This window comes from Mustela erminea, chromosome 14 (assembly GCF_009829155.1).
Source record: "Mustela erminea isolate mMusErm1 chromosome 14, mMusErm1.Pri, whole genome shotgun sequence".
In the NCBI taxonomy this organism is placed as follows: Eukaryota; Metazoa; Chordata; class Mammalia; order Carnivora; family Mustelidae; genus Mustela; species Mustela erminea.
The window spans coordinates 13,380,548-13,524,726 of record NC_045627.1 but is presented as its reverse complement, the minus strand read 5'-3'; the positions used below and the strand labels follow the sequence as shown (position 1 = coordinate 13,524,726).

The 144,179-nt window shown below is 42.9% G+C and overlaps 2 protein-coding genes and 1 pseudogene across 3 annotated transcripts; 2 read left to right on the top strand and 1 right to left on the bottom strand.

The window, feature by feature from the left end:
• The first annotated feature begins 13,816 nt into the window (after nt 1–13,816).
• Nucleotides 13,817–14,284, top strand: LOC116573309 (thymosin beta-4-like). Its single transcript, XM_032313374.1, has one exon. The coding sequence runs from the start codon at nt 13,884–13,886 to the stop codon at nt 14,016–14,018; it is 135 nt and encodes a 44-aa protein (XP_032169265.1). The 5' UTR covers nt 13,817–13,883; the 3' UTR covers nt 14,019–14,284.
• A 55,874-nt stretch (nt 14,285–70,158) lies between these two features.
• On the top strand, nt 70,159–136,416 carry ACTN2 (actinin alpha 2). 2 transcript variants are annotated; one of them, XM_032312976.1, is made up of 21 exons: nt 70,159–70,507; nt 96,498–96,612; nt 97,520–97,639; nt 98,434–98,520; nt 103,615–103,702; nt 105,167–105,245; nt 108,030–108,111; nt 111,563–111,648; nt 114,292–114,384; nt 116,147–116,377; nt 119,301–119,448; nt 121,024–121,174; nt 124,364–124,472; nt 125,382–125,522; nt 127,056–127,238; nt 129,615–129,749; nt 130,673–130,852; nt 131,468–131,614; nt 133,598–133,663; nt 134,449–134,607; nt 136,202–136,416. In XM_032312976.1, the coding sequence occupies exons 1-21, from the start codon at nt 70,382–70,384 to the stop codon at nt 136,358–136,360; spliced, it is 2,685 nt and encodes an 894-aa protein (XP_032168867.1). In that variant the 5' UTR covers nt 70,159–70,381; the 3' UTR covers nt 136,361–136,416. The 2 variants fall into 2 exon arrangements, with proteins under 2 accessions (XP_032168867.1, XP_032168866.1); XM_032312975.1 differs by lacking the exon at nt 111,563–111,648 and adding an exon at nt 112,810–112,895 and having other exon boundaries at nt 70,382–70,507.
• LOC116573828 lies at nt 134,607–134,715 on the bottom strand (annotated as a pseudogene).
• Nucleotides 136,417–144,179: the final 7,763 nt, after the last annotated feature.

Here is a 144,179-nt window from a genome sequence, read left to right as displayed (position 1 = left end):
CATTGGTGTACATATCCCCACATATATGTATTAGGTTTCCTTAGATGGTTTCTAAACTATTCCAGTCTTTAGGAATGCCCATAATTATTGGGTTGATCTTTTTTTCAATTAATAAATGAAGGGTAACATCTGAAAGTAATTCAGGGTAGGCTTTAAAAATACAATGTTTAGGGGTAGCTGGGTGGCTCAGTGGATTAAAGCCTCTACCTTCAGCTCAGGTCACGATTCCGGAGTCCTGGGATCGAGCACTGCATCGGGCTCTCTGCTCACTGGGGGGTCTACTTCCTCCTCTCTCTCTATCTGCCTCTCTGCCTACTTGTGATCTCTCTCTGTTAAATAAATAAAATCTTTTAAAAATTTTTTAAAAAATACTGTGTTTAAAAGAATATTTAGGGGCACATGGGTGGCTCAGTTGGTTAAGTGTCTGCCTTCAGTTCAGGTCATGATCCAAGGGTCCTGGGATCGAGCCCCGCATCGGGCTCTCTGCTTGGTGGGGAGCCTGCTTCCCCCTCTCTCTCTGACTGCTTCTGCCTACTTGTGATCTCTGTCAAATAAATAAATAAAATATGTTTAAAAAAAAAAGAAAAAGAAGTACAACAAATGTGTATCTCCAATTATACCCATTCAATAAACACATATATTTTATATGCAATCTCAGATGCATAGAATAAGATCTTGAAAAAAATGTATGCAAACATTAACATTTGCTCTGGAGGGTGAGTGAGCCTCTGATCTCCGTTTTCTTCTCTATATTTCCTTGTGTTCTCTCATTTCGTCAAAAGAATGTTTACTTTTGACAACAGAAAAAAAAATTTTAAAGAAAATTTGGAAGCCAATATAACCTGAAAGAGTACTTACTGAACATTTTTTCCTGGGAATAATATTCAATTCTAGGTACTCCTCAAAGAAGAGTGAAACCTCAGGTTGATTTGTGAGAACACTTGTTGGTGGAGAAGTCAAATCGGATTTTGACCTTTTTGAAGGAAAAATGAACTTTGATAAAGAAGGAAAGGAGACCAAAAGAGAGAAAGGAGGGAAATAGACTGGCCGCCATTTTGCCGGGGAGGATCTCATATTTTGGAACAGCAGGTACAAAGGCAAGGGACTTCCAAGCAGGGACTTCATGGGAAAAGGTAGAGGAAGAAGGTATGCTGCAGAATGAGAGAGAAATGAAATCACTCATCTGGGCACAGGAAAGGAGCTGCTGAAACTGGGCTATCTGCTTGCTTTTCTTTTTCCTTCCCATCCTTCAGCAAGAGGTTAGCATAGTGTCCAGCACATGGCAGGCTCTCCAGGGTTTTGTTGTTGTTGTTGTTTGTTTTGTATGTTTGTTTGTTTTGTTAAAACGGCACACGGAGGAAAATGGAGCAGTTGTCTGAACCTAGACAGGATTGTGGCTGAACCTACAAGCATAAAGGAAAACCCAACAAGATGAAATACACCAGTGAACTCTGGGTTAGAGTCATGATGGTGGATGGTGTTGTTGCTCATCTGCGTGTACCTGAGAACATTTGCTCGGCAGAGTGGGCTAAAAGGAGGAAACGGAGCTAACCATCACGAAGTATTGAAATTATGGGGGGAAAATGAAAAGACCAACTACCTTGTTATTTGTTGTTTTATTTTTTTAGGGATCAGGAAACCGATGAAGGGGGTGAAAAGAGCTCCGCCACACTTAATGCAGATAGATTGATCACAAACATCAGTTTCTATGATTTAATGGGCCTGAATTTCCCAATAACATTGTAACAGTTCTTCAGGCTCTTTCAGTGCTCCAATATTCTCCTTCAGAAAATAAGGTTCAAATTGTATTTTCCTCCTTAGCCTTAAAAATGATGTAAGCATGAAAAGGCAATGCGGACATAACAGTTTATGAACATATTGTGATATGCTACCATTCAGTATTCTTGAGAAAAAATCCCTTACCCAACAGTTTATTTTGGGTGAAGTAAACAAAATACCAAAGGGTTATGTATAGTAAATTCCCATTATTTCAAGTGTTACGAGTTTGGTTCATTATTTTTCCTCGTTCTCCATCCTGAAGATCAAAACCGGGTTGAGTGCTCATGGTCACCTCTTCTAGGGGTGATCCAAAGCGGGAAGTGTAATGGCAACTCCATCGATTTTTCTACATATTAGTACCCTTTTCCAAAGTTCTATCAGGGAAGACAGTTTGAGCTATAGAATAAAACAAGAAATACTTGATTATCTGTAAATTTCACTTGTCTAAGCCATCCTTTACCAATAGCCATGCGGTCTGCCACACTTACCTCCTAGAATAGTTGATTCACTGGGGCAGGCGAGTGGAGTTGGTTTCTTAGGAAAAACAGAGCAAAGGTTTGGGAGATTTTGTTTGTGTTTTATTTGTAATGAAGTATATAAATTAGCGTTGTTTGCAGAGTCCCATAGAATATCTTGATGTTAGTTTTAAATATTCTGAAATCCATGTATTTGTTTAAAAACATTAAGAACCTGGGGTGCCTGGGTGACTCAGGCTATGATCTCGGGGTCCTGGGATGGAGCCCCTCATTGGGCTCCCTGCTCAGCGGGGAGTCTGCTCCCTCTCTCTTTGTCCCTTTCCCCACTCATGTGTTCTCTCTCTCTCTCTTAAATAAATAAAATCTTTTAAAAAATCCATTAAGATTATCTACACTTCAAATAAAAGTAATATTAACTTGAAAAAAAAAATCCATTAAGAACCTAATATGTCGGGCACCTGGGTGGCTCAGTGGGTTAAGCCGCTGCCTTCGGCTCAGGTCATGATCTCGGGGTCCTGGGATCAAGTCCCGCATCGGGCTCTCTGCTCAGCAGGGAGCCTGCTTCCCTCTTTCTCTCTCTCTCTGCCTGGCTCTCCGTCTACTTGTGATTTCTGTCTGTCAAATAAATAAATAAAATCTTAAAAAAAAAAAAAAAGAACCTAATATGTCCAAGGGAGTTATGCTGGGGATAGAAATACAGGATAAAGAACCCAGGTCCTTCATTGCAGACAGATCATACTGTAAGGACCTATTTAGCCAGAACACTTCCATTCGGTTAAACAATAATTTTGTTGTTTAAAACTTAAACTGTCCCTGCCACCCTTCCCCCAGGGGACTTACTTAAAAACAAGTCCCAGAAACCAGTCCCAGGTAACAAAGCCCAAATACAAGGGTGGGTCAGGCCAGGTGGAGACATCCGATCAGTGGAGGGGCCCATATTGTCTCCCTAGTTACCAAGGAGTATGGGCCCCACCCTTTGGGCACCTTTTGGGCCAGTTCTGACCAAGGTGATAGACTGGTTCAAATATCTACTAGGGTAAATTGTAATTCAATTGGTCACTTATGTGTGACCTAACATGACTGTGCAGCTTTCTCTGTGTGTTACAATTTCATTGGCCACCTGTGTGGGGCCAGGCCCAACCACATGGCCTTTGCCCTTAAAAGCTAGTCTGTGAAACAGAGAGAGGTCGCCGTCTCTGTAAGAGGCATGCCCCTGAACATTCGGTCTGATTTTTGATGCTTGGTGCCGAATAAAGCTTTGCTTGACTTTCACTTTATATCAGTTTCGCTCCTTTAATCACGGACCCATTATTGGGGGACCTAACAATACTTAAGACACAAAAAGCAAAAAACTTCTAAAGCTTGGCCCTTTATTACAAAAGCAATACATTTTGTTATATTTTGTTATGCAGCTAAGTTAAAGGAAGACACATAAAATCACCCATTATCCTACCCACCTAGAGAGAATCACTTTTAACATTTACACACATAGATGCATATATTTAAAAGAAATCAATTTTGAAAGAGCTACTGTTATTTAAGCTGTTTTCTCCACCCCCTGGAATATTTTTCCATGCTAAAATCTCTGTTTAATAGCTACATAATTTGAGGGTACTCTAATGTATGGGTATCATAATATATTTAAGTACTTTCCAAACATTTAGACTGTGGAAGACATACCATGTGTTTTTTAAAAAATGTATGCAAGAAGGAGTTCTGGATATGTGTAACCCAAGTGAGGCTCATCTGGGACCTTACAATCTATACCTCACCTGGTCCAGAGAGTTGTGGCAACAGTGAGGAGAAGTAGAACCTTTTTCCTCTATAAGGTTTAGCTGTCTTTGGGTGCCAGGGAAGGGAGACAGATAACATCGGGAAACTCCTGTGTGAAACTCGAAGGAGAGGCTCCTGGGAAGACCAGGTCCTGCCAAAATGTGTGTCCCCTCTGATGGTAGGTTGACTTTGAATTCTTGAGTATGTTTAGTGTCCCTGGCCCCAACATGTCACAAAGAAACTTACAGCAGACAGACTATAAAGTGGCCCCACAGCTCCTGTACTAGCATTCGTGCCTTTATCCAAATCTCCTTTTCGTGTGGTTGAGGCTTGGGGCTTGAGTCTAACCCATGGAACACGGCAAAGGTGAAAAACTTGTATGTGATTCCATTGCATACAACCGGAACACCAGTCTCATCAGAAGACTCTCTTTCTTGCTGACTATGAGGAAACAAGTGATTAGGGGGAAGACCCACATGGCAGGGAACTGAAAGCAGCCTCCTGTGGACAGCTAGGAAGAAACTGGGACCCTCAGTCCAACAGCCCACCAAGAACTGAATGTTGAGGGATGCTGGGTGGCTCAGTCAGTTAAGCGTCTGCCTTCGGCTCAGGTCATGATCCCAGGGTCCTGGGATTGAGTCCTGCGTGGAGTTCTCTGCTCAGCAGGGAGCATGTTTCTTTCTCTGCCTCTGCCTGCTTTTGTGCACTCTCTCTCTCTCTCTCACTCTCTCTCTCTCTGACAAATAAATAAATAAATAAAATCTTTAAAAAAAAAAAAAAAAAGAACTGAATGTTGCCAATGATCCAATGAGCTTGGATGCAGATCCTTCCCCAGTTCAGTTTGGATGAGTGCCCACCGACCGCCTCAGCTGACCCCTTGATTGCAGGTTTATAAAATGCAGAAGGGGATGACCAGGCTAGCTGTTCCTGGATTCCTGACCCACAGGAAGTGTGATGTAGTTAATGTATGTTGTTTTGAACCACTAAGTTTGCAGTAACCTTGGTACATATCAATGATGCCCTGAGTCTTCACTTATCCTGAGCCTCTGAAAGTAAGAAGAAAGCGAGAACAGAAGGACTGTGTGATCTACACCAAGGTTCACCTGCCTGCTTCACATTGCCAGCCCACAGGAGTAGAGATACCTCAACTTTTATTATACGAAGGATCACTAACTACTTCAGCAATTCAACATAAAATCAGAGTTCTAACGAGTCAATAAAGAAAAATACATTTTATTTAAAAAAAAAATACTAGCCAGGGGCACCTGGATGGCTCAGTTGGTTAAGTCGTCAACTCTTGATTTGGGCTCAGGTCATGATCTCAGGGTCCTGGGATCAAGCCCTGTGTTGGGCTCCACACTCAGCATGGAATCTGCACTCTCTCTCTCTCTGAAAGAAGAAAGGAAGGAAGGAAAGAAGGAAGGAAGGAAGGAAGGAAGGAAGGGGAAGAAGGAAGATAGACTAGCTAAAAAGAAGTGTATAAGTCAGAACTAACAAAATATGTCTAGCAAGTTGGAGTTGCTGAAGATGACAGACAACACCATGAATTTAAAAAAAAATAATAAAAGAAGTCTCACTTCTAGTACTCAGTAGTTAAGATGGACTATTTTTTTATTAGATTTATAAAATCTTCACAAAATATGAAAAACATATTTTGAAATATGAAAATATGAAAAACAAATATATGAAAATATGAAAAACATATTCAAAATATGAAAAACAATAACTTAAAGTAGTAGAGAATGACCCTGAAGCAGGGTGACACTGGAGAGAAGTTGACTCTTGAATAATGAGCTGTGAGCCAGTAAGATCTCTCAGTGTGATCTCAGCCTTCTTCTCATTTATTAATTGTCTTCTGGAAGTCAGCCAGACTCAGTTGAACCTCTGTGTCTTGGTTTGTCGATGGCCTCCCACATTTTCACCTTTCCCTGAATCTTCTTGTCTCTGTGGACTCAGGATCTCAGTGCCCCAACCCTCCAGCCAGCGAAGCCCCTGGTCTTTAAGTATGGGTCCCAGCCCTTCCCTTCCCATGGTTCTTCCTTCTTTTCCCTCAGGGCTGCATTAAGCTGTTCTTAACAACTCTTAAATTACAACCACCTCACGATCTAAACACACAGTGAACTTGGCATCTGAGCAACACTATACCAAATTAGTATAGGCCTATGTCATATTGTAGGTCAATGCCCTATAAAGCTTACTCATCTTAAACCTATTTGACCTCTTCTCTTATTTCTCTGCTTTTCTTTCTCACCTCCAGCTATTCTTGCCTTTTTGATACTCACTGTTTTTCTTACACAAGAGCTACACTTTGACCACAGGATCTTTGCACTTGCTGTTTCCTCTGTCATAAATGTTCCTGCCCCCAGGTATCATCTTGACTCTCTTTCTTTTTCTGTTTTTTGCTACAATGTCACCTTTTCAGTGATTCCTTACCTAGAAATCTTGTCTAAAACTATCAACCCACTACCACTGTCATGACACTCCTTTCTCCTTTCCTTAGCACTACTAACATGCTAGAGGTCTTACTTAGCTTGCGTGCTACTCATTTCTCCATCTAAAACATAAGTGCCATGTGTGCATGGGTTGGTGTCTTCTTTTTTCATTTGCTATTTCTGTAGTGTTTGGAACAGTGAAAACACATATCAGGCACTCAGTAATTATTTGTTGAATTTCTCAATTTGGCTTAAGGGTGTCATTTTCTCATAGCAGAATTTCTTTCACAGATTAGGGGCCTGGCACTAAATTGCAGAGGTATCTTGGGTGATCCATAACCATGGCTGGTTCTCTTCAGCTAGAAATGGTATTTGATCCTAAGTGACTAAGACAGAAGGAAATAGAGTACCTAGGACTCCCCCAATGCACAGGGTGATGGGTTCTAAAGTTCATGTTTAAGTCAATTGTTTGGACACCCTGAACTCTTCTTCAGAACACGATTGGGCACAGCTAGTTAACTGCAAGGAGCCTGAGAAGACAGGAAAGTGCCAGAACTTGGAACCAGATCTGCTACTGGGATGGAGCAAGCTTCCGGAAGGACAGGAACAGGTGCACTGAACTCTGAGGGTATTCAGTGTAGCCAACAAGAGACATTGTCCTTGTTGGTAGCATTAGAGAGGGCCTAGAGGAAATATTGTGACCCCCAGGAGGGGAAGTAGTTTAGCAACTGGCCACCTAGGAGCAGTGATACTTAAAAAACAAGTTTATTGAAAAACACAATTAAGACTGTGCAAAAGCAAGCCAAAGAATAGAGAAAATATTTGCGATCGGTCTATCGGACAAGTGTTTAATATTTAAGGAACTGAATATTTAAGGAACTGTTTCCAATGGAAAAGAAAGACAACGCAAAAGACTTTAATACTCACTTCAAAAAAGACAACATCTGAATGTCTAATAAACATATAAACACGTTTGCAGCCCGTGGTCGAATTCGGCTGCAGCGAGATCTTACTACACAGTGCCAGTAGGGTTAAGCCTAAAAGGACCAGCCATGCCAGGTGTTGGTAACGATGTGGAACAACTGAAATTCTCTTATGCTGCTGGTGGAAGTGAAAATTGGTACCAATGCTTTATAAAGTCATTCTTTTGTAATTGCAGACCTCTCAGGTATGATCTCAACAGCTACGTGTGCCCAAAAGGCTTGTCCAAGAATGTTTGCTGCAGCATTATCTGTAATAGCTTACCATAGGAACAATCCAGATGTTTATCAACTGAAGAAGAGACACATACATTGTGGAATGGTCGTACAATGGAACACCATGAAGAAACAAAAATGAAGAGGTGCTTGGGTGGCACAGTCAGTTAAACGCCCAACTCTTGATTTTGGCTCAGGTCATGATCTCAGGGTTGTGGGATTGAGCCCCCCATCAGGCTCCCTGCTCGGCACAGAGTCTGCTTGAGATTCTCCCTCTCCATCTGCCCCTCCTGCTTATACTCTTTCTCTCAAAACAAAATCTTAAAAAAAAAAAGAAATGAAAATAAATAAGCCACTGTTACACATAGTAATATGACTGATTCTTTTATGAATGTCAAGCAGAAAGGAGCCAGGTTAAAAAAAATACACAGAATTCTAACTATGTGAAGTGCAAAAATAGTCAAAATTAATCTATAATAAAGGAAACAATAGTAATAGTTATCTTTGTGGAGCAGAGCTAGTAACTGAGAAGGATCATGAGGGCTTCTGGGAGAGCGGTAATGTTCTATTTCTTGGTTTGAGTAGTAAGTACTTCTTGTAAAAAAAAGTCTTCAAGCTATACACTATACTTTTCTGTATGTATAATATATCTCAACAAAGTATGTATTTAATTTTTTTAAAAAGAAAGAAAACACAGAACCAGCATTAGGAAACATCTTAGGACATAGCAGGGCCCTAACCCTGGGGACAGGGTGAGGAATTAGAACCTAATATGGATGAGGGGAATTGACAGGAGTTACAGTGCCACAATTCAGGAAAAGAGAAGTAGAGATTTGGAATTATGCAGACAGCTTTTTTTTACCCCTCAAGATTTATTTATTTATTTGAAAGAGAGTGCAAGGGGGTCAGGGGCAGAAGGAGAGGGAGAGAGAGAATCTCGAGCAGACTCTACACTCAGCAAAGAGTCCAATGTGGGGCGTGATCTCAAGACCCTGAGATTATGACCTGAGCCAAAACCAAGAGTTGGACACTTAACCGACTGTGTCACCCAGGTGCCCCTATGCAGATAGATATTAACCCAAAGAGCCTAGGCTCCAGTCCCTGGCATCCCATTTGCCACCTCGGGCCACCTAACTAACCCTTCTGGATCTCAGTTTCTTTATTTGCAATTCAGAAATAATGAAACGCTCTCAAGGTTTGCTTGGTACTGAGAACGGGTTTCATACATATTAGCTATTCATAATAATAGCCATTTTCACCTCAATAAGAGCAAGAAAGAGATTTAGTTACCATACCCGTGACAGAGTTCAAGCTAAAGTTGTCACATTAGGAGCAACGTAGAAACCTATGAATACAAACCAGGGATCAAAGTCAGAGCTGAAACCTGCATCAAAAGGAACTCAGAGGAGTTCCTGAGTCCTCACCAGAGAATCTCAGAATTCTGCAAGGCCTTAGGGGAGGGAATAGGAGGGATGCAGAGGGGAGGCTGGACCTGATGGGGGAGTTGTTTCTATAAATATGGCTACTAACAATTTCTTCCATCTGTGCATGCTCCTCCCATCTGTTTTTCTTCTCCTAGAATCAGTGTTGGTTCTGGGACTTTCTTTGACCAGTAGAGTCAAAAAGCAGTGATGTCGTGCCCGGTAGTTTGCACTTTGCTTTCTTGGAACCCAGCAGCCATACAGCAAGGCAGTCCTGACTATTCTGCTGGAAAGAGAGGCCACGTGGAGAGGCGCTGGGGGATGAAATGCCACATGGAGACAAGGGCTACGTGAAGGAGAATGGTCAGCCCAAGGCCCCAGGCATATGAAAGAAGTCTTCTCTCCAGGAAACTGAGTCTATGAGCTGAATACAGACACATAAGTGAGATTTGGCCAACAACTTTGAGAGCAGAAGAATTTCTCATTCAACCCTCACAATTCTCACAGAATTGTAAGAAATAATAAACAACAGTTGTTTTGAATCATTAGGTTTGGGGCTGTTTTGTCATGCATCAATAGTAACTGCTACAAAAATGAGTACCTGAAAATGGACTGCTGCTGTAACAAAAAACTTAACATGCATGCTGTTGGCTATGGTTTCAGACAGGTGGGGACCATAGGAGTGGTGATAAGACCATGATGGAGGCTGGAAGAGCAATGAAGGAACCACCCTGACAGCTGGAGAAAGGACAGTGTGTGCTACAGAGGGGCAAAATGTACTAAGCTAACACATGTACCTAATGTATTTGTCAAGCTTGCCAAAGAGATTTTCTAGTGGAATGTGGAAAGTGCCAACTGACTTATTTTAACTGTCTGTGATAAAGAAAGGAAAGAGAGAGATGAGCTAAAGAGGGAATGATTCCGTTTCAAGCACAAGTTAGGGGATGTATTTCTGATCCAGGAATTGATGAGTTAGGAGGTGAAACTCTTTCTTATTTTCAACATGTCCAGATGAACAAAAGATTCTTTTTTATTTTATTTATTTATTTAGTGAGAGAGCACAAGCAGGTAGAAGGGAATAGAGAGAGAGGGAGAGAATCTTCAAGCAGATTTCCCAATGAGCACAGAGCCCCACACAGGACCCTATCTCATGATCCTGAGATCATGACCTGAGTTGAAATCCAGAGTCAGGTGCTCAAATGACTAAGCCACCCAGGCACCTCCAGAAGATTCTTAAAATAAGAATAGTCTCAAGACAAAGATGAAATCCAGGGTACTGCTAGTTAAGCATGGTCTTAGGATCAAGATAAAGACAAAAATTTCTCTAAGACTCTTTGTTAAAGTCTCATAAAACTTTAAGGTGATGCCCACCCACATCCCTTTGTTGAGATTTCTGGGTAACTTAAGAACATTACTCCACAGCACCCTGACTTATAGCCCCAAATAGAGAGGAGGTTGTCTTGGAAAGAACTGTGAATGTGGTTTTTGTTTAATGAAATGGATTGTAATTTGATAAATGAGAGCCCACAATTGATAAATGAGAGCCCACAAAGAGTTTAAAAGAATTGTACCAGTTTAGACTAAAGGTGACTAAGTTCAAAATGGAATCAGACTTTGGAGCCCCACTTTCTTTGGATGAGATGAAGGTTGAAAGCAGAACCAGCTCAATCACCATGTAAAATGGAAGATGACACAGAGGGCAGAATCAAGAGCTCAGAGGATGGAACCAAGAGCAATGGGAAATACAGGATCAGGAAACCACATCGCAGACAGGAGAATGGGGCCATAAATGAGGACCTTCTTGTGCTCTTTCAGTCCTGCAATGGAGTCGAGGGAGCTCATGATACGTGTTTGGATTCTCATCGCAGACAGGAGAATGGGGCCATAAATGAGGACCTTCTTGTGCTCTTTCAGTCCTGCAATGGAGTCGAGGGAGCTCATGATACGTGTTTGGATGGATTTCATAATTGCTATGGACCAGTGACTGTTGTGCATCAGAAATAGCAACTATCTCTGTTTCATTATTAGATATTAGATGCAGGGGAGGTAGATAACATATAATCCATGGATATCTAAAGCAAGAGGAGTCATATCTGAAGGGCCTCTTCTACATCCAGATCTGAAGCAAACCACAAGATAGTAGACTTCAAGCTTCGTACCATAATTGGATGAGACTCTGAAGAGTATTAGGGGGGAAGTGAATCGTTGTGGCCAGATGGAGGATGATAATGGATGGGTCCTGAAGATTTGTGCCAACAATTTACCCATCCATGTGTGCCACTTATCTCATCAAGAAGTAGAATCTAATTGCCTTCCTTTGATATAGGCAGATGCGGTAGAAATGACATTCTCAGACTTCCAGTCACAAAACTTATGAGGAATTGTAGCTTCTGCTTTCACCCTCGTGGGATCAAGTTGCTAAAGAAGAGATCAGGGTAGACTACTAAATCATGAGAAATCACATGGCGAGTAAAGACCCAGCCAATCCCCATCCATCCCAGCTTCGTGGCTGAGGTGTATGGTCCCTAACATGTAAGCAGGGAAGCTGTCTTTGTTGTTCTTCTACCTTGAGGCAAGCCCCCAGCTGAGTGAAACTGCATTCATGACCTCAACCAACATCTCAGAGAGTAGAGTCAGGTTGTCCCCACCAAGCCTTGCCCAACTTACAAAATCATGAGCAAATAAATGGTGAGAGTTGTTGTGAAACACTAAGTTTTAGGATGGTGTCTAGGCATCAAGAGACAGCTGAAATACCTACCACTAGCCAGCACACAGAAGGTAATGAAGTTTGTACATTCCTTACCCCAGTGCATGAGGCTCTAAAAGATCTGTTTCCCTGCCTGCTAGTCTTACTTTTTCTGGTATTACCCCCTGTGTTAGTCAGCTTGGGTTGCCATAATGAATAGCATAGGCTGGGCAGCTTAAACAAACAAAAATATACTCTCTCACAGATCTGGAGACTGGAAGGCCAAGATTAAGGTTCTTGCACGGTTCAGTTTCTGGTGAGGATTCTCTTCCTGCTTTGCAGATGGCCACCTGCTCACTGTGTCCTCACATGGCAGAGACAAAACACACAAGATCTCACATGCTTCTTTTTCTTTTCTTTTTAAAAAATTTTTAAAAATATTTTATTTATTTATTTGGCAGAGAGAGATCACAAGTAGGCAGAGAAGCAGGCAGAGAGAGAGGGGGAAGCAGGCTTCCTGCTGAGCAGAGAGCCCGAGGCGGGGTTCGATCCCAGGACCCTGGGATCATGACCTGAGCCGAAGGCAGAGGCTTTAACCCGCTGAGCCACCCAGGTGCCCCTCACACGTCTCTTCTTATAAGGGCACTGATCCCATCATGAGGACCCCATTTTCACAACCTCGTATAAACCTAATTAACTCCCAAAGGCCATCTCTAAGTAGCAGTACATTGAGAGTTAGGGCCTCCACAGATGAATTTGGGGGACATAATTCAGTCCACAGAACTCCCTTTTCTCCAGCAACACTAATTTCAGCTTCTTGAACATGAAACGCTCATTCTTACCTTGGGCTGTGTAATGGCTGTTCCCTGCCTGGAATGTTCCCAGCTGTTCACCATTGCCTTCCTATGACTCAGTCTTAGAGTAAAAGTTACTAAGATTTCCTCAGAATGGCCTTCTCTGCCCCTCAGTGTAAAGTATGTCTCTCTATCTCATCTGCCTGCTGTATTTCATTCACAGAATTGAAGACCCTCTGAAATGATCGCATTCATTTATCTCTTTACTTGCTTATTTGCCCATCTCCTACCATGGGATGTCCATGACTATAGGTACCTTATCTGCCACTTGTATGGGGCTTAAGCTTTGGTGTCTAGAGTAGCTTCCAGAATGTGGTAGGTGTAAAGTTGTTTTTGTTTAAAAGTAATCTATAATACACTTCCATCGTATAACTGATAAATGATGTGTCATATATTTGACAGTTCATCAAACACAGCAGTTTACCACACACTAGTTCCTTGGACATTAAAGATGGTTCAGATATGTTCTTTGGCCTTCCCAAAACTTCCTCTGGTGCACACTGTGTGTGGAGGAAGATAAAGCATACACAAAAACTTAAATATGTGACAAATGCTCTCATAGAGGGTATAGGAGAAGAACAGAAATTCTGGCTAGGGAGCAATATTTTTGCCTGGAGGGAGAGGGAGAATATGGTCATGGAGACTAACAGAGAACATTTTAGTTGTTTCTTGAAGAATGAATAGCAAATGGGCAGGAGGTAAGAGGAGGAGAACACGTATCAAATGGGTAAGAGGGCAAGGGCAACCACTCCAAACACGAGAAAGAACATGAGCGAAGTTAGAAGTATAGTGGTAGCTTGAACATGTGGTGGGGGAGAGCAGGAAGAAGGGAGGCCAGATACAGCCAGGGGAGGAAGGGTTTTAGGTTATAAAAGGCACAGGATCATAGTGGGATTTATACTTTATCTTATAGGCATTGCGGAAATAGAGCAAACTGGGCTGTGAGAGAGTCCTAACTTTGGACATCAAGCACTTCTGTCTCTACTGCAAGCCAATATGAGCAGTATATGACAGGAGCAACCTGACAGTAGATTCTAGGCTGTTCTACCACAGTGACTTCTGAGGTTCTGACAGGCTCCTCCAAGAGTGGCATTGGCCTTTAGTAGAAAGAATGACCCCCATAGGGTATGACCAAGAGAGTATAAATTAGAGAAAACCTTGCTAGTCATTTTCTTTTTAAAAAATATATTAAGCTGATTCGGCGGCGGCTCCTGAGCAGACCGGTCTTCTCTCGCTCGCGCACCTCGCTCCGCTTCCTCTACAACCATGTCTGACAAACCCGATATGGCTGAGATTGAGAAATTCGGTAAGTCGAAATTGAAGAAGACAGGAACACAAGAGAAAAATCCACTGCCTTCAAAAGAAACGATTGAACAGGAGAAGCAAGTGGGCGAATCGTAATGAGGCGGGCGCCGCCGATATGCACTGTACATTCCACAAGCATTGCCTTCTTATTTTACTTCTTTTAGCTGTTTAACTTTGTCAGATGCAAAGAGGTTGGATCAAGTTTAAATGACTGTGCTGCCCCTTTTCACATCAAAGAATGGAGAACTACTGACAACGAAGGCACCTGCCTCTCCCATCTGCCTGGCTGGCTGGCAGGGAAGGAAAAGAACTTGCATGTTGGTGAAGGAACAAGCTGGGTGGGACGACAGGGAAGTGTAGAGGAAAAATCAAGCTGGTCCAAGATGTCCTGCAGGCTGTAAAACGCAGTTTAATCAGAATGCCATTTTTTTGTTCAAATGATTTTAATTATTGGAATGCACAATTTTTTTAATATGCAATAAAAAGTTTTAAAACCTAAAAAAATATACATATATAAAGATTAAAGAACATATTTTGAATTTGCTTTTAAGCCTTTTCTCCTAACTTCCAGAAAAGATCTGCTTCTATACATTATTTTTCTAAAACAGCATGATAAAGATTTTGGATTACACACTCCCCTTCTCCACCACCATCTCATTCCATTATTATAAGTAGCTGTTTGAATTTAATTTTTAATGGAGTCAGTTTAATTATTAAAACCTTATAAATGAATAACATTAGGTAAAAGTAACACTTGCAGATATTTTAAAAGGTTTAACATATGGAAATAATTCAGTTATGAAACACCAGTATTTTTTCATTAAGTTGAAACATCGAAGTACTTTTTGCCTTGGAGAAATCTTATACTTGATCATGTTCTTAGCAAAATTCATAGGTCTTGTTTTCACTTTTCTGGTAGAGTCAACAGCCAAGGAACTCCCCTCGTGTATCTTGGACTCAGTGACTCTCCCAAATTTGCATATCTTCCCTCCCCAGATCCAGGATGAGTTGGTGGGCATGGTGTGGAAAACCAACCATTTAGTTGCAGAAAGCCACAAATGTATAAATGGTGAGTTAGAGTTTCTTCCTTTTGTCTCTCCCTGTAGAATTTGCTGTGGAGTAAGAGAGGATTCTATACTTACCTTACAGAATCATCCATTAAGACATCATCTGTCTGGGATGTCTGGGTGGCTCAGTTGGTTTAGCTACTGCCTTTGACTCAGGTCATGGTCTCAGGGTCCTGGGATTGAGTTCCACAATGGGCTCCCTGCTCAGGGGGGCACCTGCTTCTCCTTCTGTTTGCTGCTCCCCCTGCTTGTGCTCTCTTTCTCTCTTTCTTTCTCTGACAAATAAATAAATAAAATAAAAAAGACTTGGTTTAAAAAAAAATCACCCTACTCTAGAGCAGCATTATCTATAATAACCAAATTATGGAAACAGCCCAAGTGTCTATCAGTAGATGAATGGATAAAAAAAGAGGTGGTATATATACACAAGGGACTATTACTCAGGCATAAAAAGGATTGAGATCTTCCCATTTGGGGCAAAATGAATGGACCTAAAAGGTATTACACTAAGTGAAATAAGTCAGACAGAAAAAGACAAATACCATATGATTTCACTTATATGTGGAATTTAAGAAAGAAAACAAAGGAGCAAAGGGGGAAAGAGAGAGAGAGAGAGAGAGAGAGAGAATGGCAAACCAAGAAACAAAGTCTTAACTAAAGAGAACAAACTGATGACTACCAGAGGGGAGGGGAGTGGGGGATGGGGGATGAGGGTCAAGGAGTCCATTTGTTGTGATGAGCACTGAGTCATGTGTTAAATCACTATATTGTACACCTGAAACTAATGTTATGTTGTGTGTTAACTAACTGGAATTTAAATAAAAATTTTTAAAAATCAGGGTGCCTGGGTGGCTCAGTGAGTTAAGCCTCTGCCTTCAGCTCAGGTCATTATCTCAGGGTCCTGGGATTGAGCCCCGAGTCGGGCTCCCTGCTCAGCAGGGAGCCTGCTTCCCCTTCTCTCTCTCTGCCTCTCTGCCTACTTGTGATCTCTGTCTGTCAAATACATAAATAAAAATCTCTAAAAAATTTTTTAAAAATCACCTTACTCACATGTATATGATTTATTCATGAATATATGTAACCTACTTACTAGAAGGTACAGTAGCCACAACTCTGAGACACTGGGCTGGAGAAATCTATTTTTAAATATGTACAAGTAGAATAAATCTTTATGTGCATGTCCTCTCCTGCTTGCTTGCAATCCTCTTTAGATCATGTTCCATGTTTGTTACCCTTTGTATATTTGTCTGATTCTAGCACAGTGCCTGGGTCATGGGTGTTAGGTATTTGTTGACCCACAGTGTACAGTCTGCTGAACCAAAATGTAAAAGACAACCATCAAAGAGATGTGTTTGGACACATTTGGTCAAAACATCCTCACCCCCTAAATTCACAGACTCTATTCTCTTCCAGAGCATGTTTCCCCCATCGAATACTAATTAAGTTCGCAAGCTTTATTTTATTGTCTCATAACCAGTAGCCTCGCTAGACTAGACGCTTCAAGTTGGGAAGAGCACCCAACTTCAGAACATTCTCTGTCTGTGATGCCATCATAAGCACCTAACCCCCGTACATTTAGGTTGTGTCGTGCTAGCCGTGAACGTCAGCTGAGGTTACCATTTTGCCCAGGCGTTCCGCGTCATCACTTTCCATTCCATCCAGGTTCTAGAGGCTGATTTTAGCTGTGAGCGTCACGGGGCATGGAATGTCTGTGTCACTGGTGCGCAGACCGGGACTGTTTTGCCCCTCCTGTCCAGTGCGCTCCAACGCCAATACCAAGTGTCACGTGCTGTGTGTGTGTGTGTGTGTGTGTGTGTGTGTGATTTAGAAGGCAGTCGACGCAGAGGGCTTTTCCTGGAGTCAATGTTTCAAAAAGAAGGGATGAGTAAAGCAGGTTTGCAGCATTTGGCAACAGATTTGGCCACAGTATTCACGCAGCTGTGACCCACATCCCATTTTCCCTGGAGTAAGTGGCAGCAGACTAAAAGTTCCCACTCTGAAAAGCAAGAGCCCCAGTGACCCTGCGAATCCTCCCGCAGTCTCACCCAGACTGTCATCCCATCCGTGGTGGCAGGGACTGTAAGCAACCCATTTTTCCACCCAGAAACATCGCTTTAGGACAGTCGCTTTCATGTGATTGTCCTTCAGTCCCAGACCCATAAACATAAAGAGGGAAATACAGAAATAGAATTAGAGGGACAAAGAAAGAAAGCTCTGGAACAAAATACTTTGTGAGCGATACATGGACTCTGTGGAATTTCCTTTCAAAATAATCCCCAGGATCATCAGAAATATGTCCCCACTGCCCGTTTTGGTTCTGAGCAGTCCCAGGTCGTGTGCCCCTTCTAACTTGAACACCAGGCTGGGCAGGTGAGAGTGCTGAGGGCAGGGGTCCCTTCCAGAGCAGCTGCACCTAAGGCTCTGTGAGCTGAGGTCTGCCAGTCCTCCCTTAGCTGGTTGCCAGGTTTCTGCAGTGTTAGAATAGTAAACAGTTGTTTCTCAGAAACAGAGATAGGGTTATCCACAACCTCGCCTGCTAAATTTAAATTTAATAAAGCTCTTTCCTAACAGCCTAGATCAGTGATTTCCAACCAGGCTGGGGGGTGGGAGGGGTGAGGAGAGATCTGGCTCCACGGGGTGGGGAAGGACCCAGCATTTGCACTTTGAAAAAGCTCCCCGGGGTGATTCTGTATCCGGCCTGTGAACGCTGATGCCTCTTCTGTACACCAGCGGCACACGCCTTGGATGCCAACAGAGAGCCTCTCTAGCTTTTTCTGCTATTTGCCCACAGTGGTCCTGACATTTCAGAATTAACCTCAAAGTACTTAGGAAAGATCACATTGGGAGATAGCCAATGGCCTCCCTCCCCAACATTGGCTCCCCTCCCCAGGGCTGCCCTGTGAACTTTCACACAGTTACAGGGAAGAGCCAAAGAGGATGAACAGTATAAAAAGAATGAGGTGCATATAATTAAATGTTGACAACAGTTGACTGGGAGTCTTAGGTTTAATTCTTGGAGCTGCTAAAGATTTAGAGTGTGAATTTGGATGTCATCAACCATGCCTTCCATAATCCGCATAGAACGGGGCTGGCTGCCTAGACATACATCAAAGGAGCCTGGAGCAAAAGCCTGAAGGTAGAAATGGAAGCATCCTTCCACTTCCCATCATTCCACTCCTTGCCACCTCTTTCCCGAGCTCTGTGCCCAGGAGGGACCCTTCCTTCTTGCAGATACTCCTGGGAAGAAGAGAAGCATAGACTTCATTGGTTTGAGTCATGATTGAAAACACTCTATGACTTTGGAAATCCAAATGCATATGAGGGAAACCAAAATGAGCCAGTGTTTTCAAAACTGCTGGTAGTTTTCTGTTTGGTAAGAATTATAAGAAGAATTACAGGGAAGTGAGGAGAAGCCTATTTCTTAGTTCTGATATTAACACTTGAATTGGCTGGCCATTGAGTTATGTAAATAAAAGGCAAAGCTCAAAATTGGAAATGGGAACCAAGGCAGATACTCTTTGTTGACTAACTTGAGGTTTCGTAGTAAATGATCATGTCTGCACTGTACTGGTTCTGAAAGTGATCCTGAGATCCTTTTGGGGAGTCTGTGAGGCAAAAACTCATTTTATAATAGTACTAGGGCAGCATTTGTCTTTGGCACATTCATCTTCTTGCAAGCATACATTCAAGTTTTCTCAGAACTTTATGATGTGAAATAATGAAACAGATTGCAGGAGCAGATAAGAAAATCCACTTGTCTGGTGATGCAACATGGGGGCTTAAGTGGGTAGAAGAAGAATCAATGAAACAAGATGGGATCGGGAGGGAGACAAACCATAAGTGACTCTTAATCTCACAAAACAAACTGAGGGTTGCTGGGGGGAGGGGGGTTGGGAGAAGGGGGTGGGATTATGGACATTGGGGAGGGTATGTGCTTTGGTGAGTACTGTACCACAGACCTGTACCCCTGGGGATAAAAATATATGTTTATAAAAAATAAAATATTAAAAAAAAAAAGAAAATCCACTTGTCTTCTATTAAGACGCATAACAAAGAGATGTATGAAAATGCAAAGCAATTCTACTGTATCTACTATTTTTTTTGGAACTAGTTACGTCTCATAAAAATTTATCTTTATTCTATATTCATATGCAGAATTGCTATTGTTATTTTATTTTTAAAAAATTTGTGTTTATTATTTTATTTATTTGAGAGAGAGAGAGAGAGTGGGAAAGAGCACAAGCCAGAGGAGGAGCAGAGGGAGAAGGAGGAACAGGTTTCCCGCTGAGCAGGGACCCCGATATGGGACTCGATCCCAGGCCCCTGGGATCATGACCTGAGCTAAAGGCAGCTGCTTAACCAACTGAGCCACCCAGGCAATCTGTTGAGGTTATTTCAAGGTGAATTAAGCACTGGATGTGGTGCATAAACAATGAACTCTGGAACACTGAAATTAAAAAAAAAATAAAAATAAAAGAACTATATATGATTCAACCCCCACCCCAAATAAAGTGAATTAAGAAATACTCTTAAAATTTATCAATTTCAATCCCGAACATGGAGAATATTAATAGGTCCAAGCTTGATAAAGAGAAGTTCTTTATGATTACTCAATTTTTACGAGAGCATAAAGGGGTCTTGAGGTCAGAAAGTGTGAGAACCCATGCATGTGAGCTCGTGAAAGTGAACAGAGGACAGACTTGGGGCCAGAAGCCACCAGCCGGCTTCTCTGATGGGCCACTCTTTCTGCGCAGTAACTTGTGCCTTGGCACTCCTGCAGAGGAGCTCTGGGAACCAATAGCTGTTTCCAAACCCCATCCTCTTGTCTGCCTCCCACTACAGAAAATGGGGAAAACAAGCAAACAAATAAGCAAGCAGATATTTGCTTTCCTGGCCAGCTTTATAACCAGAAGGGTCCATGCATCTTCGTTCTCCCCACTGAGACATAAAAGGAAGTGGGTGGGAGCTGTTTCAGAGAAAGCATTTTTTTCCTTAACAAAAGATACTGGTGAGAGAGAAAACTGTGCCAGCATCACCCCTCCCTCTCCTCCTTGTCTTCAATGCCTGGCACTGAAGCAGCCATATTAGACCTGGGAGGGGCCAAGCATGTGGCCTTTTCAGATGGTGGAGTGGGAAAACCAGCTTAGACAGCATCATTGATCTCCAGGGCCATTCTGCCCTTCCCCATGCCCCAGCCAAACCCCACACCTTCCCACACAACGCTACCTGGAGAACCAAATCTTCCGGGACCAGCGACTTTCAGGCAATAGCTCAGATCAACCTTTCCTGGTCTGAGCCTCAGCTGCTTTTGCACATGAATTTTGCACATGACTCTGGTTCCAAACCCTTAGCCCTTTGTCTCCGATTCAGACTTTTCTGGGTTGGTGTTCATCTCCATTTTCAGCTCATGACAACCTGTGGAATTCAGGGTTCTTTCTACCTTGGGCCTCTGTCTCCCACTTAGTTTAAACAAAAAATCCCTCGCGTTTGGTCCTTACAACTTACAACTCCTTTGGGATCCAGTCCCCCACAAAGCGGAGGAGCAGGGAATACAGCCACTTTCCGTGAACTGCGACAATCATCCTGAAAGAATCTCGTGTGTGAAAATAATGTCTGAAAACAGGCTATTAGGGATAACTATTGTCCTGAGTCCTAGTCTTCGGGGGGTGTCTTAGGGTAGAACTGGACACGAGGAACCAGCCTGCCTCATCCTCTTTCTTGTCTCACTCGCATTCTTCACTTCCTCTTGTGCCTTATTATTTTCCTTAAGATGGCTTTAATATTTGCTCCCCATTGCTTCACTGGTATAAAATGTGTGTGTGTGTGTGTGTGTGTGTGTGTGTGTGTGTGTGTGAAGAGGAGGGCAGGAATGTGTGTGAGGTGGGAGTGAGAGGTGATACCCACAGTGACTTTCCCCAGACCCCGTTCCTCAAGTGTGGAGAGTCTCCCAATTGACAGAGACCACCCTGGGGCCCAAAACAGACACACTGTATGGGAAGGGATGAGGGACGTAGAAGACGGGCAGCATTTCTTCCTCACATGATAGAATGTGTGTGTGTGTGGGGGGGGGGTTCTTCCCGAATCCACACTCATCCTCTTTGTCTCCACTTTCCGTTTCCAATTACCTGATTCTCTCTTTCAGATGCAACTTGTATAATACAAACTCACAATATTCCATGTGATTTTTGAAAAACTTAGTTTCTGACTTTTATTCCTACATGTAGATGTATGCTGAGTGGCCAGACTGGGGCTCCCTTCTAGAGTCTAGACACTGAGACTGTGGACATGCTATTATTAAGTGCTCAATCTCTCTCTCTCTCTCTCTCTCTCTCTGTCTCTCTCTCATGGCTTTCCAGAAAGGATGGCTCTTGTTCACTAGATGAGCATACTCAAGAGAAGGGCAAAAGATGGACATCTCCCGTCCATGCAAACTGTTTCAAATACCCTATCTTTGCCAATTCCAGTGACGTGCCGAGGGAAGAGAGCCGCCCTTCCGTGCGTTTACCCTCCCTTCATCCAGGTGGCTGATTCGTCCAGCATTCATGCTTGGTTCCTTTTCCCTGTATGTATACTGGAGACAAGATGGGTTCAAAGCATGGAAGTGAATGGTGCTGACTGATTTACATGGGAATCTACCATAGGACGATGGCCCACCCACAGAGCTTTGCCCTCTCTTTCTCACCACCAGCTTCTTTGTGTGGTCATCAGTCAAAATCCCTGAGACCCTGGATGCTTAGTGGAGGCCTGTGTCTAAAGGCTGATTAAGTCATGGCAGCACGGCTCCAAGGAGGGTTATTCAATTCAGGACAGGACCACCTGACCTGCCAATGATGACTTCTCCTGACTTATTGGCTGCAAAGCATCCTGAGGGAGAGGATCTCTTTTGTAAATTATACAAATTCTCCCTATATACAAGCAATGGGCCCCTGGGTACAAGTCCTTCAGAGGAAAAAGACTGAATTTCAGAAGCACTCCACACCCCAGGGTTTGGGGCCTGGCAGGCCCTTCCCAAACTCAGATCTGAGATATATCTTGACCTGAATTAGAACTGTCTTTTGCCTGTAATTTGGTATTGGAGAAAGGAAATAGTACAGAAAAAAAGAAGACCTTATTGTCAGTGCACCCAATTTAGCTGCCTTGTGGTGTATTTCTTTTCTGTAAATATCTTATCTCCTCAACTAAATTTCAGCCTTCTGTGGAAGAAATTACGTTTTTGGTCCTACTGGATCTCCAACATGGAGCACCATGTCTATGAGTAAGGCATGGCCAATCGGTAGGGTACTTGTCCCTAGCACAACTATTTACAGCCTTCCCCTTCGCTGCCAACGTATCCAAGTGTGAACAACAAATTTTCTGGTTGCACCATGAAGAAATGACCATGGATGCAGATGATGGTAGAGAAGCATTCTTTCTTTCTTTCTTTTTAAAGATTTTATTTGTCAGAGAGAGAGGGAGAGAGAGAGATCACAAGCAGGAGGAGCAGCTGACAGAGGGAGAAGCCCGGGCCCCGCCAAACAAGGAGCCCGATGTGGGACTCTATTCCGGGACCCTGGGATCATGACCTGAGCTGAAGGCAGACGCTTAACTGACGAGCCATCCAGGCATCCCGAGAAGCATTCTTCATGCTGCTTGTCTGGCTATGCTTTTCACTCTCCCTTCCTTCTGCAATGTTGCTGCCAGATTTTTTTTTTAAATGTTTGTTTATGAAAACAACAGAACCACACAGTAGTGTTTCTTTCACATAAAAAATGTAGAACTGCAATTTTCATTTCATCTCCAGCAGTATGTTAGGATGAGATAATGATCTCCTGAAAAGCTGTATGCAAAATCTCGTTCTTCTCCTTTTGGCTCCTCAGCTCCCAGAGACAAGGGCAGAATCTGGTTGGCACAGAGATGACACGGAACAGATTCAGCATTCTTCCGGGAACCTCAGCTAACCCTTTGGGTCAGAATGTAAGAGCATTTTAAAATCAGCAGGTGACACAATGAGACAGCAATTTGGTTACCTGATATTTGAAACATCATTCTAATGAGTTGCGTAAGGAAGACATGTTTCCAGATATCAATTATCCCTGGTATCAAAGACACTAAGAAATTAAAATTTTATTTACTCCCTATGAACCAATGAAGATGTAATTCCTGCAAATCAATGTGATTTTAGGACTTAGATTCTTGTTTCAATTCTTTTGAAGATAGCAGATATAGCCTTGATTTGACTTAAACATGGCTACATTCCTCTGATAGCACAGATTCATTTTCTGGCTCTCCTAACATATTAAACATTTCCTCTGGGAGAACTGGAAAATAGAATTTGCTTTTATTCTCTCAGGAGCTGTACACAAGCCTGGTCTTTGGTTTTTTCTAATATTCTGTCCAATGGTGGCAACAGGCAATGGGCACAAGCTCTTGCCACCTAAGAACCTTAAATGGAAGAAATGTATCCAGTTCTCACTAGGAGGAGACAAAACTCTTACAGGACAAGAGGATTCAGAATTGACCCTGTGGTCAGATTTACCTTTTTGGAGTTTGTATATCTTTGACACAAGTGATGCTGTTAGTGGTCATTATGTTTAGACACTTTTGAAAAGCACAAAACTTCAGAGGTGAATGGTGTGTTCAACTATCCATCTGCTGTAGAATAAGAGCCAACTCTTGGATGGAACCAAAGTAATATCTTGTTGGCTTGGGTAATACATCTTACCCAAGTATAGGCATGCTGATACAGTTTTTAATCCTCTTATGACTTGGTTTGATTAAATTTTGATTCTGGCTTCTATTTTTGGTCACCTTCTTCTGGAAAGCATCTTGTATTCTCCACAAATATCATGTAGAACCTGTCTCCTGAAGTGGTTCTCCGTCTATGCTCCTGCCCAAACCCTGTTGCTCCACATGCTGAATTTAGGTGTCTGCTGGAAAATTCAGAGAAGGGTGACTGTTTTTTAACTTTCAGAAAATGGTAATCTAGCAAATAGAATTTTCTCCACTTTAGTTTTTTATAATTTTCTTTAAACTTCAGAACTTGGCAGGGCACCTGGCTGGGTCAGCATGTGACTCTCGATCTTGGAGTTGTGGGTTCGCTCCCCACATTGGGTGTGGAGATTGCTTAAAAATACAATCTTAAGAGAAAAAAAAAAAAAACTTAAGAACTTCAGTTGACCAAAGGCAAAATGAATAAAGTTTAGTAAATAAATAAAGACAAGAAACTACGTTGAGAAAGGCTTTTCTGCTTGCCTTTGTTTTGTTCCTATTGTTATAATTTTTATATTGTACCTGTTAAATAAAATTGTCTTTCCTTTTAGTCAAATTGCCTTGGTTTTGGTAAGGGAATTGAATATAATAGTAGGTATCAAGGCCTAGCACAGTTCAGCACTCAATAAATGTGTGTTGAATTTTTGATTAATGGGTAAATACATCATGGTCTTCCCAAACAGAATGGCATTCTGCAAAATAGTAGCCTGCCACCTGCAGAAGTTGGCAAGTCACCGACCAACCAGGAGAGATGAAGAGAAGCTAGATAGTTCTTGCCTTTCAAAGAATTGATTAACTTTGGCAAGATACAGTAGGTAAAATGCAGCCAGAATTTGGATCTCTGTACTACTATGTAGAGAAAGATAAGCGTCAAGAGAGGTGTTTCTCAATGGCCAGATGAGTAATTCTATCTGATTGGAGGTGATCAGGACAGACTCCATGTGGTTCCATAGTTTCATCTGGGCTCTAAGGACTAACGGGATGTTGGTGAATGCAGGTGAGATGTGTGGAGTGAGTCACAGGAGCAAAAGCAACAAGTGGAAAAGCGTCAGCAGATCCAGCAAATCTTGAGATCTGTTTGGTGTGTGTGAGTGGCCGCAAACTGTGGCTCTTCCATGTGAAAGGACTACAGGATAAAGGGTTGTGGTGAGTTAGGCCAATGATGGCAACCACAGAAAGCATTGGAATGGAGGAGGTGAGGTGTGTGGTACTGCTCTTTGGGAAGGTGAGTCTGAGTGAGAATGTTTGTTTTCCACGGAAAGTGAGTAGGATCCCACAATCTTCCTGAGAGGAAGTAATGACTTTTTTTTTTTTTTTAAAGATTTTACTTATTTGAGAGAAAGAGAGACAGAGAGCATGTGTATGAGAGAGAGCAAGAGAGAAAGCATGAGTGGAGGGAGGGGTGGAAGGAGAGGGAGAATCAGACTCCCTGCTGAGCAGGGAGCCTGACTTGGGGTTCCATCCCAAGACCCCAGGATCATGAACTGAGCTAAAGACAGACACTTAACTGACTGAGCCACCCAGGAGCCCTGAGGAAGTAATGATTAACAGTGATTCTATGCTCTTTTGAGTCCTTATTTCACAGCTATACAAAGGTTAATGTGCAATAAATATTAGTCCTTGACAATGAGCTGTTGATGTCACCCCCAAGGAGAAAGTAGTTAAAGACACATCTGTCAAAATCCTTGAGACCCTGGATCCTTAGTGGGAGCCTCTGCCTAAGTCATGGCCACACGGCTCCAAGGAGGGCCATTCACCTCAGGGCACCACCAGCTGGCCAGCTGCAAAGTGTCAAGAGGAAGACGGTCTCTTTTAAAAATGACACAGAAGTCTCCCTGTATACAAGCAATGGGGGCCTGGGCACAAGTCCTTCAGAGCAAAAGAAGGTTAACCTAGCTGGTATTTGTAAAGTGTCTTTTCCATGTTCGATAAAGGCTAATTAGTCCCTTCATTTCTAGTTTGCTAATGTCTCATCCTTCCACTCACTCCTCACAACTAGTATCTCAACATTGGCGGGATCACTCCGCTCTCAGTGGGTGTCTTCACATGTCCCCTGACTACCACCTAGAGCCCGAGAACCTTTCTCAGACAGTCTGATAAAATCTCAGTGTAGGCCATGCTTCTTCCAGTTTCCCCTTCTTTTTGTCTTCCTGGAAAAACGTGTTCAGGCTGCGTGTTTCTATTGGTTAAATATCAGTTACCCTAGGGAAGCAAAACAAATGGAGTTTGGGCTTTACACTTCCCTACACTGTTGACACGCACAGCTACAGCACTATATAAAACCCTAGTACTATTATCAGCTCTGACCAAAAGGAAAGCATGTCAAGAGGTATGCCAGTGTAGGAAATCCCATCCTAAAAAAAGAAGTGGGTGTCTTCATTTTGCTTCCCTAGCTCTGACTCTGCTAACATTTGGCTTGGTTGTGTCATTGGTTTCACTCAGGCAAGCTTTTAGGGAAGGGCCTATAGGATCTCTCCTCTGAGGGGTAAGATCAGGTGGCAGCACAGTCTGAGAGACAGGCTGGGTAGACAGTGCTCTGCATGCTGTGATTCAAAGGGTGAAATCCTCTGTTCTAAAAAAATAAAGGTATATTCACATAATAATTTTGCTTTCTCCCTGAAGGGTTTCTTCTGTGTGTAGACTTCCTGCTAGATCCTGTTAGTGCATTTCTGCCTAGAGGAGTGAGGAAAGCCCCGTGTGCTGAGTGTGCAGAGAAGAGGGAGCAAATGAACAGGAGAAGCTTTAAGAGCAGAGGGATGACACCGGACCTCACCTCGACCACTTGTGCACAAGCCTGAGGGCTTGCCTGCTAACTTCTGCTAGCTGGATTAGCAGACTGGCAAAATGCTTGCAACTAAAAGAACAATTGCTATTTATTTATGTATTTATGTATTTATTTATTTGAGAGGGAGAGCATGTACAAGTTGGGGGAGGAGCAGAGGGAGAGGTAGACTCCGCACTGAGCAGGGAGCCTGATGCAGGGCTCGATCCCAAGACCCTGGGATCATGACCCGAGCCGAAGGTAGATGCTTAACCGACTGAGCCACCCAGGTGCCCCTAAAAGAAAAATTTCTGAGCAAGCTTGTTTCATACTCTTAGTAGTGGCTTTCCAAAATTACCTTTGTTCATTCATCCAAAGTTTATTTGTAAAACTCACACTGTGAACAAACCCAGCTACAAAATTTAGGGGACCCAGTGCAAAATTAAATTACAGAGTTTCTTGTTCAAAAATGTAGAATTTTAAGTGGTTGGTGACAGCAGGACATTAACCCACCATGAGACCCTTCTGAGGGGAGTGGGGAAGCTCATGAGACTGCACAGATACCCAAGAAGTGGCCCAGACAACCTGTAAGCATTATTCACCAACTGTCTTTTGGCCAGAGTTTTTTCAACTGCCACCAGCTAGTGGTTCTTAGGCGTGAGGTCCCCTGGAGAGCAGCATCAGCAAAATCTGGGAACTTGTTAGCAGTGCCCAATCTTGGGCCCCGATCTGTGTTTTATAGCGTAACCTCCAGCTGATTCTGTCTCTGGCACAAGTTTGAGAACCACCGCCATGTGTTGGGTTGCAATGACTGAAATGTTGTATTTTGGAATGGAACCCATCCTGGGGGTCATGTGGCTAACCATCTCATGGTATGAGGAAATTAAGGGCAGGGTGAAGGGGAATGAGGCATAGAGTTCACGTGTTTGTCCATGGAGTAATTTATAGAGCACCAAGTGGCCTATTTCATTAATTACTCATAGCCATCTTCCCAGTAAAGCCAGCTCATATCCCAATTTTAAAGATGAGGACATGGAAATGCCAAAAGTTTTCAATGAGTCGACAAGTGGAGCTGGGATTAAAACCCAGAGCTCTTAAATCCCCTACCCATGGCCTTTAACTTGGTCTTCAGGTAATACGATCCAGCTGACAGGTGAGCTAAGCTGCTCTGCACGCTCCCATGGCATCAAAACCAGTGCGAACCAGCACAGTGTGATCAGCCCAGGAAACACACAGTTCAAAGTGGTGCAGTCTAGTGTAATGACAAAGGCTGCTGGAGGGCTGTGCTGTTTTTGAGAAGCTGGTATTTATGAGACCCAGTGTACAGACTCGTGGATCTCAGCACCACCCCAGAAAGGAGGCTTGTGGTTTACTATCCTTGTCTAAGCAGCTAGCCTGAGAGTGGGCTGCAGCCAAAGTCCTCCATACTCGAAGGTTCTTTGGGAGACCTGTAACACACTCTTCTGTATGGTCAGATCTGCCCCTTGCATTCCTGTCATTAAGTCACTTTCAAAGCCTTTTCCCCAGCTTATCATTTTTTCCATTCTTAGGCCAAGGCTATTTGTAGTTTCCCCACCTGTCACCATGTGTGTTAGGCTGCAAAGGGCAAGGGAAACTTCATTAATAGCATGGTACCAGCTCGAGCTGACTTAGAGGCCCATGCTTTCTCTGAATGTTCCATTTGAGGGACCGTTCTGAATCCTCACAGTTTTTCAGATGCACACTCTCACTTGGATTGGGTAATACATCATGAGTTAGATATATACTAAGTTAGTTTCTTTGAGGGCCTGACTTATTCCCCTTATTTGTAGATGAGGAATCTTACTAATTGCATAATATGCTCATGATTAAAGAAGTTACTGCATGAGTCCAAACAATACAAATGTTACAAAAGGATTGTTGTAGGAAAAATACTTATGGAAAGGAATCAGGAAAACTTGTGGAATAGAAAATAAGAGGAAAACCTAATTTTCAGAGAGCAATTTAGAGTGTAAAATGAAGAATAGTCAGCAATCCAATAATTAAAGTGGGAACATTTGGAGAGTAATAATAATAATAAAAACAGATTTCATCATAGACCAAAAGGTACAATGCAAATGTATGAAGTTGCTAGAAGATAGCAAGAGAAAATCCACATGACCTTGGGTTTGATGATAAGTTTTTAAATACAACACCAAAAGTCAACCCGTGGGTGGTGGGGAAGATATAAATAAGACTTCATTCAAATAAAAAAAATTTCTGAGAATGAAAGGACAAACCACAGACTGGGAGAAAATGTTTGCAAAAGGCATATCTGACAAAAGACTGCTATCCAAAGTGTACAAAGAACACTTAAAACTCAACAATAAATGTTTATAGTAGCAATGTCTACAATAGCCAAACTATAGAGAGAGCACAGGTCTCTAACAACAGATGAATGGATAAAGAAGACATGGTTTATATATACTATCTATATTTATATCTCTATACATGTGTATATCTATATATCTATATCTATACTATCTATATCTATATATGCAATGGAATATTATGCAACCATCAAAAAATGAAATCTTGCAATGACGTGGATAGAACTGGAGGGTATTATGCTAAGCAAAATAAGCTAACCAGAGAAAGACAATTATCATATGATGAATTATGATCATATGATCATATGATCTCCCTGATATGTGGAATTTAAGAAACAAGGAAGAAGATCATAGGGGAAGAGGGGAAAGAATGAAACAAGACAAAACCAGAGAGGGAGACAAACCATAAGAGACTCTTTTTTTTTTTTTAAAGATTTTATTTATTTATTTGACAGAGAGAGATCACACGTAGACAGAGAGGCAGGCAGAGAGAGAGTGAAGAAGGCTCCCTGCTGAGCAGAGAGCCCGATGTGGGACTCGATCCCAGGACCCTGAGATCATGACCTGAGCCGAAGGCAGCGGCTTAACCCACTGAGCCACCCAGGAACTCCCATAAGAGACTCTTAATCTCAGGAAATAAACTGAGGGTTGATGTAGGGTGGGGGTGGGGATGGGGTGGCTGGGTGACAGACATTGGGTTGGGTATGTGTTGTGGTGAATGCTGTGTGTTGTGTAAAACTGATGAATCATGGACCTGTACCACTGAAACAAATAATACATTATATATCAGTAATTTAAAAAACCCCAACCATAGGAAAAGAAACAACCCAACTTAAAAATGAGCAAAATATCTGGACACCTCAAGGAAGAAAGTATACTTGGCAAATACGCAGGTGAAAAGATGTTTTACATCATATGTCATCAGGGAATTGCAAATTAAAATAATAATGAGATACCACCACATACCTGTTAGTGTATCTAAAATCCAAAGCACTGACCACACCAAATGCTGATGAGGATCTGGACCAGGAACTCTCGTTCATTACTGGTGGGGAGGCAAAGTGGTGCAGTTACTCTGGAAGACTTGCAAATCTAAACACACCTTTGGGAGTGTCTTACCGAACTCAACACACTCTTACCATATGATCCAGCAGTGGCATTTGGTATTTACCCAAATGATTTAAAAACTTACATCATCATGAAAACTTACTTATGAATATTTTGGGCGGTTTTATTCATATTTGCCAAAACTTGGAGGCGAGTCAGATGTCCTTTGGTTGGTGAATGGATAAAAACATGGTGGTACATCCAGGTAATAGAATATTATTTGGTGATAAAAAGAATTGAGCTATCAAGTCATGAGAAGACATGAAGAAATCTTAAATGCATATTGCTTAGTGAAAGAAGCTGATGTGAAAAGGTTGTGTGCTGTATGACTCTGACTGTATGGCATTCTGGAAAAGGCAGAACGATTGAGACAGTATAGAGATCAGGACCTGACAGGGGGTTGCGGAAAGAGAGGGATGAATAGGTGGAGTATGGGGCACTTTTTTAAAGATTTTACTTATTTATTTGACAGAGACAGAGAGCACAAGCAGGGAGAGCAGCAGAGGGAGAGGGAGAAGCAGGTTCCCCGCCAAGCAAGGAGACTGATGCAGGACTCAATCCCAGGACCCTGCGATCATGAACTGAGCCGAAAGCAGAGGCCCAACCATCTGAGCCACCCAGGCGCCCTGTATGGGGCATTTTTAGGGCAGTGAAACTATTCACTATGATACTATGATGGCGAATACATGTCATTATCCATTTGTCACAGCTCATAGAATATAAAATACTAAGTGTGATCTCAAATGTCAATTATGGATTTTAATTAATAATAATGTGTTAATATCAGTGCATCAATGGTAACAAATGAACCACACCAATGTAGAATGTTAATTTCTGGGTATCTGTGAGGAGGTATTTGCAAATGACATACCAGGTAAAGAATTCATATCCAAAATATATAAAGAACTGATATGACTTAATATCTAAGACACAAATAATCCAGTTAAAAAATGGGCAGAAGACAAGAACAGACATTTTTAAAAATTAGTTAATTTATTTGACAGAGGGAGAGCATAAGCAGGGGGTGCAGCATAGGGAGAAGGAGAAGCAAGTTCCCACTGAGCACGGAGCCTGATGCAGGGCTCGATCCCAGGACCCTGGGATCATGACCTGAATGGAAGGCAGATGCTTAACTGAGAGAGCCACCCAGGTACCCCTGAACAGACATTTCTTTAAAGAAGACGTACAGATGGCCGATAGACACAGGAAAAAAAGCTCAACATCAGTGATCATCAGGAAAATCCAAATCAAAACCACAATGAGATATCACCTCACACCTGTCAGAATGATTAAAATCAAAAACACAAGAAACAACAAAGTGTTGGTGAGGATGTGGAGAAAGGGGAACCCTCATGTTGTATAAGACTGATGAATCCCTGAATTCTACCTCTGAAATGAATAATATGCTATATATTAGTTGGTTGAATTTAAATACAATAAATTAATTAAAAAATAAAAGATTACAGTAATTAAAAAAAAAGAGAGAGAGAGAGAAAGAGAAACCCTCATGCACTATTGGTAGGAATGCAAACCGGTGTAGTCACTCTGGAAAACATTATGGATGTTCCTCAAAAACTTAACAATAGGACTACCCTACAATTCAGTAAAGACCCTAAAGACCCTACTGGGTATTTACCCAAACAATACAAAAACACAAACTCAAAGGGATACATATAACCATATATTTATTGCAGCAGTATTTACAATAGCCAAGTTGTGGAAGCAGCCCAAGTGTCCACCAATGGATGAGTGGATAATGGAGAGTGGTGTACACACACACACACACACACACACACACACACACACATACACACACAGGAATATTAGTAATAAAAAGAATGAAATCTTGCCATTTGCAATAACAGGGATAGAGCTAGAGAGTATAATGCTAAGGGAAATAAGTCAGGCAGAGAAAGACAAATACTATATGATTTCATGCGTATGCGGAATTTAAGAAACAAAATAGGAGTAAGGAAAAAGAGAGAGAGAAAGGGATAAACCAAGAAACAGACTCTTAACTACAGGGAACACACTGATGGTCACCAGAGGGGAGGTGGGTGGGGGATGGGGGAAATAGGGGGTGGGGATTAAGGAGTATACTTACCATGTTGAAAATATAAAATAAAATAAAGTGATAAAAACAAACAGAGGCCACCTTATACAAGTTAGAATGGCTAAAATTAGCAAGACAGGAAACAACGTGTTGGAGAGGATGTGGAGAAAGGGGAATCCTCTTACACTGTTGGTGGGAATGCAAGTTGGTGAAACCACTTTGGAGAACAGTGTGGAGATTCCTCAAGAAATTAAAAATAGAGCTTCACTATGACCCTGCCATTGCACTACTGGGTAATCACCCCAAAGATACAGATGTAGTGAAAAGAAGGGCCATCTGTACCCCAATGTTTATAGCAGCAATGGCCATGGTCGCTAAACTGTGGAAAGAACCAAGATGCCCTTCAACGGACGAATGGATAAGGAAGATGTGGTCCATATACACTATGGAGTATTATGCCTCCATCAGAAAGGATGAATACCCAACTTTTGTAGCAACATGGATGGGACTGGAAGAGATTATGCTGAGTGAAATAAGTCAAGCAGAGAGAGTCAATTATCATAGGGTTTCACTTATTTGTGGAGCATAACAAAAAAGCATGGAGGACATGGGGAGTTAGAGAGAAGGGGGTTGGGGTAAATTGGAAGGGGAGGTGAATCAAAAGAGACTATGGACTCTGAAAAACAATCTGAGGGGTTTGAAGTGGTGGGGGGGTGGGAGGTTGGGGTACTAGGTGGTGGGTATTATAGAGGGCACGGATTGCATGGAGCACTGGGTGTGGTTCAAAAAACAATGAATACTGTTACGCTGAAAAATAAATAAATAAATAAATAAACATGGGGGGGAAATAAAAAAAAAAAAACCCAAACAAACAAAAAAACCAAACAGGGGCACCTGGGTAGCTCAGTGAGTTGGGCCTTTGCCTTTGGCTCAGTTCATGATCTCAGGATCCTGGGATGGAGCTCCACATTAGGCTCTCTGGACAGCAGGGAGGCTGCTTCCCCTTCCCCCTCTGCCTGACTCTGCCTGTTTGTGATTTCTCTTTCTCTGTCGAATAAATAAATAAAATCTTTTTTTTTTAAACAGATTTTATTTATTTATTTGACAGAGAGATCACAAGTAGGCAGAGAGAGAGGGAGGAAGCAGGCTCCCCACGGAGCAGAGAGCCCGATATGGGGCTCGATCCCAGGACCCTGAGATCATGACCTGAGCCGAAGGCAGAGGCTTAACCCACTGAGCCACCCAGGTAACCCTTACATTTTTTAAAAAAAAATTTATTTATTTATTCGACAGAGAGAGACCACAAGTAGCCAGAGAGGCAGGCAGAGAGAGAGAGAGAGGAGGAAGCAGGCTCCCCGCTAAGGAGAGAGCCCAATGTAGGTCTCGATCCCAGGACCCTGGGATCATGACCTGAGCCGAAGACAGAGGCTTTAACCCTCTGAGCTACCCAGGCGCCCCTAAATAAATAAAATCTTAAAAAAAAAAATAGGGGTAACCATTAGTGGCTTAGGTGAGGGAATAGGTGGAAACTCTCTGCACTTACAGCCCAATTTTTCTGTAAACCTAAAACTGCTCAAAAATAAATCTATTAACTAAGAAATTATATAAACTTACAGTAGGATAAAGGATTAATGGAGAATAAAGGATCCTACCTCCGCATTTCTTGTTATGTGGAATATACGTTTTCCTTATTGTTTAAACAACTTCTAGTTAGATTTTCTATTACTTGCAGCTGCAAGTGTTCTGACATAAAACAGATTTTCCATTTGTTTTTGGTGGTGGTGTTTTTAGAATCACACACTTACCTCACTCTGTATCTCTTTAATACATACATTGTCAGTGAAGAGGTGAAAAACATTGTACCCTTTTTATGAAGAGAGAAGAGATACATATAGAGTATATATAAATGGACACAGAGGGGCTTCTGGGTGGTTTAGTCAGTTAAGTGCTGGCCTCTTGATTTTGGCTCAGGTCATGATCTCAGGATCATGAGATTGAGCCCCATGTCATCGGGGCTCTGAGCTCAGCAGGGAGTCTCCTTGAGATTCTCTCTTTCCATCTCCCTTTGCCCCTCCCCCTCTCCCTTTGCCCCTCTCCCTGCTTGTACTTGTGCACCTTCTCTCAAATATAATAAAATAAAACAAAATAAAATAAAAACAGATATACAGATTATCTCTTGTATTTCAATATCAATGGAGGAAAAAGACTAAAAAAGTCTCGGATGAAGGAGTAATAATGAAAAAATTGGTTGAGAAACACTGCTTTCACATAAAAGATGGAAATTTAGATAAGACCATGATGTACTACAGAGAATATTTGATTTGTGTCAAAAGAGCAGCTGCATGACCTTGGTTTAATGTCACCTAAACCAGGTTACCAAAGAGGAGGTGGAAGAAGGGATGGCTGAAATTGGTGAAGGGTAGTAAGAGTATACTTAGGGGGGCACCTGGGTGGCTCAGTGGGTTAAAGCCTCTGCCTTTGGCTCAGGTCATGATCTCAGGGCCCTAGGATCGAGCCCCACATTGGGCTCTCTGCTCAGCGGGGAGCCTGCTTCCCCCTTTCTCTCTGCCTGCCTCTCTGCCTACTTGGGATCTCTCTCTCTCTATGTCAAATAAGTAAATAAAATCTTAAAAAAAAAGAGTATACTTAGGTGTATAGAATCGTTCACTCACTATAGTGTCCTCCTGAAGGTAATATAATGCTATGCCATAATTATACTGAAATCTAAAAATGAAGAAAAATAAATGAGTAAAGTCACCTGAATCACTTGGCTACATTTTCTTTGTCTATAAAATTGGGGGATTGTACTGTTGATCTCTAAAGGTGTTCATGTCCTAATAGTCTGTAATTTTGTATTTCATTCCACAGATATGATATTTTCCAGCATTATAGTGCAAATTGAAAACAATCATAGAGTCAAAAACACCATTTAGCTTTACAGTGAAGGAAACAATATAAAAATAGAATAATGTTGCCTGCAATGGAAGTGACAGCTATTGGTCTTTAATTTTCTAAAAACTTAGCTTCAGGAGCTCTTCAAGACCATGTCCTAGAAAACCTAAATTGATAAAGTTCTGAAAACCTAATGCAAATGGTCCTAAGGGTGATTCAGGTATGATGGGGGCATTTTTTGAGTTTTTGGTTGCCTTTTGCCAGGGTATGTCACAAGTCATCTCTCTCCCCATCTCCATCCTCTACCTCCCCCACCTAAACATACACATATACAGACATAGTCAGGCATACATCAGTTTGCCTCAACTAATATGCCAGCAGACATTGTGTTTTGTAATGGAGGTGGACAGAAGAAGCTGTGGTTCAGGAGGAAGCATGAGAGAAAAAGGACGGAAAGGACAGACTGGCTGTTTATAAACTCAGGCTGGTGAAGGGGTTTTGAGTGGGAGTATGAAGCCTAGAATTCCGAAGAACCCTTCAGGAACAGAGAGTTGAGGTTCAAGCAGAGCTCAGTGATGTTCCAAGTGGAAAGGGTTGACAAGAAAGCCCATCTCCTGTCTTCTGCACAGACCCTGACTGTACCCTGACATCCCAAGTCCTGGAAGCACCGGGGCTCTGGGCTTGGTGCCCTACTATTGGACAATCACCGAAAGCAGCTTCCAGGGTCCTTCCTTGGACAAGTGGCAAGGAAGGTCGGGCCAGCACTGTGGGGAAGGGAAGTAAGCAAATCGCTCTGTGAGCCCATGAGGATTACTGCCTAAAATTTTCTAGAAATAAATTGTGGGAAAAAAGTGGGACACTTCCAGGGGCCCTAAGATGGGCTGTTACGCCCATGACGGTGTTGAGCCAATCAATGTGTGGGTTAAAAATGACCTCTATTTTCATCATGTTTAATGGATACAGAGCTCCAATTTGGGAAGATGAAAAAGTTCTGGAGATGGATAGCAGTGATATACTTAATGCCATCGAACTGCACTCTAAAAAAATGGTTAAAATGGTAAATTTAATTTTAAGTTTCCACTCAATAAGAAAAATCCTGAAATGCGAATGGCGCATCATCTTGTATTACTACAGTCTTCTTTGTAAATAAAATTAATAAAGCAGAGGTTTGGGGAAGAAAATTGGATTAATACTTCTGGGACTTTCTCATCTGTAAACATGCTCTCCAATTTCCTCTAAGCTCCCTGATTCCAAGCTCCCATACAATTCCATGACTTAATTCGACAAGGATATTTGCAAAGTAAGAAGCAAAAATGAAATGGAAGCTTTTGTGTCCCATTTTATCATTCTGAGTCAGGCTCAGTGGGAGTTGTGTCTCTATGATCTGGAAGAGGTCCTCTAGGAAAAGAGACCCAAATGTGAAGGAGTGTGTTTGTTCCTGGTTCCATTTCTAATATTTTTGCCCTTCCTGGAGAACACTTTTTAAAAAAAGATTTTATTTATTCATTTATTTGAGAGAGAGCGAGCTCGAGTGTGGGGAGGAGTAGAGGGGGAGGTAGAGGGAAAAAATCCAAGCAGACTCTATGCTGAGAAGAGCCCATTGTGGGGCTTGATTTCACCACCCTGAGATCACGACCTGAGCTGAAACCAAAAGTCTGCCCTCTGGGCAGAGCTTCTGGGCCCTCTCACACCCCCAACCCTTCCTCACTCTGGGCTGATGTCCTTGCTCCCTTTACTTCACTGGTGACTCCAAGAGCCATCAGAGGTAAATGCCTCCTCCTCCAGGGACCAAGCCCACAAGTCAACCTGCATCTGTGCATGTCTTCTCTCTGGTCCCTCCTCCTTAGCGGAGACCCTGTCCCTTCCATGTGTGCCCGGCACCCTGTCTCCCGAGAGACCCTGCCCTGTTTCCCATTCTTTCCTGGAATCATTGCTCTTCTCCTCGACTCTTTTCCTCAACATTCAACTTTGCTTTAATGTGTTTTATGTGTTTAATGTGCTTTAATGTGTTTTATGTGTTTAATGTGCTTTAATGTGTTCTATTTTTCTACTTCCCTCCCATTTTTTTCTCACCTCTTTATGGATAAAGTATTTTTCCGTCAATCCAATTTTTACCCTTTACTACTCTAGAAGGTATACATTGTTTTGCTACTTTCTACATGCAAATTAAAACACGATATATAAGTTAATGTCTTCTAGGGGCACCTGGGTGGCTCAGTGGATTAAGTGTCAATCTCTTGATTTCAGCTCAGATCATGATCTCACCATCATGGGACTGAGCCCAGGGATGGGCTCCACACTCCGTGGGGAGTCTGCTTCTCTCTCTCCCTCAGCCTCTCCTCTGCCCCACTCAATCTTTCTCTCTCTCAAATAAATAAATAAATAAATAAATAAATAAATAAATAAATAAAAATAAGTTAACAGCTTCTAGAGTTATACAACATCTTTATCTTCCTCCTTGAGGATGCAAGGGACTTAGTCACTACAGTGCCAAGCACCTGTTTCTGAGTCACACGCTATTGTTGCCATGCCTTTAAGTCTCACCCTGATTTTTTTTTAAAAAGATTTTATTTATTTAACAGAGAGAGACTCACAGAGAGAGGGGGAACAGAAGCAGGGTCAGTGGGAGAGGGAGAAGCAGGAAGCTGAGCAGGTAGCCTGATGTGGGCCTGGATCTCAGGACCCTGAGATCATGACCTGAGCTGAAGGCAGATGCTTAACTGACTGAGACACCCAGGTGTCCCTGATTTTCTTTTTTCTGTCGTAAAATATCTGTGACATAAATTATACCATTTTAACCATTTTTAAGTGTACGATTCAGTGGCATTCAATACCTTCACATCCCTGTGCTGCTGTGACTACCATCCATCTGCCAGACCTGACCCACTAAACAATTCACTCATTCCCTTCTCCCCCAGGCCCTGGCTACCACCACTCTATTTTCTCTGTGAATTTGACTGTTCTGGGTACTTCATATAAATGGAATCATACAGTATTTGTTCTCTGTCTCTAACTTATTACACTTAACATAATATCTTCAAGGTAACCTATGTTGTAGTATGTGTCAGAATTTCTTCCCATTTTAAGGATAAATAATATTCTTTTCTTTTTAAGGAGTAATAATAATAAATTATAATATATAAATAACATAATAATATATAATATATATCACATTTTTCTTTTTTTCTCTGATGATAATGGAATTATTATTATTTTTTATTAACATATAATGTGTTATTTGCTTCAGGGTCTATGAATCATCAGGCTTACACACTTCACAGCACTCACCATAGCACATATTCTCCCCAGTGTTCATCACCCAGCCACCCTATCCCTCCCTGCCCCCACCCTGAGCCAGCCCAGCAACCCTCAGTTTGTTTCCTGAGATTAAGAGTCTCTTTTGGTTTGTCTCCCTCCCTGGTCCCATCTTGTTTCATTTTTTTCTCTCCCTACTTCCCAAGAACCCACCGCCCTGCTTCTCAAATTCCTCATATCAGAGAGATCATATGATAATTGTTTTTCTCTGACTTATTTCGCTTAGCATAATACCCTCTAGTTCCATCCACATTGTTGCATATGGCAAAATTTGGCTGCTTTGATGGCTGCATAGTATTCTATTGTATATATACACCACATCTTCTTTATCCATTCATCTGCTGATGGACATTTAGTTCTTTACATAGTTTGGCTATTGTGGACATTGCTGCCAAAAACATTTGGGTGCACGTGCCCCTTCGGATCACTACATTTGTATCTTTAGGGTAAATACCCAGTAGTGTGATTGCTAGGTTGGAGGATAGCTCTATTTCCAACTTTTTGAGGCACCTCCTTACTGTTTTCCAGAGTGGCTGCACCAGCTTGCATTCCCGCCAACAGTGTAGGAGGGTTCCCCTTTCTCCGCATCCTCACCAACATCTGTTGTTTCCTGACTTGTTCATTTTAGTCATCCTGACTGGTGTGAGGTGGTATCTCACTGTGGTTTTGATTTGTAATTCCCAGATGCTGAGTGATGTAGAGCACTTTTCATGTGTCCGTTGGGCATTTGGATGTCTTCTTTGCAGAAATGTCTGTTCATGTCTTCTGCCCATTTCTTGATTGGATTATTTGTTCTTTGGGTGTCAAGTTTGATATGTTCTATATAGATTTAGGATACTAGCCCTTTATCTGATATGTCATTTGCACGTATCTTCTCCCATTCTGTTGGTTGTCTTTTGGTTTTGTTGACTGTTTCCTTTGCTGTGCAAAAGCTTTTGATCTTTTTTTAAAAAAAGATTTTATTTTATTTATTTGACAGAGAGAAAGATCACAAGTAGGCAGAGAGGCAAGCAGAGAGGGGGAAGCAGGCTCCCTGCTGAGCAGAGAGCCTGATTCAGGCTTGATCCCAGGATCCAGAGATCATGACCTGAGCCGAAGGCAGAGGCTTAACCCAGTGAGCCACCCAGGCGGCCCAAGCTTTTGATCTTGAAGTCCCAATAGTTCATTTTTGCCTTTGCTTCCCTTGCCTTTGGTGGTGTGTCTAGGAAGAAATTGCTGCAGCTGAGGTTGAAGAGTTTCCTGCCTGTGTTCTCCTCAAGTATTTTTGATGGATTCCTGTTGCACACTGAGGTCTTTCAACCATTTTGAGTCTATTTTTGTATGTGGTGTAAGGAAATGGTCAAGTTTCATTCTTCTGCATGTGGCTGTCCAATTTTCCCAACACCATTTGTTAAAGAGACTTTCTTTTTTCTATTGGACATTCTTTCCTGCTTTGTCAAGGATTAGTTGGCCATACAGTCGAGGGTCCATTTCTGGGCTCTTTATTCTGTTCCATTGATCTATGTGTCTGTTTTTGTGCCAGTACCATACTGTCTTGATGATGACAGCTTTATAAGATAGTTTGAAGTCTGGAATTGTGATACCACCAGCTTTGGCTTTCCTTTGCAATATTCCTCTGGCTATTTGGGGTCTTTTCTGGTTCCATATAAATTTTAGGATTATTTCTTCCATTTCCTTGGAAAAAATTGATGGTATTATGGTGAGGATTGCATTAAATGTATAGATTGCTTTAGGTAGCATAGACATTTTCACAATATTTGTTCTTTCAATCCATGAGCATGGAAAGTTTTCCATTTCTTTGTGTCTTCCTCTATTTCTTTCATGAGTATTTTATAGCTTTCTGAGTACAGATTCTTTGCCTCTTTGATTAGGTTTGTTCCTAGGTATCTGATGGTTTTGGGTGCAATTGTAAATGGGATCAACTTCTTAATTTCTCTTTCTTCTGTCTTGCTATCAGTGTATAGAAATGCAACTGCTTTCTGTGCATTGATTTTATATCCTGACACTTTACTGAATTCCTGTATGAGTTCTAGCAGTTTTGGAGTGGAGTCTTTTGGGTTTTCCACATAAAATATCAAGTCATCTGCAAAGAGTGAGATTTTGACTTCTTCTTTGCTGATGTGGATGCCTTTTATTTCTTTTTGTTGTCTGCTGAGGCTAGGACTTCTAGTACTATGTTGAACAACAGTGGTGATAGTGGAAAGCCCTGCTGTGTTCCTGACCTTAGTGGAAAAGCTCTCAGTTTTTCCCCATTGAGGATGTTATTAGCTGTGGCTTTTTCATAGATGGCTTTGATGATATTGAGGTATGTACCCTCTATCCCAACACTATGAAGACTTTTGATCAAGAAAGGATGCTTTACATTGTCAAATGCTCTTCAGCATCTATTGAAAGTATCATATGGTTCTTGTTCTTTCTTTTATTGATTTATTGTATCACATGATTGATTTGCAGATGTTGAACCAACCTTGCAGCCCAGGAATAAATCCCACTTGGTCGTAGTGAATAATTCTTTTAATGTACTGTTGGATCCTATTGGCTAGTATTTTGGTGAGAATTTTTGCATCCATGTTCATCTAGGATATTGGTCTGTAATTATCCTTTTTGATGGGGGTCTTTGTCTGGTTTTGGCATCAAAGTAATGCTGGACTCATAAAATGAGTTTGCAAGTTTTCCTTCCATTTCTGTTTTTTTGGAACAGTTTCAGGAGAATAGATATTAATTCTTCTTTAAATGTTTGGTAGAATTCCCCTGGGAAGCCATCTGGCCCTGGGCTCTTGTTTGTTGGGAGATTTTTGATGACTGCTTCAATCTCCTTACTGGTTATGGTTCTGTTCAGGTTTTCTATTTCTTGCTGGTTAAATTTTGGTAGTTTATATGTCTCTAGGAGTTCATCCATTTATTCCAGATTGTCAAATTTGCTGGTGTATAGTTGCTCATAATATGTTCTTATAATTATATTTCTTTGGTGTTGGTTGCGATCTCTCCTCTTTCATTTATGATTTTATTAATTTGGGTCCTTTCTCTTTTCTTTTTGCTAAGTCTGGTCAGGTTTTTATCAATCTTATTAATTCTTTCAAAGAACCAGCCCCTAGTTTCGTTGATTTGGTCTACTGTTATTTCAGTTTCTATTTCATTGATTTCTGCTTTGATCTTTATTATTTCTCCTCTCCTGCTGGGTTTAGGCTTTCTTTGCTGTTCTTTCTCCAGCTCCTTTAGGTGTAGGGTTAGGGTGTACTTGAGATCTTTCTTGTTTCTTGAGAAAGGCTTATATTGCTACATGCATTCTTCTTAGGACCACCTTTGCTGTGTCCCAAAGATTTTGAACAGTTGTGTTCTCATTTTTTTTTTTAATTTTTTTTTTTAAAGATTTTATTTATTTGACAGAGAGAGATCACAAGTAGGCAGAGAGGCAGGCAGAGAGAGAGGGAGGGAAGCAGGCTCCCTGCTGAGCAGAGAGCCCGATGCGGGCCTCGATCCCAGGACCCTGAGACCATGACCTGAGCCGAAGGCAGCGGCTTAACCCACTGAGCCACCCAGGCGCCCATGTTCTCATTTTCATTTGTTTCCATCAGTTTTTTTTTTTCAATTCTTCTTTAATTTCCTGGTTGACCCATTTATTCTTTAGTAGGATGCTCTTTAGCCTCCATGTACTTGAGTTTTTCCAACTTTACTCTTGTGATTGAGTCCTAGTTTCAAAGTACTGTGGTCTGCAAATATGAAGGGAGTGATACCAATCTTTTGGTCCTGGTTGAGACCTGATTTGTAATGCAGGATGTGATCTGTTCTGGAGAATGTTCCATGTGCAGTAGAGAAGAATGGGTATTCTGTTGCTTTGGGATGGAATGTTCTGAATATACCTGTGATGTCCATCTGGTCCAGTGTGTCATTTAAAACTATTATTTCCTTGTTGTTCTTTTGCCTAAATGATCTTTCCATTTCAGTGAGGGGGGCATTAAAGTCCCCTACTATTATCATGTTATTTTTGCTGTATGAATTTAGTGCCATTGTATTGCCTGTAAGGTGACTGTTTCTGTATATTGTTTCTGTTCCTTTCTGGTCTGTTACTTTTAGTCTCTCTCTTTGTTTAGAGGACCCTTTCAATATTTCTTGTATGTCTGGTTTGGTGTTTGGAAATTCTTTTAGTTTTTGTTTGTCCTAGAAGCTTTTTATCTCTCCTTCTATTTTCAGTGACAGCCTAGCTGGATATAGTATTCTTGGCTGCATATTTTTCTTGTTTAGCACTCTCTATATATAATGCCAGTCCTTTCTGGCCTGCCAGGTCTCTACGGATAGGTCTGCTGCCAATAGAATATTTCTACCATTCTATGTTATAGACCTCTGTCCTGAGCTGCTTTCAGGATTTTCTTTTTGTCACTGAGACTTGTAAGTTTTACTATTGGATGATGGGGAGTGGACCTATTTTTATTGATTTTGAGGGGGATTCTCTGCTCCTCCTGAATTTTGATGGTTGTTCCCTTCACCAAATTAGATAAATTCTCTGCTATAATTTGTTCCAATATACCTTCTGCCCTCCTCTCTCTTTCTTCTTCTTCTTCTGGGATCCCAATTATTCTAATACTGTTTCATCTTATGGTATCACTTATCTCTTGATTTCTCCCCTCATGGTCCAGTTGTTGTTTGTCTCCATTTTGCTCAGCTTCTTTATTCTCCATCATTTGGTCTTCTATGTCACTAATTCTCTCTTCTGCCTCACTTATCCTAGCAGTAAGAGCCTCCATTTTTTATTGCACCTTATTAGTAGCTTTTTAAATTTCAACTTGGCTAGATTTTAGTTCTTTTATTTCTCCAGAAAGGGATTTTATAGTATCTTTCATGCTTTTTTCGAGCCTGGCTAGCTCCTTGATAATCTTCATTCTGAACTCTAGATCTGACATCTTACTAATATCCATATTGATTAGGTCCTTAGCAGTCAATACTGCCTTGTTCTTTTTTTTTTTTTGAGGTGAGTTTTTCCATCTTGTCATTTTATCCAGATACAAATAGATGAATGAGAGAACAAAATACTATATATGTATATATACATACATACATATATACATACACACATGTATATTACACTGGCTAATAGAATAGAGCCACACACTTGATTTGGGGTGTGTTTTGGTCTGTTAAAAGAACTGCCTCCCAAAATTTTAAAGAAAGAAAAACTTATGTATGTATACAAAAATAAGGGTAAACACAATGAAGGGATGGAATACAACTATTAAGATGAAAATTTCAAAAGATTCTAAAAAAGGAATTGAAGTAACTTGGTTGAAAAAAGAAAAATAAAGGAAAGAATGTGATCAGACTGGAGACTAGAAAAAACCACGTGCTGGATTTTGGGTATATTTTGTTCTGTTAGAAGAAACTGTATCCCAAAATTTTAAAGAAAGAGAAGTCTATATGTATACACAAAAATAAGGCTAAATACAATGAAGGGATAGAATATGACTATAACAATGAAAATTTAAGAAGATTTTAAAAAATGTATTGATAAGATAAAATAGTTAAAAGATGTTAAAATAAGAAAGAGGAAAAATTTTAAAAAATAGAGTAAGAAAAAAATAAAATTTAAAAAATTTAACTTTGAAAGACTAAAGAATCACAGGAAAAAGGAAATGAATTCTATGTGTTGCTTTCCCCTACCTCTGGAATTCCACAATTCGCATTTGTCCATGAAGTTGGTCTTCAATAGATGTTCTTGCTGATCTTCTGGGGGAGGGGTCTGTGGCAGTGATTCTCAAATGTCTTTGCCCAAGGTGAAATTGCACCGCCCTTGCCAGGGGCCAGGCTAAGTACTCTGCTCGGGTTCACTCTTGGGAGCTTTTGTTCCCTGAACGCTTTCTGTAGAACTCTGGAGGACAGGAATGAAAATGGCGGCCTCCCAATCTCTGGCCTGGAGGAGCCGAGAGCTCGGCGCCCCACTCCTCAATGCACCCTCGGAGAAAAGCAGTCAATCTCTCCCATCTCCCTGGTCTCTGGCTGCGCTCCGTGCTCACCAGGCCTGTGACCGAGCATTTTTGCCTCTGGCGCAAAGCCCCTTTTAGAGTCTCCAAACCCAGCAGATTCCTGCTGCGCTCCTGTACCACTCCTCCCAGAGAACAAAGGTGAGTCTCCCTGGGTCCCTGCTTGAAGACCAGTGACCCGACTGTGCTTCAGATCATGGCTTAAGGTAACCCCGAGCAGAGAGCTCACTCCTCAGCTCCATCTCTGTAGCCAGCTTCCCTGCTGTGATACCTGGGAGCTCTGCCATCTTCAGACACCCCCAGTCTTTCTGTGACTCTGAGGGACCTGAGACCTCACTATTCCTGTGAGGGCTACACCTCCCCTTCCCCTTAGCCTCTGGAATGATGTTCCCCCAGGAGCAGATTTCTAAAAGTTCCAACTTTGTTCTCTGCTGATCCAACTCTTGCCAAAAGCGGACCCTCCCCCCAAGGTCTATTTTCCCGAATATTGTCTCAGATTCATTTCTCCTCAGGTCCTACCTTCTAGAAAGGGGTTGCTTCTCTGTTCCTATAATTGCTGCTCTTCTTCTCTTCGATATCTTGTTGAGTTTGTAGGTGTTCAGAATGGTTTGATAACTATTTTGCTGAACTCCTGGGACCCAATGATATTAGGTCTCCTACTCCCCTGCCATCTTGGTCCTCCCTATATCACATTTTTCCTATCCATTCATCTGTAAATGGACACCTGAGTTGTTTCCATCTCTTGGCTATTCTGAATAATGCTGCTATAAACATAGGTATAATAAATACCTCTGAGTCCCTGCTTTCAATTATTTTGGGTATATACCAAATAATGTTAGTTCTATGTTGCTGGATGTTATGGTAATTCTATATTTAATCTTTTGAAGAACGACCATGCAGCTGCACCATTTTATACTTCCATCAATAGTGCCCCGGGGTTCCAACTTCTCCACATTCTTGCCAACACTTGTTATCTTCTGTGGGTGGTTTGTTTGGTTCTTGGCTTTGGAGGCTTTTGTTTGTTTTTGCTTTTTTTTTTTTTTTTTTGCTTTGTTTTTGTTTCTGTTTTGTATAGTAGCTGCCCTAATGGGTAAAGGGTGACAGATTTGGTTTCTTTTTAATCAACACAACATTTCCACATTTAAATTTTGTAAAATGTCAATAATGGGAAAATATGTTCAATACGGAAGTCCCCATTTCTGTCTGGAATTTTTTCAGAAACATGGCTGTGTGTTCACACAAATAGTCCAAGTGCTCTGGCACTGATTTCTCTTGTGACATTGGGGCTTTGTAACATCAAATGATTTGGGGGTTATAAAGGGAAAATGAGATAGTGTCCCAGTTATGTTTGTGCTTTTTTTAGGGCAGAGGTTGGCAAATGTTTTCTGTGAAGGTCTGGATAGTAAATATTTTTAGGTTTTGTTGGTTATGTATGGTCTCTGTTGCAGCTACTCAATTTACTGTACTTACAATAATATAATTATTATTATAATTTATACAGATATTCCATTGTATTTTTTAACCTCAAGACATTATTATTTTTGTTTTGTAGTTTTTTTTCTTTTTTAAACTTTCTTTTGTCTGTCTATATCTGAAAGGAGGAGGGGCAGAGGAAGAGGAAGAGAATCTTAAACTTCAATGTGGGCTCAATCTCGTGAACTTGAGATTTTTACTTGAGCCAAAATCAGGAGTTGGACAATTACCCAACTGAGCCACCCAGGTGCCCCTCATAGTTTTTTGTAAGATTACCTGCGTATTTGTCATGTTTTGGGGTGTGCTTTCTTGTTTCTCAGACTTTTTGACTGAGTTTCCTTTCCTTGAGTCTGAAGCACATTCTTTAGAATATCCTTCAGTGAGGGTCTATTGATGACAAATTATCTCAGAATTTTACTTTCCCTAAAATGTTTTTAATTTACTTTAGTTACTCAAAGCCAGTTTTGTTGAATATGATTTATGTTGATGGTAATTTTCTTATAATACTGTAAAGTGTTATGGGTTCAACACTTTATCATACTTTTCTCCTGTCTTCTGCTGTTGCTGTTGAGAAGTCATTGGAACCCAATTGTTGATTGTTTGTGGTAGTCTATCTGGGTTTTCTAGTTGACTTCTCTCTCTTTCTTTTTTTAAAAGATTTTATTTATTTATTGAGAGAGAGTGATGAAAGAGGGAGATGGGGAAAGCACACAAGCAGGGGCAAAGAAAGAAGCAGACTCCCCTGCTGAGTAGGGATCCTGATGCAGGGTTTGATCCCTGGACCCTGGGTTCATGACCTGAAATAAAGGCAGATGCTTAACCGACTAAGCCACCCAGGCGCCCTCTAACTGACTTCTCTTAAGGTTTCTTTTTCTTTGGTGATCTAAGGTCTATGTGTCTATGTATGAATTCATTTCTTTTATCTCATTTGAGGATCAATAAATTTCCAGAATCTGTTCAGGTGGATCTTTTATCAGTTGGGACAATCTTACATAATTATTTCTTTGAATATTGCCTCTTTCCTGTTCTCTATGTTGTCCTCCTATAAATCCTACTGATAATACTTAGACTGCTTCACACTTTCCTCCATATTTTTAAAACTTTCTTTTATATTTTCTAGCTATTTCTCTCTGTGCCACCTTCCAGATTTTTTTTCCACATTGATCTCTGATTATTTATTTTCTTTTCAAAATATCTATATTCATTTTCTCTTTCTTCCATAGCAAAATACAACAATTTAATGGCTTTGAACAATAAAAATTTATTATTTCACCAATCCATAGATGAGAAATCCATTGAGCTTGGCTGTTTTTCTCCGCCCATCTCTCAGAAGACTGAAATCAGGGTGTCAGCTGGACTGTGTTCCTTTCTGTAGACTCTATGGTAGATTCTGTTTCCAGCTTATTTACATTATTGGTAGAACTGAACTCCCTATGGCTGTAGGACTGAGAGTCCCACTTTCTTGCTGGTTGGTAATTAGGGATTGTTCTCAGCTTCTAGAAACTTCCTTTAGTCCTTGGTTTATGGTGCCTTTCTTCTGTCTTCAAAGCTAACAACTTTGGGTCGAGTCTCTTTGACACTCCTAACATCTTCCTTGCCTCTCTCCTGCTGCATCTCTCTCTGACCTCAGCTGGGAAATGCTTTTTACTGTTAAAGGTTCATGATTACATGGAGCCACACAGAGAATCCAGAATAATCTCATCTCAACATCCTTAACCTTAATTACATTTGCAAAATTCCTTTTGCCATATACCATAACATATTCACAGGTTCTAAGGATTAGGAAAAGAAATATTTTGGGGGAGGATATTATTTGGCTTACCGTAGTATATTTCTAGCTGTATTAACCTGTTGTTAAATTACTTTGGATTTTAATTTCCAATTGTTATATGGTTTTTTTTTTTAAAGATTTTATTTATTTATTTGACAGAGATCACAAGTAGACAGAGAGGGAGGCAGAGAGAGAGAGAGGCTCCCTGCTGAGCAGAGAGTCAGATGCGGGACTCGATCCCAGGATGCTGAGATCATGACCTGAGCCGAAGGCAGCAGTTTAACCCACTGAGCCACCCAGGCACCCTGTTATATGGTTTTTAAAAAAAGTTCTAATTTATTTCATTATTTTCAAATAGTCTTGTTTTTATAGACCTTGTATCTTCCTCATGTTTTTAATTATCTTTTATTTCTTTAAACATATCAAACATATTTTGTTTTGTATTCTGACTTTGACAATTCCAGAACCTGAAATGTTAGGGAGTCTAATTTTGATACCTTTTAAAAAATTTTTATGTGTAAAATTCTTTCTTCTGCCTTGATTCCTTATGTATTTTGTGTATTTTGACCATGAGCTCACATCTTTGTGAAGTTAACTGTTGGGAATTTTTTGACACCAGTGTTTAAGGTGTGTGATCCTGTGGACAATAGATGGGTTTCCTTCTACGTCGTGGCTGTGGACACTAGCCATTGGTGACCACTTTTTGGTTTGGTTTTTATTTAAAAACTTTACTGAACCATAATTAATGTATAATAATGTATACAAAATGTGATAAATTTGCATATACATGTACCTGTAAAACTATCACCACCATTAAAAAAATGAATTTCTCTATCACCTCCCAAAGTTTCCTGGTGCCTCTTCGTAATATCTTGTAAATATCTGCCCTTCTCCACCCCCCAGAAAAACACCAATCTGCTCCCTGTCACCATAGTCTGCATTTTCTAGAACTTTAAATAGATGGAATCATGCAGCATTTAGTCTTTATTGCCTGGCTTCCTTCACTTGACATAATTATTTTGAGATTTAGTCATACTATTTTGTGCAAATCATGTGTTCACCCCTTTTCTACTGAAAAACATTTTTTTGTAGGTATATTTGTTTCCTGGGACTTCTGTAACACTGAAACCACTAAATGTCTTTAAACCACAGAAATTTATTCTCTCACAGTTCTGGAGGCTCAAAGACTGAAATCCAGGGAGACAACTCTTGCCAGGCTTTAGGGGTGAAATTATCCCTTGCCTTTTCCAGCTCCTGGGGCTGTCTACATTCCTTTCCTTGTGACCACATCACTGCAGTCTCTGCCTGTGTGGTCACATGGCTTGTTCCTCTTCTGGTTCCCTTCTCTGCATGTCTCTTGTATTAGGTCACTTATGATGGTATTTAAGGCTCATCTGAATAATCCAGGCTTATCTCTTTACCTCAGGATCCTTAAAGTAATCTTATACAAAGACCTTTTCTCTAAATAAGGTAAAGGTCCATCCAGGCGTCAGGATGTCTTTGGGGGGCAATTTTTCAGTATAGATATACCACAAGTATTTTATCCCTTCACCTAGTGATGGACATTTAAGTTTACTTTCAGTTTTTATCTATTACAAATATGGAAATTCATGTATAAATCTTCATATGGACATATGCTTTCATATCTCTTGAGTAGGTATCTAAGAGTGGATTGATTGGAACATATGGTAGGCATATATTTAACTTTTTAGAAACTGTCAAACTATTTTCCATCAGCAGTGTCTAAGTTCCAGTTTTTCCACATCCTGTCCAACACTTGGTATATTAAGTCTTTTTTTAATTTTAGCCATTCAAATAAGTATGTAATGTTATCTTGTTGTATTTTTTGTGTTCATTTCCCTAATAACTCTTGAAGTTACACATCTTTTTCTGTCCTTATTTGCCACCTCCATATTTTTCATTGATGATGTGTCTTTCAAATATATTGCCTACTTTTCAATTGGATTGGCCATTTCCTTATTGAGTTTTGGGACATCTTTACATCTTATTGAGTTTTGGGACATCTAGATATAGTGATTTCACTAAATATGATCCATAAATATTTTCTGTCAGACTGCAGTTTGTCTTTTTATTCCTTTAACAGCATCATCTGAAAGGCAGAATTTCGGAATTTTGATGAAACCCAATTTAACCATTTTTTTCCTTTTGTGGGCAATGCTTTTGGTATTCTAAGAAAACTTTGTCTAACCGAAGGGCTGATTATAGGTTCTGTGTTTTACATTTAGGTCTACAATCCACTCTGAGTTAATATTTATGTGTGATGTAAGGTATGGACCCAAGTTTACTTTCTCATATTGTTTATTTTTAAACTCTCCTTTGGTTATTTTTCATATGATTATTTGATTGTTCCAGCACCATTTTTTGACAAGGCTATCCTTTCTCCATTGCATACTTTTGCAACTTTGTCAAAAATCAGTTGCCTTTATATATGTGGGTCTATTTTTGGAACTTTCTTCCATGTCCCTTTGATCTATTTGTCTGTCATTATGTCAACACTACATTGTTTTGTTTACTAGAACTTTACGAAAATTCTCAAAATTAGGTCATGCTCTCTAACTTCGTTCTTCAAATTTGTTTTGGCCATTATAGATTCTTTATGTAATTTTTGAAATCACTTTTTCAACTTTGACAAAAAATCTGCTATGATTTTTTTATGAATCTATACATCATTTTAGGGAGAAAGTACAGTTTAACAATATTGAGTTTTCTGACCTGTGAGCACAGTATATCACTCCTTTAATTTAGGTCTTCTTAAATAAACTTTTATAATTTTCAGTGTATAGGTCTTAACATAACTTTTGTCAGATTCATCCTTCAGTAGTTTATAGTTTTGATGTTATCTTTAAATTACATTTTGTAATTGTTCATTGATGGTATATAGGCATATAATAGATTTCATCAATTGTTACCTAAATTGATGATGGGGGGTATGCAGTTGTTCATAATATTCTTTTATTGTTGTTAGATAACATAAAATATATGTATTCGTCTCTTCCTCTGGGTTCCTGGCACAGAGCTCCTGAAGGCCTTGCAATTTCCTAAGTAGTAAGAACACTAGAAGCATAGCTTATTCTAATATTTGTATTTAACCCCATTCTTGACACAAACCTTTTAAAACTCTTATAAATTCCTAAGTGGCAAGAGCACTAGGAACATCTGTTGTCCTAATGAGACAACTCTGGGTGGGCTCCTAGATCGGGGCTGGTCACCAGAAAGACCAAGACACGATTAGAAGTTTACAATTTCAGTCTCACAATTTCAGTCCCTCCAGAGAGAGAAGGGGGATTAGAAATAGAATTAATAATTAATCATGCTTATGTGTGGAAGCCTCCATAAAATCCCAGTAGTATAGGGTTTGGAGAGCGTCTATATTTAAGCACATCCACATGGTGGTGGTGGTGAGGGGGTGATATACATGGGGAATAGAAGCTCCTGTGCTTGGAATCCTCCCAGACCTCCCCTATGTATGTATCTCTTCATCTGGCTTTTCATGTGTATCCTTTATTACATCCTTTAATAAACTGGTAAACCCAAGTGTTTCCCTGAGTTCTGTGAGCCAATCTACCAAATTAGTCAAATCCAGAGAGGGGGTCACTGAAACCTCCAATCTACAGCTGGTTGTTCAGTAGCACAGGTGATTACCCAGACTTGCAACTGGCTTCTGAAGTGTGTGTGTGGGATGGGGGCAGTCTTGTGGGACTGAGACCTTAGTCAGTGGGATCTGATACTATCTCCAAGTAGATAGTGTTGGCATTGAGTTCAATTCAGCTGGTGTTGGAGACTCGCTTTTTGTTAAGGAAAACTGCCACACAATTGGTGACCAGAAAGGTTAAAAGTGAAGTGTTTTGTGTGAGAGGTAAAGAAACACACAGGAAAGAAAGACACAGTAGGGAAAATCTGAATTTTTCTTTACACAGAGAGAAGAAAACTTTTAAAACTTTAAAAAAGTTTTTCTTTTCGATTCTTTTTCTAATTTTTGCAGAATCTGGTATTTGAGACTCAGAAAACAGATGTGAAAATGGTGATATTCTGGTTACTTTGTTGTTGTGAGTAATAAAGTCCTTTATCTCTGACCCTGTGGTCTCATGTCTTCTGCCAGCATGAAACTGAACCAGGCTAGATTATTAACTAGCAATACGGTGAAAATCTGAGATTCTTTAGTTCCTGACATCCATCCTTTACTTTTCACCTTTTGTGATTTCACATTGAAAGTGAATTTCCTCCATCTTAACAAAAGGAAAAGGCAACTTATGAAGTGGGAGATAATATTTCTAAATCATGTAACTGATAGGGGATCAATATACACAATATATAAAGAATTCATACAACTCAAAAGCCAAGAAAACATTTTGTGGAGATTCCTTAAGAAATTAAAGATAGAGCCTCCCTATGACCCTGCAATTGCACTACTGGGTATTTAGCCCAGAGATACAGATGTAGTGAAAAGAAGGGCCATTTGTACCCCAATGTTCATAGCAGCAATGGCCACAGATGCCAAACTGTGGAAAGAACCAAGATGTCCTTCAATGGACGAATGGATAAAGAAGATATGGTCCGTATATACAATGGGATATTATGCCTCCATCAGAAAGGATGAATACCCAACTTTTGTATCAACATGGATGGGACTGGAAGAGATTATGCTGAGTCAAGTAAGTCAAGCATAGAGAGTCAGTTATCATATGGTTTTGCTTATTTGTGGAACATAAGGAATAACACAGAGGACATGGGGAGATGGAGAGGAGAAGGGAGTTGGGGGAAATTGGAGGGGGGAGATGAACCATGAGAGACTGTGGGCTCTGAGGAATTAACTGAGGGTTTTGGAGGGGAGATGGTGGGAGGTTGGGTAAGCCTGGTAGTAGGTATTGTGGAGGGCATGTATTGCATGGAGCACTGGATGTGGTGCATAAACAATGAATTCTGGAACACTGAAAACAAATTTTAAAAATAAATAATTTTTTTTAAATGAGCAGAGGAGACATTTTTCCAAAGATATACAGATGGCCACTGTGGAAAGGTGCTCAACATCACTTACCATCAGAGAAATGCAAATTAAAAACCACAGCAATGGTGGCGCCTGGGTGGCTCAGTGGGTTAAGCCGCTGCCTTTGGCTCAGGTCATGATCTCAGAGTCCTGGGATCGAGCCCCGCATCGGGCTCTCTGCTGAGCAGGGAGCCTGCTTCCTCCTCTCTCTCTGCCTGCCTCTCTGCCTGCTTGTGATCTCTCTCTGTCAAATAAATAAATAAAATCTTTAAAAAAAATAAAATAAAAAATAAAAATAAAAACCACAGCAAGATGTCACCCCACAGCAGCCAGAATGACCACTATAATGAGGACAAGAAACAAGTGTTGGCAAGAATGTGGAGAAAAGAGAACATTGTGCACTCTTGGTAGGAATGTAAATTGGTGTATCCACTATAGAAAACAGTATGAAGATCCTCAAAAAATTAAAAATAGAACTACCCTATGAGCCAGTAATACATTTGCTGATTGTATGGCCCTTTAGAGTTCCAACTTTTTGAGGAGGAGTCTTGCATTTGACTTTGTCTACTGAGTGTACATTAGCCTTTGTCTTCGGTACTTCCTGCATGCCCATGAAATCCCATTTTTTTCTTCCCTTTTTAGCAAAAGCCCTTAAGATGAGATTTGCCTTTAGATGTTAGTACCACTTCTCATAGCTCCTACTTTCAACTAGTTTTGCTTTCTGGACATGTCTTACCTTATCGCCAGTTCACAAAGATGTTTTTAAATATTTCATCCAGTCCTCTAATTAATTTATTTTATTGAACTTCTTTCAATCTCCAGCCCCCATCAGAAAAATTTTGACATTTCCCAGAGGGGAGAATGATGTGGATGGAAGAGACCTTCCCATTGTCTCATAAACTGCACTATGCAGGTAATGCTTTCTCTGCACACAAAACCCATCCTATCAACTTCTCATAAGTACCTCGTTTCTATACTCAGTGGAGTCAGGACTATCCCATTTCTTAAAAGTGGCTTCTCTATGATGCTAAACATTCACAGTTTTTTCCTGCGTATCTTATATTCTTTGTTCTTTATAATACTCCAATACTCCTGGAGAAGTATGCAAGATATAACCCTAAGGAAGCTGAAGCGTGGAGAATAAAGTGTCCAGCATCACACAATGCTGGCCTTGCATATAAATTCTCAAGCTCTGGGCGCCTGGGTGGCTCAGTTGTTAGTCATCTGCCTTTGGTTCAGGTCATGATCTGAGGGTCCTGGAATCAAGTTCCGCATCAGGCTCCTTGCTCAGCGGGGAGCCTGCCACTCCCCCTGCTTGTGTTCTCTCTCTGAGAAATAAATAAATGAAATATTTACAAAAAATAAAATTAAAAAAATAAATTCTCAAGCCCTGGCAATGTGAGATGTGAGTTTTTTCCTTACAGGAAGAAACTTCTTCATGTCCACCTCCAGTTTATTTATTTATTTTTAGTTTAAACACATTCAATGGTTGATAAGATTAAAGGGTTTATGATTGAAACTGTAGCCCAGAATGATCACACTCATTGCTTCTCGATCTTTATTGTGCATACACACCAGTGGTACATCCTGTTAAAATGCAGATTATGATTTGAGAGGTCCCATCTGCCTAGGGTTGGGCCTGAGGCGTCCCCAGGTGAGATGCAGCTGTGGGTCTACAAAGGACAGACCACGCTGAGTAGCAGGGGCTCGGCAATGTTTGCAAGAGAACAAGAAATTATACAGTGCAAGGGGCAGGAGAGTGTGGTTTAAAGTGTCCTGGACTAGCGACCAGGTAACATCGCTTCTGATCTTAAAAGAAACACTTGTCTGGTGCGCCTGCATGGCTCAGTCAGTTAAGCATCAGCTTTTGGCTCAGGTCATGATCCCAGGTCCTGGGATCAAGTCCTGCCTTGGCTTCCTGCTCAGTGGGGAGTCTGCTTCTCTTTCTGCCCCTCCCCCTGCTTATGTGCTCTCTCTCTCTCTCTCTCTCTCTCGCTCTCTCGCTCTCTCTCTGTTTCTCTCTTCAAATAAATAAATAACATCTTTAAAATAAAATAAAATGCTAAAAAATAAAATAAAATACTAAACCAATAAAACTAATCAACCCACAAAGGAGTACCTGCAGCATGCTAGAGTTTGAAGTGACCAGAGAGACTTTATAACCCAGCCTTTTCATTTTCTGTATGTATTAAAATCTAGCTCCGAGAGGTAACTCAAGCTGCCCAAGGCCTTATCGCCGAACGGACCTTAGGTCAGCCTGATCTAATACAAGCTTTTTCCTGCCACAGCCCCCTGCCTCTCCAGACCACAGTGATGGTTAGAACAGGGGCAGGCCCCTGAATCTCTCAGCCTCAGTATCCTTATCTGTGAAGCATGTGAGCTAGACATGATCTCCAGATTCCACTGTCTCTGATACTCTCAAAGCTGTATCTCCTTTACTTCCTATATTGCAAGAGAAGGAGAAGAAGCAGGTCCCCTCCTCCTGCAGAACTTTAGACCGAAGGTAGTTAAGCCAAGCACAAAGTGGTGCTAAAAATAAAACTTCAAGTGGAAATGTACTCTTCCTGCTCTTGGAAGCGAGTTTCTGATTCTAAGACTCTGTCGAGTGAGGAAATTGCATTGCCTTTAGCCTCATAATGCTGTCTTATTGTCAGCTGAGTAGCCTTAAGGAGTACATTACAGGGGGGACTCAGAACTTGGCTTACTTTCTGTGACGGAAAAAACAACAGAAACTCATCCTCCTATCCCTTATTATACCCCAGTCTCCTGGGACGAACCTTTAATAGCTCTTCAGTTGTGGTCTTCCTACATCTCCTCTGCTGTTGACTTTTAATTTTGTTCAGACTCTCAGGCGCCATTACGAGGGATCGAGAAAGAGGCACAGTGTAATGGGTTTTTAAAAAGATGCACTGAAGATTTCTTTTTGCTAAAGGAAGTAAAAATTCCTAGGGATATTATGATTTTTCCAGAAAGCAAGCATATTTGTATGAATGCTCCAAAAGAAGAAACCACGTTGCTCAGCACCACATACACAATACAGAAAAAGACAAAAGAAGAGGAAAATTTCAGGCTTTCCGCCAGAGAGACAACAAGTCTTTTGGTATGTTCAGTAGACTCATATATCCTGATGAAATTCAAACTAACAGTAACTATTCTGAATCTCTGCTAATGAAAGCTGGTCCTACCAATAGGCTTTGTCCTGATCATGGAACCTCACCTAGGCCAACACACTCGAGCAGGACATTATCCATAAGCTACCCGTGCCAAAGTGATGCTTCTCAAATCTTCTTTCCTTGGATCTCTCTCCTGTGCTCCAGATCACAGGTTGGCTCTGACTTTTGGACATGAGAAAATGACCTCACCATGTTCTCCCCTCCTTCACCATACCCACTACTGCTCTTCCTCTGTGGTCTCGTGAGCTAGTGCACGCACCACTGACCAAGTCAGGGACCAAGAGGAAGCCTACATTCCTCTCTTCCTCTGTCTCTGTTGAATCCATGAAAATATCTTCTGCTTTCCAAATGTCTTCAAGAGCCATCCCGATTGTCACTGTCTTAGCCACCATATCCTTTGTTGCTGGAATGATCTTTCTAACATGGTGATCCAATGACAAGCCCCCGAGTAAGTTCTCTGGTAGCTTCTCCTGACTGAGAGAACAAATCTTCATTGTGCAGCATGGTATAGAAGGCTCCTCTTCAGTTTTGCACCAGCTCATGGGCCCACGTAACCCATCCTGCCACCTGACATTAGACGCTCATGCTCAGGGCTCTCTGGCAGGCCTCTCTGCCTTTGCAAGTGTTCCTTCTTCCTAAACACCAACCTCAGCTTCTGTGCCTGGGAAACTCCTACTTACCTTTCACATCTCAGGTTAACCCCCACCTCCGAAAAGTCAGCCTTGTCTCACCTGAGCAGACTGGAGTCCTGTCTTCCTCTACACCAACACATTTGTACATATTTCCATTACAGCTTTTGAATTATTTGCTGTAGCCCTTCACTTGGATGATCCTCTCCCCTTTAGTCTGTGAGCTCCTTGGAAGACAGACATTTGCTTTCTTCTTGATGTCACCAGCACCTACTATGGTCCATGGTCCTTGGTACTTAGGACATGCTCAAAAAAAATTTGCTCAGTAAAGATGTGAATTTTTTTTTTTTACCTACATTGTCCAAATTGTTTGGCTAAGGTAGAGCCAACTCAGAGATAATTCTAGAAATTCTTCTCTTGTTATACTGGAGCATTCCTAAATTGCAGTGGCCCACGGAGCTGGGACATTCAAGAACAGGAGTTGAACCTACTTTCCCAACCGCATGTTTGGTAAATTCTTTGGTCTTGCGTTTCCTTATGCTCTCTTGGGGAGAATCACTAGACTAAATTCAATAATTGTATCAGAGGATATTTGATTAACCTGGATCAGAATCAACCAGCTAAAATGGGATAGACTTAGAGAAGACTCTGATAGAAGCAGTAGAACACAGTGGCTAAGAAGTTTGACATCAGAGAACCTGGGTGGTTCAGTCAGTTAAGCATTGGCCTTCTGTTCAGGTCATGACCTCTGAGTCCTGGGATTGAGTCCCACATTGGGCCCTCTACTCAGCAGGGAGTCTGCTTCTCCCTCTGCCCTTCACCCCATTTATGGTCTCTCTTGTTCTCTCTCTTTCTCACAAATAAATTAAATCTTCAAAAAAAATTTTTGAAATCAGATGGATATAGGTTGAATCCTAACTTCAGTATTTACTACTTGTGGGCTGATTTACTCATTGATTTGACAATAGATCTTTTTAATGGTCTACTATGTGCCAGAGACTGTTCTACATTCCAGGAATAATGAGATCTGGTATTAGCGATGCACTTTGCACATGCCTAGTACATGCCTACATCTACATTCTGCATGCCCTCGACATGCGGTAGAAGTTATTGTTAGAATCCATCTCAGTTCTGGCATCTAAAATTCAAACATTGACACCCTAAGGGGCCAAAAATATGTCAATATGGTATTTAATTTAGCATGAAAGAGTTTTTGAGGAATTATTCCAGCCACCACCCAAGTTCCCTCAATATTACAAAATATGGAAAAGTCTTGGCCTACCTCTCTTGCTTCCTCCTCATTCCCTTCTAAGACTGTGCTCTGCCCTTTATCTAACATCCTACATCCCACCCACCTGAGTGTTTTCATTATACAAATTCAAATTACATCAAACTCCCTAGAACCGAAACTCAAATTCACCAAGTCCATCTTGAACATTGCCTGAATAAAATAATTGGCACAAATGGATGTTTGTGAGTGGTCAATCAACCCTCCCAACCCCCATGAGTGTTCGAGAATGCTCTCCTGGGGCTAATCTGGATTGAATGGATCCTGAAGGGCAAGTCTGGCAGGGAGAAGGTCTTTCTCCTAGAGATCTGAATTTGTCAAAATGGACAATAGGGAGAGTGGAGTCAGATGGAAGGTAGGGAGTTCAAAGCATCGCCCAAATAAGGTCAAGGGACTGAGGCAGATTGCTAAGAGATTGAGTAACAGTCTAGGTTGGGGGGTGGGTAGCCATGGACTTGAGACGAGAACCTGGTGTACTGAGAGAACAGGAGGGGACCTCCAGGAGCACTTGAGACAGGGTTGCCGCTGCCCAGGTGCATTCTGGGCTGTGATGTGAAGGTAATCTCTAGAAACAAAATCTACATCCTACATGAAGAGTCTATCCATCTAAATGGCCTCCCAGTCAGGGGAGTATTTGGGACATACATTTTTGAGCAGATGGACTTCCAGTATTCCTTGCCCTCTGAAATTCCAGGAGGGCATATATCCTTCTCCTCTCTACCCTTTCCACATACACACAAAGACTCATGGTCAAGAGGTTAAATAAACATCGAGACAGTACTGCCTTTAGGAAGAATGATCTACATGAAAAACATAGGAAGATATGCAAGATCCGGTGTTAATGGTCTTAACAAAAAAGAAGTTGCATATCAGTTTATGTAGCTTAAAAAAGAATACTCATGTGAATATCATACAGAACTCTGAAAGGATCCACAACAATCTGTCGACACCAATTTTCTGTAGGGTTAGGGAAAAGCATTACATTTATAAATGTACATTTATAAAAAACAAACAAATTGAAGTACCCTGAGGCCTTATGAATATCTGTATCCGCACACCACCCACGTGTCCTTGTTCAGTTCCCTGAGGGACTCTGAACCTTGGGCAACTCAAGAACACTGTAAACACCATCCATAGAAAAAGAGGATGTGGGTTGGTGCACGAACCAATGTTGAACATGCCAAGGTTTCCTGTTGTCTTAATTCTGTTCTTAGCAATAAATAACAATAAATGGAATGGATTTTTATCTCTTGCAATTTTACCCACACTGCTTTCGGGTTCTGTGAAAAAGACCTAGGTGTCTTAACTGACGGCAAGTTCAATAGAAACCCATTGTAGGCGGACAAAACATCAAACGCAAAGTTAAGCAGGACTAATGGATGTGCTGTTCCCTTCTTGGTGATGTATTATCCTCTGAGCTGGTGAGAGTACAGCTGGAGTAATAAAAGCTATCATTTATTATAAATGTAACATCTACTCATTGTAAAAAAACAAACAGTACAAAACTATGAGAAATTAATAGTTGAAGTACCAGCAACTTTCCACCCCCCCTTACCTGTTCCCTGTGGTTCACTGATGGGAACAGTTTGGAGTGTTTTCTTCTAAACGCAAAACATTTTATAGACGTGTAATTTTCTTCCACAAAGAAATCACTTTTGAAAATCGCTTTTCAGTTCTAAATCACAGACATCAAAATTTAGAGTTCCTTCATCTGCTGCCTACACGGGGACATTTGTCCATGTCTTTAGGGTCAGTCCACAAAAACACAATTTCTGGGTCAAAGGGTACATTTACAATTTTTGATAAGTAGTAACAAATCCTTTCCAAAAAGGTGGCACGGAAGCCTATAGGCTTTAGAAGCCTATTCCTGCATAGAGACACATACAGGCAGGGGTGTGTTCAGAAAAAAATGAAGAACCTAATATGAAATAGCTGTTGAATGCATGGGTTTTGTAATAATCTGCTTCATGTTTGTTGTGTGACCTTGGACGTGTTATTCATCCTCTTCAAATCTCACTCTCTTCATTCGTAAAATGGGAATCGTAGCTCTTCCCTCTGGGGAGATGTACAGATTTAAATGAGATAGTTTACGTAACAAGATTGCTGCAGAGTTTATCTAATAAAGAGCCCTTAATAGATACTACTAATCAGGAAAAATCTGGAAAACAATCTATAATCATGAGATAATAGAAACAAATTTTCTGTGTATTGCTGATTGTCTTAAAATACTTGGAAGCTGATTGTGTGGGATCAGATTAAATGTCTTCTCTGGAGCTCCAGAAGACAGATTGAGTTACTGATGGGTAGAGGCTACCTCACTTTTTCAAAAAATAAGGTGAGTTCAGGGGCTAACAGATTATTTGGTTTGGTGGGCCTTACTTAAGAAAAAAAGAACACAAAACTATGAACTTAAAATTCTGTACAACGTTTTCGAAAGGGTCATATAAGCGAAGATCTCTGAAATGTAGGATTCAGTGAATCTACCTCCAAGCAAGTCACTTTTGAGGTAATATTTCATTTAGGAGTCGAAAATTATCTTCTGGGTCATCCCAGCCATCCCACAGCTCTAGAAATAATGCAAGTAAGCAAGTTAATAAACAGTTTTTATGATGTTCTTCAGTTGATTCCTATATTAGGAATACTAGGAATTCCTATACTAGGAAGGTAGACTAGCTGATACCTAATAGATCTGAAATTCCTCAGTTTCCATGAATCTAAAAGTTGTTAAGACATATCAGAATGGGAGCGCCTGGGTGGCTCAGTGGATTAAAGCCTCTGCCTTCAGCTCAGGTCATGATCCCAGGGTCCTGGGATCGAGCCCCGCATCGGGCTCTCTGCTCAGCAGGGAGCCTGCTTCCTCCTCTCTCCTCTCTCTCTCTGCCTGCCTCTCTGCCTACTTGTGATCTCTGTCTGTCAAATTAAAAAATAAAAATCTTAAAAAAAAAAAGAAAGACATATCAAAATGCCCTCAATATACATATTCAGAGAAAGAACAAGTAATTCACAGTGTTAGTTATTATCTTACACAATCAATATAAAATCAATTTAAGGATGTCTGGGTGGTTCAGTCAGTTGAGGATCCACCTCTTGGTTTTGGCTCAGGTCATGATCTCAAGGTCATGGGATTGAGCTCCATGTTGGGCTCCATGCCCAGTGGGGAGTCTTGCGATTCTCTCTCTCCCTCTGCCCCTCTGGCTCCTACTCTCTCTCTCTATGTCTCTCTGTCTCAAATAAATAAATAAATAAATAAATAAATCTTTTAAAATAATCAATTTAAGTTTCTTTGGGGAGCATGGATTGTGTGATTATAGTGCAGCAGGAAAATGGAAAGGCGGCTAGAAGGGCCCAAGAAAAGATGATAGGAGGGCTTTAATATTAATACAGTGGAAGGAGGAAGCCAGCAGGGAAGCAGTCAAGGTCTGAATATCTTTGGCAAGGTTATATGGATTCTTTCGCATGTCAAGGACATTTGGAGATGGGAGAGAGACTGACACTTGAGCCATGGGATTTTTCTTTAGCTTGAGGTGAGAGAAAGGGCTGGGTGTGGGTTCGGGCAGTTGACCTCAAAGAAGGCCTGAGCAGGGGCCAGTGAGAATGGAACCAGGCCCTCTAAATGGGGCTCTGTCACTGTTTAGTTGATATCAAAAGGTCCCCTAATCGCCTAGTAATGCTCAGCAACAGTCCTGGGTTCAACTTCTGGTTTTACCAACTACTCATCATACCATCCTGGGCAAATCACTTAATTTCTCTAAGCCACGGTTTTCTCTTGTGTGAATGAGGATGATTACACTTACTTCAGACATACGGTCTTTGTGAAATTTAATTAGTTAGCACTCAAAACATTCTCTGTAGTTTCTGGTACAAAGCAATTAAATGTGTTGACTCTATTTTTTAGTTTCTTAAACATTATGGACACCTACCAGATACTTTTTTTTTTTTTTTGGTATCAGGTGGAATTGGTATTCCAAACTATATAAGATAAGACTTCTGAGAGTATATAATCCAGTAAAATTATATATAATTATTTATGATTCAAGGCGGTATTTGTTAGTTATGTATCTAACAGTTACCTAGAATGCAGAAGTGAGTCATTTTGGGCTGTAGTTAGCAGGAGTTGTTTTAGAGGAAAGGCATTTTATTTTATTTTTTTTAAAGATTGTATTAATTTGAGAGAAAAGAAAAAGAGTATGAGCAGGGGGAGAGGCAAAAGGAGAAACAGACTCCCTGTTGAGTGGGGAGCCTGACCCAGGGCTCGATCCCAGGACCCTGACTTCACAACCTGAGCCAAAGTCAGATGCTTAACTGACTCAGCCACCCAAGGGCCCCTGGAGGAAAAGGCACATTAGATGGGCCTCCAAACACAGGCCAGTATTAAACTCAAAACTTGTAAGGTATTGAAAGAACTACCATCGACAGATACCAAACCATTACAGACTGTTGAGGCAACAGAGAAACACACAGTTAGGTTTTAAAGCAAGTTTATTGAAATATAATTGGCATTAGATGAACTATGCATATTTAAAATACACAATTTGTTACATTTTGATATATGTGTACACCCATGACACAATCATTGCAGTCTAGGTGATGAACACGTTGAGCACCCAGAAAGTGTTCTTATTCCCCTTGGTAATCTTCCTTCCCACCCTAGCTTGTGTTTTCTAGAAGTTTATATAAATAGGCAAAGACTCTTTTATAGGCTCTTTTGTGTCCGCTTTTTACATTCAGCATAATCATTTTAAGAGAGTTCTTTTCTTTTTATGGCTGAATAGTATTCTATGTACGAATTTACCACAATGTTTATCCATTTTCCCATGGATGCACATTGGGGCTAGTTCCAGTTTGGGGTTACTGCAAATAAAGCTGCTATGAACATTTGTGTCCAAGCATTGGAATGGACACATGCTTTCCCTTCTCTTGGAAAAAAAAAACACCTTCAGTGGAATGGCTGAGTCATATGTAGGCATATGGTTAACTTTTTAAGAAACTGCCAAACTGTTTTCCAAAGTGGTTGTAACATTTGATATTCCCACCAACAGTGTATGAGAATTCAAATTTCTTCATGTCCCTGCCAGCACTTGACATGTTCAGACTTCTTAATTTTGGATAATTTTATAGGTGGGTAGTGGTATCTCATCATGGTTTTAATTTTCATCTTTCTAATGACCACTGAAGCTGGGCATCTGTCCATGCCCTTAGTTGCCATTAATCTATCCTAGTTGACGAATTATCTGCTCAAGGCTTTTGTCTGTCTTTCCACTGATTTGCTCATTTTCTTACTTTTGCACAGAATTTTTAATATACTTTTGGATATAAGCTTGTGGTTGGATATGTGATTTGTGAATGCTTTTGCTATTTTTCCACAATCCTGAGTTCAATTTGCTAATATTTTGTTGAGGAGTTTTGCATCTGTGTTAACTAGGAAAATTGGTCTGTAATTTTCTTTCTATCTTTTTTCTTTTCTTGTTTTGTTTTGCCTGGATTTGGTACTGAGGTAATGCTGGCTTCATAAGATGAACTGGGAAATGTTCCTTCCTCTTCCATTTTCTGGAAGAGATTGTGAAAGATTGGAGCTATTTCTTTTTTAAATCTTGTTAGAATTTTCTAAAAAAGTCAGTTGGGCCTGGAGATTTCTGAATACAATATATTGTATTGTATCTTATATCCCATGATAGAAGATCTTGTATCCCATGACACTGATTAATTCAGTTCTTAGTCTAATAGCTTTTTTGAAAAACCCACTGAATTTTCTACATAGATGATCATTGGGAATAAACACTCTATTTTACCTCTTCTTTTCCAATCTGGATGAGTATGTTGTTTCGTGACTGATTGCCCTGGCTAGAATTACCAGTGCAATGTTGAATAGAAGTTGTGATAGCAGGCATAATTGTTTTGTTCTTGATTTGTTTCTGATTTTAGGGTGGAAAACATTCAATTTTTTAACAGTAAGTATGATATTAGCTATGGTTGTTTTGATTTTTTGTTTTTGGTTTTCGACGCCCTTTACTGGGTTCAGGAGGCTCCTTTATAATTCATTTTACTAAGAGTTTTATTGGTAATGGATGTTGGACTTTGTCAAATGTTTTTTCATATCTATTGAGGTTTCTCTCTTTGAGTCTGCTAAGATGGTGAGTTAAACTGATCCATTTTTGAATTAAAAATAGAAATACCAGTGGTGCAGTCAGTTCAGCATCTGCCTTTGGCTCAGGTCATGATCTTAGGGTCCTAAGATAGTGGCCCTCTTCCGGGCCCCTGCTCAGTGGGGAGTCTGCTTCTCCCTATTTCTCTGCCCCTTTCCTCCACTTGTGTGATCTCTCTCTCAAATAAACAAATAAAATACTTAAAAAAAATACCATATAATCCAGCAATTCCACTTCTGGGTATTTATTTTAAGAAAATGAAAATGCTGATTTGAAAAGATATATGCACCCTTGTGTTCACTGCAATAGTCAACCTTTGTTGTGTCCATTGATAGATAAATGGATAAAGATGTGAAATGTATATTGTATATATATATATTATATATATATATAGAGAGAGAGAGAGAGAGTATATATTTGTTGTATATATATAATGGAATATTATGCGACCATAAAAAAGATGCAGTCTTGCCATTCATGACAACATGGATGGACCTAGTGGGTATCAGGCTAGAGAAAGACAAATACCATATAATTTTACTTACACATGGAATCTAAAATCAAAACAGAATAGAGACAGAGTCATAAATATAAAAAGCAAACTGATGGTTTCCTGAACATAAGGGGATGGGTTTAGGTAAAATAGGTGAAGGGTATTAAGAGGTATAAACTTCGGTTTTCTTTTTTTAATGTCTTTTATTTTACTTACTTATTATTTAAAAGACTTATTTTATTATTTTTTTGAGAGAGAGAACAATTGGGAGGAGGGGCAGAGGGAGAGAGGGAGAATTCCAAGCAGACTATGTGCTGAGCATGGAACTGGAGGTGAGAGCCTCACCACCCTGAGCTCATGATCTGAGCTGAAACCGAGAGGTGGAGTCAACTGCCTGAGCCACCCAGGCATCCCAGTTTTTTTAAAAAATAGACTCCATGCCAACGTGGGACCTGAACTCATGACCCCACGATCAAGGATTGCATGCCCCATTGACTGAGCTATCCAGGTGTCCCCAAACTTCAGTTTTAAAATAAATAAGTCAAAGGATGTAAAGGATAGTACAGGGAATATAGTCAGTAATATTGCAATTACTTTGTATGTTTGACACATGGTCAACTACACTTACCGTGGTGAACAGTTCATCATGTATGTGTTGTACACCTGAAACTAATATACTATAGCATGTTGACTGTCCTTTGGTTAAAAAAATAAATAAATAAAAGTGGATAAATTTGAATATTTAAGCTGATCCTGGATTTTCTGGAATAAATTCTACTTCATCATCATGGATCCAATTTGCTAAAATTTTTTGAGCATTTTTGCATTTATTTTCATGAGAGATATTGATCTGTAGCTTTCTTGTGATGTTTTTATCTATCTTTGGTATCAGACTAATACTGGTCTTATAGCACAAATAGGAAAGCAGGCCCTTCTCGTCAATTTCCTAGTTGTGCCTAATTGGTATTATTTCTTTCTTAAATGTTTGATAAAATTTACCACAGAAGGCAAGATGGCCCTAAGAGATTTTATGTGTGTTGGAGGTAGGGTGGGTGGCAGAAGTTTTAAACTACCAATTGAGTTTTTTTTTTAATAGATTTAAGGCTATTCAGAATTTTTATGCCTTCTCGACTGAGCTTTAATAGTGTATGTCATTAAAGGAATTTGTTGATTTCCTCTAAGCTTTTGAATTTATTGGCATATAGTTGTTTGTAATATTCACCTATTATTCTTTTTTTTAAAGATTTTATTTATTTATTTGACAGACAGAGATCACAAGTAGGCAGAGAGGCAGGCAGAGAGAGAGTGGAGGAAGCAGGCTCCCTGCTGAGCAGAGAGCCCGAAGCGGGACTTGATCCCAGGACCCTAAGATCATGACCTGAGCTGAAGGCAGAGGCTTTAACCCACTGAGCCACCCAGACACCCTCACCTATTATTCTTTTAATAGCTCTAAAATCTGTAATGAGATCACCTCTTTTATTCCTGATGTTGATAACTTCTGTGTGTGTGTGTGTGTGTGTGTGTTTTAAGAATGAGTGTGGCTTTAAATGTATCAATTTAATTGATCTCTTCAGAGAGAGTTTTGGTGTAGGCTTCCTGATTTTATTAATTTTCCTCTATTGGGTTTCTGTTTTACATATTTTCTTGATTTCTACTTTGATCTTTATTATTTCCTTCTTTGGCTTACTTCGGGTTTACTCTGCTTTTTTTTTTTTTTTTTCAAGGTAGAAGCTTAGGTCATTAATGTAAGATTGTTCTTTTTTGATACAGACACTTAATGCTATAAATTTTCCCTTAAGTATTGTTTCAGTGATACCCCACAACTTCTGATCTATTGTGTTGTCATTTTTATTCAGTTAAAATGCTAGTTTCCCCTTTTAATTTCTCCTTTGATTTTGGGGTTACCTAGATGTTACTGAATTTCTAAATATGTGGGGATTTTCTAGAGATCCTTTGGTTACTGATTTCTAATTTAATTCTATTGTGGTCTGAAACCATACTTAGTAAGACTTGTATCCTTTTAACTTTATCGAGAGTTGGTGTATGGCCCTATGCTCTATCTTGTTGCTCCAGGTGGTTTTCTATAATCCCCCAGTTTCACAAGAGTGATGCCCATAATCGAAGCCTTCTCATATAGAGGGTTTCATGAGAGAGGAACACTGAACTTGGGAATTCATGACTTTAATAGCAAGCAGCAACAACACTGCTCTTTGTTTAAGGGTAGACATTACTTCATCCATCAAGGTTGCTCATTACAAATAGAATCTTGAGCAATGGCCCAGGTAAATTGCTGCCAGAGTCCTACAATTTTGGGGTACTGGCAAGAATATATAGGCATCCTCAGGACCCATGGTGAACCACCCCTCCAACGATATCACTGATGCTCTTTTCATTCTTTTGGGATTATTTTTTTCTGTCTGTATTTTAGACAGTTTCTATTTCTATGCTTTCAAATTCACTAATCTTTTCTTCTGCAATATCTAATCTGCACTTAATCCCATGCAGTGTATTCTTCATCTCAGGTACGATAGTTTTAATCTCTAAAAGTTTCATTCAAGTCTTAAAAAAAAAATCTACCGTTTGTTTCTGTTTAACTTTCGTGACTTTATGATTTGCTAACTTGGGTTAGAGCAATGCTCATTCTAGGAGTAACCTAGGAATAATTAATTCCACACTGCTGAAGCAAGACCTTCCCAAGTAGTCTACTCACTGCTCTGCAGACTATGAGGTGTTTTTTTTTCTTTTTCTTTTTTTTTTTTTTTTTTTGCAGTCCTGTAGTTGGCTCAGACACCCACGTGGCCCTGTGTGACGGCTGTGTGCTGTTCCCCTACTCTCCTACTCCTTTCAGATGCTGTCTCCCTCGTCTTGGGTGTTTTCCTCACAATCATGCTCTGCTCTGAGCTCTGCCAAATATTCAGTGGGACACTGAAGGTATCCAGAGCTCGCTCTCTGTGGGTGTTCCCCCCTCTGATACCCTGTCCTGTGAACACTAGCTGTACTTCTGCCCATGCTCAGCCTCATCTCCTCAACTCTGGGAGTCCCCTAGATCCTACCTCAGTGTTCTGACCTACAGAAGCCTCTCAAGGCTATAAACTGAAGCCATTTGAGGACTCTCCCCATTTATTTCCCATCTCTTCGGATTCCTATACTTCACTGTCTCATGTCCAGTGTCTTGAAAACAACTGTTTCATATACTTTGTCTTTTTAAAATTTTTTCAGAAGAGGTGATCCCAGGCCTCATATACTCCATCTGAACCAAAAGTAGAAGTCTCCTTATTAATATCTTGACTTAAGCTATTATTTCTTCAAATATTTTTTTCTGTCCTCCCACTTCAGGAACTCCAATTACACAGATAGTAGGTGGCTTAAAGTTTTCCCACACTTCACTGATTATCTGCTTATTTCTTAAAAGTCTTTTCCTCTCTGGGTTTCATATTGGATTGTTTCTATTGCTATGTTTTCAAGCTCATTCATCTTTTATGTGATGTTTACCCCATAATTAAAGCTGTTCAGCATATTTTGAGTTTTTAATTTTTAATTTTAATTTTTTTTCCCATTTGGTGTATTTTAAAGCTCATATAGTATACTTTTCATCTCTAGATATTCAATTTAGGTCTTTTAAAAAATCTTCCATATCTCTACTTAATGTGTTAAATTTTTCCTCTAACTATTTGATTATATGGAATACAGTTATAATTATTTTAAATGTTCTTTCCTACTTATGTGTCAATTCTGGGTCAGTTTTTCATGATATCCTGACTATGGATCTTTCCACATCTGGTAATCTTTGATAAGTGCCAGAAATTGCAAATTTTACTTTAGTTTAAGTGTTAAATGTTTTTGTATTCCTATAGACATTTTTTTAAAAAATGGTTTATTTATTTATTTGAGAGATAGTTGGTGGGACAGAGGGAAGGAGAGAGAGAATCCCAAGCAGATACCTCGCTGAGCATGGAGTCAGATGTGGGGCTCGATCTCGCCCTGCAACAATGACCTGAGCCAAAATCAAGAGTCAGACACGTAACCCACTGAGCCAATGATATAACCACTGAGCCAATGATATAATTGAGTGATATAATTTAGTTTAGGTATAATGTCCCCCTACCTCTGAATACTCCATCTGATGCTCTGTGAATGATGAAGTTTTTCACTCTGGCTAATGGAAACAGGAACTATTCCAGGCCCCTTAGGGGTTCCAAAGAACATTCCTTCTAGTTCTTTTGGGTGGTTGTTCCCTTGGCTTCAGGTACTTTTTTCCCCATGCATTCATCGATCAGGCTAGAGGGGCAGTCTCTGAAAATCCAGCGTTCTCTCTCTTTGCAGCTCTCTCCTCTTCTGTAATTGGCCTTGCAAACTCTAGCTGCCTTGTCTTTCTGAACTTCCTTTAGGGAGACCACTGAGCTATGCCTGGGTTCCCCCTTTATGGATTGCATCTTAGAAACTTTCTCCAGGCAATAAACTAGGACAATCATAGTACTCATGTTGTTTATTTCTTTTCATCATCATCCTTCTTTGCCTGATGACCAACATCTTGAAAATTTTTGTTTCCCATATAATTTGTTCCCCAGGTTCTGGTTTTTTCAGGAAGGAAGGTAAATCTGTTTCCTTTTATTTCACCTCATCTGCTACCTGAAGTCCCCACAATTAATTCTGAAGACTAAGATTCACAGTTTTTTTAAATTGTTGATACAGTTCCTAATAGTTAAAGTTTAGTGATAAACTTTTTCAGAGAGTATGATTTTAATACAAAATATAAATTTAAAATCTTAAATTTAATTCACGTAAATGAGCTCAATCACTATTTCCAAGAGTGCTTATTCTTTCAACAAATATTTGAGCACCTCATTTGTAGTAGACATCCTTCTAGTTGCTGGGAGTTACAGCTATGAACAGACAAAATCCCTGCTCTCATGGAGCTCACGTTCTAGTGGGTATGTTTTTAAAAATGTGAATGCAGAGTGTATGCTAATTTGTCAATGTCTTTTTGCAAAAAGCTCAAAAGAATAAAACTAAGTGATGTCAGAATTCTAAGGAACAATGACAAATCTAGGCATAGTGTCGCTTGAAACATGTCAACAAATTGAAAGCTCTTGAACCACAAACAGTTGTATAGCATCTGTGGGCAATTTTTACTCAATTTGGACTTAAACTTCAGGAGGCAAGTGCCCTGCCTAGCAGTTTTCCTCTGAATTCCCCCGTGCCTAGCAGTGTCTGGATTACAGTAGGCACTTAATCCATAAAGTGATGAAAAAATTTCAACCTACCGGTCGCTGAGGACCGCGCTTTGGTTCCTTCCAGGCATAACTGATAGGGAACAGCTAAGCAGAACCACAGGGATGGAAATGCTTATGCGCAACGTATCGCGGCGAGATGGAAGTGTAACATGAGGTTGGCTGCTTGTCCACCATTGTCAGTTCTTTTAAATTTATGACTGGCAGGTGAGAGCTGACACTTGCCGCCTTTGATTTGGTTCCTGACGTTTTAATACGGTTGATCCAAGTCTCTTGCCTTGATTTCCCTAGGTGGGGGAGGCGAGGACAAGAAGGGATTCTGTATCTTTCAAACTTTACTTTTCAGGGGTTTAAGTGCATGTTATCTATAGAAATATGTGGAGAATTGAATATGCAAATGATATATGGAAAACTTGGATGCGTCGCAGGTGGAGGCCGCCCCTGGACCGCATACATCCATTCCTCCCACCTCCGCCCGCCGCCACCCCAACCCCGCAATCGACTCAGGTGCCGGCAAGCCAAGCCCACCGCGAGCCAGAAGGGTAAGTGGGAGGCGTGGGCTGGCGCCAGCGGGCTCAGCTCACCACCAAAGAGGTTTGCTGCAGCGGCGCGAGCGTGGACCCCCAGCCACCCCGCGCCCCAGCCCTGGCCCCAGCCCACCCGCACGTGCTCCGAGCGTCGGGACGGAGGCGGGCGGAGGGCGGGGCGGGGGCGCGGCCGGGCGGCCACGTGACCGGCGGCGCGGGTATTAAGCCGCTCGGCAGCTGCTCGCCGCCTGAGCTGGTGCTTCGCCCGCGACCCAGCGTCTAGGCGTGCCGCCCCGAGAGGAGCCGCGCGAAGGTCACCCCGCGCCCGCCAGTCTGCCGCCTGCGCCTCCGCCGAGCTCCGCGCGCCCCGCCGGCCCCGCCGCTTCTCCGCCCGCCATCCCGTCAGTCCATCAGTCCGTCCGAGCCCCGCGCGCCCCGCCGCAGCCCCGGCTCCCCGAGCGCCATGAACCAGATAGAACCCGGCGTGCAGTACAACTACGTCTATGACGATGACGAGTACATGATCCAGGAGGAGGAGTGGGACCGCGACCTGCTCCTCGACCCCGCCTGGGAGAAGCAGCAGAGGAAGGTCAGCAAGGGGCCCGTGTCCGCCGCCTGCGGGCTCGGCCCCGGTGTCTGTGTGTCCCAGCCCCCGCGGGCTCGCCGACTGCGGGCACTAGCGAGAGGGCGCGTGGTGGAGGTGTCGTGTTGTCCTGTGTCATCGTAGTCCGGGTGCCCCGTTAGGAAGGAGAACACTTCCAGGGACAGGCACGAAATTGGGCGTCCAGTCTGTACGCGCGCGCGCGCGTGCGTGTGCGTGTGTGCGCGCGTGTGTAAGTAACGTAAGAGTCACAGAACGAAAAATGTTAAAAGAGAAACAGTGCTGTGTACGTGTGAATCTGCTTTAATCAGCGTTAGATCAGAATCTGAAAGACTCTCGGGTCGCTCCTCACGCCTTGAGTCTGTGACCTTGGCCACGGGAGTTATACTTTACCTGCACCACTGTTTGCCTCTCGCCCCTCCCCAAATAAAAGATGTCAGGGGAACATCAGTGTCATTGGGATTTCCACAGGGCTCCCCAAAGAGGAATTGCAAATCATTTTTTAGGTGTTTTGGGCTCCTAAGAGACAGATGCTGTAGGAACACCAGACACTCACCAATAAAGTAATAATTATTTCACACTCTATTTATGGTTCATGGAGGTAAGCACCCAGGGATGAGGGAGTCAGCCAGCTCTGAAAGCTCCTTGCCCTTCTTGGTAGGCGCTCTGGGGGCCCAATGGAATATTCCATTATTTCAAGGTTTCTTCTTGATCCCCTTGGCTAGAACAAGTAGGGGATGCTCACCAGGAGGCTAAATCCCACCTCCTGTTTGACTGGGCACAGAGCCTGGCGGACGTGCCAGCCCAGACCTGCTAACCCAGCTTTATGATGACAGTGTCAGGACAAAAGTGAGGTGCCCTATACTTTCCCCTACTTTTTTTCTGGGGTGTGGGGCAAAGTGGAATTCCTTGCTAAAGACCTGCTTTTAAGTGAATAAGGTCTGCCCACCATATGTGTGCATGGGAAATGCTCTCCTAGCTGCCCCTGTGAGTGGGTGTGCTGTATGACACCGTAAATTAGCATACGACTGTGGGGCGACACATACATCCCATCCTTCTGTCCCCATGAATGGCCTTGGCTGCAAGGATCTCTCCCTATTTGGATAATTACCAAATACTGAAGCATTATTTTTACATGAAGATCTCTCTTTTGTCATCTACCCTCTCTGGTCAAATACCATTTACTATTATTATTCTAAAGCTCTCATTTGGGTACATTTCCCTCTCCACCTTAGCTTCCTAAGAGTTCCACCATCCCCACCTTCTTGGAAACAAGAGGACAAAAGTGATAAATAGAAGTTGAGTCTACAAAGGAAAATAACATTTCAGACCTCCTGCTGTTTTTAAAATGACTTCGTGAGAGAAACACATGGCGTGAGGATTATTAATATGTCGTCTGGGTCAGTGATGCATTATCAGTCAGCAAGAAGTTAAAGTGAGTTTAACTTTCAGCATTAGTGTTTTTCTTTAAAAGATTTTCCCACAGTTTTGATTACTACATTTTTCACTTTTTTTTTTTTTTTTTTGAAACTCCTAAGCCTTACTTTCAAAGGTTGCCTTTTTTTCTTATGAGACACAGTAAAGTAGCTAAGACATTGGACAGGTACTCTGCCCGTCATTTTTAGGACTAACGGTCTAATCACAGTGTTTCTGTTATTTTTGTTTTTGTTTTTTCTTACAGTACAATATCAGGATAGAGCTAATGTTAGTTTCTAAAAGTCACATTGACATCTATATCCTCTTATTTTTTTTTATCATGTTCACAATATTTTTAAATAGAATTCCTGTATGAACATATCATTATAATTGTATAGCACTTGACATATTTTATTAAAAAGTGTATATACTTCCCAATCCCAGTTCAAAAGAATGCTAGAAAGTTTAAAGTGAGAATTCATTTTTTTTTCACCTCAAGATAGATTGAGTGTTGTAGATGCTGGGGGGGGAATAACCCCCACTGCCATAGGACACAGATCTGAATAGATCTAAAACATACTGTGTTTCTACTTTTGGTATAGCACCTACTCAAGTCAATAAAATAATATTGAACTGTGAGTTCAGAGTAAGAGCAGTGAGTGGCCTCTATTTATGTCCTATGAGACACACTGTTGGAACAGGGCAAGGATAAAATACCATTGTTTCTATTGTGGGCTACCTTCTCCACACTCCGTTTCAGTGATATGCTGGGTATGAGATCTGTCAACAGATGTTGGTAACACATGATGACGTCCGTAGCGTTTTAATGGATGTGGTGCCTAATTATATCCACAGTTCAGAGAGTCTCATAGGCTGTGGTAATCCTTGCCTTCTGGTGTGGAATTCCTTGCTACAGAAGGACTTAGTGAAAGTATAGTGCTTTTTTTTTTTCCTTTTTCTTAGATGATTTTTTAAAAATTTGGCAAAATCCATGTAAGAAAAAATGTACCATCTTAATCACTTTTAAGTGTGCTGTTCTTTAAGGTTAAGGAATGCATGTTGCTGTGTTATGCGGCCAATCTCCAGAACTTTTTCCATTATGGAAAACTGAACTCTGTATACCCATTACATTCTCCCCTCTCCCCAGCCCCTGGCAACCGCCCTGCTACTTTCCATCTCTATGAATGTGACTCCTCTAGAGATCTCATGCACGTGAAATCCTCCTGTATTTGTCCTTTTGTGGCTGGCTTATTTCACTTAGCATAATATTTTCAGGGTCCATCCATGTTATGGCATGGGTCAGTATTTCCTTCTGTTTTAAGGCTGAATGATATTCCACTCTATGTACATACCACTTACTTATCTGTTTATCGGGAGATGGACACTTGGGTTGCTTTTGTCAATGGTGAATAATGCTGGTTTAAGTATGTGCATACCAGTATCTTCTCGTGACCTTGCTTTCAATTTTCTTGGTTTTATACTCAGAAATGAAATTTCTGGTTCCTGTGATAATTCCATTTTCAATTTCTTGAGGAAACTTCATGCTTTTTTCCAAAAGGAGGCAATTCAGAAGACATTGATTTTAGCATTAAGTATGCATACAGGGATTTCAGAGTGCTCCCCTTCTCTTTCAGGGATGTTTAGTAAACAGGGATGGGGATATTTATATTCATGTAAATGAGGCTGTCTTCAGTGGACTTTTGAAACTTCTCAAGCTTTGGTATTTAGAAGAAAGCTCCTCTTGGAACCAAGGAACATATTCAACCTTCAGTTCGACTGAAGCCTAATCAGGAGGTGACTTGTCAGAACAGCAATGCTGACTATGTGTGCTATCTCTGTAAGCACGGGGTGCTGTCCTTCACCGCTCTGGGAGGCTAGTACAGGCCTTTTAAGGAAATAAATGACTGTGTGTTTTGTGACATGAGGGGTCCTTACCCCCTTAACTTGTATATGGCTGGATGATCAATACACTTTTTTACCAGCTTTGGGGAGAATAAGAGAGCGGTTCATATATTCCCCCATTTGGAGTTCTCCCCAGTTTTAGTCAGTCCTAGAGAAGGTCAAGTTCTTCTGCATAGTCAGAACCTACATGGATTGATTCACCACTCACCTCAGAGTACCTCCTGTTCACCCAGTCACCCAGGCTAAAATGTCGCCGGGTTGGGTCAGGCAGCATCCAAAGACATGTGTGGGAGCAGCTGCCCACAGGGTCCAGGTTAATTAGAGAGCCAGGGAACCCGAGGTTGCCCCGCCCAGTGTTCCACGGCGAGTACCTGCCGAGGATGGGAGCAAAGTGAAGTGTCTTCTCCCCTGCACCAGGAAATCTGCCTTTGCATGAACTTTTCTCTGGAGAAAAAGCAGTACGTGTTTCAACAAGGTGAACAGTTACTAAAAAGCGGGTGACCATTTCCAGGTTCGTGAAACCTAGAGGGCTCTTAGCCCTCACTGGTACTCTCTGACCGTTGTCAAGTCCCTAAGCCTTCACGTGTCCATGTATCTAGAAAATAAAGGTAAGCGATACCTTTCTTACCTCATTGTGTTTCTCAGGATCAAACTGTTAAACTAGTTTATGTGGAAGGGGCTCCATACACTCTAAATGTTCAGATGTTATTATCCTCACACAGCAAGTATTTTTATTAACAGTAGTGAGCTCTACACCTGGACTGGGGAGGGATGATGAGGCATAGACTTGTGGCTTAGTGACTTTGCTGTACTGTTTCGTGTGTGTGGTCAAATAGACTTTCCATAGAATTTACTATTGTCACCATTCTTAGGTGTATGATTCAGTGACATGAACACATTCACAATATCATGCTATCACGCATCCGTCTCCTAAATTTTCCCATTGCCTCAAACTGAAACTCCACGTGCATTAAATCACCAGCTTCCCTTCATCCTGATGTATTGTAAAGAGAGGATTTACACTGCTGGACTCTTGGAGGGAAATAATACATGGCTTAATATTAATTGTTGTGTACAGAACAGAAATTATAGGTCAAATCAGGAAAGCTATTGTGGGTGGGGACAATGAGAAGTAGCTTTGGGAGCGAGTAGGACTCGGGCCAGACCTTAATTTCAGTAGTAACTAAACATTAGCTGAGTAGAGAGGAGACGAAAATCATATTCCTGGCTGGAGAAATGGAGTGAAGCGACTGTTGTGTTTCTTGGGGGTAGGGAGGTGCGTGAATAAGTGGCATGTCATCAGAATAAGTGTTCATATCACTCCTTCATGAAAGCACCCGCCCTCCCCTCTTCCCTAGCCCCTCTTCACTACCCTCTGACAAAGGGCTGAGAGGACAAGCTCAGAGAGGGAGAGTCTAAAGGGTGGGCAGGCTGGGACACCAGGCTCCATGTTCTTGCAGGTGTCTGCTGCTTGTGATGTGCTTGAGGGAGAAAGAGAAGGAGATGGGCTTGGCTGAAGCTCATGATGGAGACTGGGATGCAGAGAGAGGGCCCAGGTTACAGTGGACTGGGACGCAAGATGAGGGCGGAGCCCTGCAGGTGTTGGAGCTCCAGAAGTCTGTGCTTAAAGAAGCAGACTGTTTGCATGAAGAATCAGATGCGTGAGGACCTGAGTCCGGGAGACCCAGGCAGGAGCCCAAGATAGGACCCACTGGGCAGAGTGGTGAGGATTAGAACCAGGGGCTGGTAGGAACAATGGCGAGGAAGGCATCAATTTGAGACAGGAGGGATTATAAAAGTATTAAATGGCCCCGTGCTATTCCACGGCAGGCTGCTCATAAATCCAGTTAAGCAGACATGATCCCACCATGAGAGCTCCTGGACTGGAGACTCAAGACAGCAGTATTGACGAGAAATGAGCAAACTGATGAGGAGAGTCTATTCACCAGCCAGGAGAGAGAAAGCTGCACATTTACAGGATGTCTGTCATCCAACGCAGGGGAACAGGGAGGGGGGTGCGCTCCATGGCAGAGGGGAGGGTGGTGTGTCCCTGTGGCCACGGCTGGAAGGGAGGGCGGGAGTTCCAAGGGGACTTTGATGTCCGGGGAAGGATGTTGGTGGGTAGGCATGGACAGACAGAATCTAGTATGAGCCCCAAGTAGCCTCTGCCCCCAGAGGGACTGTTGTTCTAAGTGCACTTGGGTTGCTGTAGATGATCACACATGCATGGGCCGTGAGGCAGAAGAGTCACTCTTTGTCTTTGGACCATCCCCAAGGTACTGGGGTATGTCCTGGAGCGTGCCTCACCCCTCCAGCCAAGGGCAATGTGGTAGAAAGTTGAACTCCAAAGATTCTCCAAGAGTGGGAGGACGCATATAAATCTTAGCTGGGAAACTTAATGAACTCGGCTTCAGAAAGCTGTCAGCACACGCCGCCGTCAGTTGCTGCAGCTGGGAGACACCTACAGAAAAGGCGCAGGACCCGAGTGGGTGGGGGAGCCGCCATGATGAGCAGAGGAGTTGGTACGGAATACGTTGGAGGACAGTCAGAATTGTACCGCTGTTTCCCTGGGAACGGTACTGATTCTTCCAGAAAGAACAGAAAGCAGAGATCGGGGGAACGTTTGCTAACTGCTGTGCTAGACAAATTCCAAAGGCAGGAAAATCTTGAGTGCAAGGAATTGGTCTTTCTAAAGCAGTCTGGAACATTTTTTATGCGAACAACGTATCTGAGCGCAGGCAGGCATGCGGGGTGGGTGGGTGGGTGGTGGTGCCACACGCACCCCTCCTCCTCCCCACAGTTTTCCATGCCAGAAACCGGAAGATGCTTTGACCTGCAACCCTACTGAAGAGCAAAATGTAGTGGGGCATAGGCATGGCCATTCATTCTTTTATTTGACCTTTATAATGGGCCTTCTAGGGACCAGGAATAGAGAATTGAGTTGAGCTTAGGCCTTAAGGAGCTTATAGTCAGGTTCAAGAGACAGAAAGGTCATTGCAAAGTACAGAGAGGGCCACCCAGTTCAACTAGGCTGGTGAAGGAAAGGAGAGAAAGTTTCCAAAATGCTCCTCCCATGTGTTTTGCCATCATGGTACTGGAGACATCTTCCTCCTTGGCACTCAAATGGGATCCTGGGACTTACTCTTGGTGCCTCCCTCTCTCCCAGCTCTGGTGGCGCTCACCTGCCAAAGTCCTCTGGACCCTGCCCCTTCATTCCATCATGTGCTTTAAGGTCTTCAGAGTTTCTGTGTTTCTTGCCTGGGTTAGGGTTGTGGCCGCCTACTTTGTCACCCTTCCATGGCTTATGCTTCTCTTCGGGCTTTCCTCCGTGATACTGGCAGGAGTGGTCTTTATGGAGCACAAGCCTACTCATGGTATTTCCTGCTTGAAGTCCCACTGGTTCTTTATTGCCTTCAACAGGGAGTTCAGACCTCCCACAGTGCTCTGGGAGGCCAGGTCCGAGCTAAGCTTTGTCTGCTATTCCATTTCCCACCCCAGCAGGATCAAGGTCCAATCCCACAGAGTGGCCCTCACCATGTTTGATTCACCCCTTTGCCTTATACCCAGCCCAACCTCCTCCACCCATTCTGAAGTCCCTCCTGCAAGAGGCCAGCCTTCTAGGACATGGTCCCCTGGTGCCGTCATGATCTCTCTAAGGAGAGGACTACGAGCAGACGCTCTTCTCTGGTTCCCCAGGCCCAGCCCCAAGACTGCTCAGACTCTGTACTCATTTTTGGAATGAGAAAATTATGAGCCCTATTTCTGAAAAGTGTTTAGCACAATTAAAAATTTTAAATGTAACAATAAAGAAACTTTTTTTTACAGTCTTTAGAACTCCTTGAGCTATATATGTATTAACTCCAATTCATGCCTGTTCCGTAGTGGTTTTAAAAAAAGTATTTTTCTCAAGTCCTCAAAATGAATGGAGTTATCTGACTTAATTCTTAATTCTAAGACTGAGCCTTCAAAGGCAAATTGCTTAATTTAAAAAAATTGGAATTTACAGATTTCTGAAATAAAAATTCATTCATGCAAATTTATTTAAATTATAACATGTCAACTATATTAATGAGCAGAATTTCTGGCCAGCTAAATTTGATTTGAAATGACCATTTTTTCTCAGATTGAGAATCTTAACCCACTTAATAAAGAGAAATTACATTAATGATGCACATAAGTAAATTTAAATGTGTGATTCTTATATACAAAATATGGTAAAACAAATTTTTTTGGAAAACATGTTGCACTTCATAGTAGCGGAATTAGAAAATAAAGAATAGATATTCATGGTGATTCGGGAGAGTGTGTGTGTTCCTGGAAAGGAGTCGACCTGAGTGCCAAGTCCAAAACTGAGAAGTTAGTGTGACTTTGAGTTATCTTCATTTGTTTTTGCTAGGAGGTAGAAGTGTTAGTTATAATCCCTAGGAATAATTACAGATTGAAAATAGACTCTTAGTAGTGGTATCTGTGACAGCCTTTTCACTAAAAGACATGCAATCTTGGGGGAGGGGAACCCTCCTTCTTTAGTAATTTTGAGGACCAGACGGACAAGTATGTGAATATGAGGTCATTTGGAGGAAATGAGAACCACATTTAGTATGAACCTGTGATTGAGTCTTTATGTAGACAGTTTTAATTGAGATTGGCAAATCAAGAAATCCTACCTTTTAGAGCCATAAAGAGTTTTTATTTCATGATCATCAAATAGGATGTGAAAATAATTATTTAGAAGTTAGGTAATGTCATTGGTCTTTATTAGAATTTTGAGAAATTTTATTTTATGTTGACCCCCGTGAAACTCTTTGACGCTGACCATTTTCACCTCCAAAAATGGCACTTTCTTACATTCAACCCAATAAAACTATGGTACTACTATGTCCTACTATGTCTGAGATCCTTGACCAGTACCAGTACAGTATCCAGACCAAAAAACTAAATTCTAACCATTTCTAGCCTTATCTCTAACACCTTTGGTGTTCATTTAGGAAAGTAAGCGGGGGGATTGTTGGGTTTTGTCCTAGTTAAAAATGTGAGGTTTGGATTGAGGGCTCGCTATCCAGTGGAACTATCAAGGAGAAAGGTCAAGCTGGAGGTTCAGGCATAGAAGCTGTCTGCTCATAGGCAGTGGTTGAAACTTTGGGGAGGGGAACATGGAGGAAGATCTCAGAGAAGAGGACTTCCGCAGGAAGTAGTGATATGACCTGCCCATGGACGCATTGCTTCTCTACGTGAAGATGTGCTTGCCTCAGACGACTTGGAACCACTCGAACTGTCGAGATGGCTTTGATTTTCTTCCTGGAGAAATCTCACCGTGGTATTCCACTGGAACTTTGCCAGTCTGAGTCTGGCATTTGAATCGGGTAACTGCTGAAAGAGAAACCCAGGGATTTGGCGACATAGGATGGGATATCTTTGAGCCGTTGAGATAAGTTGCACTTTCAAAGGAAGTGAAAAGCTGCGAGAAATTATTAATGGTGATTTGCTCAGGTCTAGGGCATAAAACTCTTCTGCGGTTGAAAGGGCCAATGATGGGCTTTCTTGAGGAAGACTATATTGGAAATTTTTGAGAATTACTAAAAACAGTAGAATTTATTTCATCTTACACTAAATGTAGAATTTAACTCCAAAATAGGTTTCCCTTTTTTCCCCCCATATTATCATTTAAAAAATTAAGGAAATGAAACAAATTATTGCTGTCATTTAGATGTCTTGTTTTAAGGTTTTTAGAAAACATTACTGGTATTTTGGGTGTGGGAGAGCATCGGTCATGCAGATGATGGAAGACATATACAGAATTGTAATCATTTTAAAGATGACCCACAGAGCATAGTATTTTTCTATTTTGAGACAAACAAATTTTTCAGTGGCAGCAGGGGTGAGAGTGAGATTGGGCTGGGGTATGGGGAGAGAGACATTAGTTGGAAAAATGCAAGTCATGCATTTTATATCTTACACACCGTGTAATTTCTATTCGATTACTGGAATTTTACGAGATAGGAGGTGGCTGATTATTTCATTGTATATTTTGATCTCTTTTGTTAAATTCTGAGACAGAAGGATACTTAAAAAAAATTTTTTTTGGTGTAACACCAAAACAAAAAGAATTCCAACAAGACAGTAAAAGTGATATTTTCATATGTGAATTTTTGCTAGTGGATTACGAAAAGAGAGGGGGTGGGGATTTGGCGCGTTATTCTTAGTATCCCAAACTATTCACTGTAACGGGGCAGAGCAACTAATTTATTGAGAATTACCAGGCACTGTTTTAACCAAAGGTACTATTTTATTCACTCTTCACAACAGTCTTGAGAGCTGAATGTTATTACCCACCTTTTTCAGCCAGGGAATTTAAGTCTTTTGTCCAAGAGCTGTTGCGGGTGGGGAAAGGTGGCTGGAGCAGAATTCCAAAGTATGAAGATACGGCTCTGTCTCTCAATGGGAACTTTGTAAAATGTGCCAGTGGTAATATTCTATTGCATCCTCTGGTCCACAAGTGGCAGAGCTGAAATTTTGAGCCAAGTTGCTTATCTTTGAAGGTTGCACTTTTAACTCCGGAACACTTTGTGGGTTTTTGTTGTTGTTGCTGCTTTCTGCCCAAACTTAACATATTACCTACAACTTGGATCTGAAGCGTGGGATTTAGTATTCCTAATTTCTCACTTACCCCTCACTGACTGCTGTCGTAGAAGGGTGTGTGCCTGTGAATTTCTCATTCCTAAATGGGTACAATTGGGGCATCTGATGAAATGAGAGAGCTAAATTTTGAGACACGGGGAACACTGTCACTCAGAGGTTTTCTCTAGGTCAAGCTATATGGCATTTGGGGTGTTCAACAGAAGTGCCACAGGAGGAGGAAAGGGACCACAGGAAAAGCCAACTAAACCTCTAAACAGAGTTTAGTAGGACATTCCATTAGGGGCGTAGCTTTGGAATTTTAACTGCTGGTCTGGTTGACTCAGTTCCAAAAGAATCCAGAGTTCATTCAGGATGCCTAAGTTCTTGAGTCAGCTCCCTGTTGGAACCAGCAAATGGGACTCCAAGAGGCATGAACACAGATGAGATTCGGATAGGCATGATGTCTTAGTGGACAGCAGCTCTCTCTAAGATTTGGCGTCCACAGAGATTCAGCCTAAACACTGATGTGGCCGTACCAAGGATTCCCTTTACTTTACATTAAAAAAAAAAAAATCCCACTTTTCTGTTCTATAACTTCCTAGTATGGAAAGTTTCAAACATACACAGGAACCGAGAGACTCTAGAACACAGTGAATCCTTCTGAACCCAGCTGGCCAAGGAAAACCTGTTTCATGGACAGGGAATGTCCGATTCTACCCCCTCCCAGCTTTATTGAGGTATAATTGACAAATAATAAATTGTATATATTTCAGCTGTACAGAATGTTTTGATATGTGAGTATACCGTGAAATGGCCACCGAGGTTGTCCACTTCTAAGAGGAAAAACAAAGTTTTTATGTTCAACAAGTGATTTATTCCATAAACACAACTTTGAAAGAAAGCAGCGTGAAGTACAACTTCGAAGGAGGCGGGTTGTCTCCTTCCCCTCTCGGAGCTCCTCTCTTTTCACCTAAAATCCTATACTCCTGCTACCCCTCTGGCCATCTGGGCCTCCTCCCTCCTCTGCCCTACTTGTATACCTCCCCTCACCCCCAAAGTCTCCTAAGGATTTCTCCTGTTCTTAACATTATAATCATCTGTTCCTAAAAACGGAAGGTTCCCAACACCTGCCTTTCCGGAGATCACCTGTGTTTTAGAGGTGACCTTTCTAGGACCATCACCCCCTGTCATCGGGGTGGATTTCAGGCTGTCCACGAGAAGAGGATGGAAGTGTGCGAAGCACTTTGGGTGGAGGCAAAGCCTCTTCCCATCCTGTGAAAATGGGAATGGTTCAATGCTAGGAGTTTGTGGCCACGTATGAAGTCACTACTGATAGGTTTTGTGCCATGTGCAGGCAGTATTCTCTCCTGCTGCAGACTGATCTGACCAAGTGACCCTGTAACCTCTTTCAGGGCTATCCGTCTAGTTCTCTCTCCATTCCTACGACCACCGCTGTTGCCACTTGGGACGGAGAGCTTGGATTTGAGACAGGAGGTGGGAAAAATGTCTGAGGATGCTGAATTTGATACTCGTACATCTTCATTCCTCCGCCACCCCCAGAGTACAGCCGGAGGAAGGAGAGAACAGACATTTAAAGGGTTCTTGGGGAAAGGTTATTTTTAGGGGCGGTCTTGCCAAGACTGGTTCCGGGGATTTTATTTAGACACAGATTGGGCCCCTGCCTGCTTACATGTGTCCATTTCTAGGGTGGTCCTTGGGGTGATGGGGGGAAGCCGGATGCACACTGCAGCTCCAGGCCACCTCATTCCTTGCAAAAATTCCATTTTATTTTATTTATCTTGTATTTCCCCGCCAGCTTTGTTGAGATATAATTGTCATACAACATTGTGTAAATTTAAGGCGTGCCCTGTGTTCCTTTCTCAGCACCTCTGTTCTTCTTGAAAGGGTATGAGGAGGTGGAGTGAGAGGTAGGGACCTTGCATCCAGGTTGGCCCAGGATGGTCCCACTTGTGGCTGGAAATTAGAAACCACCTCTCTTTCGACTCTCAGAAGTCATGCAGTTGAGACAGTAACTCAGTGGTCACTCTGTTCCAAGGACATACACATGGTGACCTCAGAGAATGGTAAAATAATGTTGAGACCCAAATAATTTATATATAAGATAGTAATGCCTTTTCTCAGAGTACTTGCCTATTTCTGATCTTTAAAAAATGCAGATATTGGTGAAGTGAGATTTCTTATAGTTTGGCAGCTTTAAATGCCAGAGTCTAGTAATGTCTGAGTGGTTTTTTTTTTTTTTTTTTTTTAAGATTTTATTTATTTGTCAGAGAGAGGGCGAGAGCGAGCACAGGCAGACAGAGTGGAAGGCAGAGTCGGAGGGAGAGGGAGAAGCAGGCTCCCTGCAGAGCAAGGAGCCCGAGGTGGGACTCATCCCAGGACCCTGGGATCATGACCTGAGCCGAAGGCAGCTGCTTAACCAACTGAGCCACCCAGGCGTCCCTCCCTAATCCTTTAGGAGACCAAGCCCTGCAGAGAGCTGTGGAAGTGAGCCCTGTGTGTGGAGGGACATTGGGCCACTGACCCCACTGGTGGGCCAGGTTCCCCTCTGAAATGCATGCCGTCCTATGCTTTTGTTACTTGATATGCTATCTGTATGCTTTTATAAATACTGTATAGACGTCTCCTTAAGACAGTTTGGTATTACTATGTGCTGTGCTTCAAGGATGTTTGTTTCGCACATCTGAAAAACGAAAGGTAAACATTATTTAAATATGCAGACCAGTCACCAAAGTCAAATCTCTGGCTTTGTTCTTCAGGCAGGTTGTCTTTTCTAAAATATATATATATATATATATTCACACACACACACACACACACACACACACACACACACACACATATAATGTTCAGGCCCTTGGGAATCTGGTGATAAGTATATTTACTGTGTGATAAATTCATGTTTACTGTCAAGATTGCCCTTGTTTTAGACACTGATGGGGCTGTCCCTGTCAGAGTCCTTTAAGGGCTCGGTAAGGAAGCAGGAAAAAGGCTGTCAGAAATACCTGGCGTGTGACTGTGGGTTCTATTGCTGTAACTGGTAACTGGATATTGCAGACTCCAAAGGATTTCTATTCTGCCATCCTAGAACTTGGACGGTGTGTACCTTCTCCATTAGGGTTTTGAAATGCGATGTCGAAATAGGGATTTTAATGGGAAACTTTAAAAAATCCTGAAGCAGCACTTAATTGATTAACTTCAGAAGTCTAGGGTGGCTTAATTATATCCAATGTAAGTAGTTTTTCTTTTTTCAGGGAGAAAGGTGGAGGATTAAATGGAATAAAACTTGCTAACATAGTTACAGATAACCCCCAAGACCAAAGAGTGGGCTAACAAATTGTATATACTTGCCTGAGTCACTTTTTAGATTTTATTTATTTATTTGTTAGAGAGAGAGATTACAAGGAGGCAGAGAGGGAGGCGGTGGGGGGTGGTTGGTTGCACGGGAAGCAGGCTCCCTGCTGAGCAGAGAGCCCGATGTGGGGCTCGATCCCAGGACCCTAGGATCATGACCTGAGCCAAAGGCAGAGGCTTTAACCTACTGAGCCACCCAGGCGCCCCTGAGTCACTATTTTAAGATACATCTCGCATCAGGCATACACATTCCCTGTAGAAAATACAGATAAGAAATTTTTAAAAGTCACAGTCTAGAGAAAACTCACATTCACATTTGGCCATATTGCCTCCTAGAGCACTTTATGCTATAGTATGGAAGCATATGTTGATGAATTTTATGCTATAATATGTAATTATCTGAAATGTCTCAGGATATGAGGACTTCATTCTGTACTTTTGTGACTGCTCTCCAACCAGCACGAGCCCTAGGGAAGAACTTTCTGAAGGAGGAAATCCCAGCCTGGTTCCCTCCAGTGTGGCGTGAGCAAGAACTTGAACTTTGGGAATGCCCAGTTTCCCTGTTTTTGCCCCTTCTGTTAACCAAAGCTTTTCCCATATGAAGAGGAAACCTGTAGATGTACCTGACAGGGTCTGTTCCCGATTTAGAACTGTGCTCTGGTCCAAAATACCAACGCAGAGAATGTGGTGAATTACAGGGAGCTGCTGCATTCTAAATGAATGCTTGAATCCCTCTGTGTAGGCAGCCATTTATTTGGGTCCCTGAAAATAGTAACAGTATGGTGAACTTGAATTAAAGAATATTTATTTTGCCGTCCGTGTCGTACAAGCTGCTTCCCCAGTTGCCGGGACTGGCCCAGGAGGGAAACGTCAGTTTGCTTTTCTAAAGAAAAGCTTGAATCCCTCCTCAAGCAGAGAATCCTGAAAGTATAATCAGTGTTGCTATTGCTTAAAACCAAGCCACAGTCGGGTCTGCCGTGTCACAGAGCCACCTCTCGTTCATAATTATCCGGGCTCCAAGGGAACAAGTTATTTTGGGAAGCATAGCTCAGGATCAATCATATGTAAGGCTGTTTGTTGGGGAGCCAAATGCTTGCTTACCAGAAAGTCCTCAAAGGAATTCTCCACGTAGCTCGTGCCAGCGTGGGGGAGGCAGGTGTGATCCCAAAGAACTCCCTGCTGGTGCCTAAGTCAGGCTCAGGGCCTGCAGACCGCTCTCAGCTTGGATGACCGAGCACCCAGAGCTTCCCCGTGGTTCTTTGAGCTTACCGCCTTTTTCTTTCTTTCTTTCTTTCTTTTTTTTTTTTAAACATTTTAGAGCAAAAATGACTGAGACTTTGAAGATATTTGATTTGGTTAGTTTAACATATGCTGCCAAGCCCAAAAATAGTTTGGGAAAAATCTGCATATTTCTAACCTCTTCCCACCCCCCTCCCCCACCCTGCATTTAACAGTTAAAATGGAGAGTTCCATCAAGATCCTTTGCTAACTGTCCTTTAGAAGAGGGAATACTAGAGTTGTTTTTTTTTTAACAAAAAGTTTTTAAAATAAGTTCTACAAATTTTTATGTAAAAATTTTGTTTCAAGAATTTTTTTTTAAAAAGATGTCTCCATTTATTTGAGATGGTGAGAGAAAGAGAGAGCTGCATGAGTCAGGGGAGGGGCAGAGGGAGAGGTTCTTTAAGCAGACTTCCCGCTGAGCACAGAGCCCCTTGGCTAGATCCCACCACCCATGAAATCACGACCTGAACTGAGACCAAGAGTCAGATGTCCAACCGACAGAGCCACCCAGGCGCCCCTGTTTTAAGAATTTTAAAACACCCCTTGGAATGAAAGTAGAGGGGGCTTGAGTTGCAACTAACACTGAGAATCTCAGCCGATCAGAGAAGGGTTTGACGTCCTTGCTGTGTTGCTCCACACGCCTTGCTGATAATAGAGACAAAGAAATGAGTAATTGCGGCTAAGAAGTAAGAATCAGGAGCGTGAGTAATAAGAACTCCTGTAAGTGGTAATAAAATGTTTGTGGGAAATTTTCTTGAGCAGGGAGGAAATTAACAGATGGAAATACTTTCTCTTCTCGATAAATGTAAGATCTTTATGAAACAGAGAAGAGTGCTAAATAATTCAGCCCAAATCCAATATTATATTTATGGTGATGCATATAAGAGGGAACATGGGGACACATATTAGACTTTAAATGGAGGCTTTGACATAGAAAAGGAATCCAGTAAGCCGAGACTTACAACAGTTGTCATCTTCACAGGATGGGGGAAGCATACTGTAACTTAAGATCAGCAAATGATAGACTTCAGTTAGTTCCCGTATCATTCTTGTGTGTCAGTTACTATCTGTCTTCTCTGAAATCAGTAACATTCAGATCGGAGTAATGGATAATTTAGCATATTCAAATGTTGACCTCTCTTTAGAAAAAAGATCCTAATAAAGTATTAAAAGGCAATTCTGGACATGAAGGTAAAAATCATGACTCTCACACAAATAGTCACATGCTTAAAGATGTTGTTTAACTGACTAGCGAAGAACAAACTGGAAAGGGGTTTCAAGCAGTTAAAAAAAAAAAAAATCCAGGGCACCTGGGTGGCTCAGTGGGTTAAGCCTCTGCCTTCGGCTCAAGTCATGATCTCAGAGTCCTGGGATCGAGTCCCACATCCTGGGATCGAGTCCCACATCGAGTCCCACATCTGCTCAGCAGGGAGCCTGCTTCCTCCTCTCTCTCTCTCTCTGCCTGCCTCTATGCCTACTTGTGATCTCTCTCTGTCAAATAAATAAATAAAATCTTTAAAAAAAAAATCCAGGGCGCCTGGGTGGCTCAGTGGGTTAGGCCGCTGCCTTCGGCTCAGGTCATGATCTCAGAGTCCTGGGATCGAGTCCCACATCCTGGGATCGAGTCCCACATCGAGTCCCACATCTGCTCAGCAGGGAGCCTGCTTCCTCCTCTCTCTCTCTCTCTGCCTGCCTCTATGCCTACTTGTGATCTCTCTCTGTCAAATAAATAAATAAAATCTTTAAAAAAAATATCCAGGGCGCCTGGGTGGCTCAGTGGGTTAGGCCGCTGCCTTCGGCTCAGGTCATGATCTCAGGGTCCTGGGATCGAGTCCCGCATCGGGCTCTCTGCTCAGCAGGGAGCCTGCTTCCTCCTCTCTCTCTCTCTGCCTGCGTCTCTGCCTACTTGTGATCTCTCTCTGTCAAATAAATAAATAAAACCTTTTAAAAAAAAAAAAATCCAAAGAATCGGCACATTTATAGATTAGCAATAATGAAACGAATGTCCTTCTGGGAGGAGGAATTGTCCCTGTCCCTGACAGAATGCATTTCTTGTCTGTAGGCAAGAATTACTTGCACTGTTCTTTATCTATGACTTACGAGTCTTGGAACAGCACAGAAGGCATGCTGTAGACAATGAACAGGTTTCCCATTGAAGCCCGGGATTTTGCTTATATTTATATAACTGTTGTGACACCTTTCCCGATTCCCTAGCTTTAATCTCTGTCCTTTCTGGAAGGTGTGGAGGACATTGATTCCACATTACCAAAGAGGCCATTCCTCAAGCCAGAATCAGTCTGGGCAAGATTTGGCTTTGTTAAAAAACCTGAAAAGCATTTATTTTTTTTTTCTCCTGTGAGAGAGTCTGAAGAGCTTTTAGCGCCTTTCTTCGTGTGTTCTTTACAGCCCAGGACCTAAATGGTAGTTGGTCTTAGCCTGGTGACTGATGCCTAAAATTCAGGGTTCAGAATTCCCGATGAAAACCAGACATGGATAGAACTATCGTTTCAAGTGCTGGAGAGCCATCTTTAACCTATCCACTTAAAGAATCATCCATTAGCCTGGTTCTATTTTTAGATGCCCTCAGTCGTGAGGTTGTCTTTTATTTTTCACAAGGATTTTTTTTTTTTTTTTTTTTGGCAAGATTACAGAGTGTATTTTAACATTTAAGGATTCTGTAGTTAAGTCTGACATGATAATAATTTTTAAAAACCTGGAACTTGAGCAGATACAGATTTTTTTAAAGCAGATACAGATTTTTTAACTCCTCAGTATTTTTTATATTTTCAGTCAAAAAAAAAAATCTGTTATTTTCTTTACTCTGTCCCAGAAAGTCTGACAAATCAGATCCTAGTCAACAAAGAGTTATTGAGCGCCACTGTGTGCCAGGCACTGTCCGGAGCAAAGCAAAGACCCCTGGTTCCATCTGTGTCACTTACACCAGCATGTTTGAAGTGTGCAGGTGGCATCACCCACCAGGTCTTTCTGAAGGCACTCTTTTTTCCCACTTTCCTACCAAGTCCTTCAAGGATTCCATGGGTGACAGCTCCCCTTCAGTTGTTCCTGGGATTGCCTGCCCTGCAATTTGAGACTGTGAGGTGTCCTAACTTTGGGTAGGAAGAAACACCGAGCCCTGCTTGCTGACAGAACTTGTTGGGCGTGAATCAACAGAAGAGGGCCGCGTCTTTTTTTCACCTCTTCCTTGGTCTCGGAATAATTAAGTTGGTATTTGTGAGTATCCCTAGAAGTTAAGTGAAAAGCAGCATTTTAGGGGTGCCTCAGAGGCTCAGTTGGTTAAGCGTCTGACTCTTGATTTCAGCTCAGATCACAGTCTCAGGGTCTTGGGATCAAGCCCAGCGTCTGGCTCTGTGCTCTGAATAGAGTCTGCTTGTCCCTCACTCTCTACTCCTCCCCTAACTCTCTCAGTCTCTCTCTCTGGCTCTCAAATAAATAAATAAATAAATAAAATTTTCTAAAACAGAATTTTGGTACTGTTGAGGTTCCAACTTATTCATGACCATTTGAAGTATTGAAAATTTGAAATGGGTACTAGTTCTCTCTGTGTGAATTACAGGTATGCTGGCTGGATGCTGGGTTCTTTGGGTGACGGAAAGGTGACCAAGACAGGATCAGAGGCTACTGCGGTCATTTCAGCTTTTTGATTCCTAAAATGTACACTTGCTTGCAGGCAAACGAAAGCCCAAGAAACCAATCATGGGCTTGCCATTTGCAGTGGAATGTACTGGGATTTGCTTTTTTACAAGTTAATTTTGAAGCTCTTTATACTTAGTGTATTTTGAACCGAGTTAGCCCTTTATACTAATGGTCTCATGCAAATAAATTCTTTTTTAAAAATGCAGGGACAAAATACATTTCTATGGGCGAAAACTAATGCTCTGAACACTTTGTTCCTTGAGGAAGTCACAGTACACTACTGATGCTCTTTGTTCTGTGAACAGTGGTGTGAAGTGCTTGGGGAGAATCAGGAAAAGATGAAGACCCTGCATCTTTCTGGATTCGTGGATTTCAGACCTTCTTCTCTCCTCTTTCTGTCTGTGCCCTGCCACAGTTTATGAAATGTGCATGTTTATGCTTGATTATTGGAGGTGGAATATTCTTTTGCTCAAGGAGCCTTAAGTCGTGACTGTAGACTATGTGTTTTTTTCTATGCAATGGTTTAATTCCCTTTTAATTTAAACCCCAAAGCACTTCCAGTTTCTTTGAATTGCCACCACCGACTGCTGTTCTTTTGTGATTCTGTCGCATCTGTATTGTGAAGTAGTTGGCTTTCTCTTTCATTTATCAGACATCACGGTCAGCCAGTTGGGATAGGTACACAGTGCATTCCTTGGGGCGAGCAACAAGTCACAGGAAAGAGGGGCTGACTTGGCCACCCTGGGCCCTCAGCGGGTCACAGAGCCAGGACTCAGATTTTAGGGCGGCTGTGTTTCAGGGTCACAGAGCCAGGATTCAGATTTTAGGGCGGCTTTGTTTCAGGGGGTGCTACACTGAGCCGTCACCTGCTGTGGGATCTAGCAGGATCCTGGAGACTTGGCAGAGATTCGTGGGCAGAGAACAAAAGGGCTGCCCACTGTGTACTTAGATGCCTGCTTACGCAACTCATGGGAGCATGAGGCCTCCAGATGGGCTTCCAAGACATCTTACCATTGGTTGTAACACATGCAGGATCCTTAGAGTGGACACTTACGTGCTTCCATACTTCTCTCTCTCTGGTTGATTTTTTAAAATGTCGTGTGAGGAGTTGAAAGGTATACTTGGGCACTTGGCAGCCTTGAAGATGTGGAATATTTTTCCAGATCAGAAGATTAGGTTGAGCAGTCCTCACTGGAGAGTGGCTTCTGGGTCCAGAAACCTTGCTGAAAGATTTTATAAGATGGCTGTGTGCCTGAATATTTAAATTTAAGGCCATGTTGCTATGGCCTCGTTGTATGCATCACCCAGTGCGTGTCCTCACCTGGTGCGTGGACCAGGGTCTCTTGGTTGAGGGGACTGGGATTGTGAAGCTTTGTAGTGAAACAGAAAGTTCTGCTTCTGCCAGCTGTGTGGGACAGAACTTTCTGTCCTCCCTGTGCAGAGAACTCCCTGCTCTATGTGACGGCCATGTCTCCTTTTTATTTTTATTTTTATTTTAAGATTTTATTTATTCATTTGACAGAGATCACAAGTAGGCAGTGAGGCAGCAGAGAGAGAGGAAGGGAAGTAGGCTCCCTGCTGAGCAGTGAAGCCCCATTCGGGACTCTATCCCAGGACCCTGGGATCATGACCTGAGCTAAAGGCAGAGGCTTTAACCTACTGAGCCACCCAGGCATTCCTGTTTTTTTTTTTTTTTATAATTTTATTTATTCATTTGACAGAGAGTGACACAGTGAGAGAGGGAACACAAGCAGGGGGGGTGAGAGAGGGAGAAACAGGCTCCCTACCACGCAGGGAGCCTAATGCGGGGCTCGATCCCAGGACCCTGAGATCATGAACTGAGCTGAAGGCAGACGCTTAACACCTGAGCCACCCAGGTGCCCCGCGTGTCTCCTTTTTAAACACTAAAGCCGAAATCACATTTACTTCCCAGGAACAGCTCTGACCTCCTCTTCTTCCTTAACCAGAGAGTTTGTAAATGGGTGCAGCTTTCTAGATGCTCCCTACCTCCTTACTTTCCAAATGTTTAATAAAAAAAAACAAACAAAAACCAGGAAAGTGATTAGAAGGAATCTTGTTGAATTGGGAGTCTATGAGGTGGAAAATAACATATCCTTAAAAGTGATTGTTGTAAATAGAAAAATAAATGGAGCCTTTTTAGACAATCAACTTTAAACCATAGACTGGCTTCCGCTAGTTGTACGTGAGAGAGCGTTCTGAAACAACGTGATAGGTGGTGTTGGCCGGTCAGCTTCTGTAGTTCTTCTCCTCCTGATAACCTTTTGAACTGTTTATCATAGAGTTGATGATAACAATTATTATCCCCCGCCCTTTTTTTTCTGTAGCTGGGAAAGTGTCAGGACACGAAGGACAAATAATTTCATGGTATCAGAGTCAGAAATAGAATCTGAGTTCTGAGCCACGACTGCAGGCTGGACCAGGCTCGGCCTCCCCCTTTCCTGGGGCCCACTCATCCCTCCCCAAAGGATTCAGGCCAGGATCGACGCGGTGAGCCTCCCAATGCCTTTACTGACCGACGAAAGCAAGCTCAAAATCATGGAACACTTTGACAGTGCCCTAAACTGTTTTGGACCTGACAGATAATGCTGTGTTATTATTGGTGGGCTTGAAAGCTGAGAGCTGCTTCAGACCTTCCTACCCCGCAAGCTTCATGCTGTGGGCTGTGCCCGAATGTCCTAGCCCTCAGCACGCCCCGTTCTGTTCCGTTCAGGGAAACCCCACAAACTTTTCCGAGTACCCATTTCAGGAAATGGAATCTGAAATTCGTATTTCATGTTATTATTATCAGAGCAAAAGCTAGTTTAAAAAGTATAAAGGGAGTTTATAGATGTTGTCTTGCCATATTTTTGGTTTGAAGAAAATAGAATACTAAGTTGAACAGATAGTCTTAGAGGAGACCAGGCCTAGAAATCTTATTGCTGAAAGAATTAATAATTATCTGATAGCATGAAACCAACTTGTGTCCAGACAACTGTGTCAGACTCAAGATTGATGTTTTTATTTTTTTCTTTTTCTGGGTAATAATCCTCTCCAGGTAGAGATATGAACTTGTGTTATGTAAATAACCTCAGTTACTAATCATTTTGATTAAAAGACCTTTTCTCCCTTTTGTCTGTGGAAAAGTCTGCAGTGTAGGCTGTTAGGTCTATAGGGTTAATTAACTTAAAAAGAAACCATATGCAAATGTATATCATTCAGTAGCACAGGCTTATCTCAACATGTTAGTAAAGACACAGTACTTATTCTTTTTTTTTTTTTTTTTTTTTTTTTTTTGCCCTTAAGCACGCACAGAGAATTTAACTTTGAGAAAGACAATAGGCTTACCATTCTTGTAGACTAGGGACTTTGCCAGTAAGTTCTTCAGGAAAGAAGATGGCCTCACCTTCCAGTGAACAGGACTAACACTTAGTTAAGTGTTAGTCCGTAACAGGACTAACTAATTAAGTTAACTTAATTAGATAATCCTGGGAAACTCCTTCTACTGCTATTGTTCTCAACCACCATGTTTTGGGTGTTGAGGAATGTTTTCTGGGCCACTAGATTAGAGAATATAATAGAGAAGGGACTGAGCATAGTTGAGTGTCCTTTAGACTTCCTGCATGAAAACATAATACTATAAGCCTAAAAGCCATGAAAACACAGCCTTAAAGGTTAAGGGTTAAACCCTTAATCTCTGGGCCCTTCTCCTTTGTACCCTGTTGCTTACAGAGATTTTGGTGCCATGGCCACGTTGGGTCTATATGAGCTTGGAGACCAGTCTGCTCCTGCAGGACCAGCCATCTGGGCCAGTGTCTCCCGGGTTGTGATTCCTTATGTTTCAGGAAGAGATGCTGATATTTGCTCCTGTTGTTTGGGGAATATACGTGTGGAGACAGTGCCTTCCACTGCCTTTCCATCTTTTCTACATGTGTCTTGAACATCCTTTCCCTTCGTTTTCTTGTGAGCTTCTTTGGAAGGTGGTAAGAGCTACAAATATCAGCCTTTCTCTTCTGGAGATACAGATCTTCTTTAACTGACATAGGAGTTATATCTGGATAACCCCATGGTAAGTTAAAAATATCTTAAGTCAGAAACACATTGGCTCCATGTAACCTACCAAACATCATAGTCCAGCCCAGCCGCTCTTAACCGTACTCAGAACACTGATGTTAGGCTACAGTTGGGCAAGAGCATCTAACACAAAGTCTATTTCATAATAAAGTGTTGATGGTCCCGTGATTGAATACTGTACCCAAAGTGAAAAACAGAAGGGCTGTGTATGGGTGCAGAATGTTGGTAAGTTTGTAAGTTGTTGACCCTCATGATCCCATGGCTGCTTGGGAGCTGCTGCCCTGCCCAGCATCACAGGAGAGGATCGTACCACACAGCTTAGCTTGGGAAAATACCCAGATTCAGAATTCCAAGTATGGTTCCTCCTGACTAGGAATGGCTTTCACACCACTGTGAGGTCAAAAACTTGTAAGTCCAACTGTCATAAGTCAGGAACATCTGTAGATGGGTCTGTGGTGTCCCATCTTGGTTCTCTTTGTATGGCTCTCAAAGGTTTTTTTTTGTTTGTTTGTTTGTTTTTATGTGCCTGTTTTTGAGCTTCAGAAGCACTGGGTCTTATTACTAGGTGCAGAAGAGCAGGGAATGAGCTGTTGTCCAGAAGAAAGGTAGAGGAAGCAGGAGAGGAGGTTGGAGGACCTCACGTGACTGAGCAGCTTCTGGGTTGAGCCACGGCCTGTGGACACCGTGGCCTCTCTCCTTGGTGGGCATGTCTAGTTCATAGAGCACCATTTCTCTTAGAAGTCCTAAGTAGTTTGGTTTGATCCAAGGAGCCTGGCTCTAAAACCATGTGGACCTACCTCCTGGCCACGCTAGTCCTCCAAGATTGAGTTCCCACGTTGCTGTCAAGTATCAAGGCTAGCCACAGAGAAGCCTTCAGGTAAATGTGTGGGGTCTTGCCTTTGCTGTTGTGGCTTTGTCTCCTGCATAATTAGCAGGCTTTTCACAGAAACCCAGGATGACTGGAAATGCCTAAGAACAGTCTCTATAGGCTATGGTAATTAAAACTGTAGATAGACTGAAAATTAAACATTCTAATAAAGCTTAAAATTCCTTTTCAGAGCACACCGGCCTCTTTGCAAGGCCATTATACCAGCGCTGTCGGGGTCCTTTTCACATGGAAGTTGGTAGTTACCTTAACCTTTATTGGCTCTTAGAAGGGCTCATTAAAGATAGGGACACTTCATTAAACTTACCTAAATAAATTGACCTTTTAGATTAAATTCATTTTCCGGATTTGCACAAAGGGATAATTACCTATGGTAAATTACCTTCATTGTGAGTATACCTATAAAAAGGTAGTATCAAACAGACTTCACCAGTGTTTCATCACGGGGTCAGGAAGCTTGCAGCTTTGGGATTATATTCAGAAGTGTTTCTGACACTTTTATTATGAAGGGACTTAAGTGACACGGTGACAAGATAAGGAAATTGGCACCAGCAGTAGTTGCTCATTTTTAAATTCAAATCTAAATAAAGGCAACTCTCTAAATATTTTACATCATTCTATTTTTCTGTCAATTCCATTTTAAAAAATCACAACCTGTTTTCTTGTGCCTTTCCCAAAAGTTTAGGTCTGTGATTAGTCTCAGCATTGTCAGTTTTAAAAAAAAAAATGCAAAACCCAAACACATTTAAAGTCGTTTTGGTTGCTGGAAACGGGCCTAGGATGTGTTTTACTGATAGATAACTGTCTAGAAACAACCAAAATGTCCATCCACAGGGAGCTAGTTACACACAGCACAGTATATGTACTATGGTGGAATACTATGCAGCCATCAGAAGGAATGATCTGTGCGGAATGGAAAGAGCTCTAGGTTATATTTTTTATGTGGGTTAAAAAAAAGAATCCAGGTGCGGGACAATGTCTATATTCTGATATGGGTTAAAGGACAAAAAAAAAAAAAAAAAAAGGAGTGTGTCTGTGTACTTACATAGGTATCAAAGATCCTTGAAGAGACACACGCAAAACCGTCCTCTGGAGAATGGAACTGGGTACCTGGGAATAGGAAGAGAGGGACGCTTTTCACTTTATCCCCTTTTTGTGGCACTTGAATCTTGAGCCAGGGAAATGTATCGCCTATTCAAAAAGCAAATAGATAAAATTGATACTGAGATAAAAAAAAAAAGTTAGACTCTTCCTAACAATCTTGGCTTCAAACACCAAAGTTTGGTTCTCTAGAACAGTGCTATCCCATTGAACTTTCTGTATTGCTGGAATGCTCAGTTTGGTCACCGTCCAGCTCACTAACCTCCAGCTACAGGTGGCTTTTGAGTACTTGAAAAGTAGCTTATGCAACTGAGGAACTAAGATTTTTAATTTCCTTTCATTTTAGTTAGTTTATACCTAAATAGCCACCCATGGCTAGGGGCTACCATGTCGACTGGAGGTAGATCTAGAGCATATGGTTTCAAGTATCTCTTCTGTTTTAAGTTGACTGAAGTTTAGTGGTGTTTTAGGAGAAATAATTATTCCTTTAGGCTCTCAGGGTGAAATGAATTATTTTAAGTCCAAGAAAATGCCTACATTCTCTTTCTGCCCTTATACTTAATGCTGTCACATCTTTGTTGAAATAAGTGACTATTGGATTTGAAAATTTTCTGTTACCCAGGAAAATCATTTTTATAGAAAGAGTATCTTTTTGTGGTCTTGCACGGAACCCACCTATTTTTTAGGGATTCATTTTCTCCTCTGTCACACAGACCCTATTTGCATGTCTCCGCACAGAGTAACATGCTGGGCACTTTGTTCTGGAGCCCCACAGCTGTTGCAACCCAAGGGGACATTTGCATTCTTAGCCAGCAGCTGCTGCGCAAGCCCTTCTAAAATGGTTTTGGCAGGAAATAGTGCACAAGTGGAAACCAAGTTAAGAGCAGCTTGAAAAATAAACAGAATGACTTTGGATGCCTCTTGATATACAGCCCACCTTTCCACTGAAGACTGTCTTCATGATTTGTTAACATGACCAGACTGGGAGCTCTTCCATGGCTGGGCTCTATCTAACTACTTTGAAATCCGGGGTCTAGACCAGGGCCTGGCATATGCCAGGAGGAGGTCCTTATTACTGTTATTATTATCCTTATTTTTAATGATTGACTATACTGCAAATTTATTTAATTGATTTAGTTACTAGCTTAACACTGTTGCACATTCAGGATAAACTAAGATGTAGCTAATGAGTGGTTTGGGGGCCCTCCTCTCCTCTCCTTTCTGTGACACAATACCGCCCACCCTCCGCTCCGAAGTAAGCCATTATGAACATTATTTAAACATTCTTTATTCATCCATTCTACAAGCAAGGTTATTTTTGTTGTGTGCAGGGAGTAAACACGCTCTCATTTAGTCCGTATCTCCTACGAAATAGGTTTTCAGAAGGTCAGGACATAGGTGTGAACATGGTACCTTTTTAAGCTGAAGGCATAAATCCCTCAGGCTGGTATATCAAATAAATGATTTTTTTTTTTTTTTTTTTGTCCCTAAAGGGGAAACTACTAAAATCTTACCGTAGGCCTCGAGTCATCCTTTCCATAAAATTCTGTGTGCTTGCCCTAGAAGGCCCCGGGAGCTCCAGTCTCGAGTGTGCAAGAAGTTGAGTGTTGGCCGCATGGGGTGGAGGGTTACCCCGATGGGGCTGGGGCCGTGTCAAGCAGTGCTTGGTTCTCGTTGCAGACTTTCACTGCCTGGTGTAATTCCCACCTAAGGAAGGCCGGCACCCAGATTGAGAATATTGAGGAAGACTTCAGGAATGGCCTTAAGCTCATGCTGCTTTTGGAAGTCATCTCAGGTTAGTCTTGGACGTATAGGTGTCCTGCTGCACCCCGCGCGTCCGTGTGTGGGCTCTGGATACGCATCTATTTAGAAACAACTGCCTCAGATGTGCCCTTTGACCTGGCTGGGCCAGAACACAGTATTATTGGCAGAGAACACCTTTCCGAAGAGCAATCTGCCTGGAGTTATTTTTCTGCTCTGAAAAAGGAGTAAATTCTGTTTAAAATTGACCTATTAAAATAATGTTTGCACCACGCACCTTGAAACAGAATAAGAAAAGAAAAAAAATGACATTTATGCGACTCCCCATGGTGCTGCCCTCTCTCTGCTCTAAGCCCAGCAGGTGCCTCTCCCAGACATGGTCTTCCATGCAGAAAGCCAGGATACATGTTGCCATAAGTCTGAAAACATGAACTCAAATCCCAGAGGGGTTATATTTTGCTCTGAATTTGAGTTGGCTGGTTTAGACTTTGGATGAGAGATGGGATCACCCTTGAAGAAGTGGGACTAGAAGGGCGGTGGTGAGTGTGCCCCAATCCATATATCTTCATAATCGGGTATCTGCCATGAGCCCTGGCAGCCAGTGCTGTGATTTGGACCAGGCTCTCCTGATTTCCTCTAATAGTCAGCAACTCCAGAGGCTCCTGGGCTACCAACCAGCTTTTCTCTAGACTCCTTTGTAAGTTTGGCTGGTAGACCAAACCGGACTCTCCCAGGCAGATCTGAAAAGCATATGGCTCTGCTCTGGTCCATTGGTCTTAAAAGTTTTTTTGGTTTGTGGTTTACAAAAACCAGAGACCCATCAGAAACAGTCACATACCTATTTCCATTTAAGGAAGCATGAACTCTGAATTTTGGTGTCTCGATTCCGTGTCAAGGGGTTACTTTCTATGTGTCTACGCTATTCTTTCTTCATCCGACAGGGGAAAGGCTGCCCAAACCTGACCGAGGAAAAATGCGGTTCCACAAAATTGCTAATGTCAACAAAGCCTTGGATTACATAGCCAGCAAAGGCGTGAAACTGGTGTCCATCGGAGCTGAAGGTAAATGAGGGGTGATAGGAATGACCCGGCTTGCCACATTGACTTCCCAGTGGAAGGTGGGTCGGCCTGCCGCTGGGCCAATTCCTCCTGGCACTTATGGTGCTTGCCTCCTTACGGTGTCAGGCTGTGTGCTAAGGTCTGGGGTACAGAGATGAGAGGAAAAGGTAGCATGAATGGCAGACCAGGCTCTAGGATTATTTGTAAAGAATAGAGTCAAATATAATGCTGTCTTCTTCAGCCTGATTATTGGGATGGGAAAGAGCTTAACCTTCCCCGTGACTCTTATGAAGAACTAATAAGTAGGAGGGAAGTGACCTCTTCTTTCTTGGGGAGTTTGGGAGCCCCAGTAAGTTCGGCAGGAACTGAGACGACTCGGCTTCTTATGTTTATTTTACAGCTGAGTACCATGACCTTGCCCCACCTGGGGCGCCCTGAAGGATCAGGGTGAAGATGAGCCCAGGTTCTCTGAAACTGACTACTCAGAACCTTGGCCCCTCTAGTCTTTGGGCTTTGGAAACTCTCAGGTTGTTTTCAGTGATTATGCATTTACAAGATATATGCTTATTATTAACTCAGAATTCATTTAAACCAGAGACATTTGGTTATGAATACTGTATAACTGCAACACATAAAAACATGAACTAGTCTTTCTATTATATATATATATATATATATTTTTTTTTCCAATAGCTCTAAAGTCAAAACTTATGGGAAACATACAAGCTGTAGGAAAAATGTATGCACTGATGATGTCACCTTTATGCGAATTTGTTGTTGTTGTTTCTTTCCTAAAGAAATTGTGGATGGCAACGTGAAGATGACGCTGGGTATGATCTGGACCATCATCCTTCGCTTTGCTATTCAGGATATTTCAGTTGAAGGTAAAAGATGCGGCTGAAAATCTGATTGTATTAGGATACTCGGAGTCATTCGTAGATTGAATTTCTAAAGTAGAATTTAAATAAGACCTTGTAAAATTGAACAGTCATTTCCATGATTTAATGGAAGATACGGGAGTTGGGTTTTCACAGGTTTTATATTTGTATGGGAAGGACCCCAGCAATACTGTTTCATTCATGGGGGTGGAATCATTTTGGAAAAGATGAGCACATGTTCAGAACAGAAGTCGCTTTTTAAAATGAGCATTTTGGGGGCTTTTAATTGCTTATTATAGTCATAGGTTCCCAACTCTAACAGTTCTGTGGACTTGCAGGTGCAAAAAAGCAGTCAGTTGAAATCTGAGTTCATTCATTCACCCTCTGTCCCTGCTTTCATTCTCCGTCTCTGTGTCGGTCTCTACAGCTTTCTGTCTTTCTGTTAACAAAATCTCCATTGTTATTGTATCTTTGGGCCTAACAACTGTTCTATCACTATAATAGAACCATCGTCCTTGGCACTGCCACAGAAGATGAAAATCTTTAGTCTTTTTCGCCCACTGTACTCCTAAATATTTTGATGAATTCAGCACTGTTGAAAAGTGTCAAATTGACATTCTTAAAATTAGAACTTTGCCTATTTAGCCCTCAAATCACAAAATGTGTAGCTGCAGAACCTACTTAAAGGTGGTCTGGATCATCCAACCATTGTCAACCTCTTGTACCTTTGTCATCCAACAGGTACCCAGGAACCTGAATGGTGAGGGTGGGGACATTGTTTGTAGTTCTGCCCAGGACAGAGGACCCTCTGATGTGGGTCTTTTTAGGTGATCTTAGTTACTATTCAACCATCAAATGTCAAAAACCAGTGATTTACTTACTGTTGCGCCAGATGGCGTGAAGTCTACAACACTTACCCTTAAGGAATTTCTGACCACTTAGATTACTCCCTTCTGGCATGGAAGCCCCATTTGTGTCATCTAAAAATCCAACTGCGGGGCACCTGGGTGGCTCAGTCAGTGGGCGTCTGCCTTCAGCTCAGTCATGATCCCAGGGATTCAGCCCCACTTTGGGCTCCCTGCTCAGCTGGAAGCCTGCTTCTCACGCTCCTACTCCCCCTGTTGTGTTCCTTCTCTTGCTGTCTCTTTCTCTCTCTCTCTGGCATATAAATAAATAAAAAATATTAAAAAAAATAAAAATCCAAGTGAGATATAATGATATTAAAATCTCAATAATTCAGGCTCAGAATTTATAAAGTCTGAATTTGAAAACTTTCCTTCAATGTGCGTTTTTAAAGATACATTCATTTCTTTCCAGTGAAAATAATAAGATGCTTCTTCTAAGTTCTTGCTTTATTAAAAAACAGTAATTTATAATAATTTTACCAATTTCATATACTTCCAAATTTTAATATTTAAACAGCTGAGCTCACCTTAAAAAAATACTATTTTTAAAAAGCTTATTCACATAGTTGCTTTTGCTAGTCTAGCGAATCCTTTTCCCACAAATATTACAGAGGTTATTACAGGGTTTTTTCTGATGGGTTACACATATCAAATTAGTGATAGTTTAATTTAGAATTCTATTTCAAATGTAGCTATGAGTGGTATCCATTTTTCATTTTCCCTAGAGTGATTGTTGATGTGTCCAAAATAAGATGTCACAGTATTTTGTGAAGTTATCACAATAAAAAGATACATTAACCTGCTTTTCAAAAGACTAAGAAGTTAAACATTCAAAAGTAGGAATATGGTTAGCAAAGTCCCTAGATCTCTTCCAAGTAGATGTTTTTCAGGAGGTAGTTGGCTGACTTACATTTTTGTTTTCTTTATTGTTTCACTTTTTTGGAGTCATTTATCAACAATCTCACTTAATTTCTGGAGGTCTCTAGAAAGATGATCTTAGTTTGTTTTCATGATGTGTAGCATGTGCAAAAAGTCATTGTTATTATGATTGAATTCTTTGAGGAGCCAGTGTCCTTTGGAAGAATGATGGATTTCTTCCAGGAAATAAAATGAGAGATGAACACACCTGCTAATGAGGGCGGTCCCGTTGTACGTGGATGGGGTTTGCTTGGTGCATCTCTCATGTTTTGTGATGGAATGATAAATGGCAGTACCTGCTTATAATGTGCTTTTCACATCAACGATTCTGCATGTGCCAAAAGGCCATGTTTCAGATTTAAGCTCTCCTTGCTGGGAGTGGGGTATACCGCTGCCAGGGACATAATAGACCTGGCTAGGAAAACCTGACAATGGTGTTGGGGTGGGAGAGAGTCCTTTTTGATTAGGTTAGCCAATGAAATAAGGAGAAAATGTTGACATTCATTGCATAAGAGTGTTCAGACATATTCAGACATAAATTAGGTAAAACTCCATGAAATTAGGCAGATTTAAACTTGATGAGATTCTGTTGATCTGCTTTACCTCTCTTTGCCTTTCTAGCCTAAATTTCACTTAAACTTTCTAAAATACAGTGCATTATTTCCTCCTGATGTACTTTTTCCTTTTTTAAAAAATATTTTATTTATTTGACAGAAAGAGACCTAGCGCGAGGGGGAACACAGCAGGAGGAGTGGGAGGAGGAGAATCAGGCTTCCTGCTGAGCAGGGAGCCATATACAGGGCTTGAACCCAGGACCCTGGGATCATAACCTGAGCCGAAGGCATATACTTAATGAATGAGCCACTCAGGTGCCCCAGTGTACTTTTTCTTTTTCTTTTTTTCTTTTTTTTTTAATATATTTTTTAAAGATTTTATTTATTTATTTGACAGAGAGAGATCACAAGTAGATGGAGAGGCAGGCAGAGAGAGAGAAAGAGAGAGAGAGAAGCAGGCTCCCCATTGAGCAGAGAGCCCGATGCGGGACTTGATCCCAGGACCCTGAGATCATGACCCGAGCCGAAGGCAGCGGCTTAACCCACTGAGCCACCCAGGCACCCCCCCAGTGTACTTTTTCTTATTAGTAACCTCGGTTGGGACCCAAAGGCAGGCAGTGTGGACTTCCATTTTTCAACATTTTTACCAGTTAATATTTGAATAAAGTCTTAGAACGTTCAGTTGCTTTTCTTAATAAGATTTTCTGGAGAAGAGACATGAATAGGAGTGATTCAAGTGATTCCTTTAGCAAGTGAAATTTTGGGAGTGTGTTTATTTCAGCTGGTTTATGGATCATGGGAAAGTCTGAACGAGAATGGGCAATTAGGATAAATAATTATAGAACACTTTTTACAGAAAAAAAAAAATCAACTTGAAGTCCTTAATAAAATGGAAGGCCAGGGCCCAGTGTTAGTTAAGAGTCCACATGTTTATAGGGATTTTCTAAATTGTTAGCACTTAAATACAGGCAGAATCCTAGATTTGGGGGAACAGTTTTGAGGAGATGTCTGGATGCAGGTAATTTTGAGCCCTCCAAGAAGAAGCTGGTGCCAGAAGGGTATTAGACACAGTCTTAGCCGTCTTGAGCTGCCATAACAGAAGACCATAGACCAGGTGGCCTGACCAAAAGACATTTATTTTCTCATGGTTCTAGAGGGTGGAAATCCAAGATCAGGCTGCCAGCATGGTCTGTTTTGGCTAAAGACCTTCATTTTGGCTTGTAAATGGCCACTCTCTTGCTACATCCTTCATGGCAGAGGGAGAGGAAGAGCTCTCTTCTCAGAAGGGCTCTACTCCCATCCTGGGAGCACCACCCTCATGATCTCATCTAACCTTAATTGCCTCCCAAAGGCTCCATCTCTAAATAAGGTCAGGGCTTTAACATAGGAATTTGGGGAGGGGGGTGTGCCTAGGTGGCTCAGTTGGTTAAGCAACTTCCTGTGGGTCAGTGTCAGTTCATGATCCTGGAGTCCTGGGATCAAGTCCTGCATTGGACTCCCTGCTCAGCAGGGAGTCTGCTTCTCCCTCTGAGCCTCCCCGCCTCATACTCTTTCTCTCTCATTCCCTCTCTGTCTCTTTCTCTCTAATAAATAAATAAGTAAAATATTTTTCAAAAAAATACATAGGAATTTGAGGGTGGGGGAACACAAACATTCAGTCCAGAACAGACATGCCAGAGATTTTTTTTGGGGGTGGGGGGATTGGGGAATGCCTATGAAGAACCAGAAATGGCCAAGAGAGAGCCGTCCAGGGCACCTGGCCAACACCCGTTCTGGCGAAGGGAAGGGAGGTCTGCCGGGAGAAGGGTCTGATGGGGAGCCCTTCAGCCTTGGCTCTCAGAGGAGCCGCACCCACACAGGAATGGCTGGCTCCAGCGCCTCTCCCTCCCTCAGTCCTGGGCAGAGCGGCCTGAGGAGGAAAGGCCACTGGGGAATGTGGGGTTCAGAACTGGGACCTCAGTGGCCTGCCTTGTGCTACCATGGGGGGCCTGCCATTGTTTCTACTTCATCAGAACTCAAATGGCCAAACCTGAATCGTACTAATAAAAGACTTTTGGTATATACAAATCAGCGGGTAAGGGAATAAATCTGAGACACGGTGGTCTCTGTGCATCCCATTGACCCAAGATGATAAAAGAATCAAATGACAGGTTAGTGAAGTCATAGTCTAGTGCCTTGTAGTAATTTTTAAGTGAAGCTTGAAAATTTTTATTATCAATTTATTTATTTTTAAAAAGATTTTATTTATTTATTTGACAGACAGAGATCACAAGTAGGCAGACAGGCAGGCAGAGAGAGAGAGGAGGAAGCAGGCCCTCCAGTGAGCAGAAAGCCCGATGCAGGGCTTGATCCCAGGACCCTGAGATCATGACACGAGCCGAAGGCAGAGGCTTAACCCACTGAGCCACCCAGGTGTGCCCCAGAAACTTGAAAGTTTTTAAACGAAACCTTAAAAACAATTCTTTGCCGATATCCCCGCTGTCTGATTTTGTGTTTATGATGTCGTAGCTTGTGGTTGCCCCCGTGCTGGCCTTTTCAAGTCCCTTTGGTGTCCTCAGCAGTCTGTCCCCGGGAGCAGGGTCCCAGCAGAGATCACAAGAAGAGATGATGCATTTGGTAGTCTCCACCCCCCGCCCCGGGAGGTCTCTTATCAAGCCTGGGAGTTGGGTGCCTTAAGTACTGAGTATTTCCAGGTGGACACTGTTTCTTGGCTGTCATTACAGAAACCTCTGCCAAAGAAGGTCTGCTGCTTTGGTGTCAAAGGAAAACCGCTCCTTATAGAAACGTGAACATTCAGAACTTCCACACCAGGTGAGCAAGGAAGGCACTGGGCTTCTTAGATTCTTCTGGAGTCCTGGGAGGGCCGTGGTTATGTCTGCTAGTATCTTCCGGCTCCTGTCTGAGGCACATTTTACGTCTGCCGTGGACCCAAGGCTGTAGCATCTCTGATACTTAAGATCCCTCTGGGGAACCCATCCAGTGGCTTTGAGGGGCTGGTAAAACAGCATGGTACCGCTCAGCCCCCGAATGGGCCTTCGCTATTTGGGGGCTGTGGGCATGCATCTCACCGTGACCTTCACCTGCTGCTGTCGGGAGGCAGCAGGCGTGGCTTCTCAGCAGGGACACCGAGGCAGAGTCTGTGTGTCACCCTGCCTTACTGTCCATACCCCAGTGCCTCTCTCTGTGCTGCCGAGAAAGCCACTTCCTCGGCCAAGTTTGTACGCTGGGGATCGAGAGGAGGAGGAAACTTGTATTTGTAAAATGACAGGAACATGCATGAATGGCGTCTAAATTTAATCTCAGAGCATGGTTTTATCACTTGCGCCAGTGTTCCTCCTCACGCACGTCTTCTGAGAGTAGAAGGGCTGTATTTTCACCCTCGGTTTGGTGGGTTACTCAGGAATAGGAATAGGTCCTCAGCCACCGTGGATTATCAGGGAAACGAAGGGCAAGCAGGAGCCACAAGGGAAAATGGGGGAGGTTCTCCTGGGTGGACAAATACCAAGAGTATCTACCAAGTGTCAGGCACTGAGCCAGGCCTTCAGTGTGCAAAGGTGGGAAAGAGGACTTCTCTGTCCCTACAGCACGCTGTCTTGAGGACAGGAGGAGCCCCAAAGGAGAAGGCAGGTGTGGAAGTCAGCTTACCACTCATTGACCTTCTCGCCTTTCCTCCTTTGCCCAAGACTGGGTCAAGAACTTCAGCTCTGTAGCCCCCTCAGTGAACTTCTAGTCGCCTCTGGCAAGCTCAAAATCGGGGGTTGTCTAGAGAACAGTTTGCGTGAGCGTCTCTGGGGAGACAGACCAGGAGTGCGGGTTCCTCCTTGCTGAGTCCCTCGGGTGCTACCGTGTCTTTGCCTTTTTGAAAACATGTGAAGGACCTTATGAAGACAGAGGAGTCCCTGGGAGCTCATAGTGACTTTCAGGTGTACTAAGGATCTTGAGGGGGATGTATGTCCTGGACATTTAAGGGTAGACGTCCTTGTGTGTGGTTTTTGGGCAGACCCTTCAGGAGGGTCCTTGTGGGAGATGGGGAGGCGGGATGGGGACAGGAGGGTGCTGACCAGGGAGGAGGGCAGGGTGAGAAGAGGGTGTCGCTGGTTCTCCCATCCCAGAGCCAGGACTGGGCCAGCAGATAGGGAGGAGTCTCAGGGCAAGGGTGGGTGTGACAGACAGAAGGACAGGAGGGACCACTTGTAGGATTACATCTGTCCAAGACATAAGCTGCTGCTTTCTCCGCATTAACATGTGTTCCTGTTCTTCCTGACCGTGGCGCAGCTGGAAGGATGGCCTTGGACTCTGTGCGCTCATCCACAGACATCGGCCTGACCTCATTGACTACTCAAAACTTAACAAGGTCATTCTGGGGGCCTGGCATGCCACATCCTCTCTGTCCCTCAGCATGTCACCCTGAAAGTGAGCACGTCAGCACTGAACTCACACAAACATGCAGCTTACCGCCAGCTGAGTCTCCCAGCTCGCCTGGCACGTGGTGCAGACGGGAAAGGCAGCCAGGAAAATACTTTAATTAATAATTAATTACTAATATTAAATAGGGTGGGACAAGACCCAAAGCCAAGTCACCCTTTTGGCCCAAATTAAGATACATTTGTCAATTTGGCTTGATTTACCCTGAAGGTTTTTATTTATGTTTCTTAGCGATTTTACATTCCCAGATTGTAAATATGAAAAGGGAAGATATATGGGCTTTTTCTGGGGGAGGGGAAAGAAAAGTTTGAGTACTCGAAGCCTTCTTTTTAAATTCTCTTTACCCTTTTCTGAAGGATTTAAATGCAGACATTTTTACTCAGAACTGATTAACTTACTTCTCACATGAGGGACATTTTACCATTATCTTGCGATTGAGAGAAGATATTAGTTGTAGTTTTATTTTTATTTTTTTTTTAAGAATTTATTTATTTATTTGACAGACAGCGATCACAAGCAGGCAGACAGGCAGGCAGAGAGAGGGAGAGGAGGAAGCAGGCTCCCCGCAGAGCAGAGAGCCCAACGCAGGACTCGATCCCAGGACCCCGAGATCATGACCCAAGCCGAAGGCAGCGGCTTAACCCACTGAGCCACCCAGGCGCCCCAGTTGTAGTTTTAGAAAAGAGCGTTTGAGGGTGCCTGATGGCCCAGTCTGAAGAGCATGTGACTTTTGATCTTGGGGTTATGAGTTCAAGCCCCAGAGAGGCAGGCAGAGAGAGAGAGAGGGAAGCAGGCTCCCTGCTGAGCAGAGAGCCCGATGTGGGACTGGATCCCAGGACCCTGAGATCATGACCTGAGTTGAAGGCAGAGACTCAGGCCACTGAGGCACCCGGGCTCCCTTAAAAACATTTTTTTTTTTTTTTAAAGAAAAGGGGTTTTGTTATTAATTTTGGTTTTGGTCTCTTTAGAAAATTTAGCGCTACATTTGAATTTTCTCTTTAAGCTTAAGCTTTAGTGTACTTAAGTTTCAAATATTCTCAGAACTCTTTCTTCAGAAAAGTAGTTTAAAAATGTAATCTGTGATGGAAGAAAGAAGTCCATGCCCCTCCTAAACCTTGTGGCAGACAGTCTGTGCTCTCAGGATTTAGGACTAAAGGCACTGCCTGCCCAGAAAACGTTGCCGCATGTGGTGGTTAGGGCCCTGGTCCTTCTGGTTGCTGGTGTGCACAGGGGGTTGCTCCCTTGAGTGGCCGTGTCATGGTGTGGAATCCGTCCCTGCATGTCGCCCTCCCCTGTGCGCTATGCATGGTCATTGCAAGAGGTCCCTTTGGCCCCCTTTTCCGTTGTTATTACTTGCTCCTTGCCTGTCTGCTGGCCGGTTTCCGGTGACTGCAGGGGAGCTCGTGGAGAATTGACTTGTAGGGAAAGGTGAATCCCACAGTTCGGAACACAAGGTTGCCAGAGATCCTCAACTTTTCAAAGCCCATATTCTCTGATTCTGGACTTACTTTAAAACGCTTCAAACACGAAGATGGTGTCTGTTTTCTCAGTGAGTCTCTGTCTCATTTGCAAAATGAAGGGATTGTTCTAGATCGAACTAGTTTCGTTAGCACGTTAGAATGATCGATTTTTATTACCTATGGTCAACAGACTTGTGGTAATTGGCTGTCAAAGATGAGCGAGAAATGATAGTAATGAGCACTAGCAGTTAATATTTACATAGCTCTCGATTAGGCTGTGTTATAAATAAATATATTGTTATATATGTATGTATGTACTCATGTGCATATGACATATGTGTATATCACACATATTAAATATGTATATTAGTACATGTTCTAATGTGTATGTTATATATACATATTATTTTGTGTATGTTACATATACATGCATATTCCTTCTGTCTTCGCGGTGCACAGTGAAATATAACGTACTGATGAAGTACGTACCGTTATCATCCCACCTTTACGGATGAACGAAGTATGGAGTTCAGCAATCTGCCCAAGGTCACATGGCCAGTAGCTGAGCCAAGAAAATATTTCACTGCCACATTTTATCTCTCTCAGTATAAATGAGATAGTGTTCACAAAGTGTCAGAATCAATCTATTTTTAAGGCTGAAATTTTTCTTATACATTTAAAACAAAAGGGAAGATTTTACTCAGCAATTTGGCTTTGTAAACACATGCATAAACTATGCAGGTAAGGCTCGCATTACGATAGGTCTTCTTTTAGGGGTTCCTGGGTGGCTCAGAGGGTAAGCCCCTGCCTTCAGCTCAGGTCATGATCTTAGGGTCCTGGGATCGAGCCCTACATTGGGTTCTCTGCTCAGCAGGGAGCCTGCTTCCTCCTCTCCATCTGCCTGCCTCTCTGCCTACTTGTGATCTCTCTTTCTCTGTTAGATAAATAAATAAAATCTTTTAAAAAAAGAAGTTTTAATGATATAGGGCTTCTTTTGTTGGAATGATTATGTGCTTTTTTATGAAACATTTTGTGAGTTGAAGTGTGCATGCACTGTGTGGGGTTCATATCATTTTTGGTGTTTCTCTAAATATTTGACCTGATTGGAAAAAGATAAGAAGGGAAATTACTTACACTGTAATGGTTATGTGCATGGAAAGATCTCCTCCTAGAAATGAGGTGTGTCAAACACATTACTCGTAACTCCTATTCGAAAGATACTTTCAAACACTGGTTGTGCGTTTTTCATGCAGGATGACCCAATAGGAAATATCAACCTGGCCATGGAAATTGCAGAGAAGCACCTGGATATTCCTAAAATGCTGGATGCTGAAGGTGAGAGGAAAATTGTGTTTTATTGACTTGCAGAAAGTCTGTGGCCTAGTCGTGCCATGGCTGTGAGTAGGGATTTATAAGACTTCGTAGCCAGATTACATCTGACGTACTTAGGAATCTGAAGACATTTCTGTCATTGGCCACAGGAGTGTGAAGAGCATTTCATTTGTATCATGTTCATGAATTCTTTTTAAAAATCATGCTCAAGGGGCACCTGGGTGGCTCAGTAGATTAAAACCTCTGCCTTTGGCTCAGGTCATGATCCCAGGGTCCTGGGATCGAGTCCCACATCGGGCTCTCTGCTCAGCAGGGAGCCTGCTTCCCCCTCTCTCTCTCTACCTGCCTCTCTGCCTACTTGTGATCTCTCTCTGTCAAATAAATAAATAAAATCTTAAAAAAAAAAAAATCCTGCTCAAAACCATGCCAGCAAAACTATAGTAAAAGAATTCGGTAAAAAAGTTCAGTTTTGGCAAAGAAACGGAATGCTTGGGTTTGTGATCTGCAAAGAAAAACTATTTTTATTTTTGTAACAACACACTGTTATTTTTCTTACCACATGGAGACGAGCTTAGCAAATAAATCTTCTTGGGAAGTGCTCAGGACTCCACAAGGGAAAACATCCTTCCTTCCAGCCAGAAGGTAGAGAATCGAAACAGAGAATACAGAGCATTCAGCCGTCCGCATACCTCTCAAACTTCCATGTTTCATTTTGGGTCTGAATTAAATTTAGTTTAGTTAGATCTGCGGGAACATCTAAGCATTTTGCTGCTGGGCATCCCTCATGCTGGGGACTGGTTTCAAATAACTTGTGTGCCCTCTGTATGAGACAGACTCGTGTGGGTCGCTCTGTGGCACACCGCTGTAGAAAGCACAGATAGGGCGCCTGGGTGGCTCAGTGGGTTAAGCCGCTGCCTTCGGCTCAGGTCATGATCTCAGAGTCCTGGGATCGAGTCCCACATCGGGCTCTCTGCTCAGCAGAGAGCCTGCTTCCCTCTCTCTCTCTCTCTGGCTGCCTCTCCGTCTACTTGTGATTTCTCTCTGTCAAATTAATAAATAAAATCTTTAAAAAAAAAAAAAAAAAAAAAAAAAAAAAAAAAAAAAAAAAAAAAAAAAAAAAGAAAGCACAGATAGTGGAGACCATCCGTTCATTTCGCTTGTTCGTGAGTCACTTACCACTCAGCAGACATAGACTGAGTGCCTGCCGCGGGCGAGACCCTCGGCTAGGTACCTTGGGAGGGAATGAGATGTACCAGGCAGGGTCCTGCCGTCAAGGAACTTAGGTTACTGCGTTTGTGGTTAATACTATGATTCCCTCACGGTCCATTTCTTCCCCTAATTGGGATTACTGGGGAAAAGCAAAGAACTTGATTATCGTCCATTGTCAGTCTTCTGTTCCTCCTTATTGCTGGTGATTGTATTATAAATTATCATAAACTCATTGGCTTGAAGACACAGGAATTTATTCTCTTATGATTCTGGAGGCTGTAAGTCTGAAACCAAGCTGTTGGCAGGGCCATGCTTCATTCAGAGCCCGTAGAGGAGGTTCCTTCCTTGTCTCTTCCAGCTTCAGAAAGCCCCATGTGTTCCTTGGCTTTGGGTGGCCTTGCTCTCCCCCTCTCTGTCTCTACCTCTCTTTCTTTTTTTCTTGTAAGGACATCAGTGATGTTAGATGAAGGATCCTTCCTCTCTCAGCAGGACCTTTTAACTTGATTCTGTCTACAAAGGCCTTCTTGCGAATGAGGTCATGGTCACCAGTACCAGGGTGGCGGTTAGGACCCCAACATATCCTTTTGAGGGATACAGTGAAGCTCATAACAGGGACCTTCAAAGTAGGATTCTGATTTTACCCATTCATTAATTTAACCATTTTAACAAACACCATTATTGGGCATTAACACTTAAATACACTCCTCCGAATTGATTGATGGTTTTCAAAAACTCTATAAAGGGAGAGAGTCAATAAAATAATGGAGGAGTTGGGGTGCCTGGGTGGCTCAGTGGGTTAAAGCCTCTGCCATCAGCTCAGGTCATGATCCCAGGGTCCTGGGATCGAGCCCCACATCGGGCTCTCTGCTCGGCAGGGAGTCTGCTTCCTCCTCTCTCTGTCTGCCTCTCTGCCTGCTTGTGATCTCTCTCTGTCAAATAAATGAATAAAATCTTTAAAGAAAAAATGGAAAAGCAGCAGAGAATAAATAGTTCCTTTTCCTTTATGTCTGTCTGTCCTCTCTAAACTAAGTTTACATTTGTGTGGCATCTCCTTTTAACTTTCCATAGAGTAAATAACTACCTAGAGTTTATCCACTCGAATTAATAGCTAGGATACTAAAGAGAGGAGAAAACAGACATTTAGTAAATTAATACCTCCCTAATACACTGCAGTTGAGGGTGAGTTCAGGGTCACCATCATTATTTCTCTGGCCTGCTGACATGCGTCTTAGTTGATTTTTTTCCTTAGCCTCTGAGTCCTGCTCTGGGCGTGTGTCCATCCTGTGACTCCTTCCAGGCTGTTGAGATGTGCTGGTACTCCTTCATTTTCTCCTCCCTTGTGCCTTTTTTGTCTAATTCCTTTTAAATGGTTCAGAAAAATGCTTACATACTATATTATTTTCTGTGTAATTTCTCACAGGAATTTTCTGGCAGTCATGAACTTGACGGACTTGGGTGTGGGGCTTACTGCGACAGGACTACCCAGCAGGTCCCCCCACGTGTGACCCTCTTTATCCTCGCTTCCCCTGCCCTTGGGACTTAATCAGCACCGCAGCGTTGTGTTAGCATGACCTTATTTCGGCCACATCGCGAGCTGGCTGCCTCCTGTCAGAACGCTTGTCCTTCTGGCGCAACCTTGCCTTCCCGCCTGCTATCATTGTGTTGGGGCCTGAACCCTCAGTGGGGATTTTTGACTGGCTCCTTGGACCACTCTCCTGTGAACTGTTACCTGTAGTAAACACTGTAGAAAGTTGTCCCCCTCTTAACCGTCTGCTGTGCTTTTAAAAGATTCTGAACGTTGTTTCTCTGTTTTCCTCCACAAACCTTTCCTTGAGGTGAGCACCAGGCTTAAGTTCCTGGGTGTGTAGGTTCTGTGTGGACTCACAGAAGGGATCTCTGTTGACCCCCTCTGTGTGTGCAGCGGGAGAAAGTCCCAGGGAATGTCCTGTCGTGTGCATCCTGTGGGCTTCCGGAGCTCTGATTCTGGCTGTGGATGTGACCTCCTTGCCCGTTTAGGGACCTTCTCCGCTACCATCTCCTTCTCTTTGGCAGTTCTCAGAAGGACACAGAGAGTAGTGACTTTGTAGGTCTGACTTCTTTGACTGGAGCCAAAGTTTTAATCGCCTGAGTGTGGGAGGGGTGCTGGGTGGGGAGATTCATTGCTTTGACTTCTCCAAGGCAGCACTTGGCCGAAGCCTGCGAGTGCTAGAACATCCGGGCAGTTAACCTTCTTTTCTCCACACAGATTTAGTATATACTGCCAGACCTGATGAGAGAGCCATAATGACTTATGTTTCCTGTTACTATCATGCTTTTGCTGGTGCACAGAAGGTGAGGATGTAAAACATGAATCACCACTCACCCTTCACCTTCTGTGTCTTAATTTTTTTTTTCCAATTGTTTTTCTCTTTCCCCCTCTCCTCTGAGTAAGGAGACCTGTCTGGTTCTGAGGAGGCAGTCATTTGTCTTTTTTAGTCTAGTTTTCTTTGAATCTTACTTTCTGTCCATGCAGTAGTATGCCGTTCATGTTTGTTTTCCAGAAGATTCCATGCCATGACACAACCCCTACATCCTTTCTGGGCATGCCCTCTGAAAACCCGATGGCTAGGTTTTGCCCTTAGGGAAGTACAAGGTCTCTTTTTAACTGTGTTTTATCCAGTGACCGAACCGAGTTTAAAGTTAAAAAGCAATTCAGCAAACAGTGTTGTCGCCAAGGTGGAAGGAGAAAGGTTGCGTGTTCACACGGTCCTGTTTTCTCTTCCTGTTGGTGGTTTCGGCAGCTACTACAGACCGTAGCAAGAGTCACAATAAGTACAAGCCGTGTCTGTCCTTCTCTTTAGAGGTTTTGTTACCTTGGTGATTTCTGTAAATGGCAAGGTAAGTAGGCACAGAATGGGTTAAAAAGCACGTCCTCTCCAGTGACTCTTGTCCCCCACCCCCACCCTGCCCCAGGAGCCAAGCCAGGGAGCAGACAGTTAGGAAGGTGGGGTGGGGAAGGGGCAGCAGAGAGGGGGCCCTGGGGCTCTGCCAGCGTTCCCAGCATCTTGCAAGGTGACATGGGTGGCCCAGAGCTCCGGTGGCAGGTGGCCTGATGTAGTCAACAGACGAGTGGACGTGGGCCTCACGAGTCATTAGGACGTGATAACGAGCATGCAGATACATAGCATGCAGTCCCCGTATTCGTGCCTTGACCGCACTTTTAGAAGCTCATCATGGGGTGAGGGATGCAGAAAGCCCTCAGACCAATTATTTAAAAAAAAAAAAAAACAGAAACCAAACCAGAGAACCTGCTGGCTCAAGTCATTCAAGCCCTTGTGTTCACAAACCGCGCCTGGGCCCGAGAGCCCTCCCGAGCTTTAGGACCGGGGGCCCCAGACACACCCAGCAAACGGATCGGTGGAGAGCGGTCTGTTCTTCCCTCTGTTCCCCCTGGTTTCTGCTCTTCATCTGTATGTGTGTTTGTTTTCTGTGTTATTTCTTCCCTCCCTTCAGACATTGTGAACACTCCCAAACCCGATGAAAGAGCTATCATGACTTACGTTTCCTGCTTCTACCACGCGTTTGCGGGCGCGGAGCAGGTACTCAGCCCGTGCCGCCCGGGGCACCGGTTTTAGCTGTGTGTGCGTGTGTGTGCGTGTGCGTTTCTGGGTGTGTGTCCGTGCGCTTCACATCTTACCTCGGAATCTTCCTGAGTGTGTTGTGATGACCTAATACGCCCAGTTCCAAACTGTGACTCCTTCGTGTTTCTTAACAACTTTAACTTTAGACAGTTCCTGAAGTGTTGTTGTTGTTGCTGTTTAAATCCTTCCTTCCTTCTAAGATACTGCTTTGATTTCATTAGTTAATTGTGGGAAGCACTGGTGCTTTAGGAAAAAAATGCCTGGAAAATGGCACCACGGTCATTGAACAGTGACAGGGAGGTTGGGCAAGGACAGATGAGCGCCTTCTCAGGGCCCCTTGTTCTACTCTGCCTAGAAACTGCCTTCACCGTTCAGTGATTTGTTCTAACATCTTTCAAAACGAATTAATGATGTTAAAACCTCAGAAAAATTCACATTTCTTAAGACACACATTGTGGGCAAATGGCCCTCAGCTTTCTCCTTACTCAACTGTCTCTTGCCCCTTCACATAATCTACTTGGAGAAAACAGATGGACTGGCAGGGGTGGGGGGAAGACACAGGATGTGTCATTTTTGTGATTTCTCTATGCCTGTCACCAGCAAATGACACTAACTGCAATTGGGGCTTTAGAGGACAGGCTTTGAGACGGGCTGGGGGCCAGGAGGAGCTGTTTGCTCTTCTTAATTCATCATGGGGTCGTGGTTCAGGGCACTTTGCCACTTCTGGCCCAAGTTCCCCTCCACGAAATGACGACCGAGAATTCTATATACCTCTGTGACTTCTCATGGAGGTCACACAAATCTTAAAGCAAGTTTAGCTCTGTGGAAGGATCCCTTCTAGCAAGTTCTGTGTATTCATTTCAAGACAAGAGGGCTTCAGCGAACTCGGTGCAGTGACAAGATATATTCAGGACCCAGTTTTTTGGTTCGTTTGTTTTTGGTTTTGGTTTTTTTTTTTTTTTGCTTTGATTTCCAAAGTTCTCTAGAGAGTTCTGACCCCATAGTCACGAGGTCAGTAGAATGCTCAGGTGGACATTCAGGGACGGGGGACTTTGGCTTCCTTGACCTGTTTATTTCTGTCACTAACTTGCTTGATGTTTTACGAAGCTTGTGTTTTAGACTAATGGTATCTCCCCATTATTCCCCACAGTACATTCAGCCTGCCGTGTAAGTCTGTGTAAAAAAGGTGTGAAATGACTCCTAGTGTTCAACAGCCATACCCTCAGTCTTCCTCCACCCTAACCTTGAATCAGCACGCCATCTCCTCGTCTCCTCTCCTGCCCCACCACGTTCCATTTTGTGCATGCGCGTCCCTGTCCACAGAGCTGTCCTGTTCACCTATTGTGTTTTACAGGCTGAGACAGCGGCTAACAGGATATGTAAGGTTCTTGCTGTGAATCAAGAGAATGAGAGGCTGATGGAAGAATATGAGAGGCTAGCGAGTGAGGTAAAGGAAGTGGGTGCCCGGCAGTCCTGTCCATTCCCACCCAGAGGGAGAGGCACGGAGGGGGACACACTGGCTGTCAGTGTTTTCTTTCTTTGCATTTTTCATCTCGGACAGAATCAAAGTGGGAAAACACAGTTGATCTCAGAGGTTGCCTGTCTCGTAGCGACATACTGATTGGCACAAAAGTCATCGTGATGGGCTCCCCAACCGCCCCAAAGCGTAGAGGTAGTTTGCATGTTTGCAGACGTGGGATGTGATTCCGCACTCAGCTCTGCACCTCCAGGGTCAGGCGCCCCCAGGGGACACCGCATTACTTTTTTTTTTTTTCTTCTGCTTCATTGGTTACTGACCTCACCTCGCGTGTGCCCTCCATTCCTCAGAAGCCCTGCTCCATGCTGCAGCTAAGCATCCTGGGAACTGGTCCAGCCCATTGGGAGACACGACTCAGTCTTGAGTGCGTGTCTTATGAATGTCTAGAGGGAAATGTGGGGAAGACAGAGCTCCCTGTCCAACGCGTTTGAGCACAAATATCCATGATGCCTTCCGCAGCTCTTCAGCCAGATTCTTGGTTAAAAGAGCGCTTTTCACGTTGCTCTTCTTTTTGTTCTGATTAGAGCCTAAAAAGCAACCAAGCAGTCTCGTCACTGCTGCTGCGTTGCTTCCCCAGTACAAGGGCTGGGCTGAGTGAAGGGCACAGCCACACCCTCTCTGGGCTGAATTCCGTTTTAGTGACACATGTCAGTGACCAAATGGTCTTTGCTCTGACTCGATTCAGCTGGTATTTGGTCTGTCCTGGGAAAAGCGTCAGGATACTTGGAATAAATCTTCCAAAGGACTGGTTATTAGTAATCCAATCTGATGATATTGAGTTTATGTTTTCATACCCCTGCTGTGGGAAAATTCAATTTGGCAGCATAGTTTAACCCAGGGACCAACATCAGGATAGAAGCACAACCAGGACCAAAGGACAGACACCTAGTACTTCTGTCCTTCCTTTTCTTCCCTGGTCCTTCATTTATCCTCCTCAAACCCTTCGACTCTGGGCGTATCACCATTTTAGTGAATTTTTATTCTTAAGTGCTCTAATTTTCCAAGTAATCATGAGTGTCCATTTTTAGTGGCTTTTCAACGTGACCGTGATTTGAGACAAGGGAGCATATATACTACATTTTTAGGAATTCACTACTGTTTTCAATTCTGTCACGTGGATTTCCTCAAAAGCTAGATGATAAATTCAAATATACTTTGGCATTGAGTCAGTCCCAGATTTGCAATACAGCTTCCCGGTCAGTAGACTCATGAGATTTGAGCTTATTTGAAATATAATTACATTTTCAGTTAAACCCGATTCTTTGCTGAGTTTCCATCTCATGTCAGGTTTTTGTTTTTCATCTGAAAGCTCCATCCGGCATTTGTTTGCTAATGTCTGGTCCCCGAGTTTCCTGTAACTGTCACATTCTTGTGGAACATGACTCGTGCTGCCTTTCAGTTTTCGACCTGTGTGTGGGACCGTGGGGGTGCTCACCAGTGGCCGTGGGGTGGGGTCCAGGGGACACGGAAATTTTCATTCATGCCCCAGCACATGTGCATAGAGATGCCTTTTTATCCTCTTCCCTCAGTCCAGAGTATTCTATTCATACTCTGTCATCTTAGGAATGTTAGGTGGCATCCATTCCAACTGTCGGGTGCTTCTGTTTTTCACCTGGGGGTGGGGGGACGGGTTGCTGGCCTCTTCAGCGGCATTTATGTCTTTTGGGGGCAGCTGTTGGAGTGGATCCGCCGCACGATCCCCTGGCTGGAGAACCGGACCCCGGAGAAGACCATGCAGGCCATGCAGAAGAAGCTGGAGGACTTCCGGGACTATCGGCGCAAGCACAAGCCGCCCAAGGTGCAGGAGAAGTGCCAGCTGGAGATCAACTTCAACACGCTGCAGACCAAGCTGCGGATCAGCAACCGGCCCGCCTTCATGCCCTCCGAGGGCAAGATGGTGTCGGTGAGTGCCCGCCCCCAGGCCCGACGGTTCCCAAATCCTCTTCCCTGACGGGCCGCCCAGAAGGCCACACTGACTTCTCCAGCTCCTTCCAGTGCATGGATAGGATGAGGGCCCCGTTAGCACATCAGCTGGGATGTTTTCTCCCCACCAGCTGCTCCTGGTGTGGTGCCCTGCCGAGAGTGGCCCTTACCGCCTCCTCTGCCCTCCCACAACTGTCATCATGTGCCCTCTCTTACCAGTCACCTGTGCAGGGCCTGGTGTGACAGGGGTCTCCCTCCCCACAGGGCAGGCTCCCCTTCTCTCCAGGCTCACTTGCGCAAACCTTGCCACCTTGTCTGCCTGCTTGCAGCGTGTGGTCCTGGCCCTCGGCTGCCCTCCGCAGCAGAACATCCAGAAGGAGTCCCGGTGGCAGCCCTTGCCAGCTGCTCACTGCTCCTTTATTCCTTGTACTCTTCACCCTGCGGCCTGGCTTGTCCCCTCTGGAGACCGTTCCTGTTGGGCTCTGGGGGAGGGGTGTGTGTGTGGTGGCATTTTGGCTGTCACTTTCATTTCCATATTCTCTGCTGCTTGAACCCCGTTAACGATGCTGTTTGCTAGAAACTCTTTCTACTCTCGACCATGCCGTTTTCTTGCGACCCCACGGACTCCTTCCCTCTGCTGCCCACCCCCACCCCAGTGCGTTGGAGGACCTCTCCCAAGTGTGGTGCCGACCCTCTTCTGCACCCCGTACTCCCAGGGGATCTCCCCCAGGCCAGTGCCTCCCCAGCCCTGCGTCTCCAGCTCCGACTTCTGCCCGAGTCCCAGGTTCGCGTAGCCTCAGGGACGTCTCGGAGCCTTTCAGACCCTACCTGTCCCTGAGCCCCGCTGTGGCATGCTTGTCTTAGCAAATGGCATTGCCACGCCCAAGTTACGGACGCCCCAAGCCCAGGTAGTATCCACATTCTTCCTTTCCATCACCTTCTTGCCTGCGGTGCCTCAGCGGTCCTGGTGGCTCTGCATCCAGCTTCTGTCTTCACTCTGAGCCCTGCTGTCTACCTGCACGCGTCACTGTCTGCTGAGTCACCCCCTCTCTCTCCCTCCCTCCCTCTCTCCCTCTTCCCTTGGGCCCCACCATGTCCCCCTCCCTGGTCCCTAAAGTTCCCTCTCTCCACAGCAGTAGCTGGGCTCTTTTTTTTTTTTTTTTTAAGATTTTATTTATTTATTTGACAGACAGAGAGCTCAAGTAGACAGAGAGGCAGGCAGAGAGAGAGGAGGAAGCAGGCTCCCTGCTGAGCAGAGAGCCCGACGTGGGGCTTGATCCCAGGACCCTGGGATCATGACCTGAGCCGAAGGCAGAGGCTTTAACCCACTGAGCCACCCAGGCGCCCCAAGCTGGGCTCTTTTTAAAACAAAAACCACAGTGTGTCTCCCCTTCTCAAAACCCTCTCATGACTTTCCAGAGTATTTAGACTAAGATCCAGATTCATGAACCCGGCCTAGAGGATCCCGTGTGATCTGACCCCCTCCGTCCCCTGCAGATGGTCTCTGCTGCTGCGTCCTCACCCCCACGTGGCCTCACCTGCCTGGGGTCCTGCTCCCCACCCACGGGGCCAGCCCCCCTCAGGCCTTAGCGCTCACTCCTGCCTCCTCATGTAACTGGGTTTTTGTGTCACTGAGGTAACTTGGCTCAGATACGTCTTCTCCAAGTGACCTACCTGAAGGAACCCCCCCGCAGGGCTCCTAGCCTCACCTGACCCTGTTTTGTCTTTACCTCACAGCCAACCACTGTCTGTGGTGACCTTGTTTCATTACAGTTGACCCTCAAACAACACGAATTTGACCTGCACAGGTCCACTTACATGTGGACTTTCTTCAGTAAATACAGGACAGTGCTATAAGCGTATTTTCCTTTTGATTTTTTTGATCGCATTTTGTTTAGAATAAGAATACGGTATATAACACATAGGACATACAGCATATGTGTTAGTTAACTGTCTACATTACCGGTGAGGCCTCTGGTCAACAGTGGGCTGTTAGTAGTTAAGTTTTGGGGGAGTCAAAGTTTGTACACTGACTTTGATCTGTGTGGGAGGTTGGCGCTCCTAACCCCTGTGTTATTCAAGGTCAACTGTCCTTGTTTCTTTTCTCCCCCCCCATTCGTGCAAGCTCTCAGGGGCAGGGAATCTTAAAGGTATCATCTATTCTTCTATAAAAGTCTCTTGCTGTCATCCAGGAATTGGTTGTTGATGGCAGGCTGGTTGGATGGTTGATTTGAATTGAGTCACTTAGAGGTGTCATCTTTTGCAAGCCAGAAAATTAAAGCCTCTAAGCCTTTGTGCACATCTGGAGAAGTATCAGGCATTTATTGACTGATGAGAAAAACCATATTAGTTTTAAAAAGGCCCTGGCAATAAGTAAGACCTTTCTTTTCTTTTTTAAAGAAATGTATTAGGGTATATGGAGAGCAGATTTAATATTATTTTTTCCTGTTTTTCTTTTTTTTAAATTATGTTATGTTAGTCACCATACAGTACATTGTTAGCTTTTGATGGAGTGCTCCATGATTCATTGTTTGCATAGAACACCCAGTGCTCCATGCAAATGTGCCTCCTTAATACCCATCGCTGGGCTACCCTGTCCCCCCATCCCCCTCCCCTCTGAAACCCTCAGATTGTTTCCCACATTTCCATAGTCTCTCATGGTTTGTCTCCCCCTCTGATTTCTTCCCATTCAGTTTTCCCTTCCTTCCCCTAATGTCCTCCCTGCTAAGTAAGACCTTCCAGAGCCAAAACAGTGGAGTGGTTATTTGGGGGCAGGGTGAGGGGAAAGCAAGGAGATGAAAACACAAAAGAAAACCTGTCAGACTCCTGGCAAAGGGGATTTTTAGAAAAGCAGGAGGCCGGAGGTAACAAACCTGCGTTTGCGTGTGCTTGAACGCCCCCAGGACATTGCCGGTGCCTGGCAGAGGCTGGAGCAGGCGGAGAAGGGCTACGAGGAGTGGCTGCTGAATGAGATTCGGAGGCTGGAGCGTGTGGAGCACCTGGCGGAGAAGTTCAGGCAGAAGGCGTCCACGCATGAAACGTGGGCTTACGGCAAGTGTGCTGGCCTGGGGTTGGGTTCCAGGAACATCAGGGCTGAGCCGTGGACAGAGCCACAGTGTGCGGCCTCCACACACCCCGTCAGTGAACCTGTGGGCACAGGTGTCCCCGCCCCTCTCCGCGCTGCAGTCCCAGTCCTAAATGTCTTCAGGAGGTGGGTGGGGAGACTTCTTTTCCAGTGGAGCAGATAATGTGCTTTTTCACAAAACGGCACCCGAAACGCATTCTTCCCACACTTACTTACATAAGTCCTGGCCTCCCCCTGTCTTTCCCCACTCTTGTTCCCTTCGATCCACAAGTATCTGTTTATTCCCTGTCGGTCAGACAGCCCAGACCCAGAGGCTAGGTTCTGCCACTAGAATGTTTAATGTTAAACGCCACGAAGCAACAGAATTTCCCATGTAGAAAATCTGCTTGGAAGGAGGAATGCAAGGGATCGTTTTCTACAGTCTTAGCCGCCTTATTTCACTCAGGTTTATCTCTTTCTCTCAGATATGCAAACATATCTCTTTCCAAAGCTGTGATACTATGATCCTGTATCTATATTTTTATTTTTTATTTTTTGCCCGCCTGCTCTTTGCTGAGGTAGAGGAACATAACATTCTCCCCACCACATCATCTGTTTTGAGGAAGGTCAGGGAGGTTCCCCTCATCCTTTGGTTCCTTTTTGCTTTGGTGGTGTTTGATCGTCGATATTGTCCAGTGAGAGGGCAAGAGGCACGGGTCTGCAGCCACGCAGGTCGGAGGCCCAGCTCTGACACTTCCCAGCTAAGAATTTTGCATGAGCTCCTCATGTGTCAGTGCCCCAGTGTCCTCTTCAAAGGGGGACACCAGGAACACCTCTCACATAGGCTTTGCATGAGGATGTAATGAGTTCACAGTATAAAGCTCTTAAATCCATATCTGGCACACAGGAAGTGCTCTGTGTTGTTGTTAAATGTACGAACACTTGCTTTCCATTTACAGCTTCATAAAATTAAATTCTGAAAGGTCATCAACCAGGAAGAAATGTGAGTCCATTTATAATCACAGCAGTTGCTTGATTCAGAAATATTTGTGGGGAAATAGGTGGAGGTTCAGAGAGAGAAACTTCTAGTATGGTCAGGAAAGAAACCACAGGCTATATTTAACCACAGAAAATACTTTCCAGAAAAAAGATATTTGGGGTCAAGGTTGAACTGAGGGCAGCCTAGGAGAGTCCAAGTGTCTTGTCTAACTATCCCAGGTAATTCTTGTGAACTAATAATTACTAACTTAACTAAGCATCACACTGGAAAATCAGGTACTTATTACTTGGGATTATGAGGAGTGCAAATCTGTTATTTAGCCTGGACTCAATGTACTTCTCCCCTCCCCCCGGCCATGTGTAGACACGAGCTTTTAGAACACAGAGGGACTTGGGCAATGTTAGCATAGTTAGAGCCTGGAAACCCATGACACCTGTGCCACTGTGTCTTTTCCCCTTCTCTTGGTTCTTGGGAATCAGAAGCATCAGCAAGAACTTTGCAGGTGCCAGGAAGCTGATGTGGGACATCAGAATATTCATACTCCCTTCTGCAACCCTTGCAGGCAAAGAGCAGATCTTGCTGCAGAAGGACTACGAGTCGGCGTCTCTCACCGAGGTCCGGGCCCTGCTGCGGAAACATGAGGCCTTTGAGAGCGACCTGGCCGCCCACCAGGACCGGGTGGAGCAGATAGCAGCCATCGCGCAGGAGCTCAAGTAGGTGCTGTCTGCCGTCCACAGGCGCTGCTGCTCCCATGTGGCTGCCTGGCTCTACCCGCCAAGCCCCCGGACCATGGATACAGTGCAAGGATTCCCCTGGAGAGCTTCCTCAGAGCATTTCTAGGCAGGGCAAGGCTGGCCTGTACTCAGTTTAGGAAGAACCAAGCTGGAGGCCTCTGTATTTCCAAGCAGCTCAACAGACAGACGTCAGCTTTGCTTCTCTGGATGGGCTAGAATTCCCGGGCCCTCCCATCCACCAGCACGCCCCAGCCCCACCCCAGGCAGCTTGGTTCCAAGAGGGTTAGAAATGAGCATGGAGGGCTGGGGTCCAGCTTGGAAAGGCTGCCTCTCCCAGGTCGGGGTACAGAACATCCGCACACCAAACAGAAATGCCTGCCTTACCTCCCAGGAGGGCATACCACAGCCCTGCTTTTTCTGTGTCATCTTATATGCTCAGTTTCTTTTGCATGCTCTCTGTTTTATGGGAGGGAACAGCATGGATAGAGTCCAGGCTGGTGTAAGCCCCAGGGGGCGTTCTCAGGGCCCACTTGTCGCAGGTACACCCTCTGGCTCTGGCCCACATCCGGGGAGACACCTCCCTGCAGTTTCTCAAAGCCTTTTTTCAAGACCCTTGCCCCCTTTGGATAAGTACCGATTTCATTCCCAACTCCCTTCCCCATCATTGTAATCACAGATATACCTGCAGAAGTTTCGGAGCCTGAAATCACATAAGGATAACTGTCCCAGAATAATTTTTAGAAACACAAACATTTACTTTCCTATGTTAGATTTTCAGACTTCCATGTTGCTCACTTTTGGGTAGAGCAAACTCATGGACTAACAGATACGGCCTCTTTTAAGACTATCCTATTCTTTTTTTAGCCTTGGTAAATATTAGCCTTGGTAAATAAACCCTTAATCATTTGTGAACTTCATAATCCAATTTGTACCCCAGATTTGTGGTCTTTACAAGAGCATGCTACTTGAATGTTGGGGGTGTGACTGCTTGTTAGCAGCTGCAATTAAAGTAAGGGATAAACTAAACTCAAGTTATTTAATGCTCTATAACCAGTGAATAGTTCGGAATGGCTTTAAGTGTTGTCCGTAAAATTTAAGGAGTAGTTTTGTGGTATCTTCCTGGAATATCCGGTGTCCGTTCTTCACACCACCCAAAGAGCCACCACATACAAAACTTAAATCTGTGTTCATCTCAATGTATTCCTTCCTTGTTTTTTTACAAAATAATAAAAAAATAAATCACAGTGCTTGTGCGGCTTGCCAAGTGCGGAAAACCCAGTATGCCCAGTTCCACAAACGTTCACTCCTTGAGAGCAGCTATTTTTAGAACTCTCTGTGTAAACTTTGTATGAATTAGAGAAATGAGAAATGGATGTACCCCTAAAGGCAATGATGGAGAAGGGAGGGTTGTGGTCTCCATTGTGGGTCCATAGAAGGACCCCAGGTGGTGGCTTTTATTCTTTTTTTTTTTTTTTTTTTAAAGATTTTATGTATTTATTTGACAGAGAGAGATCACAAGTAGGCAGAGAGGCAGGCAGAGAGAAAGGGGGAAGCAGGCTCCCCACTGAGCAGAGAGCCTGATGGGCTAGATCCCAGGACCCTGGGATCATGACCTGAGCCAAAGGCGGAGAGAGGCTTAACCCACTGAGCCACCCAGGCACCCATTTTTTTTTTTTTTTAAGATTTTATTGGTGGTTTTTAATTCTTGAAGTCTTTATTCTCCATGATATTTGCATTTTGAAGAGCCATAGCCTTTTTACTTTGTATTCAATGCTGCTTGAGTTGTTGGTATGTTTTGTTTCAGGGGGTGGGGGGGTGTTATACCAAGGAGCTTAAGAGGCTAACAGCGGCTCAGTCACATGAAGGGTTCTGTGCACATGGAAAGCTGCTTGTAACCTGGACAGGCTTTACCCTCTGCACAAACCCTCAGCTCATGACCACAGAGTGCGTCCTTTGTTCAGTAGCAGAAGCAATAACATTTAGGACCTGAGAAGTTAGTATTATTTAAGAGGAAAAGAAAAGCACCTGGTAAACAACCATTGCCTTAATTCAAAGTCAGTGGAAGAAGTAAATGAGCATCAGCCTCAGGGGAATGGATTTGGTAGGATGGGTGGGAGGGAGTTTCCTTAAATTTGCCTTGTCTCTGGACTGTGTGTGAAGTCTCTCTTGAAGGTGTCTTTAAAGGTCTGTGAGCCTCTCGCTTTCGTCTTAACTTTTTGTCCCCAGAGATGAGAAGTGAACCTTCTAGCTGGGAATTTGTTTGAATGCCAAGTTCACCTTACAAAGATCCCATTAGGATGCATAGACCGGACTTGAGGGGAAAGAGGGTTTGCTTCGTAAGACATCGTGTTGTTCTTGGCGTCACACCAGTGGCATTAGACAAGTCAGAAGTTCTGTCCAGAAGAGGAAGGGCTCTGGTCTGCTAGTTTTTCAAGATCCCTGCAGAGCTAGATGCCGCCACAGTGTCCCTTCTGGACCTGGCTCTCCACCCCAGCCCTGAAGCCCAGTGCCCTTTGAGGGGAGCCAAGGACACGATGGGGTGCAAGCTGATACCTCCCTCCCCCTTGACTCACTTTGCTGTTCCAGTAGCTGTGGCTTTGGGCGGCCCACAGGCCTGTCCTCCAGGTCAGATGGTTGGCTTTGTTTACAGGTACACTGACACTTAAAAATAATACTCTTGGGGGGCGCCTGGGTGGCTCAGTGGATTAAGCCGCTGCCTTCGGCTCGGGTCATGATCTCAGTGTCCTGGGATCGAGCCCCGCATTGGGCCCTCTGCTCAGCAGGGAGCCTGCTTCCCCCTCTGTCTGCCTGCCTCTCTGCCTACTTGTGATCTCTCTCTCTGTCAAATAAAATAAACTAAAAAAAAAAAAAAATTTTTTTTTAAATAATAATACTCTTGGGCCGGGCCATAATGAAATCAGCTTGGGGCACAGAGAAGACAGGATTTTTGACTGTATAGAAAACTGTTGGACCAGCAAGAGTTTTATTCATTCTTCCTGGAATCTGTCAAAGATCAATGATCATGTTTGCAATGGTGACAGTTAACAAAACCCTGAAATATTCTGCCACTTTTTCCTCAGATCTTAAAAACGAAAAAGTCTGTTTGAGCCCATGTCCATTTTCCTCATAACATCAGGGCAAGTTCATCTTTGTTTTCACTCCCCGCAGCGAACTAGACTATCATGACGCCGTGAACGTCAACGATCGGTGCCAGAAGATCTGTGACCAGTGGGACAGACTGGGAACGCTTACTCAGAAGAGGAGGGAGGCCCTGGAGGTGAAGCCTGGTGACCTGACTTCCCGTCAGCCACCTGTTGACATGAGATCTTTTCACAGAGGCTCTTGAATTAGAGTCCCTGTTATTAATTTTCCCTGCTTTTCTGTGGCATGTTGTGTCTAAAGCAAAACAGGTTATCTCGTGAGAGGAGCCACCACAGAGAATATGAAAAATAAGAGAAAGTGGGAGATGTGAAGTGGGTAGCTTTGTCCCATAATTTATCCACAGAGCAGGGAAGCATACTTTTTTTTCTTCAGTGAAGCGTACTTTTGAATTAAAAAAAAAAAAGAGGAATCCAGAGGTAGTAAGATTATGGTACAAACCCATTTTGTATCAGGTGGTGATTACAGGGCTCGAAACCATGTGCTTCCACATGCCCAGAGAGGCTGGGAGGATCTCTGTGTTAGATCCTGAAGTAGGATTTGAGAACGTTAAGCTGTAGTTCCTTTGTTTTCACTTAGGTCGGTGACTTCTGGGAAAGGTGTGAGGTGTGTGTTACCCAGAAGAGGAGGACAGTGTGTTGAGTGTTGTTACCTAGCATGTTTGGGGAATCAGAGCTGACCTTAAGGGTCCTATGTCAGTCGGAAGCCAGTGACTATATCCCCACTATGGAGTCTCAGTTTTCAGAAAAGTAGCACAGAGCAGAGTACTCTCCTTTGAAAACAAGCCTATTCTGGATGTTATTAATTTTTTTTTTTTTTAATTCAGAATCCACTTCAGGGACCTGTAGGGCTCAGCCTAATCACGGAACACTGGCTAATCTTTTGTATACACATGCTGATGATGAGTGCATTGTGATTAACAAAATGTTAGATAACAGTTGTTTGTTGTGGAACCCGTGTTGCCATCTTTGGAGAGAACTTTTTGTATTTATCCGTGATAATGCTTCTCTGTTTAACTTCTCTCCAGAGAACTGAGAAATTGCTAGAAACCATTGATCAGCTTCACCTGGAGTTTGCCAAGCGAGCGGCTCCTTTCAACAATTGGATGGAGGGCGCCATGGAGGACCTGCAGGACATGTTCATTGTCCACAGCATTGAGGAAATCCAGGTACCTGAAGCCCCAGCCCCATGCCCGTACTGCGCTTGAGAGGAAGTGTCATTTTAAAAACGTGGAATTCTTTTGTTTTGCTTCTTACTAAGAAAAATGTAGCTAGGCAGCTCAAATAACCCTTGGACCCTTAGCTTAAAAATGTATGTACGAGGCTTGGCGGTGATGGAAAAATTAACATCATCTGACAATGGTGAAGACATCTAAAAGTGTCTGTTCTTTAAAAAATTCTGTGGAGTCCTTGAGCAACATTGACATTTATGCCCTTGGATGGTATTTGTAGAAAGGTGTGAGTTTATTGGCTGTTGAGATAAGGACCTTGCAAATACTTGCATATTACTGTTTGTTGAGATCTATATAGTTTTGCTGGGTCAAAAACATAAGAAACCACAAAGCAGCACCTCCTATTTCCCGTAACACCAGAATGCTCTGCTTCTGATTTCTTCCAGAACTTCAAAGTGGTGAGTAAGACTTCTGTAAGGAGTCACGTTAGGGAGGAGAGTTCCTCTCAAAGAGCCAGCACCTAGTCTACTGAGAGGCCAGTGTACAATGAATTTGATGTACAGTGGAATATTCAGGGAAAATACTTCTAAATTCTTCTTTCTGTAAAATAGGTAAATCATCAGAAAGAATCCAAATATGAAGGAAGGCTGAAGGTTGGAATTTGAACCCACACCTCCCTGCCAAGGAACATTCTGGAAGGGTTTACACCTGGGTGTAGGGGGAAAGAAATTACTTTGTTGAACGTTGCATGTTTTTGTGTGTGCGTTCTTAAGCAGAGGTTAGCAACCTAAAATCATTTATTTTTTGGAATGAGTGAGACTTCTAAGTTTGCTGTGGAAGCCATACCTAATGCATGATATAGTTTCTTCCTTGGGTGTAAGGTCAGTCTCTCTATAGCAGCCAATCTCTTGCAGTGACTATAGTGACTGTTAGCTAGGCACTGGAAAGTAGTTTGCCAGGCATCTACATAGACCAGAACCAAGGGGCTCCTGTCTTACACATTAGGGCCAAAGGATAGGTTTGATAAGTGGAGGTTTTTAAAGCCTTAGGGGGAAAGAGTTGGTTTTCATGGCCTTCTCCTTTTGAGAAGTAGGGATGTATTTCCTGGTGGTCTTTAAGTATAAAGGCAGGAAACGGTAGTTTCTTTTGTTGGACTACAAAGGTAAGAGGTTAGAAAGGGCAGCTGAGTTCTGTTTGTCAGTGGAGAGTAAAACACAGACAGTAGTTGGGGATCAAAAATTATGAAAGCAAACTTTTTTTTTTTAAAAAAAGGAAACAGTTACTTTTTTTTTTTTTTTTGAAGACTTTGGATTCATAGCCATTAATTAGTCATCGTGGTTATCTTTTTTTCCATTTCCAAGGAACCTGACTTTTGTGCCCCAAACCACTTTCTGAAAACATCCAGAATTTGTTTTCCCCGCACAGATTCCTGCCCTTATAGAAGGCATACACACATGTGCAGAAGGGAACACCAAAACCTGTAGCATCCACACGACAGTAAAGTTCCCCCCACTTCTGTCTCTGGGTTAGAGTCTGATCACTGCTCACGAGCAGTTCAAGGCCACGCTGCCGGAGGCGGACGGCGAGCGGCAGTCCATCATGGCCATCCAGAACGAGGTGGAAAAGGTGATCCAGAGCTACAACATCAGAATCAGCTCCAGCAACCCCTACAGCACTGTCACCATGGACGAGCTCCGGGCCAAGTGGGACAAGGTGGGTGACCGAGGCGGGTGTTCCGGAGCCAAGGCTGAGGGCGGGCATAAATACTTGGGGGAACGAGAGTGACTGAGCTGAACGACGATCAGGGTTTCCCCGGCTTTCACAGCGTTGGAACCAGGCACACCTCTCATGGATCAGATAGAAGGGAGCTCTGAGGTGTGGTACAACACGAGAGACTTTCATGGGCCGAGGGGAGCGGGAGCAAGGAAGTCAGACTAGGCAAACAAATCTGGTTGGTTATTGCGAGGTTGCTTTCCTTCAGGGGGTAGCAGGCATCTGTCTGGCAGATTATCTCAATGTGCTCATTGGGCCACTGACTGTTGATTCTGCTCCTGGGCAAACAGGAGCTGGAACTGAGTCTCGGATAGGTGTCATGGGACTTAACCTGAGCGACTCCATTGCGAGAGTGTTGTCTTGTTTTTAACAGATGAAATATGTTAGACTCTTAAGTGCCACTAGGCAGCCTCTGATCTGTAAGGAGAGAAAGTAGACGGACATTTGGGTGGCTCGGACGGTTAAGCAGCTGCCTTTGGCTCAGGTCATGATCTCAGGGTCCAGGGATCGAGTCCGACATCGGGCTTCTTGCTAAGCAGAGAGCCTGCTTCTCCCTCTATTTGCCCCTCTCCTCTTTCCCTCTCTCTCTGACAAGTAAATACAATCTTAAAAAAAAAAAAAAGTAGAAATATTTTTCCTTAAGGAAGATCTTATAAAATGTTGGCAAAATCAGTATAGGTTATGAGACTAATACCATAAGGGAAACTATTTTTAAAACCCCTACTGAAAATTTGGTGCACTCAAGACTGTCTATAGTACGTACTCCATTAAACAATTTTTAGAATATGGGATAAGACACTTTCCAAATGTATGTTAATTTTAAATGCAGAAAAATTGCCTGGAAAACGGGGGAACTCAAGGACTCCTGCTGACGTGCTGCGTTTTAGATTTTGGGAAACTGTCCACAGATTTAATTATAGTCCACATGGGATCATTTAAGAGTTTTTGTCTCGTCCTTAAGAAAAAATTTATCCTCATGGTTTGAATTCGAGCACAGTTATCTCTAAATGCTACTACAGAGTCCCTCAGAGTCAGTCCACCAGGTGGATCTGAGGTGGCTTGCTGTGAAAACACACGAGCAACAATTGTTCAGTTATCAACAGTGCAGAAGGGGAGAAGACCAGGTCTGGGGAGGAGAGAGGATTTCTGAGAGATGGGACCGACGGACTGCATTTGAGCTTCAGACGTAGCTCAGGCTTTCTGACAACCATCGTGGAAACAAACATGTTGAGCTAAGTCTTCCTCCTGAAGAATAGGAAATAGGTCCTTTCTTAAAGTGGGACAAACATTTCTCCCAGCATGAAGTTGAAGAGCAAAGTGGGCATGTGGATTTTTGTGAAAGGGACATTATGAACAATGACGTCTGTAGGAGCAGTTTTGCAGAAAATGCAAAAAAGAGGTCTGAAATAGTTCCTTTGTCTGTGGATTCAAAGGGAACTCAGGCAGGGCATGAAACTGTAAATCACAGGGTACAAATGGAATGAGAGAGGTGTAGGCTGGTGCAACGCTGTCCTGTGATCGCACATTAGATAGGAGTTGAACTCACGAACCTAAGCAGGGATCCTTAACTTTTTTGTGTCTTGGATCCTTCCGGCAGTCTGGGGGAGCCTGTGGGTCCCTTCAGATAAATGTATTAGTAAATTCCTAAAAACGTTTAAGGTGGCAACAGAAACAAATGATGTCAAAATATAGCCATTAAAATGTTTTTTAAAAGCTGCTGTATGGTAATGGCTGTGCTCCTGCACGGACACATTTTAAACCAGGGCCTAGCAGCAGATCTGGTCATTTCGAAGCAGGGATGAGTGTGCGTGCTATTTTGAGAGGCAGGCAATAACTCCTGTTACATGAGACTGTCTGTGATTTTTTACTGTGATTGAGACGCAGCACGGCTAAATATGACTATGGATTTGCTGCCCACATTCATAATCGAAGGAAATGCTAACTTTCAGTTAGAGAGCATGAAAATAAAGATGTCAGCTCTCCCTCACGCAGGTTCACAAATCCTCTGCGCTTTGGACCGGGCCCCTGAAACACCTCCCCAACCCCTCCACCCCACCCCACTCCTGGCTGCAGGGACCTCCTTGTCTTCAATGCAGGCACACTCTGCCTTTCCACTGCATGGCCGCCAGGACTAGACCCAGCTCTCCCTCAGTTCCTATAGTAGGGGCGCTCGGTCTCCCTACTTCCCCTTTCCCCCACCCTCCCTATGTCCGCCCCCCACCCCACCCTGCACTTTGGACCATAGGCACAAATCTTGGTCACACCCCTACAGGATGCAGGCTGGCCCCTAATCCCTGTGCCCTTGGTCCCTGACAGGTGAAGCAGCTTGTGCCCATCAGGGATCAGTCCCTGCAGGAGGAGCTGGCCCGCCAACATGCCAATGAGCGTCTACGGCGCCAGTTTGCCGCACAGGCCAACGCCATTGGGCCGTGGATCCAGAACAAGATGGAGGTAGGATGGTGACTTTCCAAAGAGCTTCTTGCAGCCCTTGAAATGAGCCCCTGTGTTGACCTAACAGTGACCCCTCTTCTGCTTCTCTGCTTGTCGCCCCGCTCAGTGCTATGGGGGCCCTTGATGTAGCACCGGGCTTTACTCCTTTGGGTCCCTGAGCTCGTGTAGCCTGCAGACCTCGGTGTAGTGCGAGGGGGCCCCACTGAAAAGGGCGATGAGGCCGCTCTTGCTGCCATCTGTTCATTTGGACATTAAAAAGGATGTTGGAGCTCTTTCTTGGTGTTTAGTCTCTGTGGGACCTAGATTCTAAACCCTCCATCCCTAAGGAGGACGTGGGAAGAGTCACAAATGTTTTGCATTTTCAGAACATTTAAGGAAAAGTGATCTTGGAATGGCACTGATTTGGGGGTTCATTTTATCACTAAGAACAGCCAAGAGATACCTGTTGCCCTTCATGTGTTTCTCCCAACCTCCCTTTTGGTGATACAATATTAGCTTTCTCCTTAAAAGGGAGAAGCTGTAGGAATATGAAATTCTTTTGACCCTCCAGTGGTCTTCAATCTGTCTGGCAGCTTCTCTCCTGCAGAACGTCCCCCACCCTCCTCCAGAAGAGGGCAGCTCAGACCCAGGGAGCTTCCCTCTGCAGCCAAAGAAGAAATGACTCTTCTCTTATCCCTCTTCTTGCTTTGCTGTTTTGGATCTCGGTTGATTCCCACCTCCCCGCAACCACGTAGATGAACTAGAGCTAGAACTGCTGTCCCGCCATGGGACTGCTGTTTCCCACCACCCTGGAGAAAATCGGGGGACTCTAGGGGCTGTCGCATGCGGTCGTGGCCTCGGCGGCTCACCCGTGGATCCTGATTCGCACACGGCGGCCCCAGAGGCCGGCTCACTGGTTTGCCTCCCTCTGCTTGCCCCATCAGGAGATTGCCCGCAGCTCTGTCCAGATCACAGGGGCCCTGGAAGACCAGATGAACCAGCTGAAGCAGTACGAGCACAACATCATCAACTATAAGAACAACATCGACAAGCTGGAGGGAGACCATCAGCTCATCCAGGAGGCACTGGTCTTTGACAACAAGCACACTAACTACACCATGGAGGTACACGGGCTTGGGGCTTTGCTTCCCGCTGTGACCGTGTCACCGCCTCTTGGGGTGCCCCCCCACTTGTCTCTGTTCCGGTGAGAGGTGCTTCCCCGTGGAAGTGGGGGATCTTCAAGCCTTCCCTATTCCTCTATGTGGAAAAGCTCCGTGAACTGTTTCAGGAGCTATGGAAGTGTTGGTTTTCACCATCCTCGTCCTCGTTAGCATGACGGTGAAGTCATTGCACTACTTGGAGAGTAACTGAAGGTTCCTGGTTCTACCAGTCTGGCCCCGTTTGCTTCCCTGGGAGCCGGCAGGTGTAACCCTGGGCCCATCCTGCTAGTTGGTAAATGGAAATCTATTTTGAGCGACAGATAGACTCTCCATTGTGCATTTTATTTAGAAAGTGCCGCTTGCCGCTGTTAGAACCCCGCTCTCACTTCTGAGCACTTCCCACTACAAAATCTTAGGAAGAGTAAAAAATTAGAATGAGAAAAGTACAGATAATAATAGAGTTGGGTAAGTCCTACTTACCTCCCTCTGGGTCTAAGCCCTCCGGTTAGGAAAACCAGGAGGGCAAGATGGACAGGACAGAAGGACCCAGAGCTGACTGTTTCCTTTTTCTTCTGGTAGCACATTCGTGTCGGGTGGGAGGTGCTGCTGACGACCATCGCCAGAACCATCAATGAGGTGGAGACCCAGATCCTGACGAGAGACGCAAAGGGCATCACTCAGGAGCAGATGAATGAGTTCAGGGCCTCCTTCAACCACTTCGACCGGGTACGTCTCTCCCGACTTGCTCGGAAGGCAGCACTGGGGATGTGAAAATGCACTGGAAATCCTATTCATGCTCTTAGTGCAAGTCTTATTGCCCTGTAAACGTTACAGGGAAACAGGATGATGAATGCCAAGGGAAATCACCAACAAAAACACAGTGGTAGGCTCTGATGTTGCGCCTGGGGACTTGAGCTGAAGGTTCGCAGGTGGCTTTCTGCAGGTGGCCGGTGGGTGGTGGCTTTGTAGTCGATGGCAAAGCCAGAAGGAAAAGTCTGTCCCAGATGCAGTGTGGTCGTTGGACTTAGATCTTTTCTAAAGATTTAAATATGAAACCCTGAGGTATATTTCCCAAGTATTTAGGTGAAACCTCCAATGGAAACTTAACCTACTCTTTTGACATACAAAACCCATTTTTTTAAATTAATAAAATGGACTCATGACAGGTTTTAAGGAAAATGCACCAACAGAACGATGATGACCGTTTTCGTGATAAGGGCATATAAAAAGGTGCTGCTTTTAAAATACTTCCTGGGATTTTGATTTGAATCATATTGAGTAAAACCAATCCTTTATATGAAAATTCCCAGTTTGCATATCATATGGCTAAAAGTGATATCTAAGGCCACATATCATTTGCTAAAGATCCTTAGAAAAGGGTTTTTCATTACTCTGTATGGAACAGGTGTATATGGTTTATAGTCATCAGTAAATGGTTCTCAAAATGCCTCTGGGCAGGGAGCCTGGGTGGTTCTGTGGGTTGAGTGCCTACTCTTAGTTTCAGCTCACGTCATGATCTCAGGTCGTGAGATCGAGCCCCGTGTCAGGCTTGTGCTGGGCATGGAGCCTGCTTGAGATTCTCTGCCCCTCCTCACTGCCCCCCACAATCTAAAAAACAAGTCTCTGGGCTGTGCAGCCAGGTTCAGACCTGATAGAGAGTTCAGACTATAGACCTCTGATGGGGGCCCGAGACCCCATCAAGAATGGGCACAGCTATTTGAATCCAAGACAGTGAGATCGTAGAGGAGGACAACGCAGAACCTGCCAAGTTAAAAAAAAAAAAAATGCATTTAAATATTAAGCAGTATATGTTTGCGGGGGGAATGAAGTGTGCTTGAGGTCGTGGAGACAGGTGTCAGGGATGCGGATACATTTCGGGTCATCTTCTATTGAATAGTGAGGGTATGAATGGCGGAGGGCACAGCAGACATGCCCTGAGGGGCTCTTACTGGAGCTTTTAGAGTGGAGACCTCCCACGACAGTGGCCATTGGCTGCCTTAGTGAGGTGGACCCGAGGGTCAGAGGCGGGGAGAGGAAGTGACCAGAGGGTCTTAGCACAGCATGCACGTCCCTAACGTCTAGGGTTTTGTGTGATGCCTCAGTTTCTGGAGAGTTGGGGTTGTCATTTGTTCTGACGTGGCCTTTTCTCAGCTGTGGTAGCTGTCATCTGTATGGGCTTCCTACTTGCTGCTCTGGGCAGACCCCCTGTGGCATTTATGGGGAGAGGCTGTGATGCCTAGAGGGGTCACACGATCCTGGCCCACGGGCCTGGGAGTGCTTGTGGGGTCCCTGGGCCTGAGTTCTAGGAGCTGTTGTTAAGGGGGACCTCCACAAGTGAGGACCCCTTGGGGCCACGAGAGCATGATGGTTTCTCGGAGCACTTGGGGCTATGTCGTACGTGGCAGTAGTTGGTTCCCGACTGGGTCATTCTCACGGCTCTGGGTGGTTTTTTCCTGTGGTTGTCGTGAATGTGTAGTCTCCTATCTCTTTTGCCTGGTGGTTATCCCCCCTACTCCTCCTTCCTTTCTAAGAAGCTATTTTGTAATATCCTTGTGTTGGTTCCATCCCCTTAGAAGTCATGGGTGGCCTTTCCCATCTCCTCGGCAAGGCTCCACGGGGCCTTTCTCTTACCAGATTCTGTCCTGTTCGCTTCACTTGTTTGCTTTGTCCCTAATTTTCTGAGTCTCCGTTCTTTGTATTTGTCGGCAGAGGAAGAACGGCCTGATGGATCACGAGGATTTCAGAGCCTGCTTGATTTCCATGGGTTATGATTTGGTAAGACAGAAGTTAACATTTTACAAGGATTGTAAAATGTTTTTTGAGTTTGGACTTACGTTACGGGAAATGACTAGCTTAGTGTGTGATCGCACATTTGGGATCAGTTCACTTTTATTGTATAGGGTGATCTTTCTGAAGGTTTGCTTGCTGCTATATAAAAATCATTTCACAGAACCAGAACATATATTGTTATTCGTAATCAGTCAGATTTTTATTTTTCCTAGTGAAAGAAGGAAACATGAACTTTTTAAGACAACTTTATTGCAAACTGTAGTTCCCTCATAAAAGTGTATACACCTCAATGACTTTTGGTGGCCTGATGAATTTCAAAGTTCTTTTCCCTCTTACTCTAATGTGTATTTGAACATGAGCTGCTTTGATTCTTTTCAGACCCTTAAAATAAAAATTACGAGGGCCGTGTTCTGAACTGCCTTCTACTTAGCAGTTGGTTGTGGTCGGAGGAAAGGCCCAGCTCCCTTGCTCTCTTAGTTCTCCTCCAGAAGTCCGTTCAGGCCTGAGGGCTACAAGGACAGAGAGAGGAAGAAATTCGGACATTTGAGAGCTTCTGGCTTGACATTACAGCAACTTGTAACATCATTTGATGGCAGTAAACTTAAGTTACTCCTCTGGGGAATCTGTTCCAAAGACTGAAGGGAAATGCAGGGAGTGTTTGAGTGTTCAAACCATGAGGAATTTGCATGTCAGGAGTGAAAGGACGGGGAATGGCACTGTTGAGGATTGGGTCCCGCTAAAGTACCTGTTTCTTTGCAACCTCGCCTCAGGGCGAAGCTGAATTTGCACGCATCATGACCCTGGTGGATCCCAACGGACAAGGCACCGTCACCTTCCAGTCCTTCATCGACTTCATGACGAGAGAGACGGCCGACACTGACACGGCGGAGCAGGTCATTGCCTCCTTCCGGATCCTGGCTTCTGATAAGGTCTGCAGTGACAGATCTTCTCCCATCCAAGTACTAACCAGGCCCGACCCTGCTTAGCTTCCGAGATCAGACGAGATCGGGCGCGTTCAGGGTGGTATGGCCATAGACGACAGATCTCCTTCTGCTTTTGTGGGAGCGTTCAGGGTGGTATGGCTATAGACGACAGATCTCCTTCTGCTTTTGTGGGAGCTCATGGCATTGTTCTAGTAAAGCAGGAAACAGCGTTGCCAAGTAAAAACCACTTCGATATTAGTGTGTTTTGAACCACGTCAGCATCGAATTCAGAAAATGCAAGTCAACCTAACAGTGGCCCCCACAGAACAGAGAAAACAGACATTCTGTTCCCAGCATTTGTGTGGGCCTCTCAGGGAGTTTGACAGAAGGAACCCAGTGCATATTTTATAGAGTTTTTTGTGTATGTTTCACTGGGTAAACTCCATTTTACATTCTGGGCCAGGAGATAAGACTCAGAAAGAAGAAACTGCACAATTCAGATACTGTGAAACTGGGAACCTTTTCTTAAGGATCGGTGACCCTGACTTTGGGCCCGACCCTGGAGGCTGAGTTAAATATAGCCATTCAGTCCTTTAAAATATTGGCAAGCTTTGCATTACCTTTAGCCTAGAAATTAAGTAGGAGTTTAACAGCAAGTTCAGAATTTTTGACTCTCATTCCCCGAACAATAACAATATCTTAGTAGGTATAAATTAAGTGTGGAATAGGTTTCTTTTACTCTGTGTTCTGGCTGAGAGGGAGGAGGAATTGAGCATGTGAAAACATCAGCAGAGCCATGTTTATTACCTTACAACATCAGAGAAGATAAACTATCCTGACAACAATAACGTTTGTTTTAAAATTAATCCCGTGTCCTGAGGATGGGGGTAGAGGGAGAGAGCCCATCGGATCAGGAGGTAATAAATCAAAGCTCACCTAACTCACCCATACCCCCAAAAACCGTACTGTAAGTTAAGCATATTTGCTGTTTATTTATTTTGCCTCTTACTTAGCCAGTCTGTTTTATTAAAATTAGCCTGTTTCCTTTTGGACATTTGACCTTTAAGAAAATACATACATCCCATTATTAAATGTTGATTTTATTTTGCTTTAGAGAGAGGTTTTCTCCAGTGGCAAAATTAGCTTTTCAATAAACTGAGTAGAAAAACAACTCCATTTTCTAAACACATGTATTGTATACATTAAAAAAAAAAGTTGATCATGTGAACTATCCCCACATTCTCATCAGCATATGGTATAAACCAACCATCCCTTTATCTTTCCAGTATGATTCTTAGGTCATAGTGTTTTTTACTTGCATGGTGGCTCAGTTTGAGAAGTACAGATGCTGGTCCTCCCTCTGCCTTTATGAAGCCCATTAAATGTCCTGCCGGCTCCAAGAGCAATCACCTTGCAGCTTGGCTCTTAGCAGGGAAACGCAGCCTTGTGTGGGTCTTCGGCTCCCGGGCCCGTTGGACTCCCGGCATTTCCCCCTTTATTTAGACTAAACAAACGCAAGCCGTGTGTAAGTATGAAAACCACGTCTATTCCCACGTGTTCTGCAGTTGAGCTTACAAATCCTCGTGTGTGTCTTTCTCAGCCGTACATCCTGGCGGAGGAGCTGCGCCGAGAGCTGCCCCCGGATCAGGCCCAGTACTGCATCAAGAGGATGCCCGCCTACTCAGGCCCGGGCAGCGTGCCCGGCGCCCTGGATTACACCGCCTTCTCCTCCGCCCTGTACGGGGAGAGCGATCTGTGATGCCGGGGCTCTGTATCCACTGATCCCCTCAGAACGCAATAAAAGCTGAAGTCACAGTTGGTTTCCTGGAACCTTTGACAAGTGTTATTAAGTTAAGAGGGAGAGAAAAAATAGTTGGCACCTGCATGGTTTACCAGCAGTGTGACGCAGCCGCAACGAAGTTTCTCCGGTTGTTGCACGGGGTCGTGTGTTTCATAAGTAGGTTTCTCTGGTTTGGGATTTGTAGGTGAGTACACTAAGATAAGCAGGTTTTCGTTTGTTTCTTTGATAAAACAGCGGATTACTCAGGTAGTGTGAAATTAGGAGGCTCTAGGGATGGAAGAAAAGTATAAAAAAAGGGAAATTGCAAAATACCCAAGATTCAAGAATAGGGGGAAAAAATCGCTAATTTGCTAAACATTTGATACTTTAAAAATATTCTTCATGTTTGATATGTTGATGTGATTATCCCTAGCATGCTATGTTGGGGATATTAGGGTTCTTGCTTATCCAAAAATTAGGTGTATTTAAATTTAGTATTGTCCAGGGAATAAAAACCAAGTACCCAAAAGGTCTTTAGTCCTGGAAACTCTTTAAGTGGAGATGAGTGAGTGAATGAATGAATGAATGAATGAGTCAGCTATCATTTAGGATTATGTAGTCGTTAGTGGGTTTCAATGCCTTATTTATCCTCAGAGTAGGGACCTCCTCAGGAAATAGGAAAGCCAGCTTCATTGCCAGTGAGAAACATAAAAGCACTAGATAAAATCAGTTTTTTAGGATTGTTTATTGATTTCAGGTCTTTGTGTTTTCTCTAGAGCTTGTTAGCTCAGGTTCACCGTTATCAAGTGCTCTGTTTTCATATAAACAAGTGTCTGTAGTGGCAGTTCTGAGAAGGGTCAGGTCAGAAACTGGGACCCTTACAGTTCTCCAGGAAGACCTTCTTCCTGCCTGTGGTTTGTGACCTGGTAAGGAGAAGGAGTTCGTAGGAAACAGTAGGAAAGGCTTAATTCTCAGCAGAGGCAGAGGTAAGTTCTTTCCTAATTCATTTCCTAACTCATTTTATGCAGTAGGACTTACTAGACGGTTTTGCTAGCATGTGGGGTGTGTCCGTGGCTGTGACCGGCTGTGAACCCCGACACGTCTGAGTCTGGCTCTGTCCGCATCTGAAGCCTCATGGCGGAGGACATCCCGTGTGCTCCCAGCATCCTCTCGGTCTTGTCAATGCTCATCCATTTTTCTTCTCCCTCCGTTCTTCCATCTTGTTGACAGCTTGTAGAGAATAAAGCAGGAATTGTTTTTCTATCTTCGCCCTCAGTGATCAGGACAGGAATTCGAAACAAAAAAAAAAAAACAGTTGCAAACAGTTAGTGTTACTAGAAAAGGCAGTAATGTGCTTCTTACCTACGGTCTGTTTCCTCAGCTTGTTATAGACTTCCAGCAACAGAAATGTGGTATTTTCCATTCATAATGGCTTTGACTACATTGGCCCCTTTAGAACTCTCAACCTTTATAATAGTTTAATTTAATGTGCTTCATTTTATGAAGGAGGTGGTAGTTGGCGAATTCCTGAAATAACCGAGTCCATGAGTTTAATGCCAGACACTTCTGGGGTCATGGTTAGGGTGAACTCTGACTCCCTATTTTATTTCAAGCAGGTGCTATATTCCAGCCATAAACATTACGGGAAAAGTAGAAAGTCCTTCTGCCTTTGAGGCAACTAGGGAGATATGTGGTGTTTTAGGATGGGAGTAATTAGCTCATCTACCTAAGCTCTAAATTTCTTTACAACATTCAGGCAAGAGAATGGATCAGCTCTATATGAAAATAAACGAAGAAAAGAAGTAAACTCTGAAAAACACTTAATAAACATGTTTATACTCTCATTTTAGAAAGTTATTTTTATTCCTGAAGCTGAATTATCAATTAAACTTCATTTGTAAAAGAAAAAGAAAAGAATTCCTGTTTTTTATTATTCCAAACAATTACCAGTTTCTTTGGTTAACCACAGTCTTCATTACTTAAAATTTCCGTCATATTTTAAAGCTCTCAAAGGGGTTAGTATTTGTCCGCTTTGAAGAATCAGAGATGGGCTTGTGGGGTGGAGGGTGATTTGACCCAGTTCGAGGTGAGTGATGAATGCACGGGGAAACTAAGCGGAGTAGGAAGGAATTTTTACTGAGGAGCTCGTCTCAGAAAGCACAGTTCTTGTTGTTCTTGACAGTGCTAAGAAGGTCTGGGTTAAGACCTGGACATCTGAATTTTTTTAAAAGCTCCACAGAGGAGTCTAATAGCACTTAATTGAAAACTGCTGGATTAGGGACTCCTGGGTGGCTCAGTCAGTAGAGCCTGCAACTCTGGAAGTTCGTTGCGGTCATGAGTTCGAGCCCCATGTTGGGTGTAGAGGTTACTTAAAAATGAAATCTTCTTAAAAAAGAGAAAGAATGATGAAATCCACTGGATTAGAGGAAAAGGAAAGGATCAGCAGAATAAAAAAAGCTAAAAGAATTAGAGAGGCTCTTAGTGGGAAGGTAAACAGGACAAATATGAATGACCAAACTCTGGCACCGCCCAGTCAGTGACCTAGAAGTGTCAGGCAAGGACTTAGTTTGAGACAGGTACATTTGGCTTAGTAGTCTCTCTTGCTGTGTACGTGACTCAGTGTATGTTCTTGAATGAAAAAGTTGAAATGAGCTTCCTCTGACTCTTGAGCAAGAGGACACAAATCTACATGACACAGAGTTAAAAACTTGGACTTGGAGGTGAAGCTGGTAATGGTTACCAGAAGCTGACAAAAATTCACCCTCTTTTTCAATGGATTATTTGGCAAGAAGTTATTGAGCGTGTCTAACTGTGTCCTTGAGCTTTCTTAAATACCCTGCAGCCTGGGCAGTGGTTAAACTGTCCTGTCTGGGACATTTTCATGTGTCTGATGGAACCAGCAGAGAAGGAGACAGGTTTTGTTTCCCTTAGGCATTCATTAATAACTCCATACTTGAGAAACTAACAGACCGTCATTGTTCTGAAACTGGGAGCTTGGAGAGGGTTGTAAGTTGTCAGTGGAAACCTCTACCCAAGGCACGATGCATCTCTACAGGACAAGCTACCAGAGATGGAGAAAGATGAGCTGTGTAAACTACCTGTAAAGAGAAAAAGGAGTTTTTGAATACTCAATGTGAACAATGGGATGGTGTTATGGTCAGCATTTAAGTGTATAGTTTCAAAATTACCTAGGTGACCAATACGCAAAGCCAAGATTGGTAGCCCTCATCAACAGCACCTCCCTCATCAAAATTGCCTTACGGAGGCCTGGATCCCACCGGAGATCAGTTAGATCAGGAGGTGGGAGAAGCTAGTCATTCCCGTCAATCAATCTAGTGTACAGTTGAGGCTGAGTGTCCTGGCTTTTTCTGAGCCTCGGACTCTGCGGTCTGCTCTGGGACTGTTGCCAATGGGATCTGCAGACATATACGAGGAAATCCATCATGAGTAACAGTGAGTGCCCGTAGGGAACCAGCCTTCTCTGTGGCAACGGTTCCCACATACACCTCAGATGCACCCGGATATCCCCAAGCATTGTTATTTCCCAGATGTCTTCCTTTCTAACAACTGACTCAGTTCAGTGTTTCAGATGTTGGACAAGGTTCTTTGCTCTTCTCCGGTGGGGGCAAATCCGTCATCCCTCCAGGCCTGTCTCCTCCTTTGGGAGGCCTTCCCTAGACTAGTCCAATCTTCACACCTCTACTTCCAGACCTTGTTCTTGCTCCTGCTTCGAGGGTCTCATGCACTATCCTGGGGTAGTGCTCTGCTGAGACGGCGAGGGCAAGGACGTATCTTTTTTTTTTTTTTTAAGATTTTATTTATTTATTTGACAGAGAGATTACAAGTAGGCAGAGAGGCAGGCAGAGAGAGATAGGAGGAAGCAGGCTCCCTGCTGAGCAGAGAGCCCGATGCGGGACTTGATCCCAGGACCCCGAGATCATGACCTGAGCCGAAGGCAGCGGCTTAACCCACTGAGCCACCCAGGAGCCCGGCAAAGACGTATTTTACCCGGGCACCCGTGAGCACAGGACCCAGCCTGGGGCGGGTAGTGAGCATTGAATGAACAGGATTGCGTGTTTGTGGGAATTTGAGGGTGATTGACTAGCACGCACAGGAAGAACAGGTGGAAATCATTAGGCCCATGGCTGGGCTGGAGATGGTCAGGAAAGAATTCGAACTGATGAGTGAGTTAGAGCAGTGGACTTCCAGCAAGCGGACCCATGCACGTGCAGATGTCCAAGCGCTTCGTGGAAATGGGCGCTTTTAACACATTTCTCAATCTTCAGCTTCCCAAATGCACTCCCTCCTAACACCACAGGATCTCCATTATCACTTTTGCTTGTAGAACCACCTTTTCCCCACTTCTCACAAGAAGAGCACACCCTTCACCCATTCTAAATCTAAAGTGCACTGACCTAGGCTAAAAAATGTCCAGGGCTCTGGGGCACCTGGGTGGCTCAGTGGGTTAATCCTCTGCCTTCAGCTCAGGTCATGATCTCGGTGTCCTGGGATTGAGACCAGCATCTGGCTCTGCTCAGCAGGGAGCCTGCTTCCCCCTCTCTCTCTGCCTGCCTCTCTGCCTACTTGTGATCTCTCTCTCTCTCTCTCTCTGTCAAATAAACAAATAAAATCTTAAAAGGAAAAAATCTCCAGGGCTCCAAACAAAGGGATTATTAGAACTATTACTTGAATCCCTTAGTGGGGTCCTTGATCAAGTCACTATACTTCCAATCCTGAAACTTTTTACCTTTTCTGGTCTTATTCATTGTTCTGCTGAAGGTGAACTGTGGCATTAGGAATGGAACACAATGGCCCTTGTGGGGACATTCTGAAATCAGATGCTTGTATTATAAACTGTTGGAGGCGGCAGTAATGCCTGTTTTCACTTACTAACCTCACCTTTTCCACTCCTCAATTATTGTCAAAAGAATGAATGACTCATGGGGGAGACTGGTGATGGAAAATCAGAGCATCTGAATGTTTGCCCCCAGTCTGAGGCTTACTCTTCATTTTTGGAGTAGTGTCGTTAGTGAACGAAATTATAATTTTGATGACATCCAGTTTATTGTTTTATCTTATAATTTGGGATTTTTTTCCATGTGTCCTGTTAAGTCTTGGCTAAATATAGGGTTACTAAGAATTTTTCTGTATTCTTCTAAAATTTTTGTAGTTTCTTAAAACATTTTATTTATTAGAGAGAGAGAGCATGAGCAAGGAGAGGGGGAGAGGCAGGGTGAAATGGATAAGCAGACCCCCTGCTGAGCAGGGAGTCCTGATACAGGGCTCCATCCCAGGACCCTGGGATCATGACCTGAGCTGAAGGCAGACACTTAACCAACAGAGCCACCCAGGCACCCCTAGAATTTTTGTAATTTTAACCATTTAACCATTAAACATTCATTCAGAACTAAATTTTGTACTACAAAAAGTTACTGACAAAAATGTAAAAAGACATAAATAGATACATTCATGGGGAGCAAAGCAAATACAGGACCCATTTGCTTTTTTGGTCCTGTATTTAAGTACAAGCAATCTTTCCCAGCTACGCTCAAGAATAATCCTTAGAAGGAATTAGCTGGTTGGAAAACACACCACTGGACTGCAGCAGCATAGACCAGCCAAGGGAGGTTTTCTGAGGCAACCACAGTTTGCAAATGTCACCAGACAAAGCCTGTGGTCATTGTTGACACGACTTCTCTTAGTGGTGGTATGTATTACACAAAAAGGCATTTAAAAACATATTTAAAATATTCCAGTGGCAGTCTTGAACTTACTTCATCTTAGAAAATATTTGGTATGTACTATTTCATGTTAGCAAAAAAACAAAATGTATCCTAGCTACCAGACCAATTAACGTTCAGTCTATCCTTACTCTTTCGCTAAATACTTGGAAACAGTTTGATCAGTATGTTTAAGAAAATTAATGGAATTACTTCTTCATTTTATACATGATTTGTATTTGTTTCCAAACACCAAAGTTCAGGATACAGATGCATAGACATGTACCAAAGGAGTATCATTTCTTTTAGCTTCCCCTTTGCTTCAGGAATAACTTAAAATTGTAGCTACATATTATATTGCATGAGTAAATGAGAAAAATTTACATAATGAACAATTTCTATTAGCACCACAGTCTTTTAATCTTGACTTAACTGCTTTTACAGGATTTGTTGCCTCTTTTATCTCTCAGTGTTTTTTATTCTATTGATCAAAATGTGTTAACAGTTTATTTGAATTGAAGAATAAAGTCTGATTATTACTTTTTGTAATGACAGGAAGTGAGACCGATGGAATTAATCGTTTAGCCTAAATTTTGTAATTAGGTTCTATGGAGACATTTCCCATTTTTTCAATTATCTAAAGCTGCAGCTCCAATGTTTTGGTGAAAATATGATTAAAGCACATGATAATACAAAAACATTTTATTTTCAGAGAGATATTGGCAAAAGAGTGTTGAAATGAGTGATTGCCCCAACCCTTCCTGGGTCAAATGGACTAAACAAGAAGTCTGTAAGAGAAAGACAGCAGGTGTCACCGATAGTCGGCTGTTAAGTCTGAGGGATAGAACACTATCACCAAGAAGATATCTGGGTTCCTGAGTAACAGGTTTTCCCCAGTGACATGGGCTGCTCACCTCAATTCAGCCATAAGGAAAGAAACTCATTTGTACATTTGACCCTTAAACATATCAGTTTGAGCTGCATGTATCCATTTATACGCAGGGTTTATATATATATATATATATATATATATATATATATATATATATATATATACACAGTACAGTACTATAAATGTGTTTTCCTTATAATTTTCTTAATAACATTTTCTTTTCTCTGGCTTACTTTGTTCTAAGAATACAGTACATAATGCATACAACATACAAATACATGTTAATTGACTTTTATCAGTAAGGCTTCCACTAGACAATAGTAGACTATCAGTTGTGAGATTTGGGGGAAGTCAAAAGTTCTGAGCATGTTTTCAACTGCATGGGGTGGAGGGTTGGCGCCTTTAACCACCACATTGTTCAGGGGTCAACTGTATAAGCTTTAAACCATTGCATTTAGGGTCTCTGTTTTAGCAGCTTAGCTTTACCCCAAAGAATATAATAGAAACGTTGACAGTTTCCTGACCTGGTTGCACAGCTATATTTATAGTATATTATTTTATTTATTTTTAAGAATTTTATTTATCTGAGAGAGAGTGCACATCCATGAGCATGGGGGGAGTGGTGCAGAGGGAGAGGGACAGACTCCCCACTGGGCTGGAAGCCTGAATTGGGGCTCCATCCCAGGACCCTGAAATCATGACCTGAGCCAAAGGCAGACACTTAAGCAACTGAGCCACCCAGGTGCCCTAGTTATGGTATTTCAGATTGTGCTAAATGTTTTCACATTTTTTTCTGTCAACTCATCTTTATATATATTTAATAATGGAAGATAGTAACTTTTTGTACCAAATTCAACACATCCAATCCATCCATGTATTTGTTCATTTTACAACCACCACATATCATTTTAAGTGCAATTTTCAGATATTCTTTGTTTTCACATGCTTTTTTCCTCTTTTTTCTATGTGGTTTTCCATCAATGCTGTTCTGACTCTTTTGCATCAGAGTGAATGCAAGCAGTTTTGCTGACACGGAATACTTCTATCTCTGGGGCTAAGGGTCTTTGTCTTCCTCCTGTCCCTACCCATCCATTTGTTCTCTTTCAAATAATGATCTCTGTTCTCTTTTGAGAATATTGTTTGTTTTATCAAAAGAGACTACGTGATATGGATCTTGAATGATAAG

Coding starts and splice junctions, on each gene's coding strand:
- ACTN2 (XM_032312976.1), top strand. CDS start 70,382: ATGAACCAGATAGAACCCGGCGTGCAGTACAACTACGTCTATGACGAT. Junction 125,523..127,055: donor ACAGCATTGAGGAAATCCAG/GTACCTGAAGCC, acceptor TCTCTGGGTTAG/AGTCTGATCACTGCTCACGA. Junction 129,750..130,672: donor GGATCCAGAACAAGATGGAG/GTAGGATGGTGA, acceptor TTGCCCCATCAG/GAGATTGCCCGCAGCTCTGT.
- LOC116573309 (XM_032313374.1), top strand. CDS start 13,884: ATGTCTGACAAACCCGATATGGCTGAGATTGAGAAATTCGGTAAGTCG.